Here is a 144,179-nt window from a genome sequence, read left to right as displayed (position 1 = left end):
TGGAGGACCTCAATGGCTTTGTAGGGAAATTGTCAAGTACACATTGAGTTGAAGGCTCAACATCTTCTGCAAGGGGCATATTCCAGTTTCCAGTGTACCTGGTCCGTCTCCTCCATCCACTGTCCTGTTTTCCTCTGGGAGGGCTCTTTCCTTCCTCATCTCCCAGTGTAGCTGGGAAACCAACTTGCCCTACTGTGGGCACAGCCATCTGGAGGAGAAGGCAATGCCAGATGTTTCAGAGGATTATCTACAGACCATTCTACATCTCACCCAATGTCATGCTAGCCCTGAGCACCATCCTTACTCACTGCTCCTTGCAGCCTCCCCCAGCTTTGATCCTGCTTGGTTCCTGATTCAAAGCTCACAAAATCTGTTCTCTCATGCTTGGACCTTGAGGCAAGAGCAGAGATGAACCCAGACAATGCTGTGTATGCTCATGCAGTTTCTAGGAAATCTGAAACCTCTCTAGGAAACACATCTCCTCAGTGGCTCTTGAAATCTTGGTGTTCTCCTTTGCAAAAAGTCAACCTCCCTGCCTTTGAGACTCCTACTATTAAAATAATAATGGATCTGACTCATTTGCTTCAGACACTACCAGAATAAAGTTCAAGTGTTTGCAGAGGGTCAAAGCTGGGCAGGTTTTCCTTCTTCTCCCTATGCAGTTATTACATTCCCTTCATTGATTATTTAGTAAGAACACATGGGGTCAAAAGCCATTCTCTTGTAATCTGAATCCTATGGACAAAAAGGATTGTGGTTTGGGGAAACAACTAGTGTCCTCAGGTCTGAGTAAGTGATACCTATGGGCTTGTAAGAAGAAAGAAAATGTCATGCCATCCTAAACAGATACCAGGAACTGGGAGAGAAAGCAACCATTGGCACAGGCATATCTCCCTCCCACTTCTTTCTCTTTATGACTGTCCCATGTAGCTGTAGGGCCACACAGACCTTAGTTGGCCTTATGTTCTACTAACTTCGTTGGTGCCCAAGTGAAACATACTTCCTTGGACTAATTGCCACTAATGACATCCATCTTCCTACTGAAAGCCAATGAAAGCTGCAACCCCAAGATTTTTCAGAGAGATGGAGGAGAGAACACCCCAGACCATGTGATTTTTAGTAACAATATGATTTCTTTTTTAATTTCCTCTCTTCCATCCCATCTGAATTGTGTCTGCACAGCAAGCCCAAGGAGGCTCAGCAAAACCTGAACTTGGAAAATGAGGGAGATTAAGTGCATCAGGCAACCAGCTCATAAGTGGAAAAGAAACCTGGTCATGGGAGAGAAGGAGCCACTAGGGAAAATTTGATAAGAAACAGGATAAAATTACATCTTGTCCTGTGTAACACACAGACTAATGCAAAGAACCCCTACATCACCTCTCTTTTTTTCTTCCCACAGCAAGTCTCACCTGTCAATCACCGTAAATTTCCAGATGAGACATTTACGATCTGTGGGGGTTAAATGTGTTACTTTCATGTGTTAGCTGGAAGTTCATAATTAGCTCACACCTTCTTATCAGAGACCAGCTTCGTTTTCCTGTTGTTCTTAATTTTATAGCTGTTTTGCCTGCTGTAAATCTGTCTCCACTGGGGATGCCTCATTTACATCCATTTATTGCAAGAAAGACTGAACTAAATTAACCTTAATTGACTCCAGTTCTGAGGAATTTACTTCCCATTCAGGGCAAGAGAGTTTCTGACCATGTAGGTGCATAACCTTCAAAGATGCTGGGCTAAATTCTGTCCTTTGGTAAGGCTATCTCCACCCAGAGTTATTTTTGTACTTTAAAGTGAAGTTGCTTCACTGTAAGTAAGGGTGGGATCTACTCCACCACTAAGTTTTTCCAACATCTAATTGTAAAGCTACATGCTAAAACAATTCCCTCCTGCAAGGAAACTTTGGATCCATTTGGAGTTTGGAAAATATCTTGCTTTTATGTATGGCCTCTCTAAGGCTGTTAACATGTCTTGGGGATGCTGAAATTGTTTTTCAATTCCATACAATTGTGTCGATGAAGTGAAATTGCATTTTTCTGCCTTATTTTCCATTTTTATATTGCTTGCTCCATTTCTCTGCTGTTTTATATTCTGAAAATGTTGAAGTACAGTCGAGAGCAGGGCACAGCTCATTACTTGGATAACTCAGCTCTTGTATAGACTTATCTACAAAAGAGATGCTAAGGACTTAAATCTTTATTATTATTTATGACTATTATTATTATTAATTGATTTTTATTATTGTTAAGCTTTTCAATCAAGCTCTCAAGGGAGCAAATTTTAGCCAGTGTGTTTATGCAACAAGGGTGTTGTGCAGGGGGATGCTTGAAGAGTCTCTAGCAGCAGTGTCTGACTCCTCTCTCAAGGTACACAGCAGCACACTGCATCTTGCCAAGCACTTACTCATGTCTCTGGGCTACATTTTCCAGTGCTCTTGCCATCCTCCCTTGCAGCCATGTGCTGTCACCAACTGCTTAACCAGCCTCAGCATGAGCTTGGTTCTAGTAGACCTTGCAGGAGCCATCAGGCTACTGGAAAAGTCTCTCTCGTTCGTTTAGCACCAGCACTGCCCCAGAGCCCACGGCAGAAGGTCCTGCTCCTAGGGAAGCCTACAAGATGTGGATCCTGCCATATCTATTTCAGTGCTGTTCTGAGCACCTGTGAGGGAGTAGACCACAGCACTGACTGCCCAGTTAAGGAAGAACATGATGGACATGGATGGGTTCACAGAGAACAGCAACGTGGCCAGACCTTGTTTTGAAGCCTGTGAATACTTTGAGGCAAAGTTATTTTCTAATCAACTCCAGTTTTATTTCAGCCAGGGAGTTTCTTATACCGCTCCAAACACCAGAGGAAATGCATTTTTACTTCACAAAAGGAAGATGAGGAATTGGCTTTTCAGTTGTATTTTGGACACCTGTTAACTATTCTCCCCAAAGGACTGATGCCAAAAATTTAATTTTTTTTCTAGAAGGAGGACAGCAGATTTTTATGGTTTTATGAACAGCTGTACAAAATTATAATGAACTGTTCCCTGAGCTGTTGACAGCTGGCAGCATCATTTCATGGTGAAATATCAAAACTATATTAATTCTCTCTTGTAGAGGGTAGGTAGCCTGAAGAAATTAGAAGTATTTTAAAAAGTTGTTCTCCTCCTTGGAGAGAGTGAATATATGATTTAATTTGACACTGCACACTTTGTCCTGTCCTCTCCTGGAATGAGAAGGAATGTCAGCAACAACACTCTACTTCCTAAAATATTCACTACCTGCATCCCATTGTGGGATATCATGTAACAATAGTGGATTTCACAAGAAAAAGCTGAGGGACACTTTTTAGTATTAGTTAGAGAGAACATCTGCCCCAGTCCTTTGCCTCATCAGGGTAATTATTCCAATCATACACGAAAAACAGACTCCCCCATTGGAAACAAATGGGTAAGAAACTTAGAGGTGAAACAGAACTCTTTGTCTGATATTTGATATCCTGATGCATGAGAAGAGTCTCTCACGAAAAAGAAAAAGGAACAGGGGAAAGAGTGTCTTGGATTGTCCTCCCTTCTAGATTGGGTCAGCTGGGAGATAGTCTCTTGCAACCTTTCTCAGCAACTCTTTAAATTAGAAGAATTTCCGCTAGATGTCAAAAAAGTAGGTTACTTTTTTCAAACCAACCTCTGAAATAGTGAAAATGTGCATTTTCCCATGTGCATGTAGGAAACACACCTTGAGGTAGTTAAATGAGATGTCTGAATGCACACTTGTCCAGTTTATATGTGCAAATTCTTGCCTGATCAATGTCTCTAGATGGCTCATCTAAGGCTGCCTGTGGAAAACGTAGTCTTTATTTCATCCATTTTATAGGTGTGGGCAATGTCCTGGCTCAGCCAGCAAGCAGCAGTGTCTGAAGGCAGGACTGTACACAACTCATCACCACCACAAGAATTCCAGGTAGGATATCCCAGTTTGTGATCCCTGATGGGGACCAGAGAAAGGGAAGGGTCATTTGAGGGAATCCCAGGAATTACTCCACGTCAGGTAAACCCAAAAAATAACCCAAGCAAGAACCTTTCCGTTCTTTTCTCCTTCCTACATCTGTCCTCTGGAAAGGAGCTGGACTCTGGACAGGAAACCACTGAGGCCTTCTCTTATCCTCCCCTTCCCATTTACACAACTGAGGAGCTTTTCAAGCAATAAAACCTTTTACCAGCATAGGTGCAACCCATTATTTCTTTCCCAAGCAAGCAAAACTTGTGAATGACCATCTGCAACTCTGTACACATTTAGACAAGGAGAATTTTTCTGAGAAAGGAGGGGAAAAGCCAGACTGATTCCAAACCAATCCAAATGCTTAGGATGACATATATTTCCTATTAGAGAGAATATCAAGGAAGCTTTGTTAGCTAAGAGGATCCAGGTCCCTCGATGCTGTGTGCAAGAGTTTCCACATCTGTGCAGAGAAACGAGAGAGGCCAAAAGGGTCCAGGGAGGAGCCTCAGAGGATCTGGAAGACACAGGCTGCATGTCCTTCTCCATCACGGGCTGCCTGACATCCCTCTGAAGGACACCTGGCTTTCTCCTCTCCCCAACAGCCTCACCGTGCAATTGTTGGTGTCAAACAGCTGTCCACAAATGCTTGTTCCAGTGCAACAGAACATTTTTCATCTTGGCTTGAGCCAGGCTGGAAAGAAAGGAATGTTATTTGAGACAGAAGGGGAGTATGCTCACAAGAGAGGTTTGTTGCCCTGTGCAGCTTCCTTGTGTAGAGAAGCCTTTGGATACGTGTCACCCCTCTTCTCCTTAAGGTAAGGCCAGCTGGGCTGCTTGAGCACACCAAGAAGAAATAAATATGAGACTGATGTAAAAATAATATATACTCAGACATCATGGCACTGACATGAGAGTGGGATAGAGATAGCAGCTTTGCTCTGAGCCCACAGATGATGATACTGAATCCACAGACTGGTGATTGGACCATAGAAATATTCTCAAAATATTTCAACCTTGCCCTTCTCCTTCTTCCTTCTCCTCAGATAAATTTAATCCCAACACCCTTTGGGAGACTCTGCTGATCTCAGGCACATTTTAGTAGTTAAAAAAGCGTTGAGACATCATGTCTCCTGCACACTACGACTTCCTCCTCGCAGTGATGCCAATTGCTTGTGCAGTTTCCTGGTTGAGTTTTAGACCATAAAAGCAGGTATTTATTTTTTTTGGAAATGCCATTAAAACCTTTACCTTCATACCAGGCAAGCAAAGGTTGAAATCAGGTTAGACTGCATAATTTCATATTTATGTTCCTAATTGTGTTTTTGCAGTGCTTCACATTACAGTTTTTCCTCGTCTCCTAAGTCTTTCACTTGATAAATATACTTATATTATGAAGCTGCCCACTTTCTACATTCTTTTTCACTTTCTTCTCTCACATCAAAGCCAATATAAATAAAGAATGAATTGTTGAGCTAACAAAACTGTCAAGAGAATACACTTTTTCCCCTGGAGCTGAAAAGATTTCCAATACCCTAGCAGAACTGTCTTAGATCAGTAATTGTTAATGGAATAAAACAGTGTCAAAAGGTAAACACCGTTGTTTGATAAGTCAGGTTGACTGTGCCTTTCTGGACCATGTCTCTTGCCTGTCTGCTTTTGTTTTGTTAAGATTAGCTGTTCTCAGTTCAAGGGAGTAGCCAGAAAATGAATTTTGTATACACAGCTCTGTTTGCAGCTTCCAACCCCTGCACTTTTTCACTTTAGCACGGTGAGCACGTATCCTTTTCCAGAGCAGCTTTCATAATGCTTTCACAATCTCTCAATCAGTTGTTGTGGGTGCAACACTGAGTGAACCTCAAAAGATGAGCCAGTGAAAGCTACACAGCCAAAACATGTGAAAGGCGTCAAAAACTCAGCTCAGCAATTCCAGCAGGTTGGACAACAGTCTGACCTTTGTCATAAGGAAAACCAGGGAGGTGTCAGGCAATTTTTTATGCTATTTTCTGTAATAGCTCTTGTCATACTTTCTCCCAGCAGGAGTTTGTGACCCTGCAAAGGCTGAGGGCTGTAATTCTGAATCTAGTCCTTGCAGGATTTATTTCTGAACTCCCAATAGTCTAGTTGGACTTATTTTAAATAACGATTGACGGCAACCAATATTTTGTAGCAGAAGCCAGTCTCACAAAATATTTACCCAGGCTGGAAGGAACTAAAAGTACAGGTTGCCTTTTCCAGTGCTAAATGGGGTTGCTTACTATGGGAAAAGTAGGCTCAGGGAAGATCTTATCTCTTTCTGCCTGAAAGGAGGTGGTAGCCAGGTGGGGAGCAGTGACAGGACAAGAAGGAACAGCCTCAAGCTGTGCCAGAGGAAGCTCAGGCTAGACATCAGGAAGAATTTCTTCACTGAATGTATGGTTAAGCAGTGGAATGGGCTGCCCAATGAAGTGGTGGAGTTGAAGCATTCAAGAAACAGTGGGATGTAGCACTTAGTGCTATTCTTTGTCCGATAAAGCTGATGGACAAACACAATGTTTAGTGGTCAGCACCAGTCAGGCTGCCATCATCAGGCACCACTAAAGTGGCCAACAGCTCTGTGAGGGAAGCACAGACATGGTACTGTATGTAAGGAGAAGTTAAGAAAAAAAAAAATCCCATATTTCTTTGTCAAATTCCAGCTAGAGACACACTGATAAGCTTTCAGTGGATTCACTCTGGATAAACAATATTCTTGATGCCCCAGGAAAACCCTGAAAGAATGGGATAAAGTTAAGCAGGGGGGAATTGCAGAGGTCAGTTTGGAAAGTTTGCTGACTACAAGATCTGTTCTGAAATGTGTGCAGAGCTTGCATAAATCTAATCTCCTGATGAATATCCCTGCATGAGCAGTTACACAGCACTGCTTGGGCTAGGAAACTCTCTAACCTTCTTCAGCCCACATGGTTAAATGTTAGTTGAGTGTGAGTACTCCAAGCTAAACACAAGCTCTGAATAGGAGCCTATGTTCTTGTGCTGTAATACTCTCTGTAAAAATCCGCAGTTCTGGTACTACATGCAGAAATATCTGTACCAAAAGCAGGATTTCTTACAACGAAACCCCTTGAAATGTTGGAGAACACACATTGAGGCATTATACATATGATACTACTCTAGTTTTTGAACACTTATCATCTCAAAAAAACCCCTAAACAATGATAGAAAACAAATAATGAGAGGATTTTCAGCCAACAATACTGGAGCTTGTCCACCTGAAACATAATGGTGTCCATGGCTAAATTAATTCACTTCCTTAAGGCAGATCTACAAGAGAGTGCATGGCACTGTGTTTACAACTCTTTGACTGACCATCCCTACCTTCTGTCAGAAATTTGCCATGTTTATGAATATATGTCGCTTGAGCTATGACTGATGTAAGTCTCCTATATCACATGAAGTCTGCACTCATTCTGTGGCCTGTTGGTTGGTTTTTAGGTGTAGTTCTTCATCAGCTTTTGAAACAGCCAGAGGGAGTGGTTACATTTTAAAGTAATTTACTTCACTGTCACGTCTGAAGTTTGTTCTCTGCTACTTCCCTTTGATGGTGGGTCATGTTGTTTGCAGGCCGTTCATATGTTTGCAAGAGTTCCAGCATCCCTGTGTGGAGTGGAGACCAGGATGTGGAGGCAGTTCTCAGCTTGTGCAACACAAAGCCAATGGTTGCCCGGGTTGGGTCTTTTTGGTTTTGCAGAAAGAAGCTGCTATTGTGCTCTATGAAGTTATGCCCCATTGGGTGAATGCTTGCCAGCCCTCATTAGTGATGTTACTGTTACAGTATGCTAATTGTATTATTGAAGCTCTGTAATTCTGATTTTTCTGAACAGCTCAATAAAAAAGTTAATTAAAAAAGCATGTTCTCTGGAAAGGGCAAGAGATGCTCTTCTCAGGAGCTAGGGTGAGTTACAAAGGAAATGCTTTGTCTGTATTATCTAATTGATCTTAGACATAAAGACTGCTTATTAATTAATTACTTAATGCTACTTCTGATGATGTGAGAGTAGGATCCAGGCTGTGGGCAACAGGAGGTGGTAGATACAAGCAAGGAGTTACAGAATCTCCCTTTTGGCTTGGCCTTCCTCAGCAATCCTCTAATTAGGAACAGTTAGGAGCATATACTCCCCCAGATTGCTTAGAGAGCAGATTTCATAGGTTTCAAGGAGGTGATGACTTGAAGCTGTTGCAAGATGTAGAAGGATGTCCAAAACAGAGGTGCTTTGCAAAGGCAGAGAACAGGAAACTTCCACTTTCTTCTGGATGGAGACTCTCAGGGGAGTCCAACCTTACTGCAGATCTCTGTGCAAGAGCAGCCAAATCTTTAAAGCCTATTTCTAGAAGGATATTAAGCCACACAAACAAGTTCTCTGATCTAGGTTTCAGTCTCTGCTACAACCTCAAGACTCTGTAAAATGAAGCTTTTCCACTCCATTTATCTCATTGCATATATTTTGGCAACGATGTCTGGAGAACAGGAATGGCCTTTGCATGAAACTGACTACTGAAGTAAGAAATAACAGCTAAGCAGCTACTCAGAATACACTCTTTCCATTGTAAGATTTCTGAAACCTTTCCAAATTTTTGGTTTTTAGTTGTTGGGTTTTTTTGGGTATTTTGGTGTTTTTTTTTTTTTTTTTTTTTTTTTGTGTTGGGAAACACTCTTCTCCCTGCACGTTCATTTTTGTTCTTGGTTTGCAACTCTGAGTGTGGCTATAAAATCTGAATGGTTCTTGCTGGTCAGGGCCTATAGAGCTTCTGTCTTTCTGTCATTTCATGTGTCATGCAGACAACCAAAACCCGCAGCAATAAAAACTTCACAGTACAACAAACCCCCATGTTGCTGATGTATGCCACATGGTGTATTTTGTTTCTAACTGGTCACACTTGGAAATGATTCAGTTTCTTTTTGCCACCCAGCCCCATTGTATAAAGCAACTTTTTCCTGTTTGAAGTCCAGCGTGTTTTTTGGGAAAAAATGAGGCATTTCTCTTGTGTGAGGTAAGAAATGTCATTGGAAAATATAACTGCAGTGACACTGTTCTTATCTGCATCCACGATTTCCCTCCTTTTTTTCCCAGGTTTAATATTTGTGGTCATACAGACATATAGAGATTTCATAGAATATTCTGAGTTGGAGGGGACCCACAGAGATCATCTAATCCAACTCTTATGTGAATGGCCCTCATGAGGATCAAACTTAAAACCTGGGTGTTATTAGCACCATGCCCTAATTAACTGAGTTCACTGGGGTGATAAAATGAAAACAATCTAAATATTTGCATTTCTTTAAGACTCCTGTTAAAATCCAGTGGTATGTGTGATAGATTTTCATGACTTTAGGCTCCATCACAAAAATACTCATCACATCTTTTCTATAAACTCTTCTACACAGAATAATTTGTGCTGCTAACAAAGAACAATGTGTTTTAGAATAAAATGTGTTTACTGGCTAACAGGTCTCAGGAAACACGACAAAATATCTTCTGTTTTTTGGGTTTGATTTTTTTTTTAATTTGGCAAAAACAGCAGTTTCAGTGAGCTGAATCCAAATGTATTCTCAGCTGGGGAGAAAGGACTGATTGATGGTGGTAAATATTAAACTGTTCAAGGCCCCTGCTTCACAGCACATAAAACCAGTCACATCAACTCATGTTTCACTTTTTATGTCTTTTCTTTGAAAAAGACACAAAAAAAAATCTGATAAGCACAGCTCAAAGCCCCACCAAGCTGCGGGTACAACCAGCCTCCCCAGCATGCAATTACTTGCACATTTATCATGAGAAAAGGACACCCTTAGATAACAGGGCTGCAAGGGGTCAGGATGCAAATTGGGTGCGAATTTACTCTAACGGTGGGAAGCACAGCTCCTACACATTAAGGCAGTGGGTGCTGACATCTAATTGCATCGGCCTGCTTATGGCTTCTAGGGAACAATCTAGTCACAGAAACCACCACGGGCTGTTGGGCTTCAAGCCTTATTGGCATGGGCACACTTCTTATGGGTGCAGACACACACGGAAGTGTTGGTTCAGAGGAAGACAGGTGGTTGAGGAAGTGAAAAGGACTGTAACCGAATTAAGGATTTAATAAAAATACTCCACATTTTTGGCAGCTCCTGCAGCTTCCTATTAATCTGGCTGCTCCTAGTTTTCCCAGGAGACTGCAGGGGAAAGGCAGATCTCTGTCCCCAGTCTGAGCTGGGCGAGCTGGGCTCAGGGAGCAGTGTGCATTGACCCCTAGATTACATGTGGGAAGTTTGCTCATGAGGATGCATTCACAGAATAATAGAATCGCTAAGGTTGGGGAAGAGCTTTCAGGTCATCGAGTCCAACCCTTAACTCAGCACCACCATGTTCACCACTACCCTGTGTCCCCAAGTGCCACATCCCTGTCACAGATGTTCTGTTTGCTCAAACCGTGTTGAGCTAAGCTCAGAGGTACTTATTCCTTCTTCCCTGACCTGTCAGCCCAGGTGTATTTTGAATGCCAAGACAATAAAAGCTTCTCTGTTTTTCTCCTATGGGAAGGAGATTTCTCCCAAGCTCAGAAAAATCACTCTGTTTGCCTGGTTTGTGCCAGCAGTGTTTCTGTTCATGGGCCTGGCAGCCCAAGCAGCAAGTGACGCCAAAACAATTTTGATCACTACCCCTAAAAAAACAAAACAACTAAACAAAGGACAATATTTCTGCAGTGAGAACAATGGCCAGAGTTTGACAGCCATTACTCACAAAGCTCAGGCTCTGGCATAACCAGAAATTGCTGGCATTTTGCAATATTTCAGAGGTGTCAAGTTGCCCTCTAGTTTTCAGGGTCATGTTGCATTTAAGAAACCAAAAATAAAGATGGACTCATAGAGGCCTTAAAAACTACTTCCTGGCAACATTCCAGCCAAATGTTTCATGCACCATGTTTTTTTACCACTTTACATGTCGTGGAAGCTATGGAGAGGACTCGGGCACTGCTGTGTTAAACTGCTCTTAGATGGATACAATTCCTTGGTTGTCTTATCAGTCATGGCTCAGTAGCTCTGGAAGGCAAGTGGAGGTGTGTGCAGCATTTCTTTTGTTGGCAATGACATTTGTAACTGGAGAGACTAAGGCTACAGGATGTAAACATAGAGTTTTTGCAAACAAGATGAAGTTCTGCAGCACATGTTGGTTGAACTGTTATGAATTACAAGGTAGAAAGGTGTTCTCAATTGCTGAAAATTGACAGTTTGCTAGACAAAGTGATGCTAGGATGTCACATTTGTCTGATAAAAAGCACTCAACTTTGTCATTTCCCCCTCAGAAGACTGATAAGGTCTAATGACTGATTGTAACATATTGCTGGAATTACCATAATATTATCCACAAACCTGGATGCAATTGTGAAAGAAACAATTTGAGATCTATTAAACAAGAGCTTTTCTTATTCAAAAATGATTAATGCTGGAAGTGTGAGGTTGACACAGGTGGAAGAGAAAATCTTGTTTGGATTAGGAATGCTCTCTACCTTCCAGTTGCTCCACTACAAGACAGGGTATGGCAGCTGCAGGAATATTGGTGGATCACATCTCCCAGAAGGGAGTGTCCAGTGGAGGACACAGTAAGGGACCTCTTGGAAGTGGTACTGGAAAATGCAGTCAAGCTTGGATGATGACAAGGAAGTTTAATTCCTTTAGATTTTAACACCTTCACTCAAAATGGGGCCCCTCTTGTAGGATGCAGGTGATCACTGGCAACTGCCACCACTTGCCACCACCTGAAACCACTATCTTTCCTTGGCACTAAATGAGGATTAGTCTTTAGTGTTGGGTTTTTAGAAGGGTTTTGTTTTATTTTATTTTATTTTATTTTATTCAAGACAAAATTACTAGGTCAGATTGGAACGAAACATGAAACACAGCCAATCAGGTGTTCAGGCTGCCATGGCAATCCAATAAAGATTTCTTCTCCTGCTCCTCCAGAAACACAGCTCTGATGTAGGGAGGGTCCAGGAAAAATTGTATGCTCTTGACTTAAAAGCTTTGCTAATTATCCCTCTGTAAAGAGAAAACAATATAAAAAAGGCCACTACCCAGGATGGTTCATAAACCATCCTGCTTAGAAATGGCAATGTCCTGTTTCAGACAACATAGGAAGGAAAGAACAAAAAACAACTGTCTTTTGTAAAGCATGGCCAAATCCATGGACATGATTCCCTGGGAACATGGGAATAGACCACAAGTATCTTGCAGGTAGATGCTGAAGGCACTCACATTTTCTTTCTTCCTGCATGAACACAAACCTGCTTCTGTTTATCCTGCTTAGTAAGAAAAAAAACCCCAATTTATCTGAAGCACCAGAGAGCTGTAGTGAGATATAGTAATTTCTCCCCAGGCCTTTTAAGCAGATATTAGAAAAAGTTCAAACATTTTTAAAAATAGAAGAAACAGGCTTGTGACAGCTCTTTTTCTGGTGCAGGTTGCATGCGAGAGATACGGGGAAATTTCACAGTGGTTTGTTCTTCCCTCAGTTTCTAGGATCCCATGATTTCAGAAGTTGTTGCAGTTTTGTAACGTTGACTGAACTAGGCAACTGTTTTGAAAGTTTCCAATACAAAAATCACTTATGATTACAAAAAGACTGAAGGCTAGGAGAGAATTGCATCATCAGGGCTTGGCATGGACCCATGGCACTGAGTCTTTACCAAAGAGCCATGTGCTCCCAGCCAGCCTTAAGTGGCTTGTACTCATACCCAGATTCCAACTTGGGCCACAGCCTGTCCTGATGCATGATCACAACAGCAGTGCTGAGCTGGATCCTCTGACAGAGGAGTCAAAGCACCCCAGGCTGTACATCAAATGCCAACCAACAGTGTAGGAAAGAAAATTCTCCCATTTATTAACTACTCCTAAACTGTCCAGTGTTTCTTTTCCTTTCTGCCCGGGCTGGCACAACAGGGCACTTGTGGTGTGCTTCTACCATGCCCAAGAGACTTTCAGTGCATGAAAATGATGTGGGCACACAGAAAGGGTTCAGGGGACTCACAAACCATTAAAAAGATAATAGACATTAACAATATGCCATACAATAATATAATAAACAATATGGCAGCAAATAAGGAACACAGAGAAAATAAGTTATTTTGCTCATGAGTGAGATGGCGCAGGAAAGATGGCACAGGCAAGGGGCAGTTAGGGCATTGTGTGTGGTGATTGTGGAAGTGCTGCACTGATTGTGTCCTCTGGGAGAGCTGTTTTCTTTAACAGCATCATCAGAACAGCTCACAGACCACCTGTCAAAGCAGCACCTCCAGTATATTTCTGGTACTTGCAGACTTTGCCAACTCTGCCTCCAGGTTTTCTTCTATAACAGACAGACCTTAAGGAGAAAACTGTGGGTCAGAGCAAAAAGCCAGTTACTGTCTTTGATCTTGAATTTCATTCCTATTTTCAATGCAAGCTACACACATACTATGGACAAGTTCCCTTTCCCTTTTTCTTCCCTCTCAGACCCCGTTCCCTCCTTTGCTCTTGCTTCAGCTGCTCACGGTTTTCTTTTATGGCTTCACTTTGTTATAAACTCAGGTGCTAAGGTGGTTTAGAGCCTGTAACCCTTTGTAGGGCAGATGAGCAGAAGATCTGCTCTGTTTCATGACAGAAATATTTGTGGGCTTTTTTTTCCCCCACAAGAATATATTCTGTGTGGGTTTCTTTCCCAAACAATGAAGCAAACTATTACCAGAGGTGGTGGTGACAGCTTGGTCATCCCAGTATCCACTTGCTGGAAGAGCACTTCATGTCTCCTTTATAAGGGCAAGAACTCATTGCATTTCTCCAGGTAGTGGTCTTCTTGCCTGCCTGGCATCTTCAGATCTGACCTACATTGCCACAGGCAGCCAAACCCCAACCTTTAGCAGATGTCTGATAAGGAAATCCTACTCTCTCATGCTTCCCTGTGTCACTGGTGCATTTGTGCTGTGTGGTCCCATGGAGGTGTTTGCTGTCTGAGCAAAGGTTGATGCAGCCTCACCTCTGCCAGATGGGTGGGCAGAATGCTCAGAGTGGGCACCTGAATGCTCAAATCACCTTTGTTTGCATTAAGTTCTTTGAAGTAGAGCTATTCCCTGTATGGCTGGTGCCAATGGGTGCCTTTACACCGACAAAAGCTTTTTACTGGTCTAGGCAGCATCTGCTTTAAAATTGAGCAAGTTTCCACGTTCTTTCTGGCATGGAGGTGAGCTCCAGCTTGCTAGCTGGCTGAGAGTAGATGTATGCAATGGTTGTGCCCTACTTTTTGAATGCAGCTTTTATGTGAGCAAATAAGGAATTTTATTTGCTGTGCTTAGTCAGTGCTCCATCTATTTGTGATCTAGAATCTCACTCAGAAAGAATCCCATCAAGGCATCCAACTCCCTGGAATGGGACATAGGCAGGGTCTGCTTAACTGTTCATATAGAAAAATCCAGCTTGCACAAGTGCACATTTGGGGTTTGCTTTCCAAGTGCTCAGCACCCACAGCTTAGACTAACATTTCAGAGGAGAGCTGCCCCTTTTAATACACGCATTCAGGTGAAGTTTTCAGCAGAGATCAGTCTCAAAGCAGAGTTTGCTGGCTCTCTGGCCAGTTGTTTTACCACTTAGATAAGGAATGAGGAGATCTGATTTTCTGCAAAATTGAAAAATAACACTTTTGGGGGGTTGCACATTGTAGTCATCGCATAGTCTTGTGCTTGCCAGACTGTAAGCAATCATGCCAGCAGCTAGCAGGCTGTCAGTTACTAGAGTAAGCTGCAAATCCATCAAGAATTGTTTATATTTCACAAGGGGACGGATAAAGAGAAGATTCATTTTGTATCCCTTTAAAAAGTATGTATGTACGAGAATATGGCAGAGGGTCAAGATAATTTTAGAGACAGATTTCTCAACAGGATCCTTTCTGAGGGTAGTCCGGTTGGAATTGACAGCCCCTCGCCTTGGCATGGCTCCTGCTCTTGTGTCTGGGGCTGCAGAGGATGGCTCTTTCCCCAGGCTGAGCCTGGCATTGAGTGCTCCCTGCTCTATTTCAGTTGCAAAAGCTTACATCCCAGCACCAGGGTCATTGCTAAAACCTTATCTTCATCCCTTTGACATTTATGTGGCTCTGCTGTGCTTCTGGAAAACATGATTCCTGTCCCAGAGCCCAAAGCTTAAGCTGAGGTTACAGGTTTCATAAATACTAATCCAAACAGGGAACTCCAGGGTTAGATCATATCCTTATGCAGCATTGTTTTCACTGGGCCTGATACCCGGGTATTAATCTGTGTCATAAATTCAGACCCAAACTCACTTCCAAGACATTGTCAAGAAGAGGGAAAGGGCCCTGCAGGGTGTCTGGTGGTCACAATCTCAGCTGACTCCCTCTCATTAGGTAGTTATAGATGTGCACAGGCTGGGTCCAGACTAACCCCTCAATAACACGGTGAGTGAGTATTTCAGAGACCAAGGAGTCAAAATAGTGATTTTTGTCATTCAGTGGTCAGGATTATGGGCAAGGATTCAGATGACTCATCCATCAGTTGTTTGCTTCTGAGTGGAGAGCGTAAAAAGTGAAAAGAAATACAACATATATGGACCAAACTTCCAAATCTGTAGGTGATCATGTTTGTACATTTCATTCATCTCACCAGGGGTAAAAGGTATTTTGGAAAAAAACATTCAAATCTCATGAGAAATTATAGAGCAGGCTGCAAGATTTATAGGGCCTGTTGTAGAGTAATGACTGAGATTTTTGGTCAGGGCTGCTGTTATCATCACATGCTGTTACACTGAGAAAGTTGAATCCATGGAGCTGGAAGGGATGCTGGGAAAGAGATTTTGTACTGATTCCCCCTTCCATTAGGGATCTAGTTTTCAGCAGAGGAAAGGGAGGAGGGGGAAAAAAATCAACATACCCATAAACAAAGCTTTTTACCTTAACCCTGATTGCTGCAGCAGCAACCAACAATGTTTTACCCCAAACTGCTGTCAGAATGCCCCGTGGGAGTTGTAGGTCGGGTGTTTCAGACCCCATTTCTTCACCTTGGTCCAGGCTGCCACTCCCCCTGCACACTGCAGCATCCAACCCTCGCCCTGTCCAGAGCCATCCTACTCCTTTTCTCTGAGCCCCTGCCCCAGCTCTGCTTTACACTCTGGTTGCTCTGCCCCAGGCTTGCAGAGGGCAACACAAAACAGAGCAATAACTGGGAGAGGGAGCTGGCAGGCAAAATCAGGTCAATAATGAAGGCTGGAGCAACCCCCATTTGCTCAAGTGGGTTGTGCTAACACAAACACCAACTGCCTGCCCTCGGGGCTCCCCTGTCTAAGGGCAGGCTCATGGGAGTCCAAGGCTCCTTTGATCCCAATTTCTCAGCAGCTGTGCAAGTCATGGCCTTTACAGTGGCTTGCTGCTGACTCACGGTGAATCACGGCTCGCTGGTACTATAAAGGCGCCTTGGAGGGCAGAAATTATGTTTGTGCTCACTTTAAGACCCTGTTATGCCCTGGGAGCAGTGTGAAAGAGGCTTTTGCACAACACAGAGTCGAGCTCATTGTATTTGCATCCTACCATAATATAAATTAGCATTATTTGAGCATAGTCATTATTTAGAAGAAATTACAATAAATTAAGGTACCAAATTTGTAATTAAGGGCTAGCAAGCTACTTAATTAATCTTATATCTAATTAGCCAACAATAAATTACCCAAGCAGGACTATAAATCTATTCAGTGAGCTGCAAGAACTGCATGCATAAAGACCTGTCCTGTACTGTTGGGAGCTCTTGAGGCTGTTCAGCTGCCCTTTGTCTCCCTGGCTGCCCCAATGCCCCACCTCCAGGGCTTCTGTCTGGTTGAAAGCTCCTTTGGGCAGACATAATGTCTTTGAAGTGGCTTGGATCACCCTAGCTTAAAGTTTGGGGACTTCATAAAATAATCAATTTTACTGAAATTTAATGCAGGCTGAATTGTGTTTAGCCTCATTGTGAGTCGCAGCAAGCAGCTTTAAAGAGATCTTTTTAATGTGGTGGTTATGAATGTTGTTGCCCAGAGAGGCTGTGGACTCCCCATCCATGGAGGTGTTCAAAGCCAGGCTGGATGGGACTCTGAATAACCTGGTGGAAGGTTATTCAGTGGAAGGTGTCCCTGCCCATGGCATGGGTGTTGAAATGAGATGATCTTGAAGGTCCCTTCCAACCCAAACCATTCTGTGACTCTAATGTCATGAGCTAAAAGAGATGTGCAAGTGGCAAGAATGATCACCTACTGGCATATAGGCAGGTTGTACTCAGAAAATTATTGCAGAGCTGGTTTTTAATATGTGATGTCTTTTTGATTTTAATTACAGGCTCCACAGAATTGCAAGTTCTGAAAAGTTTGTGGCATTTTTTTTTTAGGCAAGCTATGCAATGCTACTCTTAACAGGCAGGCAAGACCAGGCAATGCAGCTAAACATCACAGAGGTGCAGTTTTTTCAAGTACCTCCTAAAGCCTATTTTCACAGGATCCGCCAGTACAAACAGGGATTTGTGACTACAGTTGAGCTAAGGAGCATAAAAAGTACATGGTGTCTCTATGAGAATTACAGCGTCTTAGCTGTGGTTGGCTTAGGGGATGGCTTTATTCAAAATGCTGTACCACAGCCAAGCTGTGTCCTGAGGCTCTGTGTTAAAACACACACAGCAAACAATGAGAGGAGATAAAGCCTGTCCCAAGAGCTGCATGCGTGACCACAAATGTGTTTTATTGCAGCCCGGGGATGGGGTTTCATTAATCTGCTAAACGCCGCAGGGTACATGTGGCCCCAGGAGGAGGTCACACATCCACTTGGGTGAAGTCTTGGCTCTGAGGAAATCACTGGGAGATTTGCCATTGGCTTCTACATAGCCTATCTTGTCCATTGCTGCATCCCTCTTCTGTGGCTGTGGGACAATGACTCAGCTGATGTAAAAGCATCCCCACATTTACTGGGCTTCAGGGATTTGATTCTAGTTGAGAATAGGGTCTTCTGGACACTGTCTTCCTTGCCAAAAACACATATGTGCACCAGCAGAAATCAAAGGTATAGAACTTAAAGCCTCCTCAAACAAAATTTATAGAAACCAATAAACAATGTGGTTTATTAGGCAACTTTAGAAAAACAAAGCCCAAGCAGATTGCCTTTAGTTGGCCACTCTGACCATCCAAGAGAAGACTGAGTAACTAAATCACCCGTCCCATCTCTTAGGTACTGTTAATGGATGCATCTTCACTAACTTCAGTTGTCATAGAATAATTTAGGCTGGAAAGAGACCTTTAAGATCATTAAGTCCAATCCCTAAGTCTCTGGCAAAGAACTGGGGCCCTTACATCAAATGCACAGGAGGACATTATTCACCTTACAATTTGCAAAGGTGTTCATGAGTATTTATTTACAGAGCTTCCCAATAATGGAAGTCGTGCAGAAACAGAGCTTTGCCAAAGCCCAGCAAATCCCTGCACCAAAGAAAGTTTGCACAAGAGTAGTATAATACAGAGCAAACAAAGCATGGCATGAGGCCACAGAGCTGAATGATTCCAAAAGAGGTATCTTTGTGGGGAGACATGGAATAAGATATTTAAAAGGAGATATAAAACTAGAGAGGAATAAGGAAGAAGAGATAAAATTCTATGTTGATTCAGTCCCATTATTTCAAGCAGACATTTCGACATGATGTCGTTTGAAGGTGATGAAATTAAAAATAGCTGAGGTTCTTCATCTTTCTCAGAAGGTATTTTCTGCTGTTAGTCTTTAGCCTGCTTGTAAGCAACATCTGGGTCTTGCACAATGACTCGACTTCAGAGCAGACCTTTGAGAACAACATGAAGCATCATGAAACGAGCCGAAGCATCATGAAACGAACCAAAGCATGAGAATATGGAGTATTTGCATGTGGCACAGAGAAGAGCTAATCACAGCAGGGAGGTCAGGAAGAAACTGCAGAAGGGAGACAAGAATGAGCAAAAAGCCACAGAACTTCCAAAAGAAGGAAAACTTAAACAAACAAGCAAGAATATATTTTAGGCAGAAAGAAGGGTGGTGGAACCCAGCAGATACCTGTATTCCCACTGTCCTTTTTTTTCTCCTTTTACACTACACTACACTACTGACCTTTAGCAACAGGAGTGATCAGAAAGGTTCTGCTGTATTCTCAGGAGTAAATTAAAAGAAAAGTACTTTTTGACAATGCATTTTGTAGGCAGCTGTCCTCACCTATTGAATTAAAATTCAAGTCCACCAACAATCACCAAAAAAAATGAAGGCCAAAGTTTCACAGTCTGGCATCCAACTCATGAAGTCTCCTTGAGGTCATCAACTCTTCAGAGATTGTGAGAGTATCCTTTTCCCAAAATAACCATATCACATCCTTACCCATTCTTAAAATTTTGTTTGAACAAGCCATTTTGGAAATTCTTGAAATGCTTGCTTGTGCTTTGTTTACTCTCAAATTGGAATTAAAACCAGTGCAATGCAAGTAGAATTCTAGCTGAGACAAAAACACAGGGACTACACTGCCCCATTCATGTTTTTCAAACCAATTTGGCAGATTCAAGGCATTCAGATAGAACTCTGGAAAAAAAAATCTAAAATGAAACTGAAGCTGCAATGAATTCAGGACTGAATTTCTTCCCAGCCTCATGGACCCAGCACTACCGCCCTAAATTTCTGTTCTTCGGGTCAACCCTGGTTCCTCCCCAGTCAGAGTGAACTCATTCTGGCTCACCATTTAAACACTTGCACTTTATTTGGGAAAATCATACTTTTTTTCAGGGACATCCAATGCTTATGGAGAGATTTTTCACTAGTTCTAGAACAGTAACAAATGGAAACCTACATGTTGTTTTACCCTTTTAGGAGGCACAATTTATTTGCTCCCTTAACAAATGCTGACATATCACTTCATTTATCCAGAGTTTGGAACACTGAAATCTGCTGTAGCCATTTTTTTTTGCCCGCTTTCAGAAATATTTTGCAATACATACACCTACTCATTAGATTTTACAAAAATTTGCCAAACACACCCACACACTAGATTAAAAAAAAAAAAAAAAAAAAGGTTAATTCAGTCCAAATTCACAACACAATAACAGGCTTTTAAACAATAAGCTCATTTCTTTAAAAGAATCCATACCTGCTAAATCACTTTTACAGAAGTGTGGCAAATCAGCCCTGAGCCTAAGTGATACTTGATAGAACAGACTTGCTGGATATAAAAGCTTAAGTTTCCCATATGCAGCCAGCACTAATGATTGCAAAGCCAAGATCTGCCATTTAACATTTTGAATGTGCTTCTGATTTGACTTTCCTGCTGCTGCAAGCACCTCGTGTCAGCATTCCTCAGAGTCTGCATAATGTACATACAGGCTGATCTTTAACCTCTGTGTCATCCCCCAGACCAAAATCAATGGAGGGGTATGACACTGGTGGGACTGGTTGCCCATAGTAGTTCATACAGACAGATGGCTGCTGTACAAGCATGGGGCCAAACAAACATGGAACTGGTGGAGGGGGTTTTTGTTTTTTGGAGTGGGAAATGAGGCTTTCAAAATGTGGATGCAGAAAGAGGTGAGTTCAGCTTCAGTGTCAGCAAAACCACTGCAGGTATTGCAGTTTTTGCACCTTGAGGAATGGTGAGAAGGCTTCCTGGTTTTGGGCTTTGCTGTTTTCTATCTTGTTATTGTATGAATTCCCCTAAGATTGACATAAATATCACTTTCTCTCTTGGGCTAAACCAAGTCATGAATAATAAAAGCAGACAGCAGTTACTCTCCACCGTGCCTGTAAAATTCCATGTCTCTTATCCTAAGGGACTGTGACTGGTTTTTTTCACAGCTTTTCCCTAGTGCTGTATGAAATGTGGTTGGACATTTGGAGTCTGTCAGCTGCTCAGTTGCCAGCCTTGCAGACTGGGATGGGGCAGTGATAAACTGGATTACCTCAGATGGTAGGTGGGCAGAGGTGACATAAAATGGAACTCCCAATGACACAGCTTTGTGTGACATCACTCTCCAGTGCGGGGCTGCAGAAGACACCTGTTTTCCAAAATTCAGGTCTTTGTGGTCCTCAGACATCACAAGGGATACACAGGGTAAGGGTGGGACACCCAGTGTTTGGGTGATTGGAGGTGCTGGGCAGAACTGGCAGAATCCCTACAATGCCAACCCTGGGGAAGGGTCACTCAACTTCTGCTTGTGCCTGGGCAGTGCTGCAAAATGCTGCACTTCTCTGTGGTTGTCCTGGCTCCAAGTTTCTGTGGGGTCTGAGCTCCAGGTTTGTAGCAGTGCCCTTGCCCTCATCTCACAGGGGCTGCCGAGATGCCACAAAGCAGCCTGGTGTGTACTGCTTGGAACACTTCACAGTTGGAGCACTGCTGCCATTTCTTCTTTCATGCTCACAGAAGTCCATGACTGAAAATCAGACAGAGGTTCAACTGTAAAAATAGAAATGGTTTTAGTTCATATTTTCCCAAATGCTGCTCCCCACTTGCCCCCCAACCAGTGTATAACTCTTTGTAATACAGCCTAGTTAATATTTCCCTTTCATTTTATACTAGCACAACACCTCAGAAAGATGGGTTGAAATAGGCAGGTTGTGCTTTAGGAATATACCAGCATTCCCAGGCAAACTGATCTTAACAAAAATATTGTAATGAAATCAATATGTATTATTACACATAATGAAGCAAAATGTATATTTTTACATATTAACTCTATTTGCTTTTACTCTTTACATGTAGTTATAAAAATATTTATTTTTGTGCTTAGAATAACAAAATGAAAGCTCAGTGTTCAGGCTCTATCTGGCTGGCACTTATTATTTCCATATGTTAGGGCAACAACCAGATTGCTCTGCCAGTTAATTCTGTGACTTTTTCTGCACCTTTTCATCTGATCCAGCAAAGATTATTTTCTTTGCAGCTATTATTGCAAAGAGGTGACCGATTGCCACCGGGCAGAGAGTTAAAAATGAAAGGATCAATTAAGTTTATTCTTCTGGTGAGAAAATATGCACATTTTCTCAGAACATTAAATTCCATCTGAGGAGCAGAGATGAGGAATTAAGATGCTTTCAATACTTTAAACAAGTCTCGCTGTTTTCAATAGCAATGCTGTATTTGGATTTAACTCTAGTCAGAGGAGCACTCCCAGCTCTGCTTACTGAAAGTGATGGCAGAATGTGCTTTGACTCCAATGCAGCAGGGATCAAAGACAGCAGGGCAACCTTGGAAGATGAACCTGATCGAGATGAAGATGACCCTGCTCATGGCAGGGTGGTTGGATTAGATGACCTTTAAAAATACCTAACAAATTTGTGATTCTGTGAAGTTGATAAGATCACGCTTTTCATCCTGACATGTCAGAGACGTCCTATGTGCCAGGTGGTGTTGCACTGGTTTGTCTGAACCCACTGCTAATCTGTGGCAAGCCTTCGGAGGTGCACCACCACCAACAACCTCAAGAAGTTCATTTGGAGTCAGAGAAAAGGTTCTGCAGAGCAGTTTAAGAAGGAGGAACATATGGTCAGTCACGTTGGGAGCTAGAGAGCACACTTCTCCTGAGGCACAACATGTCACACTGCATACTTGTCCATGTGCTTGCAGCCTGTCAGGAGCATACATCTGATACACTATCCATAAAAATTAGTAAATGAGGGAAAGGGTCTCCATCAGCCCTCCAGGTGCAGCTGACCACAGCTAATAGAAGCTGCAGAAATATGTCTGAAGCTCAGTGACAGCCCCATTCCTGGCAGGATCAGTCTGCACAGAGCTCCATGACATTGAGCTCAGATGCTTACCATGCCCCACCCTACCAGGGCAAACCTCAATCAATATTTAAATCTGAGCCCTTAATTTCTCTTCTTGAGACCTCTGATATATCCCCACAGCAGCTCCTGGAATGTTTCTCAGCTTCCATGACCAGGAGAGCCCACACTTTGCCAACTCATTAACTTGGGAAACTTGCTGGAGAGTTGGTGCAAAAAAAATCAATTATGTCAGTGTTTTGTATATGGGATCATAGAGCAAGGGGAAACACCAATGTCAGATTTCCCAGACTTCCATATACCCCTCCATGGAGACCCCCTCAACACAGCCAGGGATTGAGGAGCAGAGCTGTGATGGGCTAACCCTGACCCTAACTGCAGCAGAAATTGCCTCTTTATTTCCAGCAGTGCCTCTGCAACACAAATCCTGAGAAGGCACAGGGCAAGCTGGAGTCAGCAGGCGAGAAAAGGACACACTGGGGAGGGAGTTCGAGGGCAACACAGTAAGAAAAATGCTTCCCTTAGAAAGGTGTTGTAACAAAGATAAAATGCTTCAGATGTCAACAGGATACCACAGGATCACAGAAAAACCACACAGTTTCTCTGCTGCAGAACTGTTCATTCACAAAATAGTTTTTCTTCCCCGTATTCAGGTTATTACAGATAGTTTCTGTACTGCCAGAGCTGCACTGACCAGCAGTGTGAGACTTCTCATGGCTGCAGCTGCTCAGGCAGAATCAGGCACCTCAACATAAAGGGACCTTCTGTACGAGTTTTCCTTCCCGTCCCCTGACAGAGTAACTGGAGCAGTATAAGCAACTTTATATTGACATAATTCATCCCCATTGGGGGTGTTATATCATGTTAGAGAGATTTAGATGGTTAATGTGATAAAACTTGTGAATAGAGAGGCTGGTAGGATCATGAATTAGTTTTTTTTTACTCCTTGCACTCTACATGACTCACAGTAACTCAAACTTGTAAGAATAACAGTGTATAAATTGGCCAGAACTAAGCCTCTTTGCCAAGACAGATCGGGTTTTAGCTACCTGCATGCTTGAACCTTCCACAGCCACAGAAATCTTGCATAAGGGTAACAGGTTTGCTCCTAAGTAACATATTATCTAAAGAAAGCACCACATATATGCCAAACTTTCCAAAGGAAACCAGTGATTCTGGATTCTTTTATACCTAAATGCCAGTCCTGAGAAAACTTATAAGGTATCTTAAATGGGAACTGCTTTTTGTAAGGAAAATAACGATAAGGATGCAATCTCTGAAAGATACAGATTGTTCTGCAGAGGGCTGTTTTCTTATCTTCTGGACATTCTTGGGGAAGAGAAAAGAGTCAAAAAAAGTGCTGAGGAAGAAGGAAAGAGATCTAACTGCCAATAGGGAGTGATGAACAGAAAGGGTGAGAAAGGACAGTCTTGGAAAGGGGCTAGAAAGTAAAAGACAACAAAGGAGGGGAAAAACTGAGGGAGGCGAGGGGGAGGGGATAGGGAGAGGAGAATGTGTGAAACAAAGGTGAAAGAAAGGGAAGAAGAAATGAAAGTGAGAAGGGAAGAAAGGCCACAATCAAGGGCTGAGATGAGTACGTTTAGTTCCTATTTTATTTATACATTTATATTCCAGTCAGTGTTTGGTAGGTGTCTCTAAAGGCTGTGATTTATTATAATTTTTCCTTTTCAGCCCTGCAGAGGAAGGGGCAAAGGCCAGGAGGGGGCTGGATTCTTTGCCTAGGGCACAGCAGCTCCTTAGGCTGGCCCTGAATTCAGAGAAGTGCTAATGCTCCCTGGAGCTGGAATGCAATTAATTTTCTGTGGCACAATGTTCCAGAACCAGCATATTTGGGGAGGCTCAGGTTTGTGATTGTAGGCTACCCTCAGTCTATGTCTGCAAATTGCAGCTGCGACACCAGCTCTCCACACTGGGTTATTATTTCACACATCTGGGGTTTTGACCTCAAAATGTTTGTTTGAGTGACGTTTTTGCAAGAGAAAAGGGTGAGCATCTCACTTTATCCACATTAGTGGTCAGTTCAGCTGCCTGGCCAGAGTCCACTTGAGTCGGCAGCAAAATCTTCTTAACTTATATCTGGATGCTCTTTATTTATTTATTTTTGTTATTTTATTTTAAATTAAATTTTGTAAAGGTCAAATTTGGAGATTTTTATTTTTTTCTTTTTTTTTATTTAAGCAAATACTGAGCAGAGACACTGGATGATTTAGAATAATCAGTTTAAGACCACATGTGACATGTTGCTGTAGCAGCACACTTTTTCCATGACAGCTTGTTGTATGTCACAGGGACATTTGTCACTGATCACTCAATTATCCACAAATTACAGCTTAACTTCATTTACACCATTTCCTTGTAAAAGCCAGGGCAGTCCCCTGGAGCAAACAGGCCCCATCTCCTGTCGTACCATTGCAATCAGTAGATTATTGAAAGCCAAGAATGTAACTCACACTTATAAATATTTTTGCTTTAAAAGACTTTACTCGTATCTTGAAGTAATGGCAATGCTTTTTGGCTGCTATGCTCTTCAGAAAAAAAAAGCCTGTGTTTTTCATCACTGGCCAGAATTTTTTGAGGGGATTAAAAAAAAAGACAAACATTTTTTTCATGTATCTCATTTACTTTTTCTCTCTGAAACTGGAAATCTGGTCCAGGCACTCATCTACCACCTGAGCTGCCAGTTCAGCTATTACCCAGCTGCTGGAGGATGCATGAAGGTATGGGAGGGTGACAAGATTGTCTCAGATAGTGCAGAGTAACTTCTTACCCAGTTCATTTGTGGTGGCACTTTTAGGAAGTCTAGGGTTGAGAGACTCACAGGTGGGTTTGGACTTTGCTTTATGCTATGGTTAGAGCTTGTTTTGAGGTTCCTGGAAACCTCAAGCAGCTAGGCTGATATTTCCAGAGCTTTTCTACATATTCTTTGACTACTATGTTAGAAATGTAACAAAACAGCTCACACTTAAAGTATATATAAAAGTACAGGCCTGCATCTTTTCCCCGGGGCAAGAGGGCAAGTAAAACCTTCCACTGACTACTTTTACTGAGGGTAGTGCCGCTGAAGAAGGAGCAATGCCCTTTCCTTGGGATCCTGGTCCAAAACCTTTCCAAAGCAGTGACTAATGAGTTGTTACCTCTATACACTATACTACCTTTTCCTGACTCAATTAGAAAAAGAAGAAATGATTGACCAGGACTCAATCCATTCCAACCTCCATTGTTCAATAAATAATTGAAAATGGCTGTACCAGGGAAGTATGACTTCATGGTGTTTGAATAAGATATGTTACCCTGTGGAGGCTGATGGAAAGAAGATAAAATATACTGAATACTATATATTTAGACCATTGTTTGGTAGGTGAAATATTATTTCCTAGTGAGTCACTGACTTTGCTTGTGGATCAATACCATGGCACAGAGGCAATAATAGCACATAGCACAGCTTGACTCCTCAGGAGAGATTTGAATAATCTCTTTGCTGGCATGGACACTCTGGCAAGAGCAGAAGCTCTCAAACTGCCCTCCCTGAGTAACTGGTGACGCAAACAGTGCTTTGAGGAAGGTGCTGCAGAAGTCAGGGTTTTGTCTGGGGAAGGATGGGGAAAACATTCTCATCTGGAAAGCTGGGTGGTCCCTGTCATCTGCTAAGTGACTCCAGAGCACAGCTTGTGCTCACAGGGACAGCCCTCTGCTCCTTCTGCCACCAGGTGTTACCAGTCACATGCCAGGCTGGAGCCCCAGATCTAGACTGTTGTCCTCTGCTGTCACTACTGGAGCTGTTTAACTGAGGGACAGAAGAAATTGTCTCTCAAATCCAAATAGTGAGAGGCTTTGCAAGTTGGAAAATCCATCTTGGACTCTTCCAACCACCACTGCACTGTGAGAAGGCCAGGTGTTGGATAGAGATACGTTCTTGTGTTTTCCCAGCAGTGTGCTACAGCTCCCAAGGGTGCAAAACTCTTTAAACAACTGCTGGACCAGCAAACTTTTTTTTTTTTTTTTTCCCACAGATTGAAGCCAAAAGGCAGTGAGGGCTGATGAGCCAGACACAGCCCTCAACATTTTCCCTATGGAGGAAGAGCTTTTTCCTGAATTTTTCCTCCACTGGCTTGTGGAGGTTATGCAGGTTCTATCCCAGGGAAGGTGGTAGGACCTTAGCTCTGCTTTGGTTGCAGCTGGCATCCTGGGATTCATACTGCACCTGGGCAGGGCAGGGCTGCTCCTGACCTAACATGGCACTCTGTGGGAGGCAGATGATCCAGAGTGGAGGTTTGGGGCTGGCTGTGGGGAAGGAGGGTGAATAATTGCTGACACATGGCTCTTTTCTCTCGCTCAGCTTGGCTTTTGGGCCTGAAGGTACTCAGTGCATGGTATCATCTGAAGGGTGAGTGCAATAGCTTTGAAAGAAGCAAAGAAAGTCAGGCAGGGAGCCTCCATAAATCTATCAGAAAGTTAAATACTGTAAAATCTCCATGTTGTTTACCAGCTGTGCCTACAATGAAGACAGAAATAATCCTGGTAAACATGACCTTTGATCAGCAAGGTGGAGAAATTAGGTCAAGCAGGTTTTTGCTTAGCTGAAACCATAAGCTGGGGATGAAGAGAAATAAAATTCTCTTCAAAAAATATATATTAGTCTGAGGGTTCTACAGAAAACTGCTGTTCAGCAGCCTGAGGCCAATTTGCTGCTCTTGCAAACCTTCCTTGCACTGAGCACTGAACGCAGAGGGCAAAGGAACATGTGCACACAGCATAGGAGCAATTGCCTGCTCCACGGACTGGGTTTTGATGTTTAAATTACATTACAGGGCATGCTCTGGCAGGCTTTCTGTATGACCTTGGGGAAGCCCTTCTCCAGTTATCTCCACCTGCAGAACAGGGCACAGTCCCTCCCGCAGCACGGCCGTGACGCCAGGCATGCCCAGGGCACACTCTGCAGAGGAGAGGCTGCTTCACTGTTGGCACACACAGGTGCACACCAGGGCCAGTGTGTGCCTGTCATCTCTGCACTGCACCAGGGGTCATGAAACTGCCGTGGGGCTCCTCCTGAGTTTGGTCAGTGAGCTTCAGCCACATCCAGGCAAAGCACAGAGCCAGGGCTCTCTGTGCAGGCAGGGAGGGATGGCACCGCACCCTGTGCTTTGGGGGAAAAGAGCTTAGCTCTGTGAAAACACACCCTGGCTCTTTTTATTTACACCAGCAATGTGTCCTCCTGAGACTGGCATTAGTTCTGTGGTGTCCCAGTAGGATCCTGAGGTCACAGTGAGCCTTGGTGCCTTCCAAACACCTTATCAGCACTGCTGAGATTCAGGCTGCCCCCAGGGGGAATCAAGGCTCAGCAGGATCATCTGTAATTAATGGATAAAAGGATCCTCAGGAGAACTTGTCATATGGAAAATATGCCACCTCAGAAATGCAAATAAATAGCTGGTCAGCAGTTTTGGGTGGGGCAGGAAGTCCCTGCCTCCACCCTCATCCCTGACCCTTCTGTGGGGTCTACCGACCTGAGCAAAGACTTCCCAGTCTGAAACAGGTGAAGAAAAGCCCTCATCCTCCCTGGATATTATTTTACATTTGATGACAATATTTACCAGACTCCAGGCTTTCCTGCAAGCAGCAGTTTAGCAGGGCCCGCAGATGTGTGAGCACTCAGGGGGTTAAATCAGCAAATGGGTGACATGATTTTACGCCTGTGGGCGGCTTGTTCCAAAGATCAGCTGCTCTCAAAGCAAAAGTAAACTAACAGTGTTTATTATGAGTCACTTAAGCAAGCAAATTATTAGTAGAATCTCGTCTGTGGTTATGCGAGTTGGGACCTGAGGTGAAGGTTAATTATTTTTCCCCCATTAAGGAAAAAAAAAAAAAAAAAAAAAAAAAATAAAAAAAAAATAAAAAAAAAAAGAAAAAAACCTGAGGTGCTTTAGTAATTGGCATGTGAAGATGCTTCCTGCACCTATCCGAGAGTGCTCAGCCTGGGCGTCTCTGGTGCTCCTGGAGCTCGCAGCGCTGCTGAGTTAAAGAGGATGTGGATCTAATTTTGCACACCGAGGGCTCAGCCCCAAACCCCCTGACATCCCGGAGAGTCTTTTCATTGACTTCAAGGGGCCCACAGTCGGGCCCCATGTGAATGGCCGGGGTCTGCCGCAGGCAGCAGTGGCTGTGGGACAAAGCCTGCCCTCCGGCTGCCCTCCCGCCGGAGCTGAGTCACTGCTGCCACCAGCCTCTCAGAGTCCCTCAGCCGGCGGCGTGAGGGCTGGTCATCGCGGGAGCCTTTTCTCGGGGCAGCACCTTGTACCTACCTGGCGCTGGGGTCTGCCCGGGGACCAGGAGCCCAAGAGCAGATTGGGAGCTCAGAGGGGATGCTGGGCCATTTCCTTCCCTCCCCCCTGTTAGGAGCATGTTTCACCCCATGGGAGGGTCTTCTCCATTGAAAGGAAGGAAATAACCCCTGAGGACTGAGCCTTTTCCCATCTGGTGCCTGGGGTTGGGGCTGTGTGAGCAGAGTATGCTGGGCCTGCTCTTGCCACACCACCTTCCCTGTCTCCAGACCAGAGCCACAGCTCATCTGGATGCGTCCAGTGTCCCTGCAGACACCAGCGCAGCGGCTTCCCGGCTGTTTTGGGCTGCTGTGGCAGCCAGCTGCTATTGAACTCGTCCTGCTGTGTGAGTGCAGCACAGGCTCTAAAGAGACACACACTCTTGTGGGGGGAAGGTGGCACAGACACCCCAGGGCTGCCCCAAGATACCCAGGGCTTCTCAGCCACTGGTGTGACCAACATGAGCAGGAGAAGGATGGTCTACAGGCAGAGATGGTCTGCAGGGTCTAAACACCCCACCAAGGCTTGGGAGGAAACGAGGTCTTGTCAGCTTCTTCTGGAGAGGCAGAGAGGCTGTGGGGCTGGGCTGAGCTAGGGTACGACAGAGGGAAGAAGGAAGAGGCCCTGTGAGCCCATCCCATGGCAGAAGAGCCCAAGTGTGATAGAACTGTCCAGGCTCTGCAAGTTGTCCCAGCGCAGTGCTTACCCTCAGTGCTCAGTAAATAAACAACAATAAAACAATGTAGATGTTTTCTGCATAAGGTAATAGAGTGTAGGTCTCTTGAGTCGAATCTGGAAGCAGTTTAACAAGGCTCCTCGGAGCAGTGGCTCTGTGTTGCTCTCTGTTTGCAGAGCACCATGGTGCTATTCACATGATTTTTAATGCAATAAAATTACACAATAATGCAATACAATAATAATAAATTAGAACAGAGATGGTTCTCAGACATACCAAATGAGGAAAGGCAAGGTTTTACTCTTGCAGTCCCAGCTCATTCCATATCCCTGGGCAAACTGCTAGATTTTTCAAAGCAGCCCTGCTAATTTCTTTTTCCTTCTTTCTTTCAGTCTGCCTTTTTAGGCCACTTTGGAATCACAGTTCTCTTTGGGAAAACAACGTCTTAGCATCCTTGTGCTTTGCTTCCCTCACTAGTGAATGCTGCAGAGGGAATTATAACTCTACCACTGCACGAGACACCATACTGATAAGTGTAATATTAAATTGGGGCTTTGCAATTCATTTTCCCAAGGTCCAGCAGAGACCCCTCAGCAGGAAATAGGTGTTGTCTCTGTCCTGGGAGACAAGATAGGAAATGTGAATTTCTGAGAGCACAAGCCTGGTGAAGAGCTGGCAAAATATACTTGCAGCCCAGCTACAGAGCAGCCGGCAGCCCTTGGAACTCCTTGTCCCGGGGAGTTACAACTCTTTGCTTTTCCTGCTTGGTCCCTGCCAGCAGTGGGAACTCCTTGATGCCATTCCCCAGAGCAGGGGGGAACCCATCAGCTCACAATCTGGGTACCACGACCTTCTCATCCAAAGAGATGTTCCCTGCCCTCGCTCCTTTCCTGGTCCCTAAAATGTCTCTATCTCAGGGAAAAGCAGTTTACCATATCAGCAGTCATGTTCAAATTCCAAGGCTAAGCACGGAGCATGGAAGAGAGAGGGGGCAAAAAAAAAAAAATCAGGTGCTTCTCATAAACAATCAACCTGATTCACATGCAGCTCAGCAGCTTTTTTGATGGCTCAATTCCAGATTTCACAGCTATTCAATAGTTCTCTTGTGTAGCTGATCCTTGTCTTAGAATTCAGCACAACTCAATCCATTTTCCCTTTTCTTTCTATAAACACCCCCCTCCTCCTCTTCCCCTCCCTTCTTTTTCTTGATTTACATCTCTAGGGAGATGGGAATGTGAGGGAGAAGCTTGTAGCCTTCCTTCCTGGGGGGCCTTGAACTGGTGTCCCCTGTCTCAGGTTCCCATTGTCCGCGCTGCACAAGCCGCAGCCCCTCTGCACTCCAGCCCTACTCAATTGGAATTTAAATGCTTCATGATTGTTGTCTCACAGAATAGGAAAGTGCTGCATTAAAGAGTAAATTACAGCAGACAAGTAACTGCCTTGGGAAGGAGTGTGAAAGGAGAGATGAGACCAGCACAATGCCCGTTTGCAAAAGAGGTTTTTCCAAAGATGAAACAATCTTCCTGGTCCGGTCTCCTAAGGATAAATATGATGTGGACAGTGTGGATATGAGGCTTTGTCTGAGAGGAGAAGTGCAGCATGCTCAGGCCAGAACAAGTCCACAGTGTTCAGCTTGGACTTAGATATGAATTGTGTCCCGGAGCCAACGGATCTGGATCTGGGCTTGACATCTGGTTTCTTACACGGGCTCAATCCAGGCAGCTTAACTGTGGTCCAAAGCACTAAGCAACTTGCAAGGAAATGAAGAGAAGGGGTTTACTCATTTCCTTGCTTTTGTTGCTTTCTAAGCACAGGCAGAATGTTGAGTTTACTCGTGGTATCTCCCACTTAATGCTGAGACCACCCTAGAGATCATCATTCTCTCCTTAGCCCCTCTGGTGATGACCATTTGTTGTTTAAACAATCTGGTTGTGCCACTGGTACCCTTTCTCCCTTCCCTGTGCTCTATCTACTCCAGACCTGCTTCTGTTTAATCCAGCCTCCACTTTAGTCACCACTGGGACATCCACATCAGACCCTGAGATATTTTTCCAGGTGAGATCTCTATGAGAGCAAGATGCTGATCCAAATCAGCCTGGAGCTAGCAGTACCCTTAGCAAAGAATTATTTTCTTGCCTGAAGGACAAATTGTGCCCTGCTAGCAGTAGAAAGCAGCCTGAGACTTCTTATGAGTTACAAGGATGCTTACAGCTCCATTGCTCGTTTGTGTAAGATGGGGTTTCTCCACCAGGAGTGGCAGAAAAGAAAGGCTTTGACATCTGAGGAAAGAACAGGAACTGTTAAAATTATGATTAGCATTCATCCAGAGCATCTGAGGGAGAAACAAAAATGAATTAGTCTCAGTGGCTCAGCCACAGTGCCAAGATCAGAACAGAGACCAGCCACACAAAAAGGGAGCAAAATTCAAGTATTTACCCTTGAGAGATATTGATGACATCTGTCTCCTTAACATTTTAGTCACCTTTGCAGAGCCTGTCATATTAATAGAGGATTCATGAATTAAACCAGCCAGGTGGTATAAAGCATAGGTCACAGAAGCCCTAGGAAAAGCATAAAAAAATGGCATGTTCAGTGAGACAAGAGAAAAAAAATGATCAGGAGAGTTTCTCTCCCCTTTGCTCAACAGCATATGCCTTTCAAAATGTTCACTGAAATAAGGTGCCATGGACACACAGGAAAATAATGTACAAATAGGATTTAAAAACGAAAAAAATCCAATGTGCACATACACAGAGGCAAGCAGGCAGCCACACAGTCCTTCTGGCTCATGGATCATGGTGTGCACTTTCCCCTGAGCCAGCTCTGAGTGGCTCCTGTTTAATTACCTCTGGAACCGCTGGAGAAAAGGCTGTGCCAACAATTCTCTTTTTATTCATTTGAAACTACATGTGAGAAATGCCCCTTGGCTCAATGTTGAAAATTAATGTCTCACTGCTGAAATACATTTTTTTTCTTAGGTTGCTGTGGTTTTTTAATTAGTGATCATTCTGAAATGAGGTTTTTCAGATGACCTTCACCAGGACTCTGATACTTCTCCTTGCCTTTGCATGTTGTGAACCTTAATATTGTTAAAACTGTTATTGATAAAACTGGCTCAAGGAATGAACACAACCTGCTGTTACCAGTGAGAATATTCTGTATTTCACTCAGAAGTGGGTCTACTTTTGGACCCAACAACCAGGTGCTCTGCAGAGCACATCAAGAATTGCTGCTGTCCCACAGAAGTGACAGCATTTTGTCCTTCTAAACTCAACTCTACATATAAGTTTTGCAGGGAATAATAATATTTTTAAATGCCTTTTTCCTAATCAGGTGTTCTAGTTCTCTTGACTTGCCAGACTCAACACTATGTTGATTCAGGGTCCTGTGGCCAAAACCAAATTCTGCTGAAAACAATAGGAAAACTAGGCTTGGAATCAACGCACATACAATGCAAAATACTTTGCTCTGAGGACTTTTGAGGACACACAGCATGGTGTCATCAGAGGGCTGGCATCCTTTGAGAGGCCTGCAGCCAGCTCAGGGTGTGCCAGCACCCTTCCATGGCCATGCCACAGACCTGCTCCCGTGTCCCACAGCAATGGAGCTCTGCTGTGAGACCACAGGTGAGGAGCCTCCTCCAAGTATTTGGAGAACTGCACTTTTCCATGCTTCTCCCAAGAAGACATGGATCAGGACAGGAGCCAGCCAGAAGATCTTGGGATGGAGTAGATAAGTTGAGGTCTCACTCCCTTCAGGCATTTTCTCTTACCAGAGACAAGACAGCAGCTTTTGGCCTGCTCATGTATTGTCAGCAGTGCTGTGGCCATATCCTTTGGGCAGGTGAGACCTGGCTGTGGTCCATGAGGGGATAGCTGATGGTGCCCAGAGGCAGGCCAGAGGTTGTAAGCATCGAGATCCCTCTTCCTGACATGGCACAGGGGCCAAACTCCCACTAGCAGAACGTCCAGCCCCTGTGCACCCCTTCTCTTCACTTGCTCCAAGGTCCTTAAATTTCCCTCGTTGCCCTAAAAAATGCCATCTCTTCTCAGGTGTGCCCTGCCTGCTTCCAGTTGCTCCAGTCTTGCAGGATTACAGGCAAGCAATTTGCACAGATGTCAATTAAACCACTCCACTGCTGCCCCCAGATTCCCACTAGCACTGAGAGCACTGGCAAAGAGCTGCTGCTTCTTCAGTGGTGTCTGCTTCTCCCTCGCAGGCAAATGCAAACACCAGGCTCCCAAGCACCAGCCCTCACTTTGAATTTCTCTGCTTTGCCTGCTTGTCTTCCAGCTCTTTAGCATGTCTTGAATGTGGCTTATTGTCCGCTAATAAAGAAAAGAGCATTGCTCTCCAGCAATGGCAAGATCCCAGCTTTCCTGCCCTGCTGCAGAGCCAGTTCCAGTCAGGGAAAGCAGCTATCGCTGGAGGTTTTAAATTAACCAGCACTCCCCCCACCCCAAACCCTCCTGTTATATAATGCTCTCCTTCCTCTCCTTTTAATGAAAACAACCAAGTAACTGTCTATTTTTACTATGTTAGGGACAGATCCAGCAGCCCTAACTTGTACATGCCCGTCTGGAAATCAGTGGGAGCTCTGCCTGCATGGGAAAGAGCTGCAGGGCCACGATCAGGAGTGACTAACATGAAATAGGGCTCCCCAGTTCAGTCTGGGAGAGGCCAGAAAAACATGGGCCACAACATGGTGCACATTTTGCAAGTGACACTTGGTGTTAGCCAAAATATACATCAATATGAAGGAAGCGTGTTGGTAAAAGGCACATTCCTTTACCACACCATTACTGTAATATCCCAGTGCCTCCACGTTAATTTGTTCCCAGGAAATTCCATCATCACTATTTCAAGCTTGTGGCTGTTCAAGCCACTCAGGATGATGGAAATTACTCTACTCAGGAAAACAGAATAATAAAAGCAGTGATTAAATTTGCCTTTATTCTTAGTCTGCACACCCTTATCAATCTCTGCTGAAATATTTTTTAGTATAGAAAGATTCCAGTTATGTTCTTAATAAACTCTGAAAAATCAGCCAGAAGGGAGGGTGTTTTTTTTTTTTTTTTTTTTATTTCCTGCAAAGTCCAATGAATAACACTGCCCCCAAAGAAATCCCCACAACTACATGATTAGAAAGGTTTTTATTAGAAGGGATACTCTGCTCCAGAAGAGCTGAGCATATGCAGTGGGATCACTGCCAGACTGAATAAGACCTGCCTGTGCTAGCCCAGTGGTCAGGGCATCTGGCCATTGGGTCTGATGCAACCAGCACTGACTGCTCCTAAAAAGAGCAATCGTGGGCTTACCTGCTGTGTAAAAATTGTCCTTCTCAGCTTGGTAATTAGACCTTCCTGAGCCTAAAGGATCATATCTCTTCCAAAACACATTGTGCATCCAGACCTTACCGCTCTAGCAGTTATTGATGGCAAGAGTCATGTTCAACATATCCACAAACCAAACCCCCACCCCCCCAAAAAAAAAAAAATTAAATTTAACACTACATAGATCTGTCAGTGTTTTTTATATGGCAGCAGTTTCACACTTGAATAAATATCTCATTCTGTAATACCTTTTCTGATTACAAATGAAGCTACAAAAAAAAAATCAAGCCACTGCTGCAGCCCTGTGCTGTCATCCTGTCCCAGCATGTGTCTTGAGCATCCATACATGCAGTGGAGATTACCAGAGTCTGTTCTCACATTCCCTGTGGCAGTGTGCTTATCTTATATTTTTTAAAAACATGGCTATTTTTGCATGGAAAAATAGAGCTGAAAACCTGTTCTCCATTTGCCAGCTGACAAGTGACTTATCTTTATGGGCTCTATTGCTGGTGGGTTTGGCAGGGTCCTGCCTTCACAGAGAGCATCACAGACACAGGAGACAGCTCTGAATGAGGGTGCCTGATGTGCTCGTACTGCTGATTACTGTGTGCAGAAAACCTTTCCCTACACGCTGGGAGGCTGAGGATGAGTACAGGATTTATAAGTTTTGCAAGGCAATTGCATCTTTTTCATTTCTAGGATTTGTGTGTGTATCAGCATGTTAATATCAACTCTGAAAGGAGCAATTGATGGCTGGGAAATGAGGGGCTTTAGTCAGATATTAAGAGTTTCTAAGAAAGAATGTACATATAGATCTGCTCAGTCAGTGTTCCTTTGGCTTTTGTTTTCTGCCTGGAAGGGGCTGTGCGTGCTGTATTTCCAAAACTTCCACTGTCCTACCCTGTACTGCTGTGAAGTTCCTATTCCAATGTATTGATGTCTGGGAAATCAGCAGAAGAGCAGGAGAAATGGATTTATAAGAGAACGTTAAATAAACTTGAAATGCACAGCACTGGCTTTCTAATGTACTGCCAGTCAGTATGGTCCAGCTATCTCCTCATTATTGGCACTGAGATGACTGTGGTTTCATCTATAATTAAGATGTTCTGAATAGCTGCTTTTCTAGTGTGGCCACAGAACTAAAAGCTCAGAACAGAAAACATAAGTTGCACTTGTCCTGAAACAGAACTGGCTTTATAGTTTTCACAGTGAAATGAAACACTTGGGAAAAAAATTGGATGAAGTTCATCCAAAGCAGAGTCAAATTGATTCAAAATCTGACCCCAAACTAAATGTTAATTTCCTGACACTATATTTAACCTTTAAAGTAAGGCAAACATAGGTATTCATCTAAAGACCTTTTTCAAATGAGATATTTTATTTTTAATATATCTGAACAACTATTTTTAAGTTTTCTTTTTCCCAGGCAAGCTATTCATTGACTCTTAACACACTGTGTAGATGTGAAGTTATAAATTCGGTCAGCTTGAAACACTTCTCTGCCCTCCTAACAAATTCCTTTGTTTAGCCATGTACAACTTTCCCTCTCTCATCCAGTGGTGTGTGAAGGATGGACACCACTCCTGTCTGGGAAACGCTGTAAAATAGAGAAGTAAAATGGCACTGTGAGAATGACATTTTTATGACTTAAGCCAAATACTGCTGAGCACTGTGGGAGTTTTTCCACTGATTTTGGTGCACTCTACATCAGAGTGTTATTTCAATAGCTTCACATTTACTTTGCAAATAAACACGATGGGAACAGGGTGAGCCTCTTTGGCAAACACACCTCCATGAAAATCCTGCTCTGTCACAAGGGTTCAGATTTGTGTATTTTTTACATAGCTGCTCAGTATCTGCCTTTTCCCCTCTCTTAGCAGTCACTGCTTGAGCAGAGGCCACATGAACCATCACAAGCAGACCCAGCCCCCCAGGTAGTGGTGCCCCATGTTCTCAGCCAGAGCCACGGCTGCAAGACAAGTGGTTGCACCAAGCATTGCAGGTGCCTCACATATTTTACATGGAAAAGCCTTCCTGGGCTCAGACCGTGCTTTTGCCACCTCTCATGCTCATATTTCCCCTTGGTGCAGCAGTGTCTGCATTAAAACTCCATTATTGCCACAGGTGCATGGCTCAGGAGGAAACTGAGGAGCAGAGGTTACTGGGTTTGTCGGGGCTGATGAAGGAAGTTGCAATCAGAAATATGAATAATTGAGATCAGCTTTCCTATCAGTTTTTTATCACAAGCCTTGAACAAAGCCCAGCCAGCCATAAGCTGGGATTGAGTTATCACCATTGTCCAAGGTACATTTGTTGGTGAGTTACTGCCACATTTCTGCTGCAAATTTCAACACCTGAAGGAAAAAACCCCAACCACAGAGAAGTGAGTTTAGATGTACATTCCTACCTAATACTTCTTTCCATCAAACTGTCACCAAACCCACTTTGTTCAGCACCATCAAATGAGTACTTCAAGTCCTATGTAGCCTTTACTTTCATTTTTTTTAGTCTTTCTTTCCTGTGTTCTGATTTATTGTCTTTAACCTTTGCAGGCCCTTTCTGCTCAACTTAGAATATTGCATGCCCTAAATCTAAGGATTACAAAATGATTGGAAGTGATTTAAGAATCTGACTCATTTCATGGGGTAGAAAATTGTGTCTTTTCTCTCTCTCCACATTAGAGGCCATGCTGCTGGAGACAGACACTGAGCAGTGAGGGGAGACCCGTGTTTTAGGCAGGCCAGGATCTCTGCTCTGCAAATACATTAATAACCACACAGTAACCCTGCACTACATAATGAACATGTGGAAGCACTTTTACTACTTCGATAGGATCTCTCTGAGCCAAAGAAGAAGTTGTCTGATTTGTCAGCATCTGGGAAGCAGCTCCATTGAGACATGACTGTATTAGTCCTAGCTGTATGCAGCCTTATTAAAGACTTATGCTTTAAGTCTGCTTGTAATAAAAACCTGCTCTGGTAGGAGCTGGGTTTCCTTACCTTACACAAGATACCTTATTTTTAAAGGAGGGTTAGTAACATTTGATAATGAAGTGATGAAGCACTTCATGCTTTAATTCACCTGCATATTTTTTGTTGATGCATATGAGCTTAGCTGAGTTTTCTAAAAACCAAGAGTCTGTGGTCTCTGTCAGAAAGACCAAATGGAAGCCACTGGCAAACCATGGTGTGACCACAGCCGAGAGGCAGAGAGGAGAGACCAGTGGCCCTCGCTGAAGTGGGGTATATGATGAAAACTGTTCTCAGGAGAAAGAAGCCTGGAAGTTAACTGGTATTCAAGACCCAGAGGGCTTCACTAACAAGTGGTTTTCAGTCAGGTGGATGCCTGCTTTTCCCAGCAGCATTTGAAATCCACAGGCTCTTGTTGGTGGGTGAAGCACTGAGTTGTCTCTGACATCCTGGCTAGCTTCTTCTGGTATGTAGAATCTCATGTTCAAGTGGAGCTGCACTGATTTATATTTACTAGAAATCCAGTCTGAGACTGTGCTGTGGAAGCCAGGCCTGATACACATTGGTTTGGCTAAGAGTTATTACTCCTCTGACACGGCTTGCTGCCTGGATTTAGTTCTTCCCAAAACTCACGTGTTCTTGATTTGTATTCCATGGCCAACCTGGTCTCGATCACTCAAGGCCAAAACCAATATTAGAAAGACTGACATCTGCTAATGGCTGCCTAGTGGTTTTTCTGGGGTGCTTCATCAACTCTGTCACAAGCAATAATAGGAAGGAGAGGAATCCTAAAGGTCTTGGAGAGCCTATGAACCGAATTACCCTTGGCTGGTGGCTGCAGCCATTTCCCCCTGCCACAATCGCCTCTGCCGTGCCAAGGGCTGTCCTCTGAGTTCACTTTCCCCTCCTTGCTCTTGAGCAGCTCTGCAGAGAGCCTAGAAGCTGCTAGAGCTGCAGCTCAGAGGTGATTCTGGCACGTTTCTCGGCCAACAAGCGCCTGCCATTCACATTCAAATGTCGCATCGCTCCTCAGCCGACAAGAGACACAAGGGAAAAACACTGAGGACCCTTGTGGCAGCGTCTGCTGGAGTCTTGTTTGTGCAAAGTTTGCCAACAACAGCCCTCATGAGGACTGCAGAGGGCTTTTTTTCCTCCGGGGATTAGTTCTGAGCTTGCGCTGGGGAAACCAACCTCTCTTCTCTCCCCGCGCGATGCCTCTGGAAGCTTGAGGACTTCTCAGGTATTTTGCATGGTGTAAGGAGGTATTCTCTCCCAGTATTCTAGATTTGTTAAAGTATGCCTGGCAGGAGCAGAGATAGTTTTCTTTGCTCAGAGAGGGATGGTCAGCATAGCAGGAGGTCAGACAAAGCAGATGGCCAGGTATGGCAAACCAATGTCAAGGCATGAGCCTGGCAGAAGAGATTTAACTAAGAGAATTTTAGCAACAATTAAAAAGAGGACAAGAGGGAATACCACTCAGAAACCCTCATATATGCTTTTGCTCTAGAGGTTTTCACTTCTTTCCTCCCTTTTTCAGGCTTGTTTTAGCCTGCTCTGCCCAGTCAGAGGGTTAGATTTTGGGAAAGGATGTCCTGAACTCTGAGGATCATTGTAGCGTCCCAGATTACAGGAGTTCAAGGTTTAGTTCCAGGCTAAAGGCAAGTTTTGTCACAGAGCTGGGGGAAGTTTTGCTGGCTTGGGTCTCTCCCAGAGGACATCACCACTAGAAGGAGGTCCTGGAGCAGTCACAGGACACATGAACTAAGAACATGACTCTTGAACAAAGGGACTAGGCACCAAAAGTGCCTAAAAACCATACAGTAAAGAACCGGAAAAACACAGAGAGGGTGGGGGGACGCTGCCCTTTTAGGGTAAGGGGGGCATGAGGTAGGGACCTCCACCCCAGTGTCACCATCATGCCTTGGTCCCTGAGAGGCACAGAGCAGCTCACTGGGGCTGACTTATGCAACCTGCAACTGAACAAAAGCTGATCTCCTCCCACCTCCTCCTGTTTGCAACACTTAAATCAGAGAAGCAGAAATGAGCCCCTGTTTTTTATGATAAAAGAGCTTATCAGCTTTCACTGCTTTTTGCCTCCTGTTGTTAGAAATCAGGTCAAGGGGCTGGGTTAAACAATTCCTGTCCAGCCTTTCTTCCAAAGTAACTGCAACTCAACTCTCTTGCTTTGCACTGTTTTTGCTGCCTTTAATCAGGCTAATTTTTGTGGAGGGGAGGAGGACACAAAAGCTGCTTGGATATGCTGGATGACAGTTTATGCCTGTCTCACAGGTTTATTTTAACTCTAGCTTGCCATCCTATGTCGGAGTTATTACTTCTCAGGTTGGCACTGGCAGAAAATAATACCCAGATTTTCACAAGTCATGTAAATGACTTCTAATTCACCAGAGAGTTCCCATCCTTGCAAAGATCACTCCACTAGTTATTACTCTGGAGTGTTATAGCCAACTGTGAAGTTCACAGGAACAGTGAAAATTAGCTCAAAAGACAAGATTTCTGTTTATCTTTCCTTCATCTCCAGATTCAGTTTAACCTGTGTGAGATGAAGTCCAGATCTGATCCAAACAGTCACCCCTCTCTGTAGACTCCAGCCAATCTCCCATACCTTTGTTATTCAGAGTAGGGGAACCAGGGTCCAGGTATTTTCCTTTATTTAATTTGCAAAAAGGTAATTCTGATTTAGATTCAGAAATTCAGGTTCTCCTTCTGCAAGTACTCATCCTTTAGGGCTCCAGAACTGTTGGTAGCAAAAGTCTCTTGCCCAGTCACAGACTTAATGCCACACCACCAGAATCCTCTGGTGAGATTATCATTGTTACGGCAGTCATGGACAAGACAACTCTTCTGCTCTGGCAAGGAATCTCAGATGCTTTGGAGTAGAGATGGAAGTGATGGGTTTGGTTACTGTTTCTGTCAGAGGTGTTAAGCAATGCTAAGAGCCTGCAGGAAGCCACTAGTAGAGTGCAAACTGCAACAAACACAGATTTGTTTTTGAATCATATCAGTACCTGTCCATGTGGCAAGATTGAAACTAATTCCAAATCAGGGGATTATTCTATCCCCATTCCAGTGACTTGCAGTGTTGTTGTGAACTCAAGTCTGAGTGGAAGAAAATGAAGTGAAAGGGAGAGAGAAAGTGTGGAGAAAGAAGTGAAATGTTGTCCTTGCCACAAGAATGCCTTGCTGGTCCTGGATAATCAAAGCCCAAGATGTACATACTGAGATTGCATTTCCCCTATCTGCGATCAAGCATTGCTGGAAACAGAACTTGTGAAAAAACCGTGCAAGAATAACAATTTTCACTGGTGGGAAACAAGCTGTTCTTGGAGTGTACAGGGGGGGGTTGATAGCCTCATCAACAGAGTCTGTTACAAACTCTGCCCAATTCCTCCTGCATACAGCCCAGACCCACTGTGGGACCTGGCTCAAGCTCAGTGCTAGGGAAGTTCCTCCACATGCTTCACAATTTCATCAGATGCATATCTGCATCTTCAGGCACCTAAACATGAGCAATCCGGCTATGCTCCATGCCTTATTTTCAAGTGTGATAAATAGACCATCCTGTCCCTAGGCTGCTGAAGGAAAAAAAAATGTGTTGAAGGCCAGAAGGTGGCCAGATGCTTTGGTGTCAGAGACAGCCCCAAGTGCCTCGGGTGCTGAGGAAGTCATCAAGGAGGCTGGGTTTTTGTACTGGTCTTGTGAGATGGGACAGACCCATTCAGTCATCACGGAAGGTGGCCAGGATGTGCAGCCTGCAGGCAGGGCACTGAACTGAGCCCAACCAGACAACAGCAGCACCACAATCTCTCCCAAAATCCAGCACCAATTTCTGTGGCCCTCAGCTCCCTCCCACCTTACATATGTAGAGAGTAGAAGCCCGGGGGCTGAGGAAGCATGCCAGCAGGTGTTTTTCTGTGCCCCTGTGCCATGATGGAATCAGATTGCTTAGAGCTGCAGCAGCAAGAGCTCTGGGTCTTCACCTCCCACCATTTCCCATCTCCCTTCTTGCAGTAGGAAGTACAAACCACATTTTCCCCCACCAGGCTGAAAGCAGAGACCTGGATATGTACAGGGTCCCTGCAGCATCATTTGTGTCTCTACTAATTTAATCTTCTTTGCCACAACACTGGGACAGTTGCCTGGCTGGGTTTGATCCATGCTGCTGTTTTCCTGGACCACATCAGTAGCAACATTACCAAAGCACTGCATTAAAAGGGTCTGATCTGTCAGATGTGCTTGATTTACATTCAGCACAACTCCAGACAGACAGAAGGCAGATCCTATTGCAAAATTGGGGTCTAGGAGCGTGCAAGTGTGTGTGTGCACAAGGGTTCATGTATTTAGAGAAATAATGTTTCCCCTCCATCCAAGGCCAGGAGACTGAAATCCAAGCAAGCCGAAACTTCTTTACCATTGACGCCATAACAACATTTGAGGTTTCGAAAAGGAGTGGAAAAAATGTGTTGCTGTAGTAAGGGAATTGTAATAAGATCTTAGCCTTGGAATAACGTGCTCTTTAGTGAAGCAGCAGCTCTGCAGAGCTTCCGCCTCCTTGAGATTTGTGAGGAGAAATGTGCCCCAAAGAATGCTAGTTATTCTGAATGGGGAGAAAACTCAGCTGAAAGTGAATGAAAGACATCCAGGAAAAACAGAGGAGCACTGCTCTACTGTTCTCCTCCCAGCTCCAACCTCCCTTCCTCAGCAGAGCAGAAGTGTGATGCAGGAGTCTGGTGGGGATCCTGCTTAGAGCAGCGAGTTCATGGAAGCACTTAAAAATAGTGAGACTGCAGCACAGAGAGGGGAATAAAGTGAGTTGTGGGTTATGTAGGATGTGAATGCAGAAGAGACTCATGGCAGGCAGCTCTCTCCAGTACAGTACTCCAACAAATCTGACCTGTGAGGGGTTGGACCTTGCACCCAGACCTCTGCTTGTCCTTGCTCCACAGCTGATGTGTTCATGTAGCCTACACACTTTGAGAGCTCCCATCCCAGATAGCTGGTTGTCCTGAGCTATGCCCTCTTGTCTCTGGCCTGTGGGGACCAGAGCTGTGCAGGGATGCAGTCAGGACTGAGGCTGCTTCCCAGGGCTCAGCAAGAATGGAGCATAGCAAAACTCCATTCTGCATGGCTATCTCAACTCAAGGTAGACCAGTAAATATTGTCAGAGAGGGTAGAGACTCCGTATTTTCTCAGGGCAGTGTACCAACAACTAAAGAAAATGCTGCAGCAGTAACTCAGTGAAATTTTTCTGAGGGCCATGTTATGTGTTATGTGTTTGACTGTTGCCTGGGAGCTGAGAGCTGGCATCACGGTTGAGATCCATGTGAATTTCAGAGTTTAGCCCTAAACTGAGATTCTCCTGAAGTTTTATGGAAGGCTTCCTGATATTATGTTACCTGTTAGAGGGATTTCAGCAGCTATTCACACAGAAGAGACAATTAGGAGCAGGAGTCTCCTCTGACCTATAATCAGGATGAATCCAGCACTCCAGACACAACTCAACCAGAACTGCTGTGTTTTTTACTGGAAATGAGCCAGCTAGGCAGCTGAGGCATTATCAAAATCTGGGAGCAAGATCAGCCTGAATTGTCAAGATTACAATGAAAGTTGAATATCGAACAGAGGTTAGTCTGGATTTCATCACAAAAACATACATTTTATTCAGGCTAATCAAGGAAACAGGCTGAGACAGCACTTGGGATCTTGACTGTGTGGGTACGGATGCACAACATGTAAGCAGCAAGATCTGTACCAGCACAGCTCATCCCAGCGTGCCAGGCCATGTCACTGATGGAAATTGCACTGCTTGCTGATAGAGCTGCCTCTGTGATCAAAACTCCAGGAAAGGCTTGAGATACTGAATGGACACTCAGCAGAAGTTAACCCAGCTGGATGCTGGCCATCTGAAACCTAGATGCTAGATGCCAGGTTCTATCTGTTCATTTTGGAGCTTTCTGCAGAGGAAGGGGAAAAAAAAAAAAAAAAAAAAAAAAAGAAAAAAGAAAAAAAAAAAAAAAAAAAAAAGAAAAAAAAAAAAAAAGTGCATTTCTGGGAGTAATTATTCCACTTAACTTTGACAGTTGTTTTGAGATGGAATTGTTCATTCTCCGGACACTGAGGCATCTGAGACAGCAAGTTTAGACTAGATTCCTACTTTCAGATGATTAACATTAGATAAATTCTTTACAAGAGTTCTTGAACTTTAATTCCTTCTTCAGATCTACTACTGACAGATAAAATATTTCCCTGCAAACTTTCCTTCTTTACAGTTTAAGGGAAAAAAGCTCACTGCTCTAACTTTGTGGAGACTTGAGCAGGTAAGGATTTATAGAGAAAATCCTTATTAGCGTTTCAATCAAATTTTACATATAGTGGCTAAAACCAGGCAGTATAAAATGATAATATGCACCATTCTTTTTACCAGTGATGGGGCATTGCACATAGTAGGACTTAGTTTTCTTAAGTCCTTCCTAATTATGGTTACTGTAATATTAAGTCTCTGTTCTTTTGGGATGCAAGTGAGAAAATTTAATGAAAATTCTGTAGCAATAACAGTTGCTAAATCTGAAGAAAAGTCACTGTAGCTGTGAGGGATGTGCTAACTGCTGGCCTGATCCTGCCACCCAGTGTGCGTGACATTTGCCTGCTTGAATACTCCCATTAATCTCTGGGGAGCTGTTTACATGCAGCAGAATTACAGGTTCAGAAACATGGCAGGCATTTGATGCACCCAGCCACTAATTCTGCCAAGGGAATTGGGGCAGATCTTCCAATGGAGGATGTGGATTTTTTTCATTATCCACTTTGTTAAAAAGCATATTCTCACACATTCATCTGCTATGGGTATAAATATGTACCAAGGGCTAATTCTAATGGATATTGAGATTTTTCATTAACATCTGGAAAGAATTTTGAACCATTTCTCATTGCAAATATGCAATTTAGGGTGGAGGGTGTAGGAGAAAAGCTGAATTTTATTGCCCTTCTCCATGTTTAATGAGAAAATTTTGACACTAAAGCAACTGGGGGAGGAAACAAATCCTCAAAGAGTAGATTTCTAATCAGGGCCAAAAAAATCCACTCATCTGCTGGTAGATATACAAAGTATCTATATTTTATTTATTGGCCTCTTGCAAAAACTGGTCAGGCATGTCTGGAGTAAATAATTTGTATTTTCAAACATAACAAACTAAAACGGCAACGTGCAGGATTTTTTACAAACCACGCCACTGCACATGTGCAAACTTACAAACTTTGCTGCTCTTGCAGGGGTGTAGCTGAGGACAGAATTTTGCTCTTTGAGTTGGGGTGGTTTTGTGAAATACATTTGAAAAAAACCCCTCACAATATGTCTCCTCCAGTCATAAGTCAGCGGTTGGGTGACTGGTTTGAATTAGGACCACGAACAAAGACAAATGAAACATAATCCTGCACGTCTGTACATTCTGGAGGCTTTCCTCTTCATTTGGTGTCAGTACTGAACCAAAAGCATTTAGAGAGGCAATATTATTGAACACAACAAATAGGAAGCAAGGCATAATTTTTGTTAGGGGTAAGTCATCCCTTAGGCAGAGCATTCCATCAGTCTTACTGCATTTCACTGCACTGAGCTATGGTTAATTTGTGGTCGGAAAAAATAGAGGCACTGTGGTTCTTGAAAATTACATACTGCGTTTCCAGTTTAAAGAGGAACAAAAGGCATGTGTTGTAAATATAGACTTTTTTTTCTTTACTTTTAAAAACAAAAACTCATTTGAATACTCGGTTTAGGTTCTGTTTCACACCTAGAGTAACAATATTATTTCACTGTCCATTTAGGAAAAATTTCTCCAGTGGGAAAAGGAAAACCAGCATGATTGAAGAACTGGCAGCTGCAAGTACTGTGTTCTTGTGTCAAGCGCTTCAGAGCGGTGACAACATTTGCTCCCTAATTGTATAACTACAGAAACTGCATTCTTGGTTTGAGCAATGACAATTATTAGCTATTAGAAAAAAATGCCAACATAAATGTTGGACTCTGCCATCATTTGGGATCTTCAACTCAGAATCAAAGCTTTTTCCAGAGTGTATATGCCAAGCATTACAGACTTCAGGCAGGAGTTGCTTGTTAAAGTTTGTCTCTTAGGAGGTCAGGGTAAATGATCAAAATGATGGGTCTGACCTTGAGATTTTTGGCTTAGGGATTATCATTTGGGACATGTTTTTTACATAGCTGAGCCTTGACCATAGGAACTTCCTTAACAGAGATATGCAATTTGGATGTTGTTCTGTTTATATTTTGCTTTCAAAGATTGCATTTTTCTGCAAATCACTGAGCCCTGAATATCACCTACTGTTCATCCAAGGGAGATAATCAAGTAGTCAGAAATGAAAGATTCTTATTGCTTATGCAATATTTTTGGAAGTAGAAAACTTCATTTTCCAAGGGGGTGAAGTGACAGTTGTCAGGTTGAGTAACACATTGGAGATCTCTCAACCCCATGACCTGTACTTCTGGGGATGGAACCATGAAGTCCTGGTAGCTTGGTGTAAAAAATGGCATAGAGGTAGGAAGGGTGATGGAGGACTTTGTATAACTGGTTGGTGGACTGAGACGGATGTTCTGAGCAAGTAAAAAACTGAATGAGCCTCCTCCTAATGTCACAAATCTGTACATCTAATGTCTTCTTTATTTGGGGGAGGGTCTATAGGTCTTTGCTTCCCAAAGTGGCCTTGAAGCAGAAATTTTGAACATGGCATTAGTCTTTTTTGTCCTATTTTGTACAGCCTCTGTTTTCCCAGGACTGTAGTCAGTGTGTCAGTTTGCCTGAGGGAATGTGCACATATTATATTGGTAGATCTGCATCTGGGCATTGATAATAACTGTCACTGTTCAGCCAGGGCTAAAAACAATGGGAAAAAAATTCTCATGATAAACTCACAAAGCTTGGCTGCAATTTTGCAAGCACAAGTAGTTTTGGAACTTCAGATAAGCTTCCAAAGGTCTGGATCCAGGTCCAAACAAAACCCAAGCTTTAAAATTATGAGGCTTGTGCATTAATAACACTCATATATTTGCTTCCACTTGGAAATGCTAAACATTTTATGGATTTTCACATGCCCCAGTTGGTTCTCTGTGCTGGCTGGGATTGTTAGAGTCCCTCTGCCTTTGCAGCTATATAGACATCAATAAAGATGAATAAAGCTGGGCAGTCAGATTCTAATTTATGCTAATCATGTTGGATGGCTCAGGGCACTTCAGCACACATGCTTAGCCAGTGACCTTTCACACTCCCCTTTCTAGATCAAAGCACTTTATTCGTCCCCTTCCAAGAAAATCACAAAGACAAAATTCCCATTCAGCGTGCCTTTATTAATCTACAAAGGGCCAAATCCTGACGCCTTTAAGCTGCTCCTACTCATCACTGCCATGATTTAAAGAGTAGAGCATTGCCATCAGAGTTCTGGCCCCAAAATCAACATGTAGAATGGCCAAATTCTCAGTAGACATAAATGAAGATGGGACCACCACCTTCAGACAGGATCTGTCTATCTCACGATATTTTCTTGAGGCCAAAGCCTCTTTCTGTGGAATTGATAAATCCCTGATTCATCTTTTATTTTGCTGTTTTCAGCTGAACCCTCACTGTCTTCTTGCACTGATTTGTTGTACTGGTTCTTACCCAGTTTGGGCAGTTGTCACTAGGTGACCCTCACCCAGAGAGGTGCCCAGGGCTGAGCAGGTCCTCAGTGTGTGAAAGGATCTAATTAGATAACACAAATCTAGGCTTCTGGAAATACAGATTGCTTCAAAACAAAGCATATTTAGAAAATTCCTACCAATGTACATGTGAGAGGATCTATTTGTTGCAATCTGTTCGGGTCTCTGAGTCTCGTTCTCAGGCTGTAACAGGCGAACTCCCACAAAACTCACTTCCAATTTACAACTGTGTCAAGGAGAGGAGAATCAGGGCATCTGATACACACACATCAGAATAAAAAGCATTTTCAGCAATTGCAGATTGGTCACAATTTCAGTTTTCCTCCTCCTGATTAATTTCCATACTTCTAAAAAGTCAAACTTCTGTTCACTCCTTATGGTTTATGCTTGCTTATGTTTGATACTGTTTGAGTGTACTTTAAAATACAAAGAAAACTCAGTTTCCTTCTTGTACTGAACTTCCTCTTCCAGCAATGTTTTCAGTCTGAATAAATTTCAATTAAAATGATGAACAATAGTACAACTATTTTTTTTAATTAATCATTTAGTAGTTGCTGCAAGGATAAAGGGTTATATAAAAAACCTTCCAATGCATCTACTTCCCTTAATAGAATATGTGCTTTTCTGCTAAGAACCTTTTCACAACAATTCATGCTTTCCATAGAATTGTCTTCTCTAACTAAAAACATAAATAAAATTTTAAACTCAGTATTATAACTTGTACTTGAAACAGCCAACAAACCTGATGTTTGAGTCCTGCTGAAAATATCAAGATTTTCCTCAGTAAGTGAACTTTTTTAGGACAGTTCAAGAAATGTCTCTTTTATTAATGTTTCACCTGGCGCACAATATGCCAGATGAGAAGCAATTAATAGATACTGATAATTATCTGAGATTGAAATTTCTGCTTATATTACTTTTTAATGGTGGTTTTGAAATATTAATAGCAAGGAAATGGGCAGATCAGATGACTGATTCATAACCCAGATGTAATGTGACGGAGTGGTTTAATAAAATGAAGATGAATACATGCTTTTAATGATCTAGGACAGAGCTAATACGTTAATGAAACATTAGTTTTCAGACATCTGACCAGAGAAGTTCCTTTCTCCTGCTAGTTTGGATCAAAGTTCAATTGGAGGTGTTTACCAGATGCTTTAGAGCATCAGATAACAAAAGGAGGATCTTTTGAACCACTACTGCGTTGTGCCTGTTTGGTGCAGTGCCATTTTCCTGCAGACAATCAAACATCACTGACCTCAGCACACTCTGTGGGTGCTCCAAAGGTGGTTGTTTTACACACTCAGAACTCTCCTAAAGGGTTTGCAATGGCTCTGAGGGGTGTGAAAAAAATGAAAATTTCCTAGACATAAATGCACACTGGCACAAACGGTGCCACATTAAACTGCTACAGTCACAGCAAGTCAACATATGCGCAGACATACTGAGCTGAAAGGCTGTTATTTCATCTTCAGCTCACACTCCTGTGCCTGGCTTTTGAAAACACACCAATCATGTACAAATTTGTGCTTACATGGATTTTTGCATTATTTTGCAGCCTCTGTAGCGTTTCATGGCCTCAGTGAGAGTCGTCCACATGGGGTCTGTAGGATGCCTGCAGGACAGAGGCACACTCTCATCTGGTTTGTGGGAGCTTGCATCACATGATTAATGGCTTTTCTTGATATAAAATGTCCTTGAATTAGTAGATGCTGCTGCAGTCTCATTCTATCCTCTTAGCAAGAGCCTCAAAAACTTTTGTCTCAAACATGCCAGCCAAAACAAAGGCCAGTGTGATGTTTTAGGAGTTCTGGCTGCTCTGAAAGCTCTGTAGGTACAGTCACTGAGAGCAGAAGGATAATTTTAACCCCGATTGCATACTTCTCTTTATTCCATGTTTTCTCTGTGTCTTTCAGCCCCAGGTATGGCTGGACTAAGAAAGAGCTCCTCTGATGCAGCCACACATATTTGCTGCATGGCCTTGACAAACTCCTTCTGTAGCCTGGGTCTCACTCAAATTTAGAGGGGCTTGCTGAAAATTTATTTCTGAGCTACTTTGAGCTTCTTGCTGCCAAATAAATTGTTTTTGACAAGTGCTAAAAAGCGCCATGTTACTACCTGAGCTCAGGCCAAAGCATTTGGCAACACAATGAAGGATTTTCAGCCCACTGGCCTGGCTTGCACAATTTGAGTGCAATTCAGTGTCTCCTGGCAGGATGCTCACACCATTGGCTGCCGGTGGCTTTGTGCCAGCTGGAGGCTCCATTCCTGTAGAAGATGAAAGGGAGCCAGGTACCAAGTAGATGTTTTACTCTGAAAGCCTCCTGCTGTGTTTGTTTTACTTAGAATGATTTTCTTGTTCGGTCTTATTTGCCTGCAGGATGGCATGACAATGGTAATCTCTTTGGGAATGATGCAGATGAGTTAATTATTAGTGAGCTTCTGGAAATGGATCCCCAACTCTTTGGTAGGAAGATGGGCATGAGAGGCCTTGCAGAGAGTCAGAAATGGACAACTCCCTTAAGAACAGCTCCGTGGCCTGAGAAAAGTGATGTTAGGCCTTGGAAACCAAAAGTGGGATCTCTGCAGGAAGGAGGGCAGCAGTTGCCTTCTGCATCTAAATGAGGAAAACTTCAAATAAAACATCTGCAACAGAAAAATCTGGTTTGAGCAATTTAAGTTCATCTTACACTCTGACTGCAGCAATAGTCAAAGGAGATATCCCACAGAAGTAAGAACTACTTGTCTTCCCATGATTCAGGAAATCTGAACAAAGTAATAGGACAGATGCTGCTCTTGCAGACATTTTTTTTCAGTTTCTGTGCCACATTCACATGCTCCAAAGAATCTGTGCACTCTGCAGGCAGGGACCCACGTGCCCCTGGGCTTTATCTAATATCTAACCTTGCTTTGATGCTATCTCAGAAGGGGAAGGTCAGGGAAAATTGCTATCTTTTCCCAGCAAATTGAGTAGATAACCAAAGTGCTGCAATACAATTTGGCAAAGCAGTCTCCTGTTTAAAGTCAGGCAGTGGTGTTGGCAGTGCTGCAAGGACATGAGCTCAGGAGGAGCTCTGGGTGCCACAGAGCTGACAGCAGCCAAGGCTATGACCCAGACAGCTCAGTGGCACACAAGACCCAAAGGTCCCATTCTGCCCACTGGCATCCAGGCTGTGAGTGATGAGGGACCTTAGGGACTGGGCTGTGTGGCAGCCAAGGCAGAAGCCCACCCAGGGTACATGTCACACAGTAAGAGCTGTCATACCTAGAATCATACACAGAACTGGGTTGGGAGGGACCCCAAAGGTCCTCTAGTTCCAAAGGCCCTGCCATGGGCAAGGATGCCACTCACTGGATCAGGTTGAAGAATGGAGTGAAAGAGTGAAGAAAACAGTCTTCATCTTCCCCTCCAAGATGAGATGCTTCTTCCCAGCTCTTCAGTGAGTGGCTTCTTTCCAACTCTTCAATGCCACAAAGCAGACACACCCACAGGGCTCCCTGCTGCACCCCAGGACTGTTTGTCTCTGGTCACTGTGGTCATATCACACCACATATTCTCTGTCCCGCCCCTTCCTTGCATGACCTGGCACCAATGGCATTGCCACACTGCTGACGCAGCCCTGCCACTGGCAGGGGACACACTCACGTCAGGCCACCAGCACACCAAGGGGCAAACCCCACTTCTCCATGTCAGGGGCTCACCCATTCTCGAAATCGATAAGGACACACAGTATGACAAGTTATGGGGGGCGGGGAAGGTGCATTAACATCACTATTGAAATGCCAAGTCATCAGGAGGAAGTGAAATGAAAATTGAGGAGCTAGCTAGCTTCCCAGGGAAACTCAAAGGAGTTGTACACACACACACACATATATATAAATAAAAATTGATGTGCATATATTTATGTGCATCTCTGTAGAAGAAGAGGATGGCTTAAGAAAAGAATTCGCAAAATTCCTGGATTTCATCTGGTATGCTATTTCCTGAGATAATGTGAGTGACTGATGTGTGGAGGTTGCTACACATCTATTTCCTGTCTCAGACAGAGCTATTACTTAAGTAATCAATATTTAATCTCTATTAGGGAATGTCATTTTTAAACCTACTTTAAAAAGTGCATGTGCAACACATGATATAAATCACAGCCAGGCAAATTGTGCTGGGCTCAGAATCTTCTCTCATATTTTGAGGGGGAACAAGCTTTTTTATGAGAATAAGAGGAAGGAAAAAAACCCTCTCAAATATCTTTGATAGTTCTGACTATTTCAGGCAACAGAATGAGCCCAAAATAGCACAGGCTTGATTCATACCCTGATTTTTGCAAGGGTGGTAGAGAACATGGGGAAAGGGTATCAGCATCTGCCCTTTGGGGAGTCAAAAACTGCATCCAGAGCTGGCTGTAATGATCCCTCTCCCCTGCTCACAGAAAGGAGGCTTGGTCCAAGCTGAAACATCTTGCAGAAATATGTCAGCTGATAGCTGGAAGTGCTTGGGGCAGACTGAGAGAGAGGAACTCAACTACTAAAGGCTGACGAGGAACGTGGTGATTCAGAATTAATCTATTCCCTGCCGAACTTGGGGTGGTCTCAGAAGAAAATGCTGTTCTGGGTGAAATAGTGCAGAAATTTGAATCAGTTCTGGCCAAACCATTCTCATTTCTTATTCAAGTCATAGTTTCAAAGCAGCCCCAGCAGACCAAGTCACCAGGTTTGTGCAGCACCTCCAGCATTGAGCCTAAAGTCCAGGAAAATATTTTTATCCTTATTTTTATCCTTTAGATAAAATGTGAACTTCCCTATTCCTGTGTCCCAGTGGTTGCTGGTGGCCAGACTGGTCCCAGCTGCAGTGATGTGAGCACAGGGTGCTCCTCCCTGGTCCTCCACCTTCAGCCCTGCTGCTGTGCAGCCCAGCCCAGCTGCCTCAAGGCAGCACAGGGGACTCCCAGCCCATCACTTTCCAAGACCTCCCTCATCATCTAGCAATATAGATCTTTATGCTAAAACACCCTTTCTCATCACTTAGAGCTATACAGAAGGTGAATTCAGTAGGAACTAGATGTTGTAATTTCCCTAGATTTGAACTGAAAGTTCTGCCAATTTTAACGTTATTTGAGGAAATCAAGAAAAAGACAAAGATGAGACACAAAGGTGTGTATGGAGCACTGAAAGATTCCCAACAGAGCAGTTGTCCTACCTTTTGCAATGATATAAACTTGTGGCTGTTCTCCTAGAAATATGCAGAGAATTGGGGCAAATGTAACAGCAAAAAGATGTTTTGTTTGGATGTGACTTGGCTAAAGGTTTTGAGAACACATTTAGGTATTCGGCATGAAGAAAAGCATGGGGGGGGGCTGAGATTTATCAGGAATAAACACTGAGTCAACAGAACTTCATTATTTACTGTCACGGTTCAAGGCCAGAAGAACGCACCAGGCACACAAAGGACATGCTGGCTCAAGGCTGCTGAAAGTTAATGTTGTGCAATATTTCTGCAGATGTGGAATAACAAACTATTCCAAAAGCCAATGCTCAGTTCAGCTGAGAGTGAACTCGCTAGAGAGAATAAGCATAGAGCAGCATCGGAAGGAAACATGCAGCCCAATTACGCCAAAAATATATATTTTTGGCCTTGGTTTTGTTTACCTCCAGGTCTCTCCTCTCACTGTCACCAAATCCATTGAGGCTTGCTCCTGGGCTCCTGTTTGGAGAGGACCTCAGCACTTTTCATAATAATGATTAAAAAAAAGGCTCATTGTGACTGAGGGGATAATTTATTTCAGGATGTGCTCTTTACAGACAGTGCGGATGTGCCAGGGTTGGCTCTGGTTTATAAACAGCAGGGATGCTGTTTTTTATTCTTCAGAGTGAGGTGACTGTGTAAGGTAGTGACTGCTGTGGTCACTTCGTCTGCTGCTTGACATGAGTCTAAGAGAGCATCTTGAGTTATTTCAAGACTGATGCTGTGTGCTGTCAGGTTTGATCACCCTGAATAGTCTGTCTGTCAATGGACCCAGAGACTTTCACTGATCACACCTCTGGAGTTCTCTCATGTCTGACAACAGCCCCTTCCAGGAGCTGCAGGGCAAAATGCAAAGAACACACAGCAAATGCGCATGAAATAATTGATGCACAGGAAAAGCTTCAAGTCTCTTTGCTTGTGGCAGTTTCTTTCTCTGATTTTTAGGAGTTTGCATTCTGTCTGGAAAAGAATATTTTTGGTCTTGCTGGGGATGTTCTTAATAAGTAATGGATATGACAACTTTTTTTTTTTTTTTTTTTTTTTTTTTTTTTTTTTTTTTTCTTCCCTGAAAAAAGGCAGTTTCACTTGTTTTTCCTCCTGGGAGAGGATCTGAGAAAAAAACACCCCCTGAGGGATCTTAACCACTTTTTAAATGTTCTCCTGGAAATCTCAGGGATAGTGAGGATGAGGCAGATTTAATAAAATGATGAAACACACTTGAATAAATTTGTGATAGTGGAAGACACTTGCAGGAGTCACAGAAGATGGATGAAACCCAAAATCTCCACTTGTTCTTTAGATTTTCCAGTATCAAAGGTTCTTTCTGTGTTTGGCTTAAGATTGAAGTCTTGTTCATATTTCATAAAAAACGTTTGTCCTCACCTTCTTCAAGCAGTTTGTTTTAAATTCAGAGCTCAGTGTTGAGACACTTTATTTATGGTTGAGTATCAAGATGGGCCTTGGCAACATCTCCTCCTACAAATGACGAATATTTGTAAAATGGTTCAAACCATTGTGTATACACAGAGATGCTGATTAATAGACACAAGACAGCAGAAGCAGAGCTTTTGCAGCAATGCCTATACAGCAGTTTTGAGCTGAAACTCTGTGATGCACAGCCCTGCTCCAGAATTCACTGTTCCAGGCTTCTGCTCCAAATGGGGCTGTAAATTACCATTTCAATGGCTTAGCTTTAATTAATAATTTTCCCAACTAAGATTACAAATATTAAAAATGAAGGCTGTGGATATCAATTTCCAGGTTTTTTAGTATTATGCAACCGTCTGCCTACTTTTGTGAGGTTTTATTACGTTTTCCAACTTTTTCTAAACCCATATAAATGATCAATTTTTTTTTTCAGCCCTAGCTCCTAAGTGAGTCTCTCTAAACCCTGTGTAATATCCAATATGTTTTGTTCTCATTTGAGGGTTTACATTATTTCAAGGAAAAATGCAATCTGAGTGAAGTTGAAATGTATGGTTTTGGTTTCAGGGCTACCTCTCTCTGACATAAAACTACTAAGCCTTTATTGAAATATATATGATTCTACCATAAACGCCCCTTTTATAGAATGCACCTGGAGAATATAATGGAAAACATATTTGTTACTTTTATAAAACTGAGCAACTGTTCTGTAATAATATATAGTCCATTTGATATTTAAAAGGTCATAATTTTACACAAAGAAAAGAAAAATGCAGGCAGGGTAAAAAGTAACATTAAAAAATGTAGCTGCACATCTCACACATCTGCTTTTGTATAAGGCTGACAGGAGCATCTGACTCCATGCATCTCCCTCTAATCACAGACAGACCAAGAGGACATCTCTGTACCTCGCTGCCCCTCAGATTCAGCATTTCCCAGTCCACTCCAATTTCACCTCCCAGTCCCCTGGGAGATAAGAACACGATTCTCATTTTTTCTTTTTCGGTGGGGAGAACTGGAGTGTGGGATGGATAAACACATTTCCAAATGCCACACAGGAAGCCTGCAGGAGAGCTGGAGCCAGGTTTGCCAAGTGTAAGATCAGGTTCAAAGAGCCTCGTCCAAATGGTTGCACATAACATGTATTAGGAGCCCCAGGAGACCAGGTGCTACCTGACAGTGCAGGAGTGTGAACCACACCATCGAGGAATACAAACCTCCTGTACCTGGAAAGCAAAGTTCAACAGCTGTAACAGCTCTCCTGGCCCTGGCATCAAGCCCTGATCATAGATGTGCAGCACTGACAAGGAGGAAGGGCATTCCTGGAACAGGTCTGAAGTATCACCCTTCCTTCCAGTCAAACAGTAACAGGGAATCACAGCTACCTCTGAGATTTTCCTCACCTAATTTACACTTAAAGAAATGGAGACCCCATATGTACTTCAATTACTGGGAGACCTTGCAGCCCCATTGAGGCATTCCAGTAGTTGAAGGAGGCTTACAAAAAAGAGGGAGAGTGATTCTTTGCATGGGCAGTGATAGGACAAGGGGAAATGGTTTCAAACTAAACCAGGGGAGATTTAAATTATCTATTGAGGGTGAAATGTGTTCCTCAAAGAGTGGTGGGACACTGAAACTGTTGCCCAGAGAAGCTGATGATGCCCCATCCCTGGAAATGTTTGAGGCTAGCTTGAATGGAGCTTGGAACAACCTGGTCTTGTGAGCGGCCCATGGCAGGGTGGTTGGAACCGGGTGACCTTTATGGCCCCTTCCAACTTGAGTCTTTCTGTGATTCTATGTATGACATCTCTTACTATATGACATGCACCCAGATGGGTTCCTCCCTTTTTGAGCCTGGTTTTATTAAGATTACTGGTGAAATTCCCACCAATAAGCTCAGACTCACCCTAATACCTTAGGGCATAAACAAATTGAAGGAGTCAGGAGCCACAGTAATTAGTATTGAGAAGAAGGTGCTGCTAAGCTCTTGGATAAGACTGGTGCCCTTAGTGTTCTTGCTCTATTTCTCAATGAATTAATGTGTAAAATGCCATTGTTCCTTTTTTTTTTTTTTTTTTTTTTTTTTTTTTTTTTTTTTTTTTTAACTGAACTTTGACTGTGCTTTTGCATAGCACCAAACACAAATCCTGCTCATAAGAAGTTCAGTCTGGCAAGAAGTATTGTTTATTTAAGAAGTGTAAACAGAAGTAAACTGACTGTGTGTGTAGGTGATATAATTGCCCCTCCATGAAAGCCCCATGGCATCACATTGTTGGGGGAAAGGATGGTTCTTGTTCATGAGATACAGATTGCATATGGCATTGCCAGCTTGTTGTGGGCAAAATGTGGAGAATCTCCTCTCCCCCATTTAATAGCGATGATGAACCTGGCTTAACAAAGAAGAAATTGGTCCTTTTTCCTTCTTTCTTTCTTTTTCATTTTCTTTTTTAAAATTTATTGTTTATTTCTTTTTATTTTTCAGTAACTTAAACTTTTGGCTTCATTGCCTTTGATTGCAGAATTGTGATAAGCAACAATTTGTAATAAGCAACAACTTGCATTAGTGGATCAAATATGCTGGGGTTCCTTGCAACTTTTATGGAAAAAATGTTTTCCTTCAATACAAAAACTTCTTTTCCTTGAGGAAAACAAACAACTCCAGAGCTGAGCTCAGCAGCAAATGGTGTCTCCAAAAGCTGAGGGCTCCATGATGCAAATCCTGATGTGAAGCCCACAGCCCTTGCTCCCTGCCTGGCATAGGAGGCTGCCTGGCCCTGTACGTGCTGGGAGATCTCCCCTGCTCAGGTCCTGGTCTGATGGGCTCGTCCCTCCAGCTGCTCTTAATTTTCCTTCCCTCTCAATGTCAGTTTATCTCCCCCCCTTCAAATCTCTGCCCCTTCCTTTGTTTTTCCTTTCAACTAATCCCTTCCTGCTTTTCCCCTGGCCCCTTCTGTGTTACATACACACACACTTTTCTGTCCAGGGAAGTTAATTTAGATTAAAGGAATGGATAGATTTAAGAAAGAATACTTGCCCCTTAAAAACTCCACACAGAGATTCTGGAATAAAAGCATTTACAAATGAACACAATTCTTTGTATGCAGCAAATTAAACCAATTCAGTTTGAAATCCGTCTGCTAGGATTGCAAGTGTTCATCTGATCATGCACAAATTTAATTGAGAACATCTCCCCATGCCAAATTTGCCATAAAGACAAGATCCTGTTCCACTCCCAGGCTTGCACAGATACCCCTCCAAACCATTCAAAGAAAGCAATACATCTGCCTCCCAGCCATCCATGAAGAAATCAGGGAGCTAACATAATATTTGCAAGCCAAACTCTGCTCACTCTTCTGCAGTATTCATCTGTTTAGACTGCAAACTCTGGGGTGAGAAAAGTTTCTCCCTCTGTTTTTTATGTAGTGCCTGGCACAGAGAGATCCCAGCCTTCATTGTTGGGCCATGGCACAGCAAACAAAGAATTGAGAAAAAAGGGTTGTGCTTTCACAAGTGCCTCCCTGTCCCAGGCAAGCTGAACTCCCTGTGACATCTGCAGGGCAGCAGTTTTCACCCCACCTGACTTTAGGAACCAAACTTAGCCAGCTGCTTTCAGAGGCTTTCTTCACAGAAACACGGGAGAAACGGGCTCCCTTAGAGATATGAGAGAAAATGTTTGGAGCAGAAACCACAAAACTTCTCCAAAGCAAGCCTGAGAGCCACAGGACTGATCTTGCCTCAGTTAAGTGTCTCAGGTTGTATTTCCAAATACACCTACAGGCACTTTCCCCTGATACAGAGGAAATTTCACTGAAAAAAAAAAAAAAAAAAAAAAAAAAAAAAGAGGAAGAATGAAATAAATAGAAAAGGGGTGAGAAGAGAACGTGCCTCAAATTTGCATGGAGCAAAATCATGAAAGCTGAACTGAGCAAAGGTTAAAATCCAGCTGGACTAGCCAAGTCTTCAGGCAGCGAGTGGCTCCATGGCTGCTCCTGTACTGGAGTGAGTGGACATTCCACATTTATGGCAGTTGGGATGCAGCCTTTGCTCCTCCTACCCCAAAACTACAACTTAGTGTGCCACACCAGCAGAAAACCTCAGTACAACAAAGTACAACAGGGGAACTCCTGCAGAGAGCTCCCAGCCCCAGCATCCCAGCTGCCTTACGAGATCTTGGATTAACTCCTGAGTGCAGTATTTGGACATCCCAGGGCAACAGGTGATGCTTCAAAGGATTGAAGCTGCCCAGTTGTGCTGGTTCAGCTGCCCATGTGTTTTGAATGAGGAATAACAGAAAATAGGTACTTGACTGCAAAAAGAAGTCAAGCTAACCATGAATGCTTCCATGGTCACTCACTGTTCTGCTGCTTGCACTGAGACAAAATGTGTTCATCAAGGCCAAAGCTGACACCCATGAACTTAAGGCATGGCTCCCTTGTGGTGGAGACTGTGTCCATGGTGCCTGAAAATCTTTGGAAGATAACCAAGAGGACAAAGCCCAGCCTCTAAGGCAATGACATTGGAAGAACTCTTTGACTTTGGCAGCAGTCTGGGATAAGGATCCCTGGCATTAAGATTTACAGATAACAGGGTTTTGCTGTATATCTGGTTGCCTCAGCATTTACTACTTGCTGAGCAGGAAGAGCCCTACACAAACAACAGCATGTTTTCCTACCTCTGCCAATCTCTGCTTTGAACTTCTGTGGGACAAGAGTTACGTCCTTCTTCATGATTACTCTCCAGTGCTCACAAGAACACTTCTAAGGCTGAAAAGCTGCTGGAAAGCTGGCCAGACCTCTCTTTACCATTGGGAAGTCCACTGGCGTTCCAGATTTAATGGGAGAGACAGGGAATGACCTGTTGGATCAACAACCATTGACATCAATTTCAGCTGAAAGGGGTCACCAGCACCCATGCAAGCTCATTTCCTCTCCACAGCTGTCACAGTCTCCAGTTCAGCTGAACCGGAGTTCAGGGCTGTGCTGAGACGTGTTGGTCACATCTATGCTTGTAAAGTAAACAAGCACAGCACAGTTTGTGTTTTTGTCCTAGACCAATTTATATTTTGGCCCTGGCACAGCGACCAGTGCCAGGGAGAGGATGTCAGCTGGGTTTCTCCAGGGTTTCTTGGGAATGATGGCTCCTCAGCAGCCCAAGCCATCATGCGTAGTGGTCCCAGATGTCCTACACGGCCACATGCCTCTCCTCTCTTGCGCTCACTCTTCAGCTTTCTGAACCATCCCAATCTCGTACAGCACATTGTCAATGTCACCCACAAGTTCATGGACAGATTATTATGCTGATGGCCCCAAGTGAGATTCAGAGCTCTGAGTCTCAGAACTCAGTCCTAAAAGGCAATGGACTTGCCCTGAGAGAAAAACAAACCAACATCTTCCTGAAAAAATCCAAAAACACCCCATACATGTTTAGGAACAGGCCTGTGGCTGCCCACAACCCAGAGGCTATATGATTTCCTGCAGTTATTAGTGGTCTAGGGAAAGGTGTCCCTGCCCATGACAGGGAGTTGGAAATGACCTTTAAGGTTCCTTATAGCCCAAACCAGTCTGTGATTCTGATTCTATGAAGACAGGGAACTTCTGTGAGCAGCTGAGATGCAATTCTAAATAGCACCCTGTTTTACTGCAGGTCAGATATCCAGTCCAAACTGCTCTTACCAGTCCAGGATTGCTAAGGCTTAAGGCATTAAGAGCCAGGCTGGTTGTTGGAAATCATGCCAAGTTCATCTATCTATAAATTGACCATCCCTTAATTTTGTTCTTTAAGGAGATTTCATAAAAAAAAAAAAAAAAAAAAAAAAAAAAAAAAAAAAAAAAAAAAAAAAAAAAAAAAAAAAAAAAAAAACCCTAGAAGTCAGAAACCTCAGGCAGTTATGTTCCAGCTTAGGGCATTGTGAGGGTTTCCTCACTTCTAGCTATGAAGCCCATGAACTCCAGAAATCCCTCCTCATACAACAGATACTGGGATCTCTTGTGCTTGGCCCAAAAGAAGCCCACAGATATCTGCTGCTGGCTTTTCTCCTGGTCTAGGCTCTCCTAAAGCTTCCACAGATGTTTGCCTTGGGGTTGAAGCCACTTCTCAAGCAGCTCAGTGCAAATAGCTCTTGCAGCATGCTGCTTGGCTGAACTGGCAGAAAGCTTCTCTGGGTATTTTTGTTATTTGGAGAGTGATTTTCTCATTAATTGAAATAAATGACTGAACTGGTTTATGTTACACCATGGAGGGGGATAAAGCCATTTATGCAGTTTCTCCTGCTCTGTTACATATACATGTCCCCAACAGGTGCTTTGGAAAATCCCCGCTGAAACCAGAACTATAAAGAAAAAAAAAAAAAAAACAAAATAAAAACAACAGCAACAACAACAACAAAACACAAAAAAACCCCACCAAAAAACCCCAAAAAAACCAAAAACACAAACCAAAAAACAAAAACAAAACAAAAAAAACCCACACAAAAACAAAAACCAAAAAACCCCACCCAAAACCAAAAAAAAAAAAAAAAAAACACCAAAAAAAGGGAAAAGGAAAAAAAGAGAAAAGAAAAAAAAAAAAAAAATCACAATGCTGCTTCTGCTTTGCATGGCATTGTCTGCTTCATCTCCCCAGAGCAGCTCAGTGGTCTCAGGGGTCACCTTCCCTTTCACTGTCCCCATCAGCAACGTGTGTTTTCTGTTGGGAAGGAGAAAGAAATGAGAGAGGCTGCTTTGAGGGTGGGAGAGGTCACTCATTTAAGGCTTGTTCTTAATCTCTTTTCTACTGCAGACTTCCTGTGTGTCTGTAAAAGCACATCTAACCAGGAACCGTGGCATCTCTAAAATTATCCTTCAGCAGGTGATGTCTCAGTTGCCCCTCCATGAGCTGAGTGAGACCAATCAGATCTCCTGTGCCTGCAGTGGGAAAGACAAAAGTAGAGGCATCCCAGTTTTCAAAGTATTTCTGTATGTGCTTTTTCTCCTCATATTTGAGGCAGAAAAACATTTAAAAAAAGGGCTTTGTTTTCCACGCAGTTTCACATTTTAAAATTCTTTCTTCTATTTTTTTTCCCAGTGGGTTTGAGTGAACAGCAGTTTTCTCTAAGGGTTCAGAAATCTTTTTTATTTTTTTTCAGCAGTAGATGGAGTAGGGTGAGGGAATAATGAGCATAAAAATGTGAATTAGAAAGGAAGGAAGGAAAGAAAGAAGAAAAGGAATTAAAAATCTAACTAGTTTAAAGATGGCTTTTCAAAAATATTACCTTTCTGGTAAAAATTAAAAGGTAATTGAAAATTATTTTTTTGCAAAATATTTTCTTAGTGATGAATCACATCTTAAGTATTCTTGCAGTCAAAACCCTTTGTTTTCATCCTTATTTATTTCTGCATTAAATGAAAGCAAGCTGAGATGTGGGAAATTGCTTTGATAGAAGGTATTTTCTGAAATCTGTGTATTGAAATTCCATTCCAGATCTATTTTAGACTTCCCCAAATTGAACGAAACCTGCAAAGTGTTTGAATTCCACCCATCACTGCTGTTAATCCCTCTTTTATTCCTGTCACAAAAGAAGGAAGGTTTCATCTGTGTCCCTGGGAGGCATCAGAAAGATGAAACCCTTCCTTACCCCACATTTAATTTTTTTGAGAAGATTCAGCTTCCAGGATGCTCAGGTACTGCTGGGCTGGACTCTGCAAAGGACTCCAAGGTGTGTGTCTTCCCCTCCAACTACAGGCAGCATCTGTGCTGGTGAACACCTTTTGGGCTGCGATTTGAGATCAGTGAATAGCCTGTGAATAGCCAGTGAATAGCCAGTGAATTTCAGGCTATTTCAGGTTCACAGACCCTGGTCCTAAGCTGATCCTCCGTCCAAGGCAGACCTGGGATGTGCCCCCCACAGACGCCGAGGTGTGAGCAGGGCCAGTGCCCAGTGATGTCCTGCACTGCACTCACCAGACCCCATCAGCCTTAGCTCTGCCCTGAGCCAGGGGAGGCATCTCTGGCTTCAAGAGACTTGAAATGATTTTCCTTCCACGATTGTATGTGGTAGCCCTATGGCAAAGAGCTCCCCCTCTTAACTACACATTGGGGAAATTGGCTCTTCTTTTGTTTCTTTTTTTTTTTTCTCTGAACTTGCCACTAACTAGTTTCATCTGATGTCCCCTGGCTCTTGTATTAGAAGAGACAGCAAAGAGTCATCTTCTATTCATATTTTCCAGTCTTGCAATCTCTATCCTGTCCCCTTCAGTGGTGTCTTTCTCAGCCTGGGGAATCAGAGTCCATTTAATTGCACTCCTAGTCTGTTTGAGAATTGAATTAATCTGTTTAATTTTCTGTTTAGTCTATTCTTAACCTATTGTTAGGGTTTGATGGCCTGGAGCCACCCTGGTGTCTGGTCTTTGCTAGACTGCTTTATAGGGCCCACCAAGAAGGAGAACGTCTGGACATAAGCTCAGCAGAGGCTGGATCCATCTCATGGCATCTTGGACAGCAAAGCCCACTCTGAACTACTTTTGAAGGATGCCAGTCCCACTCATTGACTTGACAGGCAGTCTAAAGTGGTTATTTTCCTCATTCAGTCTGATAACAGCAAGGCCAAAAATGATGAGCCTGGGCCCATGAACAGCTTTGCCCCAACAAAAGACAGTGCTCAGTGTGGGGATGTGCCCTTCAACAGAGCAGGGAGCAGACCCAAGCAAGACACCCTTCCCTCCCTCTCTGGTTATCACCGTTTGGGTTTTGCCCCAACATTATGTATCCACCCCTCTGTGGTCAACATCCCATGACCTTATAAGTGACCCTGGTGCTGAGGTGACTCCTCACTGCTGGGGTGCTGTGAGCCTGTCCACAGTGCACTGCACCAGCCCGCACTAATTGTTTTTCCTAACTGGTTTTCTTCCCTAGCTCTAATTAATTCAGTCCATTTACAATGGCATTAAGTGACACGGGATAATAAGCAGCAGAGGAAAGCCTCGCTGGAGCAGAGGGAGGAGGGCTCAGCATCTGGCAGAAGCTTTGCAGGATCAAGCCTCTAAGTGGCTGCAATTCAGTGACGATTTAGCTTATTTGACCTGCGAAATGTATCCCAGGAATGCCTGCCTGCAGCTGTCTCTCATGCACACCTCCTCAGCATCAAAAACTGCTTATGCCTTCTTTTCATCTGCACCAGATGGTGGCTGGGACACCAGGGGCCTGTCTTTTTTTCCATGCCATCCACACAGGACTTGACAGAGTGAAGAAGAAAGGTACTTCTACCTTGGATAGACCTGCCAAATGTGTCCTGAAGACCCCACACCCTGTGTCTGCTAATTGCACCAACATTGTCTCGCAGCATAAACCACTCCAGCTCTGTTTTCTTTCAAAGTGTATTTGTTTTACAGCTGACATGTTTATATATGTTAACTGTTTGCTATAGATATCTGTCAGCTTCAACTGGCAAAACAAAAAAAAAAAAAAAAAAAAAAAAAAAAAAGGAAGGAAAAAAAAGAAAAAGAGGGGTTGGCTCGAGGCCAGAGGTATGTTTCTTAAAAGCACTTTGCTTTTTGTCACATGGTTTTGCATAGAAAGAGAAACAAGAGGGAGGGTGGAGTGGCAGAGGATATTGTGCTTTAAATACTGTGAAAGATTTTAATACAAAAATGTACTCTGCTTTTCAGATATTAGCCCAAGAACCATAAAAAGTTATTTTATAGTCTTAGAAATTATACACAAATATCGGTATACTGTTTGTCATAAAAACTGCTCTAAGGAGGGAGTCGTGCATTATGCTTTTCAAAATATGACATTTATGAGCTGCCTCTGATTGTTACCAGGATGTTTTTTAATGAAATAGAAAACGTGGGTCTGTGTGTTTGTGTGTACATACAATAAGAGGATGTGTCACTGAGAAAGAGACAACTACTAAAAAATGTTCTTTAGTCAGCCCAGAGGTTTTCATCTTTTTCCCTTTCACAGAACAGAGACCACAACCCCACCTGCCAGTGAGAGGAAAGGCAGAAATGTCCCTTTCTTCAAACCTGGAGAGAAATCTGCAAAATTTCCTGAGAATTTTTTCTTCCTTTCTTTCCTCTCAAATGAGAATATTTGGGCCAGTGTTGTGCAAAATCCTCTCCCCTTTGAGATAAAACTGCAGCACTTAAGGATGAAGGTGGAGGGACATGAATCTGTCCCCAGGCCAAAGGTGTTGGCTCAGGTTTCTCTTATATGTTTAAAAAGGTCTTAAACTGGAATTACATGATGCTTATGCCTTCTGCCAGTCCTTATGCCCAGTGCCAAATTGCTCCTGGTTGATGGCATTCACTGTCTCCTGGGCACTTTTTACACTGTGAGATGAACAGGCTTGTCATGATGACACATTTTTTTCTGCTGGACTGTTTCTCCACCTTCCCTGCCCAAAAGCAGGGTGGGAAGTCAGATGGTGACTCACCCCATGCACTCTTGCTTTTAAGAGCACCTGAAGTTTTTTCCAAAGAGGCAGTCTTTGTCTCTTTGAGAATTAAGTTGTTTTGCATCTTTTTCCAGAGTTTCAGGTCTTTTTTATTTTACTGCATGGGACTCCTCCTCAAAAGGCAGAAAGTCACCAAATCGTTCCAGATAGGCAGTGTTTTCCTTCGTTTCTGGTTAGGGCAGGGCTGAGCCCAAGCTAATGACCCCAAATGAGACACAAATGAATGCTGCTTGGGCACAGAACCATGTTCTTACAACTTTGCAGTATTACATTGGGTGCTCAAGCCAAAATTGGACCTGTTTAGAAGAAATGACGGAAGACTTCGTGCCTGCAGTTACGGAGTGAGGGGCCCAGATGCCTGGGATCTGTTTGTGTCTGTTATTTGCAGCTCAGTGATTTATTAGCAGGACTCTGGACACAGACCATACTGGGCAACCCCTTTTTCAGATCTTGGGCTTCAGATAGCAGGGAAGGCAGACAGATTGTTTGCAAGGGAATAAAAAGCACTTTGAGTCTTAACTGCTGCCTGAGTCATCTTACAAAAGGCATACAGTACAGCAAACTGTTGCCCTGCAGACAAATTTCATACAAAATGACTGTACAAAGCACCAATGTTTATACATGAGGCTGATGTGGGTTGAAGGGCTGTTTGAAATGACTGTGGATAGTTATGTAATTATTTAAGAACAGTAGGGCATAATAAGTTAATATAAACACTGAAGAAGACAGTATGAGTTCACTAGATGCTTACGCATATCTGTCATCTTTCTTACAAATGCTTTTCTTCAAATATAAACCATGTACTTTGTGGCTAAGAAATCCTAGGTGCCCAGTTATGTTTAATGGAGAAACAGAGAGATGGAGCAAGGGGAAAATATGGATGGGCAAGTTGAAAATAGCTAATCTCCATCTGGAAGGGCTGCTGGGTATTTGGTATTTGCCAGATCTTTGGATAATGCCTTGATGTCCAGTTGATTTGGTACCAGGTTTGAATCTGGCTCTTAGTTAATCCAAGCTCGTAAGATGAGCTCTGCAGCAACGTGTGGAAATAATTGGTATGTGAGGTAAAAAGTGATAGCAAAAGTTGTGTGGAGATAATGCCTGGGTGAACCACGTGGACTTCATAACCTCAGAGCATCATCAAGGATGTAAAACAGGCAGTGCCTCCTTATGGGTGACTGGTGGCAGGTCTGCTCTAGTAATTCATGTGACAAGTATGTTGCTTTTTCCATTTAGTGTGGTATTAACCAGAACGGCAGAAATTATGATGTGAAATCTTCTGAAAAGATAATAACTAAGAATGATAATCTTGTGGTTATTGCATCTGACTGCCTTCCCAGAAAGGCTTCCTTTTCAACATGACATATTTCTGATAATATATCCACTCTGTCACTGATCTATTTTTCCACTTGGAGTATATAAAGATATATACTAAAAATATGGTGTTTTTCTAACTGTTCAATTCAGATTGAAAGTTCTTCAGGAAGAAGTTTTGTGCTATCACAGCCCCTGACACATGGAGTCATGTTTCACAGGAAGCCCCCATGTTCGAAAGATCACATTTTCAAATTTTTTCTCCCCCTTTGTAGTTGAAATCATGTTTTTTATCAAAAAGTGAGTAATTCATCTAAAATAAAAAAAGTGTTGTTTCTATTTTCCCCCTCAAAGGCAGGCCCCTTATTTTTGACTGCATGATATGTTACGTGTGAATGAGAGGCTGGCATCAAACAAATCAAAAGGATATAGTTTAAATAATGATTACAGTAGTACAGCTTCTCCTTTCTTCAAAATCAAGTACATTATAATCCAGTGCTGGTGTAATTCCTCACAGGTCTGAAAGTATGTGACAGCTGACATACACCACTGAGTATGAATAAGGCATAATCAGACTCCCTTCCTGGAAAAATTAACTTAGAATTCGTATTTTATGGACCAGAGATTGCATTTTCCAGTAAGTTTATCTCCCTTAAACAACAAATGGAAGAATATAAGAACACAAGGAAGGAAAATGAGACAGTTTCAAGCCTGATAAGGCATTTTTTTTGTTCTTTTTATTTTACAGTGTATCTTCCCCTGCTAAGCATGGAAAGATGAGAAGAGTGGTAACTACATCAGCAAGCTGGTGGTATGTATAAAAGTGAAAAGTGAGGGCTGGGAATCAGGATTAAAATCACCTTTGGCCCTGGCTGGTTTTTTGTAACAGAAATCCAGTGTTACTGTGACCTTACATCATTAGGAAGAACTGTAGCATTCCTGAGAAAAGTCACAGCAGCTATCCCACCTAGGAGAAACTGTCCAGAGTAGAATCATAGAATCACAGAATTGAGATTTAAGATCATCTCTTTCCAACCCCATGCCATGGGCAGGGACACCTTCCACTAAATCAGGTGGCTCAGAGCCCCATCCAACCTGGCTTTCACCACTTTCAAGGGTGGGGCACTCACAGCCTCTCTGCTCTGGGAAGCAGCTTGTCTTGTAGCTGTATCTGAAGGTTTCCAGGTTCTTCTATCACTGAGCTGCTGTTTCCAGAGCTCTAAGCTGCCACCTGACACCCAGCAGCCAAGGCTGTCTTCACAGACTGCATCACAGAGGGAAGGAAGCTCAGAGTCTTCCCAGTCAAAAACGGTCTTGACATGACTTCACAGTACAAAAAAGTTCAAAAGGTTTTGTTTTCACTCCAAGGCAGATCCAAAACACATTTTGAAACTTTGAAAGTCATCGTAAAATGGATTCACTGTCTTCCTGCCAGCTACAGTCAGCTGGTTGGGCTGCAGAAAAAAAGAGCCGAGTTGCTCTAAAACACCCAAAACAGAGGAGTGCACAATTTTGTTTACAGTGACCCAAACTTTTAAAACTCTTCTTGAAATGAAAACCCACTAAGGACTGTTCTCAATTAATGGGACATTTGTGAGCACAACCACACGTAGACAAGTTTGGGCTGGTCCTAGTCCACACTGTAAGGGGGCAGCTGCTTTGAATTTTGGTACATTAAAGTGGCTGAAGGCAGAACTGGACCTGCTGAGAATGGCAGTGCAAAGATCCTGCCATGCATTTGGCACAAAGCCACACAGACTGCTGCAAATCATTTGAGAAGCTCGAAGGCTGACGTTTGGCCCTGGAGGAGCCTTGTCCTCCTCCTGCCAGGGCATGGGAACTCATTTTGCTTTTGCAGACTAGCCCATTGCAACAGGACAAGCACCTTTGTCTTATTAATGCATTTCTAAGAGGATGCCCTCATGATGAGATCTGGAACCAGTCCCTCCTTAAGGCTTGGTTTGGGTTTTTTTTTAATATTTCAGTGTCTTCATCCTCTACTCACACAGAGAGTTCAGAGCTACCCTTTGCCAGCCTTATCCTGTCTATGATGTTGGTGCTTCACACTCCTCTCTTCAAACTGGGAACTGAACATGAAATTTGGGGAATAAATTACTCCCATCACACTTACAGGAGTTTTAATATGTGGGATCTCAGTAGATTTCTCAAGGCTTAAACCAGTATTATTGAGAGCTATGTAAATCCCTGAGAACAGAGCTGATGATTCTGCTGGAATAGGGAGCCTTATCCTTATTTTAACACAGGTTTCTAAAACAAAGACAGCCATATGGTTAGAGCTGAATGAGGCTGTTGTTACCCAGAAAGAGACCTTCTTTCCAAGGCTTACACCATGTTTTCTTAAATTTTCAAAGGACAAAACCCAGCTATTTTAATGAACCTAACTCAATAATTCCTAATCCTCAAATTAAACACTAACAGTGAAGCTCAAAAACTGGCCTCCCAAGTTTCAAAACACAAATCATGACCAGAACCCATTGGTAAACATTCCTGAAAATAAGTTTTGTTTTGTTTTCCCCCTCATGCTCTGTTGAACCTTGGAAAAACTAACTCACTCCTAATATTAATCCTAGTATAAACAGATTAGGAGCTCCCCTTCCCCCTGCTCTGCGAAAAATAATGCCTGTGAAAAGATATTTTTTCGCATCAATGAAACCTGAACATTTGTCTATTTTATGGACGCCTTAAAAGCAAATTATCTCTTATTTTCTTATTTTGGAGCCTGAGACAAAAGTTGAATGTGTTATAAGAAAGGTGATACTTTTTTTTTTTTTTTTTTTTTTTTTGCATCCATTTTATTAGCAGAATTTGTGGCTTTATCAGAAAGAGCAAATCCAGCCCTTTCCCTCCTTAAATGAGGGTGTGCCAAGCATCCAGTTGGAGATATCTCCCTGTTCCTTTCTCAGCAGCAGTGTGTGACACAACCCATTAGCAGCTGAACGAATGCTGGGGAAGAGTGTTCTCAGCCAGACATCTGAGCTATGGTTCGATTCTTCACAATTCATTAACTTTGAGGTGTTATTTCAGCAGCTCCATGGCCTCTACATCTGGCATTTTTTCTGTGCTCTCCTGCCCTTGAGGTAACACTATTGCCAACAGAAAGAAGCAGCTTTCATCCTTGCAGGTCTTGTGGAAAAATTCTAGTGATGAACAAGAGGGTCCTTTCCCAGCCAAGAGCAGTGAGATTCCTGTGGCCTTCAATGTGTGTGATTCCCATGGCTTGGGCTTGGTATATTTACCCAAGGTATAAGGTGAGGTATTATCCAGGGAAATTAGAAAATGACTTTATCACATTGAAAACACTGGCAGAGAAAGTTTCCCTGGAGAAGCTGAAGTTGCTGGCAGATGCACTGCTCTGCCTGTGTGGATCAGACATCCCCCAAGTAAGATAATGCACCTCCCTGTATCACACATGACTTACAAATCTCAGATAACAGCATGTGCTCCAGATTTACAGCCAAAAATGGACATCTTGGGGTATGGAGAACTGCAGTTTATGAACATTTGGTTTTATGTTGGGTCAGACAGAGTTAAAGACAATCTTGGAGCATAGATTGGGCCATCTGTTGTCAAGGGAATGGCTGATCAGAAAGTGTTTGTACTTTAACACTTCAGGCTCAACTCCGGCAAATGCCAAAGCTTGGAAGTGACTTTATTTCTGCATGGGAAGATGTTGTTCACATATATAAACTTTGTAAGCTGGGTGTATTTGAATTAGGAAGGTGGCTAGGCAAGGCAAGGTGCTGAGGCAAAAAAAAGAGGGAAACAAAAAAGGAAAAAGCAAAAATAGGAAATTATAAAAACTAAAGAAAGACAGAAAGATGGAAAGATATCAGTTATAAGGGAAAAATCTGCCAAGATATTAGAAATTTCGGCAGATTCTAGGAGGTGCCAGACCATTCCCCAGGCCTTTATTCATGGGTCTCACCTCCTTCTCCTGTATCCATGTTGACAATGACACCATTTGCAGTCTGACAGGGACTAATCATTTCCTCCGTGCATGAAAGGTAGTTTTTTCAGAGGTATGGCATCCAGTATAAAATCCTTAGCTCACATAGTCTCTGAGGGCGTGCTAGTAACCCTCTGCTCTGCTGCAACACGTGAAGGTCAAGCAGCTTAAAATGCTTTTGGGAAGAAGCTGAGGTTCGTCATGTCAGAAAGGGTATGGGGAGGCAGGGGGTAGCAGAGAATAAAGAGCTAATTTCAAGTATCCCAACACAGGTTCCATTACTATTCCTGTGGGTAGTTTTTCCCAGCAGCCTTTCTGCTGGAAAACCAAATACCAGGAAGCAGCCTTCAAAAACCTTCCCCTCCTTGCACAGCCTGGCTCTGACTCACTCCATGTGATTTTTCCCTTTTTCCTGCACAGGGCAGTATTGTGCTCATCAAGAATATGTGCTCAAGTTTCTTAGTGTGTTTCAGCATCCTCATCAGCAGAGATGGCTCTTAATCACACTTGTTCTCTAATGCAGACAAGAACTGCCCCACAATTTTACTTAGTTTTTCCCTTGCCTTTACCCTTGCTACATATTATGGACTATTGAACTGCCTTCTCCATGTAATGCTGCAGATTTTTAAGTGTTGCACAACAACAATGACTGATGAAATTACCAATCAGCTTCAATAAATTATACTGTGACAAACAGCATTACTAATGGCATGCTAATCCCTCTGTGTTGCCTTTACGAAATCTCAAAAAGGAGTTCCCAGTTCTCCTGCAGCATACCACTAGATGCACAGAGGTCACTTTGATGTGATCCATGGCATGATCCAAAGTTGGGAGAAGCTGTTCATTGCTCGCTCTTTACTTAAAAGGAGTTAGAATCATGCCTGAATCTCCTGGGATGTGTAAAGTAGTGGTGACATGCCTGGCAGCAAGGTAGAAAAGTGCAGTAAGTGATAGAAGCAATTTTTAAGCAGAAAATGATATAACAACCTCAATGCATTCCCTTTTCTATGCACCATAAAGGGGTGGTGGGTGGGAGCTGATCAGAGCTGAGCCTACTGACAGAGAGAGAACAGCCAAGTACAGACATTTGACAAATTAAAGAGATATTTATTACTTTATTATCTTAAAAATGCCTTTTAGCCTCCACTTTTCAGCTATTACAAAAATATAAATTAGCTTGGATTTGCATTGCTGATGAACCATGGAAAGTATGAGTATCTTAAAGCGATTTAATTGTGTGGCTTTAGACCTTTCCTCCCTTCACAGCTCTTATCAGACACTGGTGATTAGAGGTTTGTAGAGGTTTTGTCAGCAGGGTAGGCACCTCATGGGGGCTGCTTACCTCAGTCTGGAAACTCATTTCTTTACATTGGCCACAGTCCTGCTCAGCCTTCTAATTCAGCATCCTAAATGACCTCCTGAAGAGGCTTGCTTTCCACCACTGGCACAAAATCCTAATTTTTTGCATCCGTATTGGGCACCTCTGACAAGTGATGCATACATGATGCCAGATCTGGAGCAGCTCCATAACTAGAAGATATTTACACACACCAGCCTGAGTGACTGCTTATGATTTTTATGTTTCATCAGAATATTCATGATGTCCCCATTAAATGCTCATGCTATGGATTTGCTGGTGGCCAGGACAGGAGTCCTGTCACAGCAAATCCCCCTCCCCTCCTTGTCTGCAGACTCAGCTGCATGCTCAGCTTTGGAGTGACACCAGTAAAATATATCAGGCATTTCTAAAACAGATTAAATTAGACTGAACTTAGATCATATGATGTCCAATGAATCTCATTTTGGTGGGATGTGCAATAAGAGTGCTACAGACAAAGGTCAATAACAAACTTTGTGTCAGCTGCGTGGATACCTGTAATGAACCTCACGGAAATCCAGGAACTCTCACTGCCCTGTAGACCCCTGTGCATCACCACATTTTGCCTGCAAAGACACATTTTAATTGAGGTCAGCCTCAGCACAGCCACAGATCACTTAATATATAACAACCACTGTGAGTGTGAGTGTGTGTAAATGAAAGGAAGCTCAAACTTTTGGACAATTAGAGCCCAAAATGCCTGTGTCTACCACAGACTCCGAAGACACTCTCAGGTACTTTTTATCCTGTCAAATGGTACCAAAAGCCACTGAAGTGTCTGCTCTGGGAGTCCCATCTCACTGAGACTTGAGGATGAGGAAGGAGATTTCTGCCTTGGGAGGCAACCCAAAAATGAGATCAAGTGACTGTGATTGTCCCCAGACTTTGCACTAAGTTAGATCAAAGACAGATGGTGACTGTCTCACTTGGCTTGCTAGGCTTGTGGTTAAAGGCTTCCCAGGAGGATGGAGACATGGGTCTGCCAAGCTGAGCCCTAACCACAAGGCTCCACTTGGAGTAGGGGACAAGATTTGCTGGAGAGCAGCTAGTGACTCCAGAGGCAAAGGTGGCCCAAAGGAACAGGCACAACCTCCATGCAAGCTGAGACAAGGCAGGTGGGAGCAGGGAGCTGGGGTTGAGTTGCTCTGCTTGTGGCACCACTGATCATTGAGGATTCGTGCTGAAGAAGATTCTTACCCTGTCAGCACCTCTGTTTGCCATCTCTGTTTGAGGCTCTTCTGCCTCCTTTCCATTATATTTATACATGAAGAAGGTATGGCTAATATAACACTCAGGGTGCTGAAACTTACAATGCCCTGTTAAACCCTATAATAGTCCTTTAAAAACTGTTTTACAGAACCAGCCTTAGAAAAGATATTTTATATATATATTTACAAGCTGAGGCTTTTTAAAAGCGTAAATTGTACCATAGCTTTCCTGGAAGAACAAGACAGACATTAAAATACTCCACGAAGATAAGTGGCTTTGCTGGCATTACATGCTGGTTTAGTGGTTTTATGGTTTCTGCACATCTTTTATCTCCTGTGCAGAGGTGTGAGTCATGCTTTTTCATTGAAGGAGTGCATATAATTAAAGTGGTGTAGTTCTACACTAAAAACACTTTCACAAGAGACTAGAGCATGGGAATGTGTAAGAAGATTTTATCCAAGCAGTTTTTATTTCCTCTGCTGAATAAACTGCGCCATAGCCTCTAAGGATATGATCTGGAGGTCCAGACAATAACAGAACTGTTTCTTTGTCCTTTAGTTCACCCTATTTTAACCAGACAGGAATTTTGCTCACATCCAACTTCATGGTCTCAGCATAGCAGCAGAGCACTCAGAGGCATCACCTGAGTCATCAGCAGGACAAGTTTGATCCTCTGCTGATTTCAATGCAGTGACCCAGGGAAGGATATTCTGCTGGTTTTATGGCATATGAAACAGTGCCAGCTTTGCAGCCTGCTCCTTTTCTTGTCCTCTGCCACCATGGCAGCTGCAGCCAAGGTCTGCCCTTGATTTGTAGAATGACAGAATATCCTGAGTTGGAAGAGACCAACAAGGACCATTGAATCTAACTCCTGACCAGGTCAAACGAAGGAATCACACCATGTGCCTGAGAACGTTGTCCAAATGTTTCTTGAATTCTGGCAGGCTTGGTGCCACTTCCCAGGAAACCTGATTGTCCAGGTGCTCATCAAAACCCTGCAAATAAACAGCCTTTGCTGTCTGCACTATCAGATAGCCAAGCCCCAGACTGCGTTATCCTGCAAGTCACAGTGGGGGTCAGCTTGAATTTCACTTCAGCTGTGTCCCTGAACTGTGCAGGGCTTTTATTCAGGGGCATGGCAAAATACAGTCAGTCTACCTTGGATTTCTTCCCCAGGAAAGCACTGCAGAGCTGGGGGGTATGAGTGGTGCCAGGGAAAATCCCCTGGGTTGAGCAATATGCTGGTGATACTGGTGGTGACTCAGAAAGGTCAGATTCCTCTGCCCCCATCTCCCACCCAGGTCATCTCAAGGACCAGAGTCTGGTCATAAAGGATTTAAGATTTCCTTCTCAGCTTTGCTAATGTGCTGAAGAGCCCCAGAGCTTCAGTCCAGGCAGGGCTGCAAGTATCTGTGCAAGGAGATAAACTGGCTTTCCAGGGCTCTCAGCTCTGTGAGGCAGACAGGATGACTCCAGAGTCTCTGGCTGAGCAGTGATGTTGCACTGGAGCCATCAGTAGGCTGATGTCTCTGACAAATGGGCTGCTGCTGCTCTGCAGCTCACCCCTCTGTGGTGCAAAACCCCTGCCTGCTCTGCACCAGCTGTATCCTCTCCCAAGAAATAGCTGCTGCTCACTACAGGCTGAAGCAGTTTCTGTTGGTTGTTAAATACATTTAAATGCAAGATAAAAAGCGACAGGTCAGTGGGATGAAATTTAGGCTGGTGTTGCTCACAGGACCAAAGGCTGACAGACAGACTTGTGTCTGGAGAACCCACTCTTATTCCTGATAGCTTTTAAGTGGCTATCTGACTACTTTTAACCAGGGACATGTGAAGGGAGATGAGAAGTATTTGGGTCAAGAAGGGCCTGGTGTGAGCAAAGTTCCCGTGGGAGTTGGAAGTTGAAACAAAAACAGAGACAAAGCATCCCCTTCTCGGTTGACTGTGACACTGACTGACACTACTGACTCCAGGATCATTAGTCCTTATCCACATTAATACAAAAGGTTCAGGACAAAGGATTTCAGACCACCAAGTAGTAATATGCTATTGTCTGTAGTAATGTGATATTTGTTTGAATATGAAAACCGGTCTTATAATGTAAGTCTTATTGCCAGGATCATCTACTGTGAATGAGGAAAATTGTATAAATGAAATGTTAACCTTTTTGCTCTCACTGCTTTCTTTGCTAAAACAGATAAACAATAGGATATTTCAGTCTCACAAACTTGGTTCTGAGCAAGACGGTTAACTCACCATTCCAGAATGAGGCTGGACCTGAGCCAGGGTTCAAGAGCGGCGAGAAGACATCTACAGTCACATATGTCTCTCAACTGGACAAAGTGTCAAGGGATGTGCACATGGTCTCAGGCACATGGTGGATTCTTGGGGTGGCCTTAGGCAGGGCAGGAGTTGGACTTGACGATCCTTGTGACTCCCTTCCAACTGAGGATATTATATGACTTTATGATCCAAAATGTGTTGATGTTACAGTGACTATTTCCCACTGACCCCAGGTGCAAGACCTCTGCCTGGACCTGATTTTGGTTGCTTTCTCTGAATTTTATTTTTATCTTAAATCAGTTTTAACAAGCACATTTACAAAAAAAGTTTGCCCTCAGGCTTGCTCATCTTCCCTGAGAGTCTTCCCTATACCAGTGATGTTCCCCAGGGGAGCTGAGAGAGCATTTACATTTGTTTGGAAGAGAAATGAAGATTACAGATTTTTAAAGTAGTGTTTTCCCACCCTCACTCTAAGGGGAAGCAAACACATGCATCAAACACATTAATGCTGGGATTTTCATTCCTCTAACTGCTCTTAAACAGATGTGCTTATAATTAGTGGACACTGTGAAATGCCAAGACTGGTTTAATACTGTGCAATCCTGACAGTCGCTCAGTGGGAGACCTGCAGGTGTGCAAGGAGTTCTGACTTGGTTGTAGAAGAATATTAAAAAAACCCAAACCCCTGCAAAAGTGAATTTGTCCTAAGTCCAACACATCCCTTAGGGCTGTTGAGCCTCAAGCAGGTAACTGGTACCTTTTCCATGTCCACGAATATTATACAACAAGTTGTGGGCTTTTGCACAATTTTGATAGCTGACGCAGATGAAGCTGGACAGAAGCTCACTTCAGATAAACTCTCCACCTCAAGCCCAAGCACTTGCAAATCCAAAAGAACCCCTGAGACTTCATGCTGTGGAGAAGTCCCCCAGAACCATAGATCAGCTCTGGGGAAGCTTAGGATGGTCATCACTGGTGACATGACCACTCAACACAGGCAGTAAACCACAGGAGAATGTTGATTATATTTTATATTCCTGGAAGTGTCAGGTCCTGGAGGAGATTTAAAAAAAAACCAAAAAACAAAAAACAACAACAAAAAAAAAAAAAACAAGCCAAAATGGATCTGACACTTGCTGTGTTGCTGTTCCTACTGAGTGAAGATACCCAGGTGCACTGATGATGTCCAGAGAGCATGTGGGCTTGGGGACTAACAGCTCATTCCTCTTGGTCTCAATACAAAGTCAGGTGCCCAAATAAGCATTGGGAACCCAAGAACTCTGTTGGGTTTGGATCTCAGAACTCAGAAGAGGTCTGTTTTCTTTCACATCAATTTCCAGCTTTTTTTTGGTAAAGCAATAGCCAGGTTTATGCACTGCCCTGTACATGCCTCTCTCTAGGAAATTTAACCATTGTATTTCCAATACCTCAATAATGCCTTCCTTTATTGAAAGTTTGTGAAAAGAGGAGAGATATCCATTCTCTCATGCCATTTTAAAACTTAATTCCAGATGAAACCAATCTAGGTAAAAGAATGTAAATGACTACCACTTCAGGCCTCTTCTCTCATAAACTCTGGTTTCAGTATCAATGGTTTTTTCTTGTGACACACTGATGGAACTAAGTTGCTTAAATGTGGTATCCCAGAGCCTTTAAGCCTCTTGTGGCTCACCTGGCCCCCATCAGACCCTTTCTAGGTCCTGTGTGACACAGCCCCACCCCATGTGAGTGTCTTAGAGCTCTAAGGCTCTCTCAAACAACACTGGATTACTGTGTTTGGAAAATCAAATCATGGACACAGTTTTCAGGGTTGCCTTGTCATCACTGAAGGGAGAACAAACAGTGTTTGAACATATCTGTTCCCAGGCAGTGCTAGCTGGATTTATTTTTTTAGATTTATGGTGCTTTGATCAAGCAGAAGGACACACTTTGGTGAGTAGTTGCTTTTATCAATGGAAAATGTTAAACATGCTTTTTGGCACTCAAAGGTCCTGCTTGTACCCCGAAAGCTTATCTATTTTTTCCAGTTATACCAATTATTCTAGCAGGAGATACTCCTAAAATCTTTGTTTAGTTTCTTGTGCTGAGTTGAAGTTGATATTTTGCACACATGAAGCAGCTCAGGAAGATGAGATAGGATTTAAATATTCTCTCTAAAACTTTCAGCTCTTGCTTTGCAATAAAACATCTGAAAGAGAAGTAGGAACTCATAAAGAATGTGAAATAAATAATTCTTGAGAGTGCACATTTCTTAAAATAATTTTAATATTATACAATGCTAGCTCAACCAAGCTGTGCTCTGGTTTTCTGACTGAGAATCTGGCAAATCTGATTTATCCAACAAGCATATATGCTTTCTAATTTTTTTTTCCTGCTGCAGAATCAGACTGTGTTTTCCTCTGGGGCATACTTTTGTTAAATGTCAGAGGATTTTTTTTTTCTCCAGAATTGTTATTTTGTAGTCGTGTTTGAGAAATTAACACTTGTTTTTCTCAGTCTCTGATCCTCAGCACCCAATGCACACTGGCTAGCTTTTCATTTGCCCAAACAAATGATGGCATCCTCCTTTGTTTTTTGTGTCCACTTGTGGCTGAACCTAGATTGTACATTTGAATGTGGAAAGGACACAACAGGGCCACCAGTTTGCATGTGTGTCTGTTTAGGGACGTGAACATAACAGAAGTATGAGTACTTTGGAGTAAAAATACATGGAACTTTGTGCAAGAGAAACTTGGCAAATTGTCTTTCCTGAGCTGATCTTCTCCTAGCCTTTCTGAAGAACACTGTGGGCCAGGTCCCATTTTCTGGACAAAAGGGTAGGGAAAGAGTTCTAAATGTGCTGGCTGTGAAGGCTGAAATGATGTAAAATTTGCATAGTCTTGAATTTTGTTTGAAACTTAGCTCATTTTCCCTCAAGAATTTGCTCCAGTTCCCACCCTTTCTCAAGAAAACACAGTTGGGCCAATCCACACTGAACTTGGACAATTTATGGCTCTGCATCACTTCTGTGCAAAACTTTCTGACTTCAGATGGTTTTGACATGAAACCAGATGAAGAATTTGCTCCATCCCAAAACTTAGCATGCAATTCAGAGCAGGAACCCATGTGGATTGAAACTACAGCAAATGGTTTTGTAATCCCCTTCAAAGAGAAACAACCAAGCAGAGCAGTGGTTCTGTTAATGGTTCAAGGAAGCTCTGTTGATTAATGACTTCAAACTATTTGCAAACAAAAATAACTGGAAATCAGTTCAAAGGGATGTCACATTTCTGTCACTTAGTGAGTTTTGACAAAAATATGAACACGCTGACAATTGCATAATTTGGATATGAATGTCTTTCACTATATTTTGTATATTTCCATGCTGTCACAAACAGGAATTTTGCCACGTAGAGAAGTGTTGCAGTATCCTAATGAATTTTTCAGAACATAACAGTTGCTCTAGAGGAAGTTGTAGTACTTGAAAATACATAGGACTAGATTTGTATGAGTATTTTAATCTGATTTTTAGCTTTTTCTTCCAAGATTTTATTTGGAAATTACCTTACCGCTTCTGGCATTAGGATTTTTAGATGTGGTTTGTGGAATAACCAATAAAGAAATGCAATTAACCAATTACAGGGTTGAACACATGGCAAATCAAGTAAGAAACCTCAACCCCCATGATAAAACTAAGAAGAAATATACGAGCGGTATGCTCACTTCTGGGAATCTCTAGTTCTGAAAGCAATAGATCTAGAACTGGTTCATGATATTTGCACTTCTAGCTATTTTTCTTCTTTTCGGCTGAAAGGTCATATTTTTGAATGCCTGTCAAAGCTGAAGGATGGGTATCACTCTATGGCAAGATGCAGCCTGGTCAGTTTTGTGGCTGATAGAAACCCTTTCAGCACTTTAGCCTTCAAAGCCATTTCTTGCTTTGTGCAATTCAAACTGGACCTTTGGGACAGGCTAGTTTAGGTGGAACCAGCATAAAAGAAAAGCAGACTGTAAATGAAAAAATCAGAGAGGGATTTTGGTTAGAGTAGAGAAGAGGTGAGAGAATGATTGTGGAGCAGTCTGAAATTAAATTGGCTTCAGTTCTTCAAGATGTGTATTTCCTCTGGCTCTTTATCTCTTTGAAACAATATGTTCTGTAAATGCTTTTTTTTTTTTTTTTTTTTTTTTTTTAATGTAATCTGTTGATCTTGGCAGAGAACTCTTGTCTTTAAGTAGTTTACATGAAAGTAGAGTTATTCATTATGGACAGCTCTTGATACCTCCTGTGAAGGTTTCACAAGCCATTATGGATTGTCAGTAAGGAGAGAGCAGAACACCAACAGCTTTCATGTGCCAGTGCTCAAGTTACAGACCACTGCCCTCAGAAGTAACCAGCAGAAGGGGAAAACTGTATTTTTTCTGCAGTCCTTTCCTTTTCCTGAGCCACGCAGGAGCAGGGTAATAACTGAGAACCCAGCTTGTACGTGGCTCTGGTTTGTTTGACAGCACTGACCAAAATTAAGTTTATAAGGTTTAAGGAAATACCCAAATAAAAAAAAATGACAGCAACAAAAAGTACCTAACCAAGTGAAATGAATCAGAGCGTAACAAAACAAAAGCTTCTGCTATTACATTTACTCCACAATTTCTGTCTGCATGGTATTTTAATTGCTGAAACTTTAAAATGTACATGTTTATGCACACATAGAGCATCCAGTGTTATGCTACCTCAGCAATACAGCTCCAAATTCCCTATGGTTTGATTTTGCTCTACTTAAAGCGTGCACTTCTAGAATATTTTAAATTATTTTAGTTCACTGATCAGGATGAGATTAAGAGGTGTCTTGGTCATGGGCCATGGCTGCAGGCAATGGGTGGTGAAGGTTCAGTCCTCTTTAATTACACAGACATAAGCACGACAGGGTCTAGTGGTTGCAAGCTGAAGTCAGGAAAAAGCTGAATAGGAAATAAAAAAGTAGATTTATTATCCTGAGCATAATTAGATATTGGAACGGTCCCTGAGGATGGATGTAACCTCTCTCCTCTCAAGACTGGATCTCTTTCTGCCAGAACTGCTGTGCCCCAGCTCTCAGCTTCTGGCTCTAAGCAAGGAACCACACTAAGACAAATGTCTGAACTGTTAGAGCTGCCTCTTTTCTGTTTTAATTTCAGTTCAACGTGCAAGTCCTCTGCATGAATATGACTACAAGATGAAGAAACGCCAGAGGCAATATAAGGGAATCAAATCCTCGCTTGGCTGCAATTTACTTCCTGGAGGGACTTGTTCAGGAGCAGCCACAGGGTATTTGTGGCTGTACTGGTGGCAACAGAGAGGGGTCCTGCTGCACAAGAAAGTACCAGCAGAAGGTGTGAAATAACCTGAACTTCAGAAAGCAAAGAAACTTCTGGAAACCTCTAAAGAGCACATGAGAAAGAACTAGGGCTCCTGCCTCACACAGGGTGTAAAATTAAGATGGGATCACTTCTCATAATGTGGCAATAATTCCATCATTTTTGTGGTTTATGAAGTCAGCAGGGCTCTGTGCAGGGTTTCTCACCTCATAATTCCCAGCTGCCTGCAGGGTGTGCGTGTGCCTGAGCACACGTGTCTCACACCCTGACCCCCCAGGCCCTCCCTGGCTCTGTTTGGGTGGCAGCAGGAGCTGAGCACTCCCAAAGGATTCCCTGGGGAGGTGGCTGTGCCATGGCTTGCTCAGTGATCGCATTGAGCAGGAAGGGCTGATCTGCAGCAGACCATGTGCGACAGGCCACCTCAGCAGTGGATTTTTGTGAGCTTGTTGCAGATCTCAGCAGCATCCACTGTCCCCATCTCAGCTGAAGCTGCATTACACATATGAACACTCAACTTAGAACCACTTTAGCTATGTTGCTTGGGGTCCTGACTTCTCTATGGCATCAGTGATGGGGAATCTGCAAACTGCATGGCTTTGGGAGCATGGATGATTATACACTGAAGGGTGAAGGGTCTGTGTGAATTAAAATGGTGCTAGGAGCTCCTAAAAATAAAATATTATTTCATGATGTTTCTGACAGGTCAGAATGAAAGGTAAAGTGAGAGTCCAAACACTGAGCATGTTGAAAATTCTGGGACAGATCCAGAGGATTATTCACCACTTAGTGGCCAAAAGATAGCTCATAGTTTCGTAGATCCTGGGATTTTTCCCATAATGCTTTAATTTGTGGGCATGAAACAGAATAGATCAAGAGCTAATCTAACATGCCCTGAATGCAAAAGACCTTCAAAAGTTGTCAAAGCACAGTGTCTTCTAAGACAAAAGGATACCCCGGCCTTGTTCTGTAAGATGGGAAAAGGCTCAGATACTCCTGAGCACTGAGACTTCTTCAGTGCAACATGGATTCTCCAGGAAACCTAGGACAACTATAAAAACTACAATATAAATATAATACATGAGTATCAGGTTTTTCCTTGGGCCAGAATTCATTTTTTAATCTTTAATGACAGAAGAATCAGCCTTTTTTTTTTCTACTCTTTTTATCACTCAAGCTGGCCAACATTCAGTAGGAGTGTGTTAACTCATTTTGATAAGGAGAATTCCCACATCCCTATCTCACAAACAGAACAGCAATTTCCATTGTGAAAGTACTGTGGGATCATATTCCTGAGAGCTGTTTTTTAGCAGCTTTTGGAGCTGTTTGCACAACTGAGACAGCTCATTTTCGCACCAAGGGTTACCACAGTATTTTTGAGAAAAGGGTACAGTTCTGTATTAGAACAGGAATAGGAATGTCAGAGCCAGACTAAATGTATCCCTCTCTGCCATTCTTATGAATTAATTAGTAATACAGACAAGGATTCATGTTGTCCATGCCTGGTGTTCATTGAAGTCTGCAGGAAAAGGAGGCACAGCTAAAGACTGACTGACTGGTGACATTTTATGAAGCAACTCAAAATGAAAGGGCAGGTGTGTTTGGTGAGCTGCATCATTTGGGTATTCAGCTGGTTTTTGGCTGGCAAACTCACATAATGTTTAGTGTAACCCTCCATGACCTGCATCTGTTTTACCAAAGAAACCAATAGCTTCTTTCACTGGAAGTGACTACTGATAAAGTCTAGGGATTCAGTGGCATTACTAAATGCCACTTGACCATGTTCCCTCCTGCTAAGTTGGATGAATTAATTTGATTAAGTTTAAACACACCCAAAAACTATGGGGTGAGACCTTGGGGAGCATTTTACTTCAAAGGGATTAAAAATAAAGAGTATTAAAAATAAAGAATAAAGGAAAAATTTAAAAATGTTTGGAAGATGGAGAAGAGAGAAAAATTACCATTAAAATGAATATTCCACTCATAAAATGCAACATGTATCAATGTGAGTATGAAAGCTACAGCTTCCTTAGCTTTGGAAGAGTCTCTTTATTCTTAATTCAAAAGAAAAAAAGTCTCCCATTTAGCAAAGAGAAAATCATACAAGCACTCTGCCAAGGCAGAGAAAAATCTTAAAACATAGAATGAAAGAAATTTTACAAACTTTATCTACAAGAATGAAGTAAAGATAAAAAATACTCTTATTCTTTGAGATTTGACCATTGCAGTACAGAAATTTATCTTAAGGCATGCATGTGCCTAATTTGATGCACACCCTGAGGGTCCCTCTTTTAAGGGCACAAAGAGGAGAGGAACAAGTCTGAGCCAGACCTGCACATCCAGGCCCCCAGCAGACATCCTTCTTGGCAGCAAGGCTGCAGGTGTAAAGTAAGCACTATTTAATGTGATGTGTGTGTGTCCTCACAGCTCAAGCCCGTTTGTTTCTCATCACATCATAAGACTGGGGAATAGCCCATGGATCGACAGGGATACAAATACCCAAATTCACATTCACTAAGGGAGCAGAAAGAAGCCTAATGTTTCTGCAGAAAGGGGTGTTTAAATGGGTGATATTGCAAGACACAGTCTTCTTTATTCCTTTGTTCCAAAAGAATTTGTCAATGCGTTTGGGTTGTTTGCATTTTTTATTTTTCCTTCAAGAGGTGCTTTGCTTGCTGCACATGCCTTACGTGGCATACAGGCTTCCACAGCTGATTCTGATGAAACTGTTTCCCATTAGATCCAATTATATCTTGTGATTGTTTGTCATGGAATTCTCTGTTTGAAACAAAGGCCATTTTTGGTCCAGTGGATCAAAATCCTGGATTGGTAAAGCATTTACAGACTCATCATCTGCACTGCTGCTGGTCCTGCCTGGTATAGATAAAGTGACCCTCTGGCTGCCTCTGATGTGCCTGGGAAAGGAGAGCTGTGACATGGCTGCTGTATTGGAGCATCCCAAGGGATGTAGCCCCTAATTCCTCATTTCTTGCTCTTTACTGTTGCTGTTAACTCATTAAGATTAAAGCCACTGGGAAATGCCCAGTGACACGGCAGTGGGTCACAGCCCTGGCACGTGGGCACAAACTGAGAGTGGCAGAGACCAGCTGGGTCTGATGCAGCTCCCCAGTGCCTGTGTTACTCTTCAAAATAGGATCTATCATTACAAGTCCCATGGAAGCTTCTTAAAATGTTCCTCCAGTGCAAAGTAGAAGAAGGGAATAAAAAGATAAGGGTTAGGAGTTGGACATTCTTTCTTCAAAAAGAAAAAAAGAAGAAACAAATGTCATCAACATGCATGAGGAAATAAAACTTTTAAACCTTTAAATAAGATGTGAGTGGTGGAAATTTTTTGACACTGCCCACATTGTGAATAAAAATTGTTCTTGATTGCAAGTTTCTTAGAAAATTAAAATACTTAAGTTTGATACAATTTTTCTTTTTCTCCACTATTATCCTCTCTTTTACCTTTTCTCAACTAAGAGAAAGAAAAAGGACAATTATGCAAAGGTATAAAAGAAAACAAAGAAGTGTACATTTTCTTTGCAAGAAAATAAGAAAAAAGGGAAAAAAAAGAAGAAAGAAAAATGAAAGTGAACATTTAAATTCTGAGAATACTACAGAGTAAAGCCTTGGCTTTCACATTATTTTCAGTCTTTTTATCCAAGAAATAGAAAAAACAGAAATACTTTTCCTGCAAAAAATTTTACCACAATTGTGAAGCTGTTTTTCATTGAAAGCAGACATTGCTAATGACAAATGTTCCAGCGAATTCTGCAGAAAGGCATTCTGTAGTTGGCTTACACTTACAGCACTCAGCTTATCTCATTTCAAATCATATGCAGATTGTCATCAGCCCAAAAATCAGGTTTTGCCCACAAAAAGTGATTTCTTAATCCATGGAAAGATCGAGGGTGTTTGCAGAAAGCAGCTGGCTGTCGATAGCTCTGTTTCTGTTCAACTTCACCAAAGATCAGTTCCGAAAAACTCACCTGGTCCGTATTGAGGCTGAATCTGACAATTCTGGGCAGTCAGGACCTGCTGTTCCTCTAGTTCTTTGGGACGATAAAACTGTAATATCAGAGGGTGGTGAATGCCTCATCTTCAGCTCCTCTTTAGATAAAATCAAACACCCTTGCTTCCTATCACTTAGAAAACCAGGCAAGGTAAATGCTGTATACTGATCCAGACTTTTATTCTAACAAAGATTTTGTGTCTCTGAATTGCTTTCAAAAGGCAGACCACAGAATCACAGACTCAGAATGGTTTGGGTTAGAAGGGACCTTAAACATCATCTTCTTTTAACCCCCCTGCCATAGGCAGGGACACCTTCCACAGCCACATTCAATGTGGCCTTGGACACTGTGATGGGGCAGCCACAGGTTCTCTGGGCAACCTGTGCCAGTGGCTCACTAACTTCACAGTAAAAAACTTTTTACTAAAATCTAATCTAAATCTCTCCTCTTTTAGTTTAAAACCTGTCCTCCTTATCCTATCATTATCTGCCCTGGTTAAAAGTCTCACAGAGAAATACTGTTCTTTGGAGGTTTGCTAGTACTTCAGAAAAGATGATCAGCTTCTGCTCTGGAGAGTTTTAAATCATAACAGCCTCTGAGAGTTTAATGATAAGAAGAAGCCATGGTCTTACCTGTAACCAGCCCTGAACTTCCCTGCCTCAGCTTCCCAATTCACGTAACAGTCACCATGTGAAAATTCCAGTTGAAAAATGTTCTACTTTGACTTAAATAACTTTAACACTTTTTGTATTGTCTTTGCCAATGCTAATAACCACAGAGAACAGTATTATTTTGTCATCTGAAGGACTGGCGACCGAATGATTGTGTCTAAGATGTTGGTTGGTTACACGATGATTTTTTTTCTTTAATGTAGTCTTGTCGCAGATTATCTCTTCTCACAGGGAATTTATCCTGAAATTTATCCTCTTTTGAAGAAGCTAGCCACTATCAATCATTGCCAAATTGACTCAAAGCTCCTTTAAACTGCATTTACATTCTCACTCATTTGTTTTTAGCTCCCCTTTAAAGCAGCAGACTGCTAGGAGCATGTAGGCAACACCAATGGGTATGGGTGTCGTGGTTAAAAAAAAAAAAAAAAAGAGAGAGAGAGACTTTCATAGAAGGTAAGACCTCAATTCCCCTGCAATGGGGATTCATGAGCTTCTACTACCTCTGAACCCAAAGCCTCCAGCATCCACCCTCTCCCTGGGTGCCAGAATCCACCACACACCAGCCCATGGCAACCAGCCCCACTCTGCCTTTGCAGAATCTTCTGGGACAGATTTTTCATTCCCTGAGCACACGATTCCTCCCTCGGGCCGGCGTGGGACAGCTCAGCCCTCTGACAGCCTGTCCCCAGCACGTTTCAGACAGGCTGCAGCTGGGGGCTGCACGGAGCCTTCCTGGGTGGGAGGCCACCACCATCCCCGGAGAGCCTGCTTTGGGGAGCAGGGACCTCTGCTTCCACCCTCCTTTTTGTTTATCAATTCCTGGCTAATGAGCCCTTCTCCTCTACAAAAGAGAGTTATCCAGAGTGATAGTAAAGATGAGAGCAGCAGTAAACCAGGGAGAGAGCAGTGAGGAAATGTTTGAACTTGAGGTCTTCAGCCCAGCTAAGTGGAGGGGAGAGTGTTGTTGCAGTGAGAGGACTATTAAAAATACAAAGTACAGACTCTCCGGGGCCTCAGATGTTGTTTTACCCCATGAAACATGATTTCTTATTTTTAAATAGCTGTCATGCTTGTTAGTTTAATTTATCCCTTCTCAGCTGCAAACTACAACATTTTATGAGCCTGACTGAGGGCATTTTCATGCAGGCTCTGTGGCTTTGTGCACACCCCTGCCAGAGTCAGGCTGGGCTAAGCCAGGGTCATATTTTGTGCTTGGTTATATCTTTGCAGCCCTGCTCACACCAGCTCAGAGCCCAGTGAAAAGCCCATGAGGTTACTCAGCTCTTTAAACAGGGTTTTGGAGAGGAAACACCTTGAAATCAGTGGTATAGGTTCCCTTGCGGTATCATAGCCTTGAGGATGGTGATGCTACTGGGGTTTTTTTCTGATTTTGCCCAGAAGTTTTGCTTTCTCATGGATTTTGAAGTGGTCAGATAATGAGGTCTGCTTTAAAAAGAAGTGCCTGCAAAGGCTGTGCTGCTAGAGGAGTAAAGCCAGCAAAACACTAAGAGCTTGTGTCAGGAACAGAGTGCAGACACATGTTCTTTCTTGGTTTCAGCTGGTCTCTGGACACACCTGGGCAGTGCTATGTCTGTGTTAAAAACAGCAAAGCCAATTGTTAGGAGGCTTATTGCTGATGCAGAGACACAACACCCAGGAGCAGAGCCATCTGAACTTGAAAGCTCCTAAAAGGGTGCACCTTATCTTCTCTGCTTGGATTCACTCTAGTGGGTCCAGACTCATGGATTCGAGGTATATGTATATTATTTTCTACTCTGTGCTTTGCATGTGCCCCAAATATTTCATTCTGAGGAGGACTGGGGCTGAATGTCTGAATGTAAACTTGAACTTTGAGTCATCCAATTCCCAGCTCCTTGCCTGGATCTTTCCTTCTTGTCCCATACTTGCAGTCTGTTTTCAGAGGGAGCCAACACGACTGACAGCAATTGCTCTGCTGAGCTCCCTTTCCAGCTGGCAGATGGGAGCAGTGGATGGGCAGGAGTGCTCAGTGCCTTGAACTTCTTCTGTGCAAAATATAGGCCAGGTTTACAAATGAGCCAAATCTGACCTGATTTGGTGCAGAATGTAGGGCAGATAAAAGCTTTTTTCCAAAGAAGACTGATAGCCTGAGCTGGAGGAATTGTACAGTATGCAACTGAGTCTAATTAGAAGGGCACATGACATAAGAAGTTCCTCTCTGTATTCTGTCTGCTTAAGGCCCATACGTCTGACCTTAGCTTTTCATCAGCCTCAAATTCATTTAACAAATCTAAAACCACTTTCCAAGGGGGGAGTGTAGGATTAGACACAGAGGAGCCAGAATTGTTGGCTGTGATCAATAATCTGATTGTCAGTTCCTAGGTTTTTGCAAAACATACACTGCGTTATGTGAAGCAAAACCAGAAGCAGATCTTTTTGTAATACATGGGAGGGCTTTACAGGGTGCCTTTCTTCAAGCAGACACAGGCAGGAGGTATCTGGAAATCTGGAAGGCATGAGAATGAAACTATGACTGATAGAGAAAGAGAGACCACAGAAGACATCTGTAAGCCTAACCACATGAGAGACACAGAGGCAACTTCAAAACCGCTGGTACAGCCACTCTAGGACAGCTTCATTGAAGCAACATGCTATAGAAATATCACTCAGAGCTTTGTATGGATACAGGATGATGACTGCAGGATGAGGAAAACGGCCCATCTGGACTGAATGAAGTGATAAACACAGAGAGGCTTTATTTGCTTCTGGCACTGCCAAGGCTCCAGAGCTAACTGTCTGGCTCTCCATTGTTTTGATTCAATTCGACCTTGATCAAATCTCTCTTGCTGTCAAGCCTCTAGGAAACACACAGAGGATATGGGGAAAGGTATGAGTTCAACAGCTCTTGTATTTTGAGTGTTTATTAACGCAAAAGTGAAAACCCCTGAAAATGATAAGGCTGTTAAAATGCAGTGTGAATGTAATGATAACTTGGCATCGTTCAGTGGAACGGAGATATTCCCCTCCTGTTGCCAATAAGGTGTTTTAATGCAGCTCTTTGGAACTGAAAAAAAGATTAAAAAGTGCTATATAAGTGGCTCCAGGAAAAAAAGAAAAAAAAAAAACAAAAAAACACCAAAAAACTAAAGCTTGGAGCATCCCCAAATTACTTTGATCTTCATGTAAACCTCATAAGATCAATGAGGTTGTTTATGTTGCCAGGTGAACATCTCGAAGACTCTCCGAGGAAGGAAAAACACAGCACTCTCCCTAGCTCACATCAGTTCCCAAGAGATCAGTGGGAAGAGTGGGAAGTGAAAGTGTTTGTAAAGTATCAGTTCTCCCTGCAATGCCATTAATTCATTCATCAGCAAGAAATAGCTGGAGTGATTTGCTTTAGATGAATCTTTCTTGTCCCCATGGAATAGGAGAGCAACACCACAGACTGCTGCATGCCATGTTTAGCTGAGCCTGGGACATTATCTGCAGGAGATGGAGGCCCCTGACAAACCCAGTGGCTCTGGATGAAGGACAGGGCAGGGTCTGTGAACATGAAGGATTTCACAAGAACAAACACACATCCCAAAGTTTCAAATAATGCCTCGTTCAAAGCTGATGAAAAGCAGAGGAAAATCGTGCATCGATCTTCATAGACATTAGGTGAAATCTCCACACGAGGCAAGCGGAAGCTGTAGGAGAGCATTGGTGAAGTATGGCCTGTTTCAGCAGCAACCAGGGCCAGCCAGAATGTCTCCTCCAGCCCCACGGGCTCTGCAGTGGGTCCCACGGCCCTGTGGCGTCTCAGCAGAGCACTAAGTGGCTGTGATGCACTTTCTGTAACATCTGCTCAGCAGCCCTTCACTATCACCCTGTCCCTAAGAGGGTCTGTCCTGTAATTAAGGGATGGCTGCACAGGGCATGCAGCCGGTCAATGGTTTTCCTAAACAGCCTGTCTCTCAGAAGAAGGCCACATAATGAACGAGTGTCAGCAGGTCATGAGTTAGAAACAGATTTCGTCTTGCTGGGAAAAGTTATGTTTACCAATCATTCATTAGGTGTCCCAGATGGATGGGGAGGGAGATCACCACAGCAATACCCTGAGTGACCCTAGAAGAGCTGACATATTAGCAAATGGTTATTGCTTTTCCCCCCACTTTGTAGCATATCTGATTGGTTGTATATTCCAGTGAAAAATGTCATACTCTCCCTCATAAAAATGATAATGATTTTGCTGTAATTTTAACTTGAGCATCCTGCAGCTAGTACTTTTTGGATGGTCAGTGTGATAACCCCAGCTGATCAGTGTCTAATGACCTTCCCAGCATGGTCAGTTGGGATATAAAACACACATTTTTCATTTTCTTTTCAGCTCAACACTGGGGTTCCCTGTGGTTTTAAAATGCTTTCACCTACTCACTCACATGGACATTTTTCAGCCAGAGCATACCACAGAATTAAAAGGCGAGACCTCTCCAGATCAATTGAAGCAGGGTTTGAGAACCATGGGGTTCATTTGCTGTGGGTTACAGAGGAGACAGTGCAAAGGAGACTTCCACCATATATAATTTACAAAAAAAATCCCAATGCGTTCAAATTTTTACAGAATTCTAGCACATACTTTACCAATCTGAAGAATGTTTCAGTGCTTTACCAATCTGAAGAATGTTCAGTGAAAAAAAAGTGACAGTTGTAGACAATTTGAAAGCAACCCATTGTGTATGGTGCTGGGGTATGAGGTGGCAGCAACCTGGGGATATGTGGGTCAACACAGGAGCCGACCCAACCACTTCTGGAGGAGCTGTCTTTCCTTCCCCTCACAGTTTGTGATCATAAATAAGACCAGATCCTTTCTATAAGTCTGTTCATGCTTTGTGGGTAGTCCCTTGCCCATCATGGGTGGGCAGGTTCAGCCAACATGTGGGCAGAGCTCAGAGATAAGGCAGTGACCACAGTGGGAAGCAGGCCCAGTTTGCTCTGCTGGCTTGCAGGGGTAGGATGCCAGGCTAGTAAAAAGTTAGGTCCCCAACAAACACCCTTACAAGCCCATCAAAGGATGGGCTCTGCAAGCAGCTCTGGTGCCTTCCCTAAGGTCCTCATCCCAAGAGCCACAGCAGGAGTCATTTGGCCATGGTGTAACTCCAAGCTCACCTGAAGTTCCCTTCACACCCAAAGCAGAAGTAAAAGGTATTCCTAGAGTAAGATGGACATCTGAAATTGGCATAAATGCACATTTTTCTGCATCAAGTACAAAGGCATTCTAAAGTTGCTAAATCACATATATACAATTTTATTTTCCATGGCTAAAGGTGGGTGTATTTTCACAGAATCACTAGGTTGGAAGAGACCTTCAAGATCATCGAGTCCAACCAATTTTGCTACTATAATCTCCATTTTGCAGATGGTAATTGGAGATTTATGACAATTGAGCATGCCATTGATTTTTGCCCAGGTGGCACTGTGGCACAGGGAATACCTGTATCTGTGCTGGATTATAGTGCTGATTGCAGGGGTGTCACACTCATGCCAGCACCCACCGGACTACAAGATGTCGTGGGCTCTAAGAAAATCCTCAGGAAGTAGCAAATTCAGCCTGCATGTCACCATAAAACATATTGGACCCAGATGAGTGGAGCTTTGCTAAGCCAGCCGTGTGTTCGGCCCTTGGTCCTCATCCCTCCCCACTGTGAGAGCAAGTGGAGGGCAGGGAAGGGAATGGGGAGTCGGCACTGAGATGAGAGGGGGGAAAGGATGCTCTGCAGGTTGTTATTGTTCTAGTAATTAGAGCTGTAGGAATGCCCATTATTGCTAGGATGCTTACACAGAAGCTGTTTGTACTCACCAAACTCCCTAGGTACTCAGGGTGGATTTACCTAGTGCAAGGTAATTTGTAACCCTGTTGTCTGTGTATTTACTTTAGGCCATGCACACTGTAAATGGGAGTGAAAAATCGCAGGGATGAGGGGAGACGAAGGAGGAAGGATTCTTTGCCCTGATGAATTGAAGTGTTGTTTGAAAGAGGCAGACAGGATTCCCGATATTGCTTCGAGTTTGGAGGCTGGGAGGGGGGAAGGGGGAAAGTAGAAGTCCTTTAATGAGAAAGGGTTGAGGTTCCCCCCCCCCCCCCCCCTTTTTTTTTTTCCTCCTCCCTAGCAATTTTAATTATCACTAAAACCTCCAGCCCATTCAGGCTCTTGAGAATACAGTTGGGCTCTCAGCTGAGGTCTGCATTTATTAAAGTCCCCCGGTTAGGCTGGGAATGCGGGCTGGTTTCTGTAGTGGTGTCACCGCCGGTGTTACGGGTCTCCTGGTTCTCACATTACGCACCACGGACTCCACCACTCCGCATTAGCGAGGCCCAATTAAACCAAGCAGTTGATTAAACAAGCCAATCAGGGTAATTAGTTTAATCAGATTCCCTTGGTAGCCAGCACTGAACTGCTTGTAAAAGGCAGTTAAAGAATGAAGTGCACCTACTTAAGCTCCTATTTTATTTTATTTTTTTTTTCTTATGTCTGAGGTAATTAGAATTACCCATGGCGAGCCGAAAATCCAAAGGCCCAAATGGGGAGCGGGGAGGACGATTAATGAAGGCGATGATGTGTGAAGCAAACAGAAAAGAAGACAGGATGTGTGGTAAACAAATGGAGAGGAGGCAGCCCTCTGGGAAGGGCACAAAGCGCAGCCTCTCCGCCCGCTCAATGGCTCTGTCTGAAGTGGCCGGAGACGCCAGCGCTCCCCGGCACGTCCATCCTCTCTGTCCCCGGTGCCACCGAGCCTCGCACGGGGAACGCTGGGAGAAACCGGAGGAATTTTGCAGCTGGGTGCCGTCCGGGCTGCCCCAGCGCCGCTCCTGTCGCATGGTCTTCGGTGCAGGACCCAAGCGCTGCTCGGAGACAGGAGACAGCCCCACACGGGTCGTGTCCCCAGAGCTTCTCCTCCTCCTCCCAGGCAGGCTGGGCGGAGGGATGACACCCAGCCGCTTGACATTAAGGGTCCACCTTTCCGAGGCTGTCTGCGCCGACAAGCGCTACACCTCTCCTTACGACTGCCTGATTTTACCTGCCTGCCAGATGTCGCGATTATGCACAAAAAGCTGCAGTTGAACATTTTTCAGTGACTTCTGTCTCACTAAGCAAAGCCCAGATTTTTGACTTCGTGTTCCTGCTTGGGATAAAGCTAGATTGGGTGGGTTCAATTTGTCAGCTGCCCACAGTCATCAAGGAAAGGACTCAGGAGATGAGGGTTTTAGTTCTGCTACTGCCACAGACCCATTGTTTTTCCGCAGCTGAAGAGGGTGTACTGAGAGGAGCAAAGCTTTAGTGGAGTGATGCCACTCCAGAACACCCTCCTCCCACTCCAGCAGTGTGGGACGTGGGACTTTGGGAGCTTTTTATTTTAATGGTGGTATATTCTTTTTTTCAATAGTCCCCAGTGATTTTCTTTTCATCATATCGAAATGGTTTTTAAACTTGCTTCTTGCACCCATCACTTCTGCAGCAAAGGGATCCTCAACTGAACCACATGTGGGGCAAGGAGCTGTCTCTTTAGCTTATTCTGATCTGAGCAGTTTTTCATCTTTGTCCATACTTCTGCTATATCTTTTTTGAGGTGAATGGACACAAATTGCTTCCAGTATTCATGATAGTAGGTATTGTATGATTTTGCACAAATGAATGTCAAATTCAGAAAAATCAGTGGGAACATAACAGAAAGCATCATTAGTCATAATGATGCTTCCTGTTATGTTCCCACTGATTTTTCTCAATTGGATTATACTCTTGACCTCAGTAATCTACTGTAGAAATAAGTTTCACAAGTGAGCTCAGCAGTGTGGAAGTGCTGACCCTCTGTTATTACTCTCAGAAACTCAGAATGGGTAAGACTCATACTGTCATTCAAGACCATGGATTATAAACAGTGTGTCACCATAAAGTATCCAAACCTGTCCTTTTCATCTATTTAAGCTCAGGTCATTGTGTTGCAGTGTGCTAAATCAGCCCAAGATGCCCCAAATGAAAAATAAAAGAAAGAATATGACAGAATACCCGTAGCCTTGCTCCTTCCCTTGGTCTGCAGAACTCCCTGAGATCATCAATCTTGGGAACACTCCTCTAAATGGATACCTTTCTCAAAGCGCCATCCAACCTAATATCATTTCTCTTATGCCACCACATTTTTATAAAGCTTTTACATTATATTTAATGAGTGGCCAGAGCCTATCAACTCTGAAAGGTAATAGGAAAAATTCTCTGAAACAGGCACTTTGTATTCTCCTAGCTCATAATTTTCTCACAAAATAATTTTCAGAACTATATCAAATACATTACCCAAAGATACTCTTGCAAAGCACTTACAGTAATTACTTTTACTCAGAAGAGATAATTTCCCCAGAAGCTCTTACCTGTCAGGAGAGGAAAACAACAGAGTATCACCAGGCTGACTGTTTGAGTCTGAGAAAATTGAATTATTAAATGTTCTACTCTTTTTCTACCATGTAAATGTTTTGAGTTTGTGACACTTTAAAAACCTTTGTATCTTTTTGCCCTGCTGGTTACTGCCAGGAGAGAAGCGCTTGTCAGGGCTTCATGCCAGGCTTCCAAGAAGGAAACCTGACCCAGACATGGCATAAATCTATCTTGCACCTTATGCCTATTTGTCTCAGAGAGATAAACTCTGTCCATGCTTCTTCTGAAGGACAGCAGTCAGTCCTTGTCCCTCAGACCCAGTGGCATGGGCAGTCTGACAGTTTGGTTTTTATGGCATGGGACACGATTGGCATCAGTGCTGAATACACAGCAGAGCATCAGGGAACATTTAAAGGTGCAAAACCTCCTGAGGTATGTTTGAGGTGGGTTTGTAGGACTGTGAATCATAAAGGGAGCCAAATCTGAGATATCAGATTAGTTCCTGGAGAGAGCCATTCCCAGAACTACGCCTTGGTTTGATTTCAGAGAGCAGCAGCAGTCCAAACCAGCCAGGGAGCAAGCTGACAGCAAGGCAGGGCCTCACAGGCATCTGTTTATCAATGTAGATGCACTCAGACAAAACGTTCAAAGCATGAGATAAAATGTAGATAATCTAGGAAGATGTAAAAATGGGTCAGAAGGGAAGGACAAGCGTTTTTTTCCACTGAAATTGATTTGCTCTGACCAAGTAGATCTCATCTCTGGGTGTATCTAAAGGTTGTTAATTTTTTTAATGAGCTGGGAAAATAGAGGGCACCAGTAACACCATGAAAACAGATGACTTCATTAGGAGTTGGCTGAGTCAATGTTTTTTTTCCCCCCAGGAGGCCAATAGATTTCAGTAGGAAGCAGGAAATGGCTCAGGGAGCAGCTACAAGCTTTTCATTCCAGGTGGAAGTGGAAAGGACCAAGAATGAGTGGTGGACCTGGAGACACAACCACGAAGACCCTAAACATAGCTGGGAGAGAGGATCACAGGCTGTCACAACTGACTGAGCTCAGACAAAGACAAAGTGCCCACGGCCTCGGGCTCACCATTTAAATTGTGGAAGTGTGCAGCGCTGACTGCACAGGAGGAATATCCTGGCAAAGCAGGCCCACAGGCAGGAGCTCCTGTAGAGAGGTCTTGCAGACTTCCCTTTACTTGACAATTTAAGGTATTTTGCATGTATCTTTCAACATGTGGGTGATATTTGAGTATAATTTTTTGGATTGACCTTTGCAACTCCTCAGCGCTTGGGTGTGTTTGGTGCTGGGATTTTCCCTCAGGTGGTTGTAGAAACAGTGCCCAGAAATGCCCGGAAATTCGAATCCAAGTCCTAATTCCTTAAACCATCTCACTTTAGGTTTTGGTTTCGTGTTTGAAATAAATTTGAAATCCCCCAGCTCTCTCTTTGAAAAGACATGTAAAATCCTCTGTCCCTGGAACAATGACAAGGGATCGGGAACATCTGCACTGGAATGGCCGTAGCAGGAGTGCTGTACAGTACTGCGTGTCAGCCTGACAAATTCCCATTAATCCCACCGCCGTGCTGGCTTTTCCCCACACAGAGACAACCCGCCTGTGCGACATCGCCGGCACGGCACTCCTGACCTCGTCCTTGTAACCCACAATGTAGACGAGATATCTGTGATGCTGGGAGAATGAAACGCTTCAGTTTTACATGAAAAAAGGGTATTCAGGCTTCTAGGCCCAGGAGTACAAATTATTAATCACTCCTCACAAGGAATCCGCAGATGGATGTTTAGCACTATTCACCACGACATAACTGCAAATCAATTAGTTCATTTTGTCCTACCCTGAGGCTGTCTGGCAGACAATAGCAATGTCTTGTGCAAACGTTTTTATAAAGAAGACACAGGGGGAAGGAACCACAAAGGCCATTGGTTCTAACGAGCAATTAGGAAAGTGTGCAAGGCTCGCTTTCTTTTTTTTCCTTCTTCCCCCTTTCTTTCTTCAATTCATTCCGAGGCTCTAATTCTGAAAATGATGCTTTTCTTCCCCACTTCCTGTTTGTCAAATGAAGTGCTAATCAGCGGCTTACAGCTCTCTAGCCAGCAAGGGGAGGATGAGGTAAGAAGGAGTTGGGAAAAGTGGAGAGCCAGGGAACAATGTGGGGGAAACAATGCTCACTTATGCTCTTCTGGGCAATCAGGGCTGCAAGCAACTCCCAGGAAAAATAACCTGCCCTAACACACTTGGTGGTGATGCTCAGCGGAAGGAAGGCCCTTGCTCCAGGGAAGGTGGTGAGTGCTACCCAAGCCGGTCTGGTCCCCCACCAAATATGCCTGACGTGCCTTCCCTTGCTCCCAGAAGGGAAAGGGAGAAACTCAAGTCCAGACTGGGGTGATCCCATCTGCCCTTTGGAGGGGCTGCACACCCTCCCAGCACTGACAGCAGGGCCAGGGCTGGGACCTCTAACACAGACACCTTGTTGCATGTTTAAAATTAGGAGCAGCGAAGCTGGGCTTAGCCAAGCTACCTCAACCTGCAGCTTTACTTGGGAAGAGCTCAGTGAGAAGGGCCCCAGGGTGTCTCCACAGAGGACAGATCTTGCTCACATACTGCAAGCAGCCCTTGTCTTCGATAAAGACAAATGTATAGCAAATAGAATACAACTTCACAGATTTGCTTTTAAACTTCAAGATTGGACCCACCACAGAATTAAAGGTAGAATTCCTTCAGGAGAGATGACCCACCTGAAGTATCAGTCTTTCCCAAGGGAGCAGCCTCTAGAATTCCTTTCCTTTTGCCTTTAAACTCCCTCTGTCACGGTGCTTGCAAAATGTTCTCAACAGCAGAGAGCAATCTTTGCCTCTGAGAACAAACCTCCCCAACTGCCTGTGCCTTTGTTTCTCTGCTCTCTTACACTTCATGTGCCTGTGCCCTAAATTTCAGGAACTGTGGGGGTCCGTGGCAGCTTACAGAATCTAAAAAAGTAGGGTAAAATTTGAATGGGACTTTACTGCAGTATAAATCTCTGGAATAGTGGCTGGGCATTAGTGATAGACCGTGGGTGCCAGGGGCTGGCTGTGAAGGGGATGCAATCAGATATTCACAAGCAGTGCATCATATAAAACTTGCATATTTACTTGCCACCAATCATATTTTTCTTCTTGCTTTCTATTCATTTGGGGGATGAGTGGGATTTTCTGTACACAATCAGTTAAGCCCACGCAAATAGTATTTGCATGAAGTTTGAGCAATATATGCAGCCATCTGGAAAGTCTGTTTGAGTCCAATCCCCACTGGCATCACCTTGCTCTAAAGGTGTACGTGCTCTTCATGTGGCTGTCTAGTTAGTAGGTCTGGTTATTTGAGTTGTGCTTTCTGGATGGGCTTCTCAGTACTACCTCTGCTTTTTCTCCTTTTTTTTTTGCTTGCTACTGCTTGAACTTTGCTGCTTGTCAAGTGGCTGCCTGGTGGCTTGTAGCAAATTTGAAGGAAACTTCAATGTCACTCCTGCAGAAATGCCTCTTCTGCAAAATCTGCTCCCACTCATCAGTGAAAAGGCAGGTACCAAACTGTGCATCAGTGAGTCCAGGGCTCAGATGGCTGAAACAGATGAACTAGAGGGAATTTGCTCTTTTCATGTGATACCCTGTCAGTCTGTTAGGATGTTTATTATTATTATTTCCTCGGGAGACACAATTTACAGCACCTGTCTTTTTGGCTCCTACTGTGTGAGTCAGATTTCTTAAAACATTTATTTTTGTAATCTCTGTGTTGGATAAGAACATTCTATTTTGCCATTTTACAAGAAGAAGAACAGTGAGAAAAAGCTTTCAATAACTTTTATGAGTGCATCTGGGCAAAATTTTCTCTGCAAATATTTTGTTTGCCAGACACATTTCTGATCACTGAAGCTGTCTGTGCTCTTTAAATTTCTTGGAGTAGAGGTGAATAATGTTTCGAGCCAAAAAGAAAAAAACCCCAAAACCAAAAAAAGAAACATTTCTGGGAAGAGTTTGACTTTTATAAAAATTATAGATAATTTTGAAAGGTTCAGCAAACCATATTTTTTAAAAAAAAGTGGGGGAAAGGACAGTGTTAGTAGTTTTATCACCTTTGAGCTAAGTTAATAGGAGTACCTAATGCCAGAAAGAATTGTCATGTTCGCCTGTACTTGCTAAATCTTGTTGCTTCCCTTGCCTGATGCCAGCACTCATTTGACCCCACTGTACACCCTAATCCTCAAAAATACTAATGCTACCAAAGCTGCACCACCAGTAGATGGTTTGGGGCAGGTGGGAACAAGCAGTGAGGGTTACACTGGAGTCAAGCCAACTTTCTTGGTGGCATCTTGTAGCTGAACATACCTTTGCCTCCTCTGACAAAACTTTTCTTTTTCACTTTACATATCTGAAAACTGTATAAATCTGTATATTAAAACAAAACAAAACAAAAAAAAACCCATACACACCAAAACAAAACCTCACCTAAATCACTTTTGTAATGCTTTATTAGTGAACCTGCAGACCTGTAGAACTTCAAGTTTTCTGTCCCCTGACTTATGAGTACACTGAAATGTTTCAGCATTTTGTTCAAAGTAGCCAGATGACCTATGGCACAGAAAGATCTTAAACAGTGAAGATCTTCTGAGCCTTGGGTTTGCCCCCAAACCACTGATCATGGCTAGTTTGGCAGAGTGCTTGGTGCTCTTGGCCTCACAGGTCTGGGAATCACAGAAGCAGGGCATTCCTGAACATTCCAGGGAGCCAGCCTGACAGGGTCCAGCAGGGATGTCTGAGGCAGGGGAATCTCTGGTCCCAGGAAGACTTACTCAGACCTTCCCCAAAACTGAGAATTGTTGCAGGGTTGAGCAGAGAAAAGTAATTTCATCACCTGGGGAATTTCAGCAGTCTTGGTTTTCATCCCGCATCTGAATTTAAAAAATACTTAGGAATAAAAGTTGTATGAATCCAACTTCCCTCACAGCTCAAATAAACAAATTACACCCATAGAAGGAAGGGAAACACTACAAGAAAAGTAAAAGACATAGAAAAAGAATAGAGAAGTTAAATAAATGAAGCTTTCTGTGATCCCCAGTAACCATGATCCAGGTCCATCCAGGAATCCTTCTCCATCCAATGATCCTTCTTGGAGAATTGTTCCAGAGACCACATCTATTTGGCAGGACTAGAACTAGCTGTCCCTGGGGGAGTGAGCACGGTCTCTCCTTTCCTTTGGAAGGAGTCCATGGCATCCCTGCATCCTTGAGATTCCACATCTCAGCGCACATCTACGAGACTTCCTGTCCTCTTGGATGTGGCCAAGGGCCGGGACTTGTTCTCTCCCCTGTGGGAGAAGGAGGCAGGGAGGTGTAAAGGAGCTCTGCCAGCATCAGTGGGAATGGCCATCACCCCTTTTACCACCTCTGACACCCCTGCACCTCCTGCTTGCCTCCAGCAACCTGCTCCCTCTCTGGCCAGGCTTGTTTCTCTGGGAGTCTCCCAGTCGGCAAATGGCTGGCATTCAGGCACAGTCAGGATTAGTTAATCAGCACGTTTAATACATTAGCATGCACATATTTATCTGCATCCACTGAGCTTTGTAAGCTGCAACTCTTGCCGTTTGGGCTGGAAAATTAGTTTCCCAGCTGCGGAGGGTCGCTGTTCATTTATTTACAGTCCTTGGAGACCTCCTGAATGCAATGGCACAAAACAAAATGAGGTCTCTAATCCAAAAGCCAGGAAGCTTAAGCACCTGTAGAAACAGTTTTGCATTCCAAGGGGCAAATTATCTCTAATCTTGTTAAATGACTGCACTGCGAAACAATCGCAAAACGCTTTTCTTCGATGGCCCATAACCAAACACGAGGGGTCCATTACTGCTCTGTGTGAGGGAGAGTCAGTAATCCTACAGGAGGACACAGCTGACCGCTGGACAAGGGCTGCACTCAAAACTGAAGAAGAAACCAAAAAAAGCTAGAACTGTTTGAGAACGGATGCTTCCAATTTTCTAAATTACAATTGCAACTTGTTGCCAAGAAATTACAATGTTTCATCTGTTTTTTTCCCTGCTTTGCCCCCCACCTCATTTGTTTTTCTTCAGCAGATGCTGTTTCTGAACTTTGTCATTCATGTCCCTTTCCCCATTTCCCTGTAATTTACAACTGATAATGAGCCACCATCCAGACATTGCTACCAAAAAAAAAAAAAAAAAAAAAAGTGAGATGCCTCTGTGCCTGTTCTCCCTAACCCAGCACCTTTGCAGATAATTTTATGAGGAAGCTGCTTGGGTGTTTTTTCTTCACTACACAGTATAGGTGCTGCATGTAACTTTGACAAACTACCAATAAGTATTTGTTGCACCAATCAAAAAGAGAACGAAAAAATAGTAATTATGCCCTATGAAACTCCAATGTTCATTAAAAGCTACAAATCTACAAATTAAAATAGATGCTTAATTCAAGCAGGGCTTGCAGGAGCACTGGAGGCAGGTTCATTGAGGGTATGCTGCTTTCTGTGGGGATGGATACGTTTTTTGTGACAGGGCAGGCAGCATGGACAACACATTACTGCTGGAGAAAATTCAGACCTGGAGAGGGTGCACTGGCATGTACCCAGGCCTGGATGGGGGGAATGGCTTTGGGAATGCCCCCCCAGGATGCATCCAAGCCCAGCATCTTGCCAGTGGGGGCCCAGCCAGTACAAGCTCAGCTACGGCTTAGCACTGGAATGAGAAAATCTGATTTTCAGAAACCAGTTTCCCCTCAATGAGATAGACCCATTGACTGACCACCTGGTGTGGTAAAGACAGGGGACAAGTGCCCACGTGGGGTTGGCAGAAGGAAAGTTATGGACTGCAGGTCTCACTCAGGACTTTCACACCTAACTAGGTAGATGGCAAACCTTGGGGATGGCGCTATCTTCCATCTTTCTGTACTCAGCAGCTTGCTTTTAGGGGAATGTCTACACCTTCGAAACATGTAGGAAGTCATTCTATTACTCACCACGTCCCTGGAGAAAAGGTACAACAGGTCAGTAGAACCTCATTTTTGGACAGGGTCACACTGCTTGGAAGAATAAAACAGTGATGATCCCCACTAAAGCTGCACTGGAGAGTTATTCCTTTTCTGATCCATCCTATTTCTCCCCTGTCTCCTCACTGAGCACTATCTCAGAACTCATATTATTGGTACAAATATCACCTTGGGCAGGGTACAGAGGGACTTCGGAAAATATAGGTAGACATGATTTCCATAGCTCTTCAGCTCTACCTGCTCAGACAGACTGAACATCTGCTCCTTTTCCCAGCTGCTAAAATATCTAAACTCAAGGACTCTTTCTTGCTTTTGAATCATTAGTTTTCCAGTGCTCCAGTGCTATAGTCTATAGTTTTTGAAAAGAAATGAGGAGCTAAATGGGGCTAATGGTTGTTCATGTCTTTCAGAACTGGCTTGCCTAAGCTGGTGGAAATTAAATCAATGAAGCTTCATTGACCTACATCAATTGGGGGTTGAATCCAAGAGCAACTACACTTTAGACACGGTAAAGTATTAGCCTCCAAATTAAGGATGAGTGAGTTACATGGAGGGGATCAGGCCAGTTGGTGAACGCCAGAGGCACTAACAAGGTGTGGGCATGAAGGAGGGAAGCCGGGCAGAGGAGGGTACGAGGAAAGGAAAAGAGAACCTCCTGTTACACTCATCTGTACCTCAGTTTTGTTTTTCAAACAGGCTGAATTTGCAAACACACCCTACTCCCCAATGCCTGTGTTTTAAGCCCATCCTTGCTTTTAATGGAGTAATGATGTAGGTTTTAAACCTATATAACCCCAGAGTGTCTTGGATAACTTATCTTCAGCTTTGGGATTCTGCTTTTATGCAAGATTGAGATTTTATCCAAAATTCAAGAATGGAATAAATCATCTTCACAGGCCTATCTGAACCAGACAGCAGTCTGCTATGTCCAGACTTCTGCCCCTCCACAGCCTCCCAGATCCTTCAGACTGGATCTAATTCTGCCTTTTCCTCTGCTTTTCTGTCTCTTTTCATGTTATTCTCCATTTTCTTAAAAGACCTGAGAGCTAATAGATCACTTCAAAATGAATGCAATTGCTTCCCAGCAGTGAGATGCTGTGTTTCCTCTACACCCAATCTATGCACTGTTCCACTAGATAAACAGCACCAAATGTCATTTGAGAATCACATCCTGCTTTCATTCTCTCCCCTCCTCACATTCGAGGCTCTAGCTTTGTGTGAGAATGATTCACTTTCTCACTGAATGCAGAGTGAAAGCCCATTTTCAGCACTCTCCCAACACCCGTGCACTACCAGCTATTCATTTCCAATGATCATTTGTATTTCTTTTGGAAGACCTTAAACACCACAGGGAATAAAAGGAAAACCATTCAAGTGAAAATAAGATCGGCAAAGACAATACACTGCCCTGCTGTCAGTGCTTAGCTAAAGATGAATGCATATTGGCACCTTTTTTGCCTGGTTTTGTAACATAGTTGGAATTTATGTGTGGTGTGTGTATTTGCTCATTTTCCTAAATAATTGTTCAGCCACATAATCACTTTCAGCTAAGTTCACAAGGGTTCTCAGGGATATTAAGCACCTGGAAGTTTTTGACAAACTTGCTAAAGGAGAAGAAAGAGGCAGCATCAACAGAAGATGCAGAATGAGTAGAGCCTTTATTAAACACTGCAGAAACTCTGTACAGTAACTCAGCCTGCAGGTACCAAATCCAAACCCCAGGGTCAGGCTACCTAGAGGCTAGATCTCAGCTCCTCAGAGTCAACTTTTCTCATAACACCATGCTGTGGCTCCAGCCTGAGGTACATGTAGCATGTTACTTTGCTGCCCAAGAGACATGGATGAAAATATAATTTAACCCCCAAAGCCACAGTATGGTCCTTAAATGTCGTTCCCTAATGACCAGAAAGAGGAAATTACTTTGGCCAGTTAATTCCCATATTGCCAGACGTATTCAGAAGAGAGTGGGAACTACAGTGTGGATTTAGAAGCTAAAGCAAATCCTCAAAGGATGTGAGGAGGAGTCAAGAATAGTTATGGCCACTTACGAGAGATATACGAAGTCTTGGATGAGCCTTTCAGCCTTCAGAAAGGGTATAAAAGTCATTAAGTGGAGGCAAGCAAGTGCCTCAAATATTCATCAAGAAGGATGATTTTGAGACGTTTGATTATGGGACATTACTAAGGAAAAGGATTGCTCTCACTTCAGTAGAGAGAGTGATACTGTAGGACTAAAATCAGCAGGTATGAAGACCTCATGAGAAATGAGGGAGAGAGTTGGGGAAATATCTGTGAAATTCTTACACCTGGATTCAGCACAGAGGAAGAGCAGATTCAGTGCATAATGGAAAAATGGTGTGTGCTGGGATGTGGGACAGTAAAACGGATTTTGTGGAAGGGAAAAATTATTGCTGCAAGGAATAATCAAATAGATAATTTGATAATAAAAATATTTTGTCTGTGGCAGGTAGAAAAGGTATATTGGCCAGTAAAAGCATTGAAATACTTTTCTATTTATTAAGGAGGTATTAGCAATGAAATAGAGGGATTTAACTACCAAAGCAGGATGGAACACTGGATGTTGTAAAGATAATAGAAGGATCTTGGAATGGCATTGGTTGTGGAATGCAGGTAATGAGGGATAGGTTTTGGTCAGGAGAGGCAAGAATAAAGATTGGCAGGAGAAGCAATGCTGTAGAGTGATGGTAGGAGAGACTACCAGGGCACAAGAACTGCATGGGCAGAGCAAAACCCATTTGGTTCCAAGTGATAGAGGGTAAGATGGCGAAAGACATTGAGATTGAGTCATTCCAGGAATTTCCTATAGGTTCCCAGGCTGGACTGGGAGCTAAGGTTGCATTCCTGTATCGAGGGAGAGAGAGAGGGGGAGACAAAGAGAGACAGAGACAGAGAGGGAGAGAGGGAGAGAGATCAATATGTATACAAGTAAGAATTGTATTGTTATGGAAGCTTTAATTCTGCACACATGCACTAGAAAATAAATGCTATCAAGAAAAGCCCATACAGCCCTGAGTGTGGACTGACTCATTCATTCACATAGTTATGCAACAAATACAAGATTATGAGATTTTAGGTTTGATTTTGTAGACGGTGAGATCTCTTGAGAACATAATGACTGTGGACCTGTGATCATGAGATGAATCCATGTAAATATAATAAAAGTGTTATAAGAGGGATCTGCAACTTAGGTCCAAAGGGGCAAATTAGTTTAAGAGCTCTAGGACTGTTGTGTGCAGGGTACTTTACAGGGAAGGGTAAAAAAACCCCTATGCTCTTGTGTCTTGCTCAGGTGAGGGACCAATATCACAGAGGAAGGCTCCAGACTGAATTAAATGTAAGATCCACTTCAAACAGGACATTTGGACTGGGCAGAACAAAGGGTTCTGAACAAGGCCTAAAACCATATTTGACCAGCAAAAAAAGCCCCATCTCAAAGGTCAGAAAGCATAGAGAGCTTGTGAGAATTGCCAAGCTGTCAGGCTGCGCTGAACCTTGCAAGGGAAATTAAAATCAAAACCAGACGGGTTTTCAGCTGGAGGAGGAATAGGAGGGAAAGAACATGGAGATCAAAAATATGGCACCAAAACTCGATAAATGCTTTGCCTCGGGATGCAGTTCTGTGAGATAGGGTGAGATGGCTTAGAAGATTACTCATCTTTGCCAGCAAGGAGAGGCTCTGCTGTGCTTTCCCATCTCCCCACCACAGTGACGAAGCCTCACCCCATGTCTTGCGGCAACTCCTTAACCCCTTAAACCACCCCAGAAAAGCATGTGGCTAGAATTTTTCTGCTGTTTTTAGCAAGTCGAATCAGCTCAAAAAAACTGATCCACAAGCATCCAAGTTGGTGGCAGGGATGAATGAGGCCATGGGGAGGTGAAGGAGGAGAGAGGCAGCTCCTTCCCCTTGCAGCCTGTGCAGTGTCAGACTGGCTCAGTGACCTGTGGCAGCACCACTTTCCTTTTGCTTAAGGACATTGGTGAATTTGCAAATGAAAGGAAATGAGGATGAGGCTATAAGAATGGGAATGACCACAGAGGAGGAACGGAGACTTGGGGACAGATAGACTCTGTCCCGGAATTCTGGAAGGACAAGGGTGTGAATTGGCTAGCTCAGTAGCAATGATGCATTCATTCAGTCATGGGTAGTTCATGTAACTGGTAAATAGGATCTGGGCCCCATTGCTAAATAAGAAAAGCAGGAGGAGAATGAGATGTTTTGGGTAACTACAGAGCCATTAACTTGACCGCAAAGTTATACAAGGTTGTATAAGAATTTTTTGAAGGAAAAAACACCCTGACAACATGGCAATTAAAAGAAAATGGGATAAAAGGCAAGTTTATCACAAGTATATTGTATCCTTTTCACCTACTGTGTGAGCTGATCCTCTGTATTCAATCCTAACACAGAAGCCAGGAATTGGCTTGTTTTCTTCCGTCGGGATTGTTTTATTCATTAGCCATTCACCAAAAATAAAAAAAATCCTATTTCAATAGCCTTGGGAAATGGATGTTCAGCAACATTCACTGTAGCTCACTGGGTTTCTAAGGGCCTTACAGGCAGTGGCTACAACGAAGTGATATATCTTGGTGGTACAGTGGTGCTCATGTGTGCTGCCAGTACACCCTGCTCTTGCAGAGCAAAAATCCTATATCACTACCATGTCTTTCAAAATGTCCTTCAAAATACAGCAGAGCCCTTCGAACAACATCTATCTATAATAACATGTTCTTTCCTGGGCTCCCCTTGGTTTTTTATTACTATTTTTGAAGGATTTTGCTCAGAAAGGTCTTTATACTCTGCAGGCACTGCTGAATTGGAATGGGAAACAGGGTTTCTTCTCATTGTAAGGTAGGCAGGGCTGCCTTCCAGTTTCCCAGCTGCAGAGATTTATAACCACTACCAGATTCACTAGGTGGCCAAGGTTTTATAACCCAATTGAACAGAATAAAACCATTTAGGCTGAAGGGAATTTGATGCAGGACTCAATGACTTTCAGGAACTTGATGTATTACTGTGATCATGCAAGCTACAAATTATATATATATATGCATATATTTGACAAATCACTTTCAAAAACAATTTAATTATTTGGAATGATTTAATCAGGGTTGACAGGCCTGCAAAGCATCTCTGGGAATGAAGCAGAAAACCTTGAAGTGTATGGAAGATTTTCAATTTGTGTTAAATCCTGTTCCAAAGAGGAGGGTTTGGTATCCTTCCCAAGGCTTCAAACTCCCTTGAATACCAATTCCCTTGGAGCATCTCCTGGGTTAGGCTTATACAGGCTTGTCTGAGGGTCTATGCAGTGAAGGGAAAGTGGCCTAGCAAAATAGGCATCTACCATTTACACCTTTGGCCAAATATTAGGGAGACCAATATCTTCAGACTGCTGGCTATCCCAGCAGCACTCTCAGGACTTGAACTTCTATAGGTTTCCCTTGTTGTTGTTGTTGTTTGAACTTCTATAGATTTCCCTTGTTGTTTTTGTTGTTGTTGTTGTTGTTGTTGTTGTTGCTGCTGCTGCTGCTGCTCCATCTCCCTCCTATTGTTTGATGGGCTTTTTGGAAATTATGGACTTCATGCTCCAATCCCCTCATATTTCAGAAGCCCTGGGTTCTGGTTGCATTAAATATTTCAGGTTGCAATTCTCCTGTGAATCAGACTCCAAGGAAGGCCTGCATAGTGCTCTCAGTGCAGTCGAAAGTATGATGCATTCATGAACTAAAAATTAGCTAAAGAGACTTTCCTGAGTTAAGTTTTAAGCGATCTGGGCTTAAGCACATTTACAGGGTCTGCTTTCCAGGCAGTTTTACCATGGGAATGGGTACCAGACCTCCTGCCCTCACAGGATGGACATTTCCAGGTGTGTTATGAGCCTCTGTCCTGTCAAACTGTTCTGAGCACTGGCTCTGCATTGGCAGAGGGAAATATGCGTCCTTTTGCTACAGGAATGGAGATATTTGGAGGGTCTGTGAATGTTCATCGTAGTGGGACGAACACTTAGACTTCAACAAGTTTTCAATTGTAGTTATTTGGTAAGAGGGGGAAGAGATGAGTCTGATGTCTGAGAACAGTAGAGTATAAATGAAAATCAGGCATTAAATGCTATGAATGACAAGGAAATATCCCAACAGGAACCTTATCTCCAAGACCGGAATGTCTTTCAGCATAAAAACTGCTGCTAATGATTCTCTCCATACGACCACACGCCCTGGATGCTCCCACCCAGGCTCCTGCAGCTCACGCTTCCCCGCAGTTTTCTTTTGCTTTATTGCTTTCAGATACCGCTTGGTATGAGCTGCTCTGGTAGCTGTGTCCCTGCCACCAGTGCAGGGGAGTGTCTGTCTGTCTGTCTGTCTGTCTGTCTGTCTGTCTGTCTGTCTGTCTGAGCGGGCTGTGAGGCGTCAGCCCAGCCTCTGCAGGGGCCGTCTGACACCGCAGTGCTGCCCGGCTGTAGCCACACCATCAAAACCCATCGCTGCTGCTCAGCAAGAGCAAACCCCAACAGCTCTGCCTGAATTCTCATGTACCAACACACTCAGCATCAGGAGGGGAAGCTGCTAATGAAGGAACTGGTGGGAATGTCATCTTCCAGGAGAGTTCTCGCTGTTGTCCTCACTACTCCCGTTGGGCCTTTTAGATCTGTCCCTCTGATTTAGTGGTGCAAGTTAGCTAAAACTCTGCATATCTTTTCCTTCTGGTTTGAAACACTCCTCCAAGTTCATTCTGCTCTTGCCCACGATCCTCAGATATCTTTCCAGGGAAAACAATCCTGGATTTATTTCCAGCTCATCATTATTTATTTTAGCAACCCTTTTGGTGAGAAGGCAAGGAGAGATCTGAGCTCTCCAATAAGGACCTCAGAATGTGCTCGGTACTTTCAAGGTAGGGGTATTTTACTTGAAGGGTTTAAAGGGAATGTGAATCCAGGTCATAAGCCTGTTTTTCTTGATGCTTTCCATATGATGTGTTTTTATAGTGCAAAATCCAGGAACACCCCACAAGGAAGTGAGAGCTAACTCCATAATAATGTTCCTGCTTTGAAGGAAAACCCAGGTAAATATTTATTTATTTGTTTATTTTGTTCCCCAGAGTTGCCTTACTTTGTTTATTTTGTTTTCAAAGCCCCCTACATATGCATGTGCACTCCAGCTTTTATTCTACCTTGGCTGACAAATGCCAATGAATTAAAATGAGACATTTTGATGCCTCAGGATATCCCATGGGAAGAGTTTTCTACTGAGCAATTAAAAACCTAATTAGAGTGAAATAAGAAGCGAGAGATGAAAAAGGTTGCTACCTGTTTCTGTTTCCTCTTCTCCACCTTTTTTCATTTGCAGTTATCTATAGATAAATTTCAGTGGATGGCTCTGTCTGTCCTCAGACAGATTTTAAAGTGGAAGGATGTTGAAAGGCAAATGCAGGCACTGGTGTAAAGTAATGCTTGAAAGTTCAATAGAAGCCATGCCACTTGGTTATCAGTAATTCTTCTTCTTTCCCTCTAGAAATTATTTCTTTGTTCTTCATCACAGTCATGTTTGGAAGCCCTGGCTGTGCTACAGGCTGGTGATTTCAGCCAAGGGTTTTCATATTGTGTGTCAGTGCAACCCTGTGGACATGTGAGCTGCTCTAAAAGGAGTGTAAATGGAGAATGTAAGTCTATGGTCAGGAGACACAAGTCTTTTGTACTGCAGTCTGCACCTCTGTAAGAAAATGCCTGACTACTTGATTACCTCTGTAGCAAGGTGTGACTTCACAAGGTCTTCTGCACTAAAACTAGGGAGAGACCCTGCCATTGACATCCCCTTGCCATACTACATTTGTGATATTTGCAATTTCTGACCTCTTCTAAGAGGCCATTCCTGTCCTGAAGAATTTTACCTTGTCAATCCAAGAGCATCAAACACAATTTGGTTTCTGGATGCACCCTCTCAATTCCCACTGCAATAAGTTTATTGCTTATGACAGGAGGGTTAAGGCTAAACAAGCAGCCTGATTGATTTCTGCCCACAAGAAGGCTGAGTTTCAAGAATGCTGTTTACACAAAGGGCTGATTCTCATCTACCATCAGAGTAATTTTCATTTATATCAATCTAAGACAGATCCAAAAGAGACCTTTGGCTTGCAAAGTATTTTAATGCTCACTGGGGAGAGGCAGCTTTGTAAAAACACAGATTACAAAGAGAACTTTCATGGTTCTTGATGCAAAAGAAAAGCATGGGAAGATGTGCCTTTGATGCTGATCCTCTGAAGTGTCAAACTCTGCCAGTAGGTTCAGACTGGGCCTTCCCTGCCAACATTTCAGTATGCCCTGGCTAGTCCAGAGCTGTTGGCAATCATGGGGCTCCTTCTGGGCTGCTGGAACTCCCCAAAATTTGGATCAACAGAGATGCTGGTTCAGTCTTGGTTTTGCTGGTATAATCTTGGTCCTTACCTCCCAGTTTAGATTTGTCTGTGAATGATTCAAGATATAGTTTAGAGTGTAGTTTTTAGCCACTTCCTTGAGTTAACCCCTATGGTGACTGAGCTTCCCAAAGTAGAAAAAACTTAATGAAGAATTAATTAAAGAGCAGGAGTAGGGAAAAAAAAAAAAAAAGAAAATATTAACTTTTTCCCCCAATCCACTGCCCAATGGACTCCATACACATGATGGTAGTCACTGTAACCTGTGCAATCTTTCCGGAGTGAGTTTTTCTGGACTTGTTTTGTGTTTTAACTCATTGCTAAAAAGATCTTAATCCCTGTCCTGCCTGCTAACCAACATACTCTATCAAAAGCAGAAGAGAGGTTTGAATTTGCCAGTGGTTTTGTGGGAGAAAACCTCTAGGAGAGCAATAGCCAAATTTTCGAGATGATGAATATGAGTTGAAGATGCACAATGCTTTTGGAAAAGCCAGACTGAAACCTGAAAATTGATGAGAACTTTTAAATATAGACAAAACCTCAGGAAAATTCATGACTTTTAAAGGCATAATCCTACATCACTCCACTTTCACAAGGTAACTAGATTTATTAATAGTTATCTCAGAATTGTTGTGGAATATGCAGTAAAAGAAGTCCTTAAAAATGGATTTGAAAAAAAAATAGGCCTATTTACATAGGCTTGATCCTTTCCTGGCAACGGATTATATGAACACAGTTGCAGCAATCTTATCATATCCAAAGTGTTAAAGTCTACCTAAAATGTGTATTTTTTAAAGTAAGAAAAGAGAATCAAACTGCTGAAGTCATAGACACATAGTTCATTGTTCATAGTAATGAACATAGGAAATCACCCTAAGAAAATTGCAATCACAGGGACAGAGCTACAGTGAACAGAAATTGATATATCTCACTCCACTTCAATGAAGTTCCTTTATATCAGAATCTGATTTATGTTCTGTTTGTAGCCTGACTGAAAAGCCTGTTTATCAGCATCCCTGTCATGCAAAATCCATTTATTTAACACTGGAATAAGTGGGTTCCAAGTCTCACTTGGAATGAGAATGGAGAACAGAAGACTCTAAAATTAGAGAGAAAACTTAACACCATACTTAATAAAGGTCCCACTCTAGCAAAGAGTCTTCTTGACAGTAATAACAAATCTAACAACCACAGACTAAGCCTAAATTACCAGGTTCTGATACTTTCATTAAAGAGACATTACTCCACAGACTCCCATTGGAATCTGTTTGGGCACCTGGAGAAATGTAAGACATTACCCAGTGGAAGTACAGCATCAAGATCTTGTCTCTTTATAAATGTCTTTAGAGTCACTTTTTAAATATATTCCTTTAAATTGGCTGTATTCTTCCCAGAAACATATACCCTCTTCCCATGGAAACTGCAGTAACCAGGAAGGTTGACTTTTCATTCTTCTCTCTAGTCCAGCATATCAGGAGGCACTTAAAGGATTTCTGAATGCCTCAGAATTAAATTACAGATAAGAGCAATAAAGTCACAGAACTGAGCCATCCAACACCTAAAGTTGTTTCTATACGAAGTCACAGGAGGGTGCAGTCAAAAGGAAAAGAACAAAGAGGATTTGGTTCTCCTGGTGTATACCAGGACCACCACAGGGCTCTGAAAAAGTTTCACTGGAAATCCTGGAAACACAAGCAGGATTCTTATTTTCAAAGCTCAATCCAAAGCTAGTTGAAAATTTGTGAAGCATCATCTTTCGTTCCCTCTGGGCCAGCAGATAAGTTGTAGCTTTAGGTTGCACATTCTTTCTGTGCAAATTCCATGCAATTTTACAGCACTGTTTTCAGTCCATTGTGGTCAATGGTCCTTCTGATTCCTTTCTGTGAGCAATACTTCAGTTGTCACTGGGGCCTGATGCCATTAGGACAGCCTGCTGTACTGAGAGATCTTCAAGTGAATATAAAACTGTCAAGCTCATCTGGTCTTGTCTAATGGAAATAAATGAATCCAGCAATGCATGCCAAGCTTTTCATGAGCTGTATGGTGTTATAAAAAACATGCTGCTGATGAGGTTAGAAACCCCATCCTTTCTGCCTTGTGGTTTAGGATGTATGTGCTGTACTGGAATGCTGGAAATAGCAAGATGTGTTAGTTTAGGCACTTAAATAAGAATGTCTATGTTTATGAATTGGCTTAATTTGACTTCTTTACAAGCAATATCAGTTCTCCCTGTCTTGAATTGTCCTTTTTCTGGTGGTTTAGACACCACTACTATTACTGGCTCCTGGCTGACTGCATACTTGACAAAGTTTGTCATGAGGTCATGATTTTCTGGCATCATGAAAGAGGCGGCTATGGAGTAAATGCACAGAGACCTTGCTGTCATCTCAGAACCCATGTTCCAGCTTTCCTGTGTTTCTTCCAGACAAATACAATGTGAAACTACCTGATAAAGACAGTACCTAAGCAAGTGGAACAGTGAATAACCCCAAATGCAGAATCATCTTACACTGACAGTGGTTCTTTGTCTGGATGTCACCTTCAGCCTGTCTTTGCTTTAGTTCCCATCAGTAAAATTGTGTTAGCAGTTATGTTGTTCAACAACAGATTTATTTTCCTAGGCTAGGTGAAGCTGAGGTCCCACTGCTCTGAAGAGGTAGCAGGTGGACTGAGAGATGGCAAGGCCAGAAAATCTGCTCAGACTTGTGAGGTTTCAATGAGCTCATCGGTACAGAGGGGAGAAGGCTCTTGTTTTCCCAGCCAGAGATTCTCCACCACAGACTTGCCAGTCACTCTGGTTATATTCACATCTGGACATCGATGTGGGGTGCATTTCCTTGTCTCCTCCATCTCCCAGGCTTTTGGCAGTACTGCTTCTCTTGGGTTTCAGGGCTGGGGCAGTGTTTTCATTCTGGTTTGTGAAGTGCTAAGAGCTCTGAGTCTGGTTGGATCTCTAGGATGTTCCAAACTTATCAAGACAAATCAGGTCTTTGGTAACATTGTCTGACATATAAAAAAAAAACAAAACTAAACAAACCCCCAAGTCCACCCTATGTTTTCTTTTGCACAGATACAAAAATCATCAGATGTGAAGCTTCTATATTTGAGAAGTTTATATCTGGTCTTCAAATTTCAAAGCAGGTCTGTTCTTGCCAGAACCTCAGGTCTTAGTAATAAGTCAGTTACAGACCTAGATCTTCTTCTTTGCTTCATGTCTGTGCTGAATGCTGAATTACATATTTTCTACTGGCTTAGTTCAGGAAGCACCAGGGAGCTGGAAACAAGTAGTGCCAAATCACTTGAATTTGCTAATTCAATTTTCTTTTCCCTTTTCTTTTCTTTTCTTTTCTTTTCTTTTCTTTTCTTTTCTTTTCTTTTCTTTTCTTTTCTTTTCTCTCCTCTCCTCTCCTCTCCTCTCCTCTCCTCTCCTCTCCTCTCCTCTCCTCTCCTCTCCTCTCCTCTCCTCTCCTCTCCTCTCCTCTCCTCTCCCTCTCCTCTCCTCTCCTCTCCTCTCCTCTCCTCTCCTCTCCTCTCCTCTCCTCTCCTCTCCTCTCCTCTCCTCTCCTCTCCTCTCCTCTCCTCTCCTCTCCTCTCCTCTCCTCTCCTCTCCTCTCCTCTCCTCTCCTCTCCTCTCTCCTCTCCTCTTTTTGCTTTCAACTCTGTTAGAGCTTGTTTCTACACCTATATGTGTTTAAGCCATGCTGATGACATATATCTTTACATCCTGAACCACCTGCTTGTGCCATGAAAGGGGTGAGCACAGTAACAAAGGCTTGTTCTGCCTTTACACAGGTGTGGGGTTTGGCTCCTGCCAGTCCTTCCTCTGTGGTTGAGGGGTTACAAATCCAGAGGCTGGAAAGAGCTTTTGGAAAGGACAAAAACCCAGTCACTGGTTACTTCAGTGAGCAGGGGAGTTATACAGATGGATGTTGTAGCTATGATGGTCTCAGTATACAAGAAAACCATGGTTTATAGAAAGAGATAATATTTTTATTAGTCTAAATGATTAAGAGGCTTGGAAAAGAGCTGGCAAGCTTTCAAGTATGTGAGACCTGAAGAAAAATGCCGAGACACAGCCTATGAATGAATTTAAAGATTGAAGGCATTTATCTTTTATTTGGACTCCTCCATACTTTTTTAGTATTTGAAACTCTGACACTAATTGGAGTTTATAAATGAGGTAAAAGATCTCTTTTTACTGTCCTCCCCTGAATGTAGGACATTTGTCTCTATGGGGAGGTTATTCATTTCTCCAGTTTGTCCCCACTAAGTGTCCAGTTGTATCCACTAAAACATTTTTGCATAGGCTGCTGTCTGTAACATCCTGGCACCATGGGAGAGGGTCAAGGCTGCCCTGGAACCCAGCCACAAACTGCTTGGTGACTCTGGACATGCTCCAGGTTATCCTCTCTGGGGGATGTTCATGGTGTTCTCTAAATCTGTATGAATAGACTGAACTCCTTAGACTCCATCTATAACCACCAGAGAGGGAAGAGTCATCCAGAGTGTTTCGGATTATCTGGTTTAGGCTACACTCCTAAAGGAAGTTCTGGAGGAACAAATACCTCTGCACCTCTTTTGGAGAGCTTCAGGAAAACCAGTCCCAGTGGCACCTCACCAAACTTTAGTCTCCTGCATGAGGTACCCATGTCCCTTTTTACTCTAAACACTGACCCCTCTGTGTGTCTATAAGCCAGAGAAGATGAATGTGCTGCCACTATGTGCACCTTGGTTCACAGGCCTGAACTGAGAAGTTTAAAGTTTGATCACTAAAGCAGATAAGTTGAATCCTCTCCTCTCTGTTTTAGAGATGCTACAGGGACACTTACAAGTGTGTACAGTGCTCTTTAGGGGGCAGGAAAAGTCTTTGAGTGCACATTGGCATATTACTGTGCAGGGTGGACATCTGCTCTGGGTGTCCCAGATAGCACATCACCTCCCTCAGCTCAGCTGGAGCTCATTGCAAAGTTACGACTGCTCAGCAAGTCACTATGTTTTCTATCTGCCCGTCATCTGATACTGGAAAATACTATTCAGTCCTTTCAGCAGCTCCGATGAATGTTGTACTTAGTGAAAATTTAATTTTTAGCTTTCACAGATTGGAATGGTGAAATGTTGCCATAAAATTGAGGGTTTAGATAACTTGCTGAGAGTTTCAAATGCCATTTTTGTGGTAAAGTAGGTAGTTTTAAGTTTGCTCAGCAAATGAGTTGTCTGCAGGTTGCCAGGGACACCCCAGTCTTATCTTTATGCAACATCACCACCTTGGCAGCTCCTGTGAGACAGGTAACCAACAAAAAGTGACCAGATATATGAATAGCATACTTCTCATACATCAGCAACTGGAGATAAACAGTCATGTCCGTCCTCCATTCATGTTGGAGGTGCACCTCCCAGTAAGTTGGACTTCCGTGCAGAAATGGGTTCATGCGCCTCATCAAACAATAAATATCTAACCAGTCAAATGATGGTCTGGTTCCTGCTAGAGCATTAAATGGATTAAAAGCATTGCCTATGTTTGAGGATGCTGTTATACCTCCTGTAGCATATTATGAATCACTACTAAAGGTGTTCTTTGTATATATTTAGATTATATATATATCTCATAACAAGATGCTTCTATGCCTCATCAATTTCAGAATAAGTCTATTAATGCAGGACCTGCTTCCATTTCTAGAAAGCATCTCACCCATCTCGAGCATAGCTGCAATTTAAATCATTAAGAAGAGTATTAATAAACAGTAGCATACAACTAAATACATCTCAAAAGACATGGAGCTGATACAATGAGGTAACAAAATAGAATTAATTTTAAAAATTTAAATATCACTAATTTAATCCTCATAATAAATTTATGAAGTTAAAATCTCTTCTCTACAGAACTCAGTCACCTTGTTTAAATTACCAGCTGAGGGAAGTTGCTGGTGGAGAGTATGTGAGCCTGGGCTTTGCCATTAGAAGGGACAAGCCAGTCCCAGTGTAACCCCTCCATCAAAACTCATAAGAACTGTGTCCCTGAAGGGTGCCATCTGAGTCACCCCAGCTCCCTTTTTGCCACTGCAGGTGATCTTGCAAGACACAGTAGGTCCATCAGGTCCGTACTAATAAATACTATAAAATGGCAGAGCTTCAGTGTTGGGTTTCCTCCAGTCTCATGGAGTGACAGGGGAACAAGAGAGATGTGTTTAGCTCTGGCAGTGTCAGGGAATTCCCTAAATAAAACCTCACAAATGAGATTGGGAAGGGGACAATCCTCCACTCTGCAGAGGAAAGGAAGCAATTCCTCCCAGACCCAGCACCTGGCAGTGAGTTTAACCAGATGTGTATGATCCTCAGGCTTGGCTTGGTATGGCTCGACACTGTCAGGCAATCTGTATGTCCCATCTCCAGCTACAACCAAGTTTTTAATCGTCAGAGGAAGGTGAAAGAAAGACAAAAAGGGCAGCCTAAAAGCCAAGTAAGGTCTCAATGGGGGAACACTGACATTCTTCTTATTAAATTATTACATAGCTTTAATAAATGGACTTTGTTTGTAATATTTTGCTTCATTTCCTGAGGAAATGAGTATTATGCAGCTGTGCTCTGGTTGTTTGTTTGTCTGTCAGGTTTACCCTCATTTAATAATTATTGAGACTCTTGGCTGGTTCCAGTGCAGTTTGAAGGAAGAGAAAAGGCATCACAGTATTATGTTTTAAAATATTTAGGAAAATTAGCAGTGGGGTACAGGACAGAGACTAAGCTAGTGGAAAAGGTCACAAAACGAGTTCAGCACTGTTATTCAATGTGAGAGAATCCACATTGAAGGGAACCACAGGAAGCCCAAGAAATATTCCCTAAGTCCCAATGCTTAAGGAACAACATGTTAATGCATTTTTTTATAACCCCACTGCAATTCTAATTAAACTGGCCCATTCCCCAGGATTTCTTTTAACTCCCTATTTTATATTCCAGCAACTCCACTTCTAGCCAGTTCATCCCCTACCTGGTCTCATGACCTCACCTTCTACCAGCTACCTCAAACTAAACCCTACTTTTGACCCTACAGATCACCTGAAAGGATAGCCCTGGATGCAACAACATATCTGCCTTTATCCTAGTGTTCAGTGAGCAAGAAGAAAAGAAAGAAAAATCTTTTTATTGTACATTTTGAAAAATAGCTTTCTCTCTCTCTCTCTCTCTTTTTTTTTTTTTTTTTTTTTTTTTTTTTTTTTTTTTTTTTTTTTTTTTTTTTTTTTTTTTTTTTCCCCCGGTTTGTTGACACTGACACTTTTTTCCCTGTTGGAAAAATCAATTTTAGATGGTAATGAAAAACATGACCAAAATTTCCGACCTTGATCTGGGTAAAACAAGGCATTTGAGTAAGTCAATCCAGAGTCTCCTGGCACTCCTTTAGAGCTGTCCAGATTGTCCTGCTTGGTTCAAGGCACCAAGACGGTGACTCCAAAATGTGAAGTAACTGCAGTGGTTCAACAAGGGCTCTCCAAGACAGCAGAACATGGGTTTTCCCTATGAAAAAGTTTAATGGACTTCAAAAACAGGAGGAGAAGGTCTAACTGGGCTTTGCTTCATGTGGAGAAATGAAGGTGTCTATAGCTCTCTGTATGTAGAGTTTTCACAATGTGTGTGCACATACCCCCATGCCTACACATCCACTTACCTGGACAAAAGGTTTCGGGGAAACACCTGAAGGAAGAAGAGCTGTTTCAAATAACATTGGCACAAGAAGAAAAGAGTAGGAAATGGTTGTAAATAAGTTGACACCTAGAAATTAGAAGAAGACTTCTAACCATCAGAACACAGAGGGATCTCAGCAACAGCTCCAGGGAAAGAACAGAGGAAAACATCTTGTTGTACTGTGGAGCTGGATGATGGAGCTGTGCTGCTCTGATAGTCAGAAGAAGCTGTAATGATGAGAAAGCAACAATATATTTGTCATTTGTATGGTTAATCCTTCTGACTCAATGTCTTGTAGAGACCACTCTACAAGAGTGGTCACACTTAAGCTCTTCTGAAAGAGATAGCTCTGAGTTTTTCTGCTAGACTGGAGGACATAGCCACCACTCCTAAGATCTCTTCCCTGATACACTGCTGACATTTTTGCAGGAGGCAGAAGACCTTCCTCCACTGGGGCATAAAGCACTGTAGTGCACTTTCCTTTTTCTCCCACCTTGCTCACTTCATTGTAAACATAGTACAAAAAGGAAAAGGTTTATCTTATCCCCCTGGAGGAGCAGAACAACAGAGGATCCCGATAATTGACTAAGCTGGGTGAATATCAAAACCCTGCCATAATGCACAGCATGCCTCTGGCAGTCATCTCTCTCTCTCTGCCAACAGCAGGACCTAGATCAAATCTGCAGTATCATTGTCCTGCATTGGGCTGACTTGTGTCACACCTACCTGCTGGCTGTCCCATGGACACATCTTTTTATGTTATTGCAGGAGGAAAAAGCGAGAATGGGCAGGGGAAGTACTGCATAAACTTACAATTAAAAGCGTCCTCATCCTCTCTCAGCCAGGCAAGTAGGGCAGTGAGCAGGACAGCTGTCTTTCAGTGCTTTCAAGATACATTTCAAGCTGTGCACAGCTGGAGCTATTCAGTAGCACACGAAGGAACTCTGTACCCTTGCCAAGGCTCCGCAGCTGCCAAATCTGCCTTTATTAGCATTTCTCGTTCTCCATAGCTGAATACAGAACAAGTCTGACATTATTTTTTATTCAACCTTCTCAAGCATGCTAAGGACATCACAATAATCCCTTAGTGTGTGTGCATGTTTTATAAGAGTTTTCTTCTGCCTGTATACATGTAAACACCCCCTCCACCCCCATATACACACGTAGAATGGGCAGGATGCAGAGCCACTAAAGCATCGAGCATCTCTTTCCTATTCTGGTCAGTTATACATCTCAGCTGCATTTAAACCTCTTGTTACTCATTATCTGTGAGCTCTCCCATGAACAGGTCTTTGTCTGGGCCATGCTGCTCTTTGTAGATGGCATTCTCTTCCACACAGATGGCTGGAACAGCCCTTAAGTCCCACTTAAGTCCTATTTTAAGGATCTGAGTGTTCTCAAGTGCTCTCCACGCCTCTTCTGGAGTGAGGTGAACTTCAGCGTGTGCAAATACCTGCCCTATAGAAAAGTGAGACAGGGTAGTTATATCTAACAATTTTTCTTCACTCTCCTCTGCTGCCTATTTGGGATTCATTGCTGGTCACCTACCAATCAACAGATTTTAAGGTATTTCTTCAGTAAATGACCAGAAATAAAATGAGCCTACTTGAATACCACTCGTGTACTCCAAATAATAGGAATTCCCTTATTTGTCTAAGGACCTGTTTTGCCTTCCTTTGGCACCAGAAAACTTTCAGACCAGGTTTCAAGCAGGCTTGATGTAATGGGGCATGTGAAGGCATGAAAATCACCTCTTCTGGAGAACACAAACTTCACAGACGAGTCACAGACAACCCAGAGCTTGTCCCAGCTCTCCAGACAATACTTGAAAGGACATTGCCAGGAATTACAACCCAGTTGCCGAAGGACAGGACATACACGATTTCTAAAAACAAGTTCAAGTGTTGCTCTTACTATTTAATGGCTATTCATAACGTGTTTAATTGTGTATATGATACAGTTCTCTAAGTATCTGAAGCACTTGGCAGACAATGATTGTATACACTACACAAATGCCACCGTGATTAGGCAAACACTTTAGTTTCCATTTTTCACGAAGGAAAAGTAAAACTGAGAATTTCCATGGCTTTCCAGTGTCTGTCAGAAGAATCTGTTTAAGAACTGGGAATACAGCAAAGTCATTTTACTCCTGTAAATTAAGTAAATCTCATCACAGAATTGTGGAAGAAGAACAATGTATGCTAAAAGACACTTTTGAAAATTGCATATTCTGACCACTTGCTAAAAAAAGAGCCAGCTTAGATCAAGCTGCTTAGGATTTATTCCAGCTGAGTTTTGAATATCCTCAGAGACAGACATTGCACAGTCTCACAGGGCGAATTGCTCCAATATCTGACTACCCTCACTGGGAGATTTTTTTCCTAATACCTGGAAGTTCTACTCATGTGAATTGTCTCCATGGCCTCTTGCCCAATGTGCACCTCTAGGAAGAGTCTGGCTCAGTCTTCACTATATTGTTTTCTCATAAAAATAAATTATGACCACTTATGTCACCACCTCATAAGATTTTTTGCTTTATTGCTACATTTTTAATAGCTATGGTAAAGTCTTCATTTTCTTAAAAATTATTCCTGATGACACAGCTAAGTATGTTCCAGATACTGTAGAAGAAATTGCACTTAGTGTAGTCACTCCCTTCTCTCAGTGAAGCGGAAAATCAATGCAATATGTGCATCTTGTTAGGGCCTACACTTCCTTGTGCAGGTTTTCCTGATAAACTTTGGGCATGCTAGCACTTTTTCTCCAAAGAAAGCTTTTCTTTTTTTCAAGTAAGATACTAGTGTTGGCATTAAAATCTACTAATTTTCTGTTTCCTGTGCTAGTTCAATACTAATTGACATTTATGTACATGTAGGTATATGCTTGCTGTAACCATGTAGATAGGTGTCTATATGGTGTGTATAAAAGATATCATATATGTCTGTGACGAACGTTGAATTTACCTTTTGGGGGTATAAAAATACCCATTTGAATGAAGGGATGAATAGAAAATTACAAAGGGTTTTTCATTAGGTCATAATGTTTCTCTTGTTAAAAAAAGGCAAAACCTGATGCACGTACTATAGTCGCATAAAACAATAGTGACACTCTAGATCAGGAGGGAACCTGAAGGAATTCACATTTTTCCTACTTTATGCCACAAACTCAAATGGGAAAATGATGGCAGGGAGTGGCTAATTTACAATGTCATTTCTGCAAGCAGCAACCCTTTCGCCTTTCCTGGTACACAGGGCACAGGAGAACCACATCCAAGAACTATTGGTATTTTTCTATAAGTCGTGTGCTAACAGGGGCATTAATGCAAGCCAGGCTTGGCCCTGTGCCTTTTTAGCTCACCCTCCTAATGCAGGGAATTACTCTGACAAGTATTTCTGTGCCTGCTGTGGTGGTGTCCTCCAACTGCCTTTATCCTGCTGTTCAAAATTAGTGACACAGAGAGAAAGAATAACTGCAACAACTAAACACGTTATAGGACAAGTTCCTCTGAGCAAATGCTCTAGACCTGCTTTTAAAGGCAGTTTCATTCCATCCATAAAAAGCTGAGCAAGCTAGACCCCTCTCAGATGCTTGCAGCATTGTTGCCCTTTGCTATTAATTTTTTGAATAGCTTTTCTTTGGTCCAAGAAACGAACTTATTGCAACAGATGCCCTTTGGAATAGGAATGAAATTCCATCACTTCAAATAAACTCTAATTACACTGCAAATAGGTGGCAGGAGTGGTCCCAACTTTAGCACTACTGCTCTGCAATCAGCCGAAGAGTGATGTGGATTTAATTTTAGTCTGTGTATGAATTGTTTGGAGTGCTTCTATTATTTTATTTTACAGCTATTTCTAAAAACATTTTAAAAAAAAGGGAAAAATTCATAACAGCAAACACATCTGTGCTACATATTTTCCCTGTGTGGCACTGCAACAGCTTCAGTCTACAAAAATTAATGGACTGTAACAATATGGTTGGAATTTAAATGCAGAATTGGCGCCAGAATTGGGAAACAGACAACATTCCCTGATTGTAGAAATGTGCAGATCACCTTTCCTCGCTTAGGCAGCTTTAAAAAGAAGGGTATCCCTATTTATGTTGTTTATTTTATGTATTTATTTATGTCCAATTTATGTTGTCAGCATTCAACCCATCCATACAGTGTGTTGTGCTGTCCTCCTCCCTCTGCTAAAATGCACCAAACTGATTCCCTCCAATGATGACATAATTTTTCCTCAATTACTAAACATAAAATTTGTCCAAGAGTGTGGCTTTCATGGAAGAGAGTTTGGCAGCGAGAGAATTTCAACAGATTTTTCTAATCCAAGTCATACATTGTGTATGAGCTGCCTCATGCACGAGATACTGATCTCCCAACATGTGATCATGGGTTCAGATCCCTCATGGGTAACACTTCTTTCTCCCAATAAAAAATTGCAAGAAGAAAAAGACTGCCTAATGTACAAAGAAGCACAAAGGTGTTCATTAAACAAATGCTGTGTAGAGACATTTCAGGCATTCATACATTTGTTGAGAACTCTAGCAGTGACTACGGCAAGCTATTGGTTTAGGTTGAGGTCAGTAAAGACTTCCACACATCCTTTCAGGTAAAAATAGACTTTCTAAGGAAAAAGATGAAGATGGACTTACCTGGGTTGTTCGAGCAGGCTGCATGTATTTTGTCACCAAAGGGCTTTAAAGATTGGACAGTCTAACCTTTGGGGAATTAACAGATACTGGACAACCAGACAAAGACTAACTGGGTTCTTGAAGCCCTTCCCTCACCACTGGTTCAACAGTCAAAAACTCTCTAATCACTTTATCTTCCAAATTGTATACTGACATTAAAGGATTAGTTTTTGATTGCTGCACAAGCTTCACAAAAAGTCACTGAGACAGAATCTCCAACACTTAGAGAGAGAGTTTGCTCATTATAGGTGCACATTTTGTGCTCATACAACAACTCTGTCAGTGTGATTATCCCTAGGACAACAGGGTGAGATTAGCAGAAGGAGGTGTTTACTTCTGTTAGATCACATAGTACAGCTGGAAAAATTAAACAAGTGTTTGTGTACACAAACCCTATCCCCCACATCTGAAATAGAAGCAGCAATTCAAACAAAAATAGGTAACACTTGCTTTACTGAATATCATAGGCCATTTCTGGAAGAAAAGGTATCAGGCACTTGCAGAGAAAGGATGTATAGGGAAGGAGCTAGAGGGACAGAAATTATGAGTTGGGTAACTCCTAGGAGCCAGGTGGAGAGCACAGGGTTATTTGAGCTGTGAGTTTTATCTGCAAGGTCTATCTTTGTCAGATATTTCTGTAGGTTCCCTTGGAGTTCACGGAAAGTCTGAATGCTGAGCTTGTACTTTGCCAAACTGGGCCCATAGAGGGCTGGAAATAGTTTCTCAGTTTTGAATGACTTCTTTCATTTTCAAGAGCTGGTGTCTGTACCTCAAGTGAAGATCCAGGGGATCTTGACTAGATACTGGTGAAATCAAGTGGTCCTGTCCAGTAGTAACAATCAGCGGAGCAGCTGCATCTCCCAAAGTGACAGCAAGTCATCTGAGGCACAGGGGACAGCCCTGACTACTCTGTTAACCTTCAGTGAAGGGGAAATAAAACACATCAGCTTAAACCTCAGCAAGAGCCCTAGAGGATGGTATTTGAGTTGTCAGAAAGCACACCAGACACATTACCATGGCTCAGCTGGTGTCCAGGGAAATAATTTTATATCTGAACCTTAAAAAGATTCAGGAAAATTTAAAAAAAATTCATATCTGAACCTTCAAATCGATCATATGGACAAGACATTAATCTTTGAGGTCTTCAGCATCTCCTTCCCCTGGGAAGGAGTAAGCAGAAGGCACAGGTCACACCCCATAGGAAGGACTGGGCACGAATTGGCATTGTTGCCTGTGTTAATTAAGCTTCCCTTCTTTCGATCTCATCAAGAGCCTTGATGGCGCCAGATTCTCACATCCAAAGGACCAAGTAAGGCTCTGCCCATGGAGACCATGAAGTAGGAGAAGCCAGAGATGTGAAGTGAGAAAAATGAAGACTAAGGGCTCACAAGGAATATTCTTGAGACATTTGGATCTTTGCCTCGGAAACTGTCTCTTATTTTTCCAAACTGAATTGCCACAGACATTGGGAAGGGCAATTTAATTCCTATCTATATGAATAATCAATAGAATTGGTCTAGATTTAAGGTCATTGTTCATTCTGCTTATTTTACCAATTCCTTGTCTTTTCTCTCTGTTGCGGACTTGCAAATCTCAGTCACTTGTAGAGTCCTAATTCGGAGATTCCAGGGACAGGCATCTAAGAACAGAAACTTGACATTTCTCCTATATGGATTTAATTCAGTGTATTTTATAAAAATAAGTGTTTCCTGTCTGCCATCAACTTCCATTAATTAGTTGGCCTTCAGCTTCTGAAAAAGTCTCCATAAAGTCTGTAGGTGGACAAGAATCATATTTTTTTCAAATTATTGCTAAAGACTACAAGATGTTGATTGTTTTCATTATTTTTTTTCAATATAAATTAATTGGTAACCTTTCCACATGGCATTTCACAGCTTCAGCTTACACTCTGGCCTCTGGGATTCCTTGGCTGCTTGATTCATTCATTTGAGGGTATAACTGGTGTCAATTTGTTGTTTCAATGGGCAGGGCAACCTGCCAGCTCCTTCTGTGACAAACTGATTTTAACACTATAAGATTCTGGTTTCTGCAGCAGTGCATTAAGTACTTTATTGCTGAAATATGTGCAACGACACTAAGGATGGATTTACTGTTCCTCTGAGGTGTGTAGGTGGGGAAAAATAACCAGGCCTTGCTTGGCTGGAGAACTTCAGCATGTCCCTTGTATTTGGGTACATGAATGTTTTGTCCAGGGATGGTCCATTTCAGATTTCCACCTTAGAGTGCAATACTGGCCCAAAACACCAATCTGAGATGCTACAGGTAGAGCAGGAAATGAAGAGGGGCAGGTAGTTCTGAAAATGAAGGTGTAAGAGAGCAAGGTAAGAGCAAGGTGTGTCAGGATAACATGAATTTTGAATCATTTGTCTTCTCCTGGGCTGAAACACTTCTAGCTCCTCAGCCAAGTAAGGTCATGCAGCAGCAGATGATCTGCACAGTTCTTCAGTTTCCCTCTACTGTGCAGTGGGAACATGGAGAGAATTTGTCTCATGATAATGATAGAGCAGAAATCTATGGATGAGGCAAACCCTAAGTGTGCCCTTTCCCCAGAGCATTCCACATTTATGAACACCAAAGATGACAAGCAAGAAAAACATCAGTTTTCCCATTCCCTACTGCCTTCTTGATATTCATAGAATCACAGAATAGGGGTTGGAAGGGACCTATTCAATATTTCAAGATTTTGGGGGTTTTTTAGTTTTGCTGATATGTGGTTTTGGAGTAAATTTGCAGTCCCCTGAATTCAGGGGTTTGAATTTTAAAATTCAGAGAGTTTGAATTTTAAAAAAACTAGGTTAAACATCATTAGCCCAGGCTCCTGTCACTGAACCCTCCACCACTGCTGAATTATTGGTTTGGCATCCTTAGCAAAACTTGGTTCTACGTGGCTGAGGGATGAAGATACCAAGCAAGCAGGTGGTGCACCAAGGGGAACTTCCTAAAGGGAAAAATTTTAACCTGTGCTCAATTCCCAATGAAGTGGACTTAAGTACATTCTTAAAGGACTTGTGAGTAAGGACAGATATAAGACCACTATTAAGAGATTTCCTGAAACTTTCCATAAGATGCCTTTTCACTGAGTTCAATAAGATTAGACTGGAAACCAGAAACTATTTTTCTAAGTTTTGGGTGGTTGTATATTTATTCAAACTTTGCCAGTGTAGGGAGGTAGAACAGCATCTAAACATGAAAAAAATGAATGAAACAAGATACCAATTGAAAACAGAGGCTCAGCCATGGAGAAAATGGTCATTTAATTTTTCCTTCATATGCTTTTGAATTCAAGAAAGCAATAAAGTAATAAACCCACCCAATTTCATTAGGTGGTTGAAATAAGTGTATATCATCAATGGAAATACTGGGTTGCACGAGTGTCATCACCAAGCTCTTTTAACAGCTTTCCACTACTAAAAGGCTAAATGTTTTATTCTGAGTGCATTGCCCCAGCTCCATTTAATTTCAGTGGACACATGCTCTCCATCTGTGTGTCTGGGGTGCTTCCTACCCATGGCTTCCAAAAGGAACATTTCCCACATGCGTTCTGAGCTGTCAGAAACAGCCCTGTAATTTATTGGGCTGACCTGATCAAGTTAAATGAGTTCAGCCCCAGCCAGGGAAGGTTCAATAAAGACTGGGTACAGTGCAAGAGGAAATGTGTGTAGAAGGCTCCTGAAATAAGGTGCAGGAGCAAAATGCTTCTGGCAATGTGTTCAGATTTGCAAGCAAAACTCATGTTGCAGCTCAATGAATTGCTGCAGAAATTGATCAAATGGGCACCTTTAGCCCTCTCCAGCTAATGGAGCACTTGCAAAGACATAAATGTTTATGGGTGTTGAGATCTGGCTGAATTCAGGGTAACAGTGCTTTATGGGTGTATTTGTACTATTTAGAAGAAAATTAACTTACTACTTTTTACACTAAAAACACACACAGGAGATTCTCCCTTTTGAGGAAGTTTACAGCAGGGTGTGAGTGCTCTGCATTTTTGTCCTTTGTACACAAAACTTTGTTTCCTACAGCATCTCTGTGGAACAAGGTAGTGTTGTGACAGATGAGTGAACATAGAGGATTTTATAAAAGCATAAAGATTATTTTTTAATTGAGATGTAGATATACATTATATATTTTGTTGATGCATTTTCTGTTGTAAAGGTGTGCAATACAATTTCTCTGTGGACATGCCATAGCAAAATCTATGTCTAATTATTTAATATATTCCTTGGAATACCCAAAGCTTCCTTCCTGCCGGGGGTGGAGCCTTGGGCATCAGTCTGTGGCTTCTGCATATTTCACTTATAAATGCAGTTTTGGGAATGGTGCTTTCCTGTCTTTGAAATTAATTTCAGTGAAATCTTAATAATGGTTTCGCTAAAGACATAATGCAATAATTATAATGATATGGCCAAAAAGGTAAAAAAGGAAAAATTTGGGTTAAGAAGGGGAGTAAAGGGAAAATGTTATTAAATGTTTATGGAAATAACTTCTGTTTCTGTATTTCAGAGCCTGCCAAACAGATTTATACACGATGTCTTTGACTTGAGTTTGCTACTCTGGGATGACAAAGGAGTCCCCCAGCCTCATCTCAGAAATTGATATTTTATGTGCTCTGCTAGTAGGGGAAAAAAAAAAAAAAAAAAAAAAAGCGTCAATCCTAGGAAAGTGGTAAAGAAACCACAAAGATCTAATAAGCACAGGCAGACAGCTGAGCAGTGTGAGGGTGGCTTAAGTTTTATAGGATGTGTTTGGAAACCTTTCTTGACAATGATCTTTCTCAGGACCCAGAAGGTGACTGGCAGCAACCACATCCCCAAGAATATCTTACTGTTAAAGTGTTATTTTCCCAGCCTTGGAGATGAGAGATGGATTAGGGAGACTAACTGTCTCTGGAAAAGTCCTCAAAAATCCTGTCAAATACAGGGTGAAATCCCCATTCCTGAGTGACAGAGATACTGAGGAGGGCAGCACCGTGTGCCTTTGGATGAAGGGGATTGACAGAATTGTCTGTTGAGGGCCATCGAGAGCTGCTTTCAGGAGGTCATTTGTTGCACAAAATGATGAAGTGGTTGAATCTAATAATTTACTGGCAGACATACTTAGGTTCCAAGAGTTAGATTTATTTTTGTTAATTAGTTCTCCCTGCAGGCCCACAAGGAGAAAATTCTTTTATGGAGAAACAAGTAAAATGTTCTGCACATAAATGGTCAACATGACCAGTGTTAGCATGCAATGGTTGGGAGGTGCAGTGCTGTAATCATATTAGAGATGATCTTTGCCTGGATTATTGTTATTTTTTGCTGTATGAATAGGCTGTGAACATGATACTTATATTTACTTGGTGATCTCATGAAAGAATTATTGTTCCTTCATTCTGGCAGCACTGCCAGTGTACTCAGTCCTGTACAAAGATGAAGCAACATGCAGTTCTGGTTGGTGAAAGTAACTTGAATTTTAAACAGAGTCCACATTTTAAAACTCCAAGTTTTCCTCCAGAAAATAGCTGAACATTTGCTGTCGACAAACTTTCATGTTCACACGGTTCAGCTGTGGAATAGTCACAGAAAGTGACTGTGCTTGAATCAAAATTAATTCTTTAACCTAAATGAAAGTAAAAGACTGTTTTTCCACCCTCCCCTGCCCTGCATATTCATGTGCTGTGCTTTAAACAACACACTTCCTCATCCACTTAATTTCCACTGAGTTTCAGGTATGTGCGCATGTTGAACAACTACTTACATATGTTTTTCTTGAACAAGAGAGCAGATCCTTGGCCCCAGAGCCAGGGAGGGTGCAGTCTGGGTTGAATTCCCAAAGTTTTGCTCCCTTCAAATTCAGTGGAAAGTCAGGGCTGAGCTCCCTGTGCTGCCAATGGAAAGAGACGAATGCCCCAAAGACCTTAAAGTGCAGGGCGCCTTTTGCCTCTTGCTGTGTCTACAAAGAGAGCTGAAGGAACCAGCTGGGAATTGATACCTAAGTGTAGAGGAGATTTGGGTTAGGGGGAGGAACCCTAAAACATGTTTTCTAAGCACTCAGAGCAGAACAGACTGTAAACATTATTTCAATTCCATCCTAGTTTGTGTTGCAACTCTATTTTTTCTGTACTTAGTAAGTATGAAGCTGTAATGGTTATTGTATCTTATACTGTCATTCCAGGAAGAGAATGTTGTATGCTGCAGCTTCCAGAAAGAGTTTATTTTAAAAATCTTTGCTTATTTGTGAATCTTTTCATAGAAATGTACTATTTTATTTACCTGAGTTAAGTTCTGGATTCTGCCCAGGTTTTTCTCTTCAGCTTCACTAACAGTGGGTTTCTGTCTGATCCTACAATCCCTCTGTGTTCTGCTTAGAGAAATTCCTTCCTAGAGCAAGCCCTGTGTTTGTGGAAGATCTTGCCTCTGGAATAGGGCTCCGTGATTTCTCACGGTCAGTGATTAAGATGGCATCTACTTCAAATCCACCTGTGGAAACAAACAACGCTGCAGCTGTGGGTTTGCCATTGAAATGGAACACCACACTCTCTAAATGCAGGGGGGGAGGCTGGATATTCATGATAACACTTGGGGAAGGTAGTTTCTTCTGCACAGGGACTTCAAAACTCTTTCCAAGTACCCATGTACTGAACAAACCCACAGGACATACACCGGGAGAAATATCCTGAGCCTCCTGTTACAGAGGTGAGGTGTAGGGAAATCTGAGGTTTTATTTTGATGCTTAAGCTAAGATCCCTCTCATATAGGTGCAGATGTCTAAAGTTAGACATCTGATTTTGATTTAATCTACCATAATTTACGTCCTTTTTGTATGATTAAATGAAGTACTACCTGAAGCTACCCATGTGTCCCCAATTAAGTACCTTTTGCTCAGCCTCAACCTTTTTTTTTTCACATATCCTTAATAATTTCTGATTGAGGATGCAGTGTTGTTTAATTCCTACTACTTGTTACAGTCTGAGAACATAAGGTCAGACCTACACCAGTTGAGAGCCATGGCTGACTGGCTTATTTCTGCAATGATGTCTCCCTAGTTTTGTGTTTATACACGATTTTGCCATGATCACAGTGCAAAGGTGTTGTGGCCTCACTAGCCCACTCCCCTTCCTGAGAATTTAGGCTTCAGGAATTTTAGGATTCCTTTTTCTTTTTGTCTATAAAACCTGGAGAAAGATGGACAGGAACAATTCAGGGGATTGCAACACAGATTGTTGTAGGAGTCCTCGTTTTCTGGTTTTCCCCTGTTAGCTGTAGTCCTGTGATTTTCAGTCCCCGTGTGACACAGCATATTAGTAAAGTCCAGATGATGAACTTTCTTATGAAAATCAATTTTATATTTTTGTTTTTTTGAATTTATCTAATGTGTGGTGTATAAAACGGTAGATACATTATGTGAAGAAGAGCTACTGTAATCCAGTTGGACTTACTGAAGGTTTTAATTATGCATTCTGCTTTTTCCTCAATGGACACTGTTAGCATATTCAAATTACAAAAAAAAGGTCAAATTATTCCATATGCAACAGTCAAGGGCCTGATGAAATATTTAATCTGATAAAAGGATCCTTCTTGATGATCCTTCTTGGGAGAACCCACTCTGAGCTATCATACCCACACTCACCTTCCAGTTTTACATCAGGTATCACATGGTCTGAAATAGACAATGCAGGATGAAACCAATGAATACATGCATTTTGATTCAGGTTAGCTGGAAAAGCCCAAGACTTAATGGGAATCACAGCAAAACCCCAAATTTGCCTTTTATTAACTACTGATAATAAAAGTGGCTTTTAACAATCCTGATGTTAAGAGCAAGCAAGGGAAGATCAGTCTAGCCTGGGAATGCTCTTCCCATGTGGCAAACTTGAGTCAAGGAGCTAGAGGATATGCTGTTTGATAGAGATAAGTTTTATTTTCTTTCGCTGGCAAATACAAAAATATAAACCTTGTACTCCTTGGAGGAAGGGCAGAATGCAGGCCTGTAAGAATTGCCAGGAACAGCCCTGTTCAAACCCCAGGCCTTATGTGCAAACTAGTGGAAAGTAAATAACCAGTTCTTGTGTCTGAGGAAAAATTATTCAGGGCCAGAATTCATTAGAAGCAGGTACTGTCTGTGGAAAATGGCCAAGAGTTAAACTGAAGGCCTGAGTGTGAATAGTTTGTTAGTCACTCTGACGTGTCCTGCACTTCAGGGTCGAGTTGAAACACATGGAGACCAAAACACGTCCACAATGTTGGAACAGCTGCATCTTAAGTCTTATTCTTAGGTTTACTTGAATAAATATCACCAGGGCCAAGACCTATCATAAAAGGCTTTAGAAAGCTGACAAAGTAACAAAGACGCCTCACAAAATAGGTCTCAGTCTGAAAGCCGGGCTAATATTCCCTAATCCCAAAGGACTTTTCAAACAAACATATCCCCACAGAGGTCTATTTACTCAACAACTGGCATTTAAAATAGGTATATTACCAAGATTCAGCATTCTGTGCCTCTGTTTATATTATGAAAATCAATATCACAAGACAAGGAAAGGGATTTTGGCTCTTACTATCTTCATGGTTTTACAATTCTGTCTTTCCCCATTCCCTCCTGAGATGTCTGTGAATAGCTAGGAACGAATAATGTCTTAATTGCCCATGAAAAGCATACTTAACTGCTAATATAAATATATACTCAGAACAAGAACTTCAGGCTACAGAATAACTTATTATTTAGGAACTGTAATTATTAACTAAGTGGGTAAATTAGGTTAAGATTTTTCTTGGTTTCACAAATTTACAGTTGTATCAGGTTATTGATAGGACTAAAACAAATCTTACTTTGGTTTTAATTTATTTCTGTTTGTCTCTTCCCCCTGATTCCAAATATACTTGTTAAAGGGAAAAGAAAGATGATGAAAGAAAAATAAATATACACTTTATTTCACTGTTTCAGTTGCCTACTGCAGCTTTCAAATTAAGTCTATAGGTGAGTGTAAGAGAGAAATAACTAAGTCATCAGGGTCTTCCATCCATTGCTCAGGGGCTTGTTTCACTAAGTTTTAGTTATTTGAAACTTTGGGTTTGTGTCTATCCTTGTCTACCTGTTTGTCTTTCTGCACGTATCCTGGCAGGACACAATACCTCAGTGAAGAAGGGTCTACAAGCCTTCTTCAGGAGTCCTGGTGATGGGCTTCAGTAGATGTTCCAAAGGACTTTGTCTCCTGCTCATTCCTGACATCCATTTTGCTTAACTTCAGGAAGCATCCTGTGGTCATGGGGAGCTGAAGACAAATTTGGGTTTACATTTTGTGTCTGACACTGAGCATGAGCAAGATATTCTCATGCATCTTCAGACCTTCCTAACACAGTCATGTGGATATTAGCATACCCTGTCCATGAGGCAACACCATTGATGGTGCCTCACCAGCCCATCAGCTAACAACTACTTCTGCACTTCTTCACAGCTGCCTCTCCCTCAGAGAGGATGCAGGTTCCAGCTGCTTTGCAATCAGGTGGTCTGCTTGGGGATGCCAGAACAGGGCTCCTCTCCAATGTAAGAAGTGTATTTATAGGGGATTTATCTGGTTTTATTTGTCTTACCCCAGGGATGTGTTTGAGCAACAAAGCCCGTTGTAACTGTGTTATCCACATTATCAGCTCTTCTTGGCAGCAGAGTTCAAAGGCGCTCACAGAGCTGGAAAGCATCACTACCTTGGATTTGAGCACTACCTTGGAAACTGAAACATGGAGACAACAGCATTCAGTTCAACAAACACCATCCCCAGTGCTACACCAGTTATCCTGTGTAATCTTGCAGAAACTAACAGGAGTGCAAAAACAAAACTCTTATGAAAGACTCCTGGAAAGTCCCCACTTGAATGGTAGGAGTGTATAAAGCACAAAGGGTGAACACCTCGTAACAGTCCTATTCCAGTTGATAAACCCAGAGAGAAGCAGCACTTCTTTATGCTATAAAAAGATCTGGTGTTTGCACATGTTCAGTCTTACCTGTGTTAAGGGCTGAAGGAAGCAGAGAAAACATTTCCAGTGTCCTGTGTGATGTCAAAGTGACTGTAGCAGTTTACACGGCCAAGGCCTGTTTGTGTGACCTGAGTGCAGGGGGAGAGGAGCATGCCAGAGTTAACTGAGATATTTCAAGGATGTTCTGATGCATGAGCTGAAGGGACAGACAGCCTAATTGTTGACTCCAGAGTCAAAAGGCAGCATGGTGACAAATGGCTGCAACCACTGAGCCCTGGAATCACAGAATCATTAAGGTAGGATAAGACCCTTCAGATCACAGAGTTCAGCCATAAACATAACACTGCTAGTCTACCACTTCAAGGGTGAACTTGAGTACAAGGTTTCAGAGGCAGCAGACACATGGCGAAGATCTGCAGACGAAGATAGCAGCAGCTTTTCACTTATTGACACCATTCTCCATGGGTTATGATATCTCACAAGGCCATGCTGATCGAGCTGTGCACATGCTGACAGCTTCATTGCATGCAAAACTGTGTTGTTCTGAGCTTTCACTTCCAGATGTGGAAGCACTGTGTGTGCAGGAGCAATGGGGGGTTCACACCAAGAGTAGCCTAATGTGAGCAACTAACAGCTGTATGAGGTACCTCTTCCTTCTCCAGGGGAATATATGTAACTCAAGGCCATTTACACATCTTTGTATTTCCCCTTATAGTACGGAGAAGTGTGGCTGCAAGTCTCGTGGGGAATGAAAAAATTGCAAAAATATTGCCCCTTCATGTTATTCCAAATGATGTTCCAAAGATGATGTTCCAAAATATAAGAGGAGGGTTCAGTTCTGTTGTGAGTTGTGGTTTTGAAGATTCTGCAGTGAGGTTCTGATCTTCGCTACATGGATTAGAAAAGTTATCTATAAATAAATAAATCTTTGAAGACAGGGTCCTCTCAATTCAATCTATACAGCCAGTGTATACTGAGTGGGCCTGACTTCTGCTCTGACTGAACTAGGCTTCTTCTCAAAATTAAATGTTAATGGGATAGTTTCTTGAAGATATAGATTGTCCAGTGCAAGCATTTAGCAAATTAAATAATGTGAAGGGCTGGCAGAAGTGAAAAAGAAGAGAGAACCACCTGAGTCAGATCACCTGCCAGCACCTCCACCCATCATATCTGCAGCAGCAGATACATTAATGCTTATAATTTGTCTTAAAATTTCCATTACGTTGGCAGAAGTCACAAAAAGGCAAAATAAGAAGTGAACATGTTGTCAACACTCATATCTTCCTTGATATTACAGAATTTGCAGAGAGATCTCACACAGTTTTGTTTATAACTTTCCAATGTAAAGATCATTTAAAAAATCACAGACTAAAAGAAGAAAGATTTGGGAAGGAAAAATGACTAAATTTTAGTGTTTCCTTCAGTGGTAATGAAAGGGAGAGGAATAGTATACAAATAAAAAGGAATTCTCTAATTTAAAATAGTAATGCTCCCCAATAGGATACATAAAAAATTTTGTTTGATTGAAAATGAGTTATTTTATTGCTTTAATTTCAGATTCAAACTTTGAGTTACAGGTCTTGTTGTTAAAATAAATACTCATTTTTTAGTGAGAGACATTTTCCAAGGAAAATATATCCACAACATACTTCATGCAAGTAAAGAACACAAGTATGTTATCATTTTCTTTGAAGCATCCTATCCCTGGACAAAGCTATCTTTAATGTTTGCTTGCAGCCATGGAAATGACACGTCTCTCCTTTTGGCACTGTAATGACTTTATCAAGACTAAAACTAGGGAACTTCTTGTTTAAAAAATCATGAAGGAATTCTGCTGCTCTTGTGAGTCTTTGGTGTTATCTCTGTAACAAGTCTAACTCTCTTCTGCTTCAGAGAGGTGAAAGCATTGACATCTTTCCAATAATCCCTGAAATGTAGTGAGTTCAGAGAGGAATGGAGACACAGGTGTCTCCCATGTTGCAGGAGAGGCAATGGATGGCAATGAGGACAGGGGAACAGTGAGAGGTCACATATTTTCTTAGACTTGCTTGTACAGGTGGAAAGAAACCGAAAATTCCGCACCTAAGTTTTGAAGTGCTCAGAACCAAAAAGAAGAAAATACTAGTACTGACCTGACAAGCCTCATCTCACAGGTGGATCCTGCTTTGGTAAGTGTGGGAAATAGCTGAGCATTTGCAAAGTGGCTGGAAAACTGAGTTGGCCAAAGCCTGTGAAAGTGGGAGAGAAGTTTCCAATAGGAGAAGGATGACTGAAAGAAAACTTCTTATCTTTTGCTAAAAGAAAGGAAAAGCAAGATTTTAGTATTTTCTTTCTGGGTCATATATCCCAAATGGACATTCCACATTTTAGACATAATCCAGATTAGCAGAATTTAAATTGGTCATTGTTAATCTATCTTTGAGATGATTTATCTCAATGGATCACTGTTTTTTGAACTTCATGAAAAGGCAGTTGCTTCAAGTGACACTTTGAGGGGCTGGACTACTTCTTGCTGCAGTTGTTAGAGGGTTAACATCAGTAAAGAAAATATCAGCATTACAGTTAAGATCCAGATTCCTTAACTGAGGCTTCCAATTGCCATTTTTGTGATAGCAGTAGCTTCCATTCTGCAGCTAATTACCATCTGCCTTGGCCTTTTGCTGCAGTCAGATCACCAGTAATTTTGTCAGTGTGAGCAATCCTGCTAATACAGCATTGCAGCAGGTACTGTAAAATTCAGATGTGGAAACAGAAATCCTCAATCCTTGTGCCATTGTGTCACACAAAGCTCCTGCCTTTGGTGCACACAACTGGTCCTAAGCTACCCAGAGGAAATAGCTTGCCTGTGTGGCAGCTTCCCCGCTGCATCCTGGCAGGTTGTTCCATTCTCTCAGGACCTTTATCCAAGGGCAGTGCAAAATACGGGTGCTGATGCAGTGGCAGGCAGCTGAAGCAAAACTACAAAGCCCACTCCATCCACCAGGGGTTGTGCCAGCAGCTCCTGGTGTGCAGCACTCCTCGCACGGCGAGCAGGGAGCGGTACCCCCCTGCCGCCCTTCATCCTGCTTTTTCAGGCAGAGCTGAACAGTCAGCATGTACATGTCCAAGGCCACCCAGAATGAGCACAGGGCTTGGAATAGGATCCCTGTCTCCTCACTTCCAAGACCAAGGGGGGCGGTTTTGCCTTTTTTATTTATTTTTTTTTAAGAACAAGACCTTCCTTCCTGTAGGTTGCTGAGCTCCCTGGCAGCGGCCATTGCAAACAGCCCCAGCTTCAGCTCTGTACAAGAATGGACTGGGCACAATTTCCGAGTGATCCAAAGGCTGTCTGCTGGGACACAGGGAGAGAGGCTTCCAATGCAAACAATGCAGGGAAAGCTTTATGCAAAATCGCTTCTCCATCCCCTTCCTTCCCACTCTTTCTCTTTGCATCTCTGTGTTGACAGAGGATTTTTCTCCTGGCTGTGGTCTGGCTTCTGCTGCATTCTCTGTGTGGAATTCTCCAGCCCCCCAAGGGAGAAGTGCAGTTTCATAGAGAGGTTCAGCATTTCATAAATTGACCTAATCTCCCATGGGTGTGAAACCCAGCCTGCTTTAACATGTTCCATAAAGGAAGCTTGCCCAACACATTAAAATAGATAAAGAAACAGGGAATTAATTTTTTTTTCTTTGGGAATTCCAAGTTGGTTTGTTTCAAGGAAATGGCTTTTGGTTTTTTTTTTCCCTAGGTATTGAGTGCTTCTACAGAATCTGGCTGTGGGTGATGGGACTGGAGGGCAACACTCACCTGCTCTAGCACTGCTCCACACCAGCTTTGTGGTGAGCATGCCACAGTCAGCTTGATAACAAAGTGTGTGGCACAGGAAGAGAAATGTAAATCCAAAGTTACAGTCAAAAGAAAAGTGAAAGAAAATTTTCAGTATGTCAAAATGGCATATTTTGACACTGTCAGAACTTTTCTTTGCTTTTTCATATGGTTGAGGAAAAGTTTTCAGTTGAGGCAACATTATAATCTCTTAGAAGAAAGGCCTCCCTCAAAGCTTTTTCAAATAGTCCCAGAGGACATGATTCATTTCCTAATGAAATCCATTTTCTAATGGATTAAATACAATTCTCTTGGTTTTTAAAACACAGAGGGGAGAACTAGGGAAAAGGAATAACTCCAGGTGCACACAGGCCTGAATCTTGGTAACAGCTTTGCCCTTGGTCTGTTGTACTTGAAAATGTCCCTTGGCATAACCACTTTTTCCTGTTAAAAACAACAGAAAAACCTTTTGCAAGAACCTGTTTATGGTGCTGACAGGAAGCACCAGGTTAACCAAAAATATATGTGTGCTGTACAGGAGCAGTGTACCTCAATCTTTTGCTGCGTCTGCAGTTGTGCTTGGCAGAGCATGGGCAAAGGCTTTGCTCTGCTTTTCTACCACATTTATTTTTTCTAAATCAGAGAGCACGAATGACTAGGCATACCAGGGTCTTGAGATGCACAGAAGACATTTGACTTTTAGCAAGAGCTGTGCACCCGATCTCAAAAATCAGGCCCTCCTCCAGGGTTTGAAATTTGGCATTGAAAGAGCCGACCATCGTAAATCATTAGTCACTTCTGGAAATCTCAGCCAATTCTTCACAAAATGAGAAAACCTTCCGCTGAAAGTTAAAAGAACAACCCATAAGTGGTTTTAGCAGCTACTGTGTGTTGCTGCTGTACTAAGTTATTTAACCTGAGACTAAGTTTCTTCCCAGGCTCTTAGCCCAACATGGCATGTTTTCTCTGCTGGAGATTCAGTTCTTGTACATCATGTAGTAAATATAAAAAAGGAGGTTTACAGCCCAGTGAATAGAGAAATCTCTTTCCAGGTCAATGCAAGAAATTATAGAGCATTGGAAAGCCCTAGTTTTATCTCCTGCCAAAGGAGGGATTAAGCTACAATGATTCCCAGGCCCAGGGTCTTTTTTTTTTCCCTTTGCCTCTGCCTTCTTTGAGTGGAAATCGACAGAGACGAGTTTTCACTCCAAACAGCTGTCTGTTATTTGAATGGAGTCAGTTTCTAATCCCACACATGACTGCCATCAGAGGCTGCTGTAGTGGAAATGTTTCTAGTATCAAAACAAAGCCTCTGGCACAAAGATCTGTTTGAGAGGGCTCTGTGCATAACCTCTGCTTTCAAGTACTATCTTTTCTCTGAAGGCACTTCTCTGCTGGCTACCAGAGCAGTCATTACCCATTTAATGGATAGACTGTGGGCCAGTTCATGCAGGAGGGAGTGCAGGAAAGGCGCTGGTGCCCTGCCAGCTCCACAGGGAGCCATGGAACCCACCGGGCAGCAAGCACTGCACCCACGACCACAGCTGAGGCAGCGGCACAGGCACAGCTCCGGTGGGGACACGCTGTCACCAGGGAGCCGGGCTGCAGGGAGGGCCAGCACCGGGCAGCAGCACACCTGGGGAAGGAACTCCTCCACTCAGTGAGAGAGCAAAAAACAAAGACTCTTCGTGCTCTCTGGGCAGACTTTAGTAAAGCCTTTGACACTGTTTCCCACATTATTCTCCTGCTGACAACTGGCTCATGGCTTGGGCAGGTGCACTGTTCACTGGGCAGAAAACTGTCTGGATGGCTGAGCCCAGAGAGTGATGGGGAATGGAGTTACATTCCGCTGGAGCCACCACCAGTGATGGCCCCCAGGGCTCAGCACTGGGATGGTCCTGTTTAATATCTTTATTGATGATCTGGACAAGGGGATTCAGTGCATGCTCAGTTTGCAGATGACACCAGAGGGATTGGACAGGCTGGATCAGTGGGCCAAGGCCAGTGCTCTGAGGTTCAATAAGGCCAAGTGCCAGGTCCTGCCCCTGGGTCACAACAACCCCTGCAGTGCTGCAGGCTGGGGCAGAGTGGCTGGAAAGGGTCCGGTGGAAAAGGACCTGGGGGTGCTGGTTGAGAGTGGCAGAACATGAGCCAGGTGTGCCCAGGTGGCCAAGGAGAATGGCACCTGGTCTGTGTCAGCAACAGTGTGGCCAGCAGGACCAGGGCACTGATCAACCCTCTGCACTCAGTGCTGCTGAGGCCTCACCTCGGATCCTGCCCCTGATTCTGGGTCCCTCACTCCAAGACAGACACTGAGAGGCTGGAGTGCATCTAGAGAAGGGCAGTGGAGCTGATGAAAGGTCTGGAGCACAAGTCTGGTGAGGAGTAGCTGAGGGAGCTGGGGGTGTTTAGCCTGAAGGAAAAGAGGGTCAGGGGAGACCATACCACCCTCTGAACTCCCTCAGAGGAGGCTGTAATCAGGTGGGACTTGGCCCTTTCTCATGAGTAATGAGTGACAGAACAAGAGGAAATGGCCCTAAGTTTTGCCAGGGGAGGTTTAGATTGTATTTTAGGAAAAATTTCTTCATGGAATGGGCTGTCAAACATTGGGACAGGCTTTCAGGGGCAGAAGTAGTCACCAAACCTGGAGGCATTTCAAAGATGTAGATGTTGCACTTGGGGACATGGTAGTGAACCTGGAAGAGCTGGGTTAATGTTCGGAGTCAATGATCATAAAGGCTTGTTCCAACTGGAATTATTCTATGACACTATGAATTAAGGAAAGATGCACTCTATATTGCATAATTATAAAGGAGAAAAATCAATATAAGATGCTCAAATGAAAATCAGTAGTTGGAATCTTTCTATTTACTTTTTCTTTTAATGTGTGTTTTCCCTCCTTCAATTTTCATTTGGAAATTGGAGCTTCAAGTGAAGTGGGCTGAAATAATGAATGGGATTGTTCTGAGAATTGTAATTCCCAAAGATCAGTTGCTGGAAATGCTCATACCAACCATTAATACTAAAATGTCTAAGAGTTTAGGCAAAATAAACACTCTCGGTATTTCTCTAGTTACTTGCCAATCCATACTTGTTTTTCAAAAATTCAAAAAATTGAATTAAAAATGCTGATCTACACAGCATTTGATTCCAAAATATTTTCTCCTTTGCTTGCCTCAAGTTAGGCAGGAATATCCCAGATGATATTTGCCTTTCCCCTTGAGATGTCATGAAAGACCTAAGTTCTTTTTACTGCCCATGATGACAATTTCCTTCCTGAATTTTGGCAAAGGACTTCTGTCTGCCTCATGCCCTATTTGTTAGACCATGACAGCAACACTTCTGTTGTTAAAAATTCTGTCCACTGATTCCATCAGGACCTGCTCCTCAATACGTGCTCACAAAGCAGCGAGGACTGCAGCTTGTCTTGGTCACACTGATAAAAATAAGACTTATCATTGAGTTAAAATGACACAGAAGGAGACTGACCTTTCATGGGTGCTGCAGAAGACCATTACGCCGAGCTTCTTCATAGATACTGAAAGCAGAACTGAACTAGTCAAATTGAAGTATTCAAAACTGTACATTTTCGGCTACGAGAGAGGATGAAAATTGCATCACAACATCACAGATCAGGGTTCAGGGAATTCAAGTGACTTGCTAAGAGCTGCATTGAAACTTCAGGAGTAGGAACATGCCTGGACTCCAAATATGAGGCTGTCATTTCTTCTAGAAAGGATGGGAAGAGGAGATGCATCCTCCAATGCCAGAACAACTTTCCTGAGCTGCAGTGCTTCTGCCTTCCTCAGAAAGTCCTTCACATCAAAGTAAAGCAACATGACTCCCACCTCTCCCACAGCCAGATTTGCTTTGGTTCAGAGTGGATCAGGAAAATATTCACTGTAGCCTCAGCCATACTCTTTGAAAGATCAAGATCTTTCCCAGCCCCTGTTGGGGTTGTTGGAATTAAATGATCTTCAAGGTTCTTCCAACACAAACCATTTTAGAGTTCTGTGCAAGCAAGCATGTTGAAGATAGGCATTGCAAGGAAAAAGAGACCAATGAGGGGGAAATGGTACCTGAATTGGTGCAACACACACAGTGGGAAGGGTTCGAGCTTGATGGGCCTTGACAGTGCTAACACAGCCCCCACAAAGGCATATTGAGTGCTTTAGATAATGAAAAGCTTGTGCTGAAGCATGTCTCTCTAATTAATTACTATGTTTGGCAGAGTAATTAATTGACTTAATGCTCAGCTCAAGAAGCTTTGGAAATTCTGGCAGGATCATCTCACCCTGCTGGTAGATGCCATTGGGACTCTCTGAGGTGCCTGGCTGGCTGTCCCTGCCTGCTGGGGGGCACACGGTGGCTGAGGCCAGTTGTACGTCCACGGTGCAAGGGAGGGCCTGCCAAAGCAAAAAGTTTTGGAAAGGCAGCTTGGAGAGGTTGGTAAGTAGACACTGGCTTGTTGCTGTGGAGCAGCCTTGGTTTGAAAGGTATATTCTCTCCCCTCCATCCACAGCTCTCAAACACTGAACTCCTATTTGTAATAACACATCCCTTGTAGGGAAACATCAACTAGAAATAGTTTTCAATCCAAGCTGAAAAGCTGCTGTCAGGAGCCCTGCAAGAGCTAATGAGGAGCCCCTTGGCAGGCTCCTGCAGGAGGTGACAGCTGGATCAGAACCACAGACATCCCCTGGGAGCTGCTGTGGAGAGGGAAGGACAGCGGTGTGAGGACAGATCGAAATGATGGGCTCCAGAGTCCATCCTTGGGCCAAACCATCCGTTGCACCAATCCAATGATCTGTGATGCAAATCCGAGGAGCAAAGCCTCTCAGGGTGGTGGGACACAAAGGTGCAGACAGAGGGATGAGGAGGGCTGTCTTCTCCATGGTCTGTGCAGTCTTTTCTGTGGCTTTGTGCAGAGGCAGAGAGGCAACAAAACCAGAAATGTACGTTTGCATGTTTGTTCTTGTAGGGGCAGATAGGAATTTCCCTTTTTGTTGCTGAAATAACCAACTACCTGGAGACATGATCCATCCCGCTTTCAAAATCAGCAAGGTGACCTCAGTCCAAAACCACCAAGTCCATTGTATGGGAGAAAGGGAATTTGGCTCAGATCTCTGTCCTGCATGACCTGAAGCATCTGTCCTGACACACCAGGAGCAATGCCTGATGGTAGCACACAGGCAAGAACAAGTGGGATTTCTGGAAAACAAGGACATCTCAGGCCAACCTCTCCACCACACCCAGGATTTTTTAAAACTGTCCTTCAGCTATTCTTTAGCTTAGGGGAGTTTCCATCCTCCTGTATAAAGTGCAAATAAAACCCTTTTGCATGTGGCAAATTCTGTCTGAAGGGAGGTATTGATGTCTATTGATCATTGTCAATTGTCAATTGCCTTGGCAGGTGACACCATCTGGAAAAGATTATTTACATCTTCATTTTCTCACAGTTTGGGACAAGGTGATAGCTGTGGGACAGCATCCTTGGAAGTCAATGAAAACTGCAGACTTTACTCGCTATCACAACTGTAGAAGTGGGACATTATCTCTACCAAATCCTTTTTTTATTGACAGGAAGTTTTTCTTTCCAAGTAAGAAGCAACGTTCACTATGATGGCTTACTTGGGAGGTAAGTTTCAGAAATTTTAATTTGTAACATTTTTCAGAATTTTGTAGAAACATTTTATTTAATATGGCAAAAAAATTGAATAAATAATATAAACGGAAAATAATTTTTGGATGATTCTCCAGCTCCTCTACCAGAGAATCTTAATCCACTGCATTCCCAGATCAGAAACTGATTGTCCTTTTGTATCACTTAAAAGAACAGAAAATAGTCAAAGCCTCTTTGTAGAGTGGGTAAGAAGAGAAAAACTGATCTACAGTGTTTGAAATCTAAATTTCACTGTTGTAAGACAGGGAACTTTTCCTATTCATCCTAGTGGTAGACTGAAAATTTGGCTTATATTTTTATTTCCTTCCCAAGCAGCTTTGCTGGTCTGTAAACCTTTGCAAATCATGTTCAAAATTGCTGTAACTGATATGCAGTTTGTGAGGCATCCCACAGGCTGAGTCCACACTGCCATTATTTTGAGGCCGTTTGCCTTTCCTGGGCCTTGCCAGGAACAGATAAGTGGAGATGGAGGGGATAGCATGAAATGCTTTAAACAAATGCTTGTGCTAATGAACATCCCACAAGCTATGAATGTTCCAGGCAACCTTTGCCAAGGGTTGTTTAAAAGGTTTTTTTCTGAGAAACAACCCCTTTACACCATCATTGTGGCCTCTCAGAGCCCAGCAGAGGTTTAGGGTGACCTGGAAGGCACTGTGCTGTTGAGGGCATTGGACCAGAGGGAAACAGGGACTGGAGATTTCGGGCTGGGTGCTCGTGTGTGACCATGGAGGTGTGGGAGGACCCCTGTCCTCTCTCGGTGTATTGTGTGTGCGCACACAGAGGGAACTGCTCGGGGCTTCCAGAAGGGATGTGCAGGAGAACAGGTTGCTGAGAGTAGGAACCTTCAGATAAGGATGCCCCAGCTCTGTTTTCCTCCATGACCATCAATCCACTTCTTTCCTGTGAGCCTCTCCCTTGCTTTCCCTGCCTCAAAACAAAAGGTCTGTTCAGGGAATGCCAAAGTGCAAGTGGATAAAAATGAAAAAAATGCCATCATCTTTCCCTCTGCTCCTCTTAGAGTGTCTGAAAGGGCATGCTCAGCATGCAAAAAAAACCTGCTGACTTCACACTCTGCTGGAGAAGGGGTTTGAAACCAACAAAAATAATTGTCACTGTGTTTTGCCAGAGTCAATAAAAGCACTAAGGGCCTGGCAGTGTCAAACCTAGGAGAAAACAAATTGCTAGTTCATGAGCACTCCCTACAATGTATCCTGAAAAGAAGTTTTCTTTTCTTTCTCCTCAGAAGAAAAAAGAGAGAGAAAAGTCAGATGGGGGAGGGCCCGGCAACATATATTTCATGTCTAATGATATTGTTTTAGTGGTGAGCAATAAAATATGGGCTCTTGAATGATAGCATAGGAAAGAATGAATAAAAACCTTGCTCACACTGATTGCCTGTTGGATTACATACTAAAGTGTCTTATTCCTAAGGATAGCCAAAAAAGTTGCAAAAGCAAAGGAGTGACATGATCTATCTTTTCCAAAATATCTACAGTTTTGGATGCCCTGACTGAGACACAGTCAGGTCAGACTTCAGAAGGAGGAAGAGCTCAGCAAGTCTCCAAATTGCTAACTTTTTAGCCCTGAAAAATGAAGGTGCCTAGTGCTATATCTAGAAGGGATCAGGCCTGGGAGAATCAGATTCTGCCTCCATAATTGTGCCTGGCTTTACTCCCCAGCTCCACTAATGTCCCTAATAACATTGGCCCCAACCTTCAGAAATCTTGCCTCACCTAAAACCACCAGCCACTTTTAAAAACCCAAGCCAAAACCAGGGTCCTAATAGTTTCCAGAGATCATGAAAACATGAAGAAAAGCCATTTTCAAGAGTTTTTTATTGAATGTTTTAACAAAACTAAACAGAATATGGTAGAATGTAGATATTAAAAATAAGGCAGAAAATACAATGCTATTTGTGTTTCCTTTTCTGTGTTGTTCACCCTTACACTGGTAAGCTCCTAATTTAGCCCTGTTTGTCTTACCACTGTTAGGTGCACAAAATGAGGGACTTCATTTTCAACTCAAAGCTATGTCCTGCATGTTGTTAGACATCTATGCAGACCTTAAACATCTGTGGTATTTATGGGCCCACAACTTCTCAGTGTACAAAAACATCTTCTCCCTCAAGAAGGACACACTGCCCCAGTGATAATTACCTGTCATATTTAAATTTCTTTAAGCAAAGAAATGTTCATTTAGTGAGTTCAGAGTGGTCTGATGAGCGTGAAGGCAGCAGTTAGCCCAGAGAGATGAGGGAAATTGGCAACAGAAGTGGGGATGAAGTTGAAATGAAATGTTCACTTTTTCTTTGGAAACATCCAAATGGATGAAAGGGCTGGCTCGTAAGCAAGGCGAGGAGAAGGATTTATGTGTCTCTGTGGCCCATCTACCATGGAGACCTTGGTACCCCCAAAAAGGGAGAAATGTCAGAGGGAAGTGGAAAGCTAAGTTTTCTCTCCCAAGCAACATGGCAAGAGGCTTAGACAAGGTGACCAGTTTTCACCGTTGAGACTGGACATGTCTTGAAGATTGAACCGAAAAGCAGGTTGTTTTTTTCCTGTTCACTTCTGCCATCCCTTGGCTACAAACCCAGCTGGATTTCACAATAGCAAAAGGAGTTTTGATAGAGAAAAGCAGAGTGCTGAACACGCAGCTGCCCTTCACTGGAAAATACCCACTGCTGCATGCAAAACCTTGTATCACATTTTTAATTAGATGTGACAGCTCGTGGTTCAAGCATGTGAGGAATTCCAGGCTGGATGAAAACGGACCGGGCACAGATCAATAGGGATAAAGAGGCAGCGATAAGGAGAAGGACGTGCTTAATCTTGTTTTTATCTCTGTTTATTTATCCTCTGTCAGTGGTGCTCTCCTGATCAAACACACAGGCATGTAGAATCCAGTGCACTTACTCCCTACGACATGACAACAACAACAGAGCTGGCGCTCACATCCCCATGCGCTCCACGCCTTGGCAAACAGGGTCGTCTGCTGGCTGACACTCAGCCCTCGCTGCCGTGCCTGCTCCCCGGCACTTAGGGGCTCTCCAAGGCACTCAGCCCTGGGGCTGGCTCCTTTCCCTGCCCTCCCAGTGATAACGAGTGTCGCTGCTCTCACACACCTTCCCGCCTGACAACTTGTGTAGTGCCTGGGCTGGAGATCAGCGAGGCTGATCCAAGAGGTGTCAGAGAACAGAGGTGCTTGGGCCCCGTCTCCTATTTTTACTCTGTAACTCGTTTAATAATTTTAAGGTGTGTAAATCATAGTTTTCATTGCCCTTCAAGAAAGTCTCTCTGCAGTTGAGAGGGTGAGAATCTGGGGGTCCTGATGGAGCTCAACGGGGGAGCACTGCATTGCAAATCAAGACAGGGCTGGGCACTTATTCATTAGACCTCGTTGTCAGGGTTAAGTGGGGATTTCATCTCTGATTTACAG

General features: G+C 42.8%; 1 long non-coding RNA gene across 1 annotated transcript; it reads left to right on the top strand.

Annotated features, from left to right (window-relative positions):
• Positions 1–28,439: 28,439 nt before the first annotated feature.
• On the top strand, positions 28,440–116,169 carry LOC136359907 (uncharacterized). The gene is made up of 2 exons (XR_010743374.1): positions 28,440–28,707; positions 116,080–116,169. It is a non-coding gene; the product is annotated as an uncharacterized lncRNA (long non-coding RNA).
• The last annotated feature ends 28,010 nt before the right edge of the window (positions 116,170–144,179 follow it).

This window comes from Sylvia atricapilla, chromosome 4 (assembly GCF_009819655.1).
Source record: "Sylvia atricapilla isolate bSylAtr1 chromosome 4, bSylAtr1.pri, whole genome shotgun sequence".
NCBI lineage: Eukaryota > Metazoa > Chordata > Aves > Passeriformes > Sylviidae > Sylvia > Sylvia atricapilla.
This window is presented reverse-complemented; position numbering and strand designations above follow the sequence as displayed.